General features: G+C 38.3%; 1 protein-coding gene across 3 annotated transcripts; it reads right to left on the reverse strand.

The window, feature by feature from the left end:
• Window positions 1-22244: 22244 nt before the first annotated feature.
• Window positions 22245-109564, reverse strand: RNASEH2B (ribonuclease H2 subunit B). Of its 3 annotated transcripts, none has more exons than XM_045821363.1 (11): window positions 109257-109563; window positions 70629-70700; window positions 68526-68633; window positions 65984-66060; window positions 61121-61235; window positions 48882-48946; window positions 46797-46902; window positions 42951-43032; window positions 41142-41184; window positions 37079-37159; window positions 34353-34778 (listed from the first exon to the last, which is right to left on the reverse strand). In XM_045821363.1, the coding sequence occupies exons 1-11, from the start codon at window positions 109318-109320 to the stop codon at window positions 34680-34682; spliced, it is 912 nt and encodes a 303-aa protein (XP_045677319.1). In that variant the 5' UTR covers window positions 109321-109563; the 3' UTR covers window positions 34353-34679. The 3 variants fall into 3 exon arrangements, with proteins under 3 accessions (XP_045677321.1, XP_045677319.1, XP_045677320.1); XM_045821364.1 differs by having other exon boundaries at window positions 68526-68647; window positions 109257-109333; XM_045821365.1 differs by lacking the exons at window positions 34353-34778; window positions 37079-37159 and adding an exon at window positions 22245-23066 and having other exon boundaries at window positions 109257-109564.
• Between the last annotated feature and the right edge of the window lie 34615 nt (window positions 109565-144179).

Genomic DNA, 144179 nt, shown 5'->3' on the forward strand with positions numbered 1-144179 from the left:
TGAATGTCTAGGCTCTGGATTGCCTTCCAACATAATGTTCTCCCTCTCACCATATCCTTCCCACAGCATGGAGGATTGCTAAAGAGGGATAAACAAATATTTCCTCTTTTTTCATTGTTATTAGAAAAAGACAAAGTAAAATGGGTGGAGGTGTTTGTCTACCTGCTCATGGAAAAGAGAAAGACAGAGCCATAGGCTTTAGCATCAGGATGGGACAAAGTCTTGCTTGGATGGTGTGCCTACCTCACACCTGATACTACTGTAGGGCTTCCTAAACTTTCCACTTTGAAAAACAGGATTCTATAATATAGTCTGTGTTAGTAGAATCTAATATGCTTTCAGTTCAGAGTTGGAAAAACAAAACAAAACAAAAACAACCAAATAGAAAATTTGTAACGGTTCCTCAACTGAAGAACTAGTAAGGACCGTAAAAACAGGAGGGAGAAATGATACACAGAGAGGGATGGTTAGTCCCACTAGACTCTAAACAGTGTCTCTGTGTAAACTGGGAAAAGGTACCTCTTTGAGAGTAGGTAGCTCCCAGGCATGGATTAAAATACAGAAAAGCCACTTCTTCCTCTGTGCTAATGCCATACTCCACCAAGCTTGATACCCTTGGCCAGGTATCTTCAAAGAGAAATGGCACAATCCTGTGTGCAGAACCCCGAGGGGGCATGTCAGCCTTTTTTCTCTTTGTATTTGTGCACATTTTTATTGCCTCTTTCCTCATTAGCTTAAGATTTCTTGTGTTGAGCATCAGCTGTCAGACTCTGAGGAAGGGGATGCCTGTCTCTCCATGCCTACCCTTCCAGCCTCACTGGAGCACAGCACTGGAGGTTCCAGAATGCACAGGAAGGCCAGGACTGACATTGCTTCTTAATCTGTTATTCCAGAATATGACCCTATTAACCATCAGGAGCTGAGTCTTTCAAAGCTGGCAATGGAGGATGGGATATAGAAACACTAATATGCATGCTAATGCTCTTCCTAAATTGACCTCTTTTCTCAGATTAGCTAACACAGGACATATAGGCTGGATTTCCAACAGATTTGGGAGAAGCATGGAAGGAAATACCCAGGGGCTGCTGATATCAGAGGCACTAAAGAAAGTTTCCCCACTTCTACCACTCATGAAGTCTGCTTACATGTCTCTTCTTACTTTTCTTTCTCTTCATGACTTTCTGCAGAAGCAAGTGCTCAGGGAAGTCAAAACAGCAAAACTGTTGCTGCTGTGAAGTATGCAGACAGCTGGCAGATATTCCCCAAGAGTGATCCAGCAGATGGTGAGTATATGAGACCACTGACAAAGATCCTCATTATTGGTTTTCATGTGAAGAGAACTGTGGGTTCAAGTGATACAGATAATGGGAAATGAGAAAGAGCCAAAAAGGCACAGCTCAGGTGGAATTTGGTGCCTTAGAACAGTATGCTTTGCTGTATTTTGAATGTTTTTTAATTCTCTACTAACCCACTCGCTTCCCCACCCCAACTGTCTTGGGGGACCCTCTGAGTACCTCTAATACTCAAAGAAACTTATTTGTCTCCACATACCCACTAAATGAATTACTCTGGACACTGTGCCCTTAGCACATGCCTCATAGCTTGTTTTAGTAGAGGGAGATAGGCAACATGTAACAAAATAAATGAGATTATTTTAGGTCATGATTAATGTTAAGAACAACATAAAACTGAGTAGTGGAGAAGACCAATGAAGGCTTCTCTGAGGGAATAGCATTTAAGCTGAAAGTTCCGTGAGGAGAATGAATGAGGCACATGGTTGTCTGGGTAGGGGCTTCCAGGTCAAGATATGCTCCAAGGCAGACACAATGTTATGTAGAGAAGAGAAGTAGAAAGAAGTAGCAGGGTATGGGGTCAGAGAGGTGGGCAGGAGTCTTGCACAGTGTGGACTTGAGCTTTCCTATCCACACACAGAAAGTGTGAGCATGACGTCTAGGACAAGGTGAGAAACTGCTGGACCTCCATGGGGACATTCAAAGGAACACATCTCTGTTATTTGTATTTCAAAACAGCTGTTCAATAAATGGCTCAGAAGGGGGGTGGTGTTGAAAAACTCCTTATATTCCATGATGGTGAACAAATTGATTTATTAAACTTCTGCTGCATGGAGGCCCCTCCACAGGAAAAACCAACAGGGTTTGGCAAGGCTTGGCATCTTACGTAGAAGTAGGGGACAGAAATTTATCAACTGGGACTCTGATTCAGAAACTCTTCTAACTCTTGCTTTCTGGGACAAGAATCAATATCAACAACTAGAGAAGGAGAAACTGAGGTTACTCTAGTTTGATGTGGGGGAACTGGAAATGTTGAAAGCTGGCATTTGTTGGGTAACTACTTTGTGCTGGCTGTTTTACCCACATTATCTCATTTGATACAACAGTCCCATGACTATTCCCATAATAGAGGTAAGAAACTGGACATTCAGAAAGTTTATATAATTTATTTAATGTCCAACAACTAGTAAGTGGAAGAAATAAGACTTGATCTTCAGGCTTATTTGTCTGTGCAAGGCCATGTCCATGGAAGCCCTCTGAGTAATAGACCAAAATAATTTCATTGTTTCCCCAAGTGAGAGGCCCCTGCACTTGGACTTCCTGGCTTCACAATGACCTAGCCATGTTTATCTCAGATCCTCTGGGCTCCATCTGAACAGATTTCTGATATTTGAGTGTGGTAAGCAGGTGTATTTATAAAGAATAGCTGACACACTACAGGGGGCTGATATAATGTACAATGTGAGCCAGAAGCTTAGAGAAATGAGATCCAAGCCAGATGGGCTATTGGACCTCATTCTAGCATCCAAACTCAGATCTAATGAATCAGAATTGCTTTTCAAAACTTCAGCTTCTTCTTTATTCCAACAGTTGGCAGCATAGAATTTAGCCTTGAAGGATTTGTGCCACCTGCTCTCAGCGCCTGCTTTTCATCATAGTTTAAGTCCCAGTTCTCATGGGTTTTGGCTATGTGGCTACATGTTATGCTTATCTCTGAGGTAGGTAAAGCCTGCCAGAATCACTTCAGAGGCCCCCACCCTCACCTCCAGCCTCAGGGCCATTCTACCTGGCCCCTATAAGGGAGTTATTTTAGAAAGTGTTCCCATCCATAGCCAAAATCTGTCAGGACTCCAAAGATTAAATGGCTGTTGGATTTTGCTACTTTAGAGATCTGCCTGTTTTCCTCTCTCTGGGAAGTTGGGAGAACATTCTCTAGAAAGGCTCAACTCATTGATCACTCTGCCATAAACCTCACCAGATTATATTATCTGGTTGACAAATTTATGACCATTCTCCAGGGGCATTTTCATCTGACCTGGCTCCCTGGTGTGAGAAGCAGGCTCTGCCCTGCCTCCGCTCCCTTGTGATGACTCTGGCTCCTGAAAAATATCTCAGAGCCGTGCCATCAAAATCAGCTGCAGTGGTGGTTTTACAGAACCCAGCCAATACTGTTCTGGAACAGCTGTAGGGTTCAATTACCCACGGCCAAGAAGCGTGACTCCCAGTGCAAGAGTTTGGTGAAAAAGAAAAGGGGTTGTTTATTTAAAGGTTATACAGATTTAGAACAATGGCAGATTTCTGCCATTAAGTCCCACTCCATTTGAAACACCCCAAAACACATAATCCTGCCTCACTTTTCCAAACCAGGCCAGTTTCAGAATATGCCAGTCAGAGGTACTGTCTTTCAGAAAAGCAGAAGTCTGCAGCTCAGCATTCCCAGTTACAGTTCAGCTTCAAGCGCCCCTCATGAATCCATGCTTGGTTTGGTGGATTCCTGGATAACTTCATTGGCACCATCTTCTCCGGGAAGGCTTCCCAGGAGGCCTCCTCTTTCTTACTCCAGACCTCGTGTCATGCTCTTCCTTTACTCCAAATTGTGTGGCTTCCCCCTTACACATCAGACCTCATGGTGGACCCCCTTCTCTTTCAATCTGCCCTCATTTTAAATGCTCAGTCTAGAACTTCCTATGTGACCTCATATCTGGCCCCTCCTATGATATGTTAGCATCCACCATTTTTGCCAGTTCCCGCATATCTGTTACTTTCTTTCAGCTTCCCTCTTTAGTCAGGGCAAGAGTTCTCAGGGACATGGGGGTATCTTGGGTGAGCATTCACCTCCCCTGGCTATGTCATAAGTCACTATATGCTCTCAAAATTACTGTACACCTTTCACCCTGGGCAGCAGTCCTCTTCCCTTCAGGAAAAGCATGACTATTAACTTGCCATTGCTATGCAAAGTATCTTAAATGTTGTATCATCAACAGGGTTATGGAGGATATGCTGTTATTTTCAGGGTCCCTGCCATTTACCCCATCATAGTGGCAAGAAGCACATCAAATGGACCCCTTTCTGAGGGCCAGCTGAGATGTGATACTCACCCCTTCTTTCATCTTTCTTTAAAGAGGAGGCTTCATTGAATGGCTTCAAGATTCATCCAACCTCTGCAGGTCAGCTGGGGCAACAGGAAACATTTCAGTGTGACCCAGGCCTTCAGGATTCACCCAGAACCTCATTTGCACTTTGATAACATGCTTTTATTTCACTCTGCTTTGTTTTGGGTTGTTAGGTGTCTCCGTGGAGAGACTCCCCAGTGTAATTAAATGGAAGTATTGACTCATAGTGAAATTGGTGTGTGTTGACTTAGATATTTAAGAAACTGCCTTTCACTATTGACTAAAAAATTGGCCTTCCAGCTGTCTTTGCTCACAGGCTCTACTGGCATCTCGTCAGACCCTTGTTAATGTATGTATGTATGTATGTGTGTGTGTGTGTGTGTGTGTGTGTTTAATTTCAACGTGTTTCAACTTGACTCCTACTTGATTTTCCCAGTGATTATAATAATGGGTTCCAGGCTGACCATCATACAACACTTAGGCAAGTAGCCCTGGCCCCTCTTTGTTGGTGACTCCTCCTTATAAATGATAGGCCAAAGGTGTCCACTTGCTTGATTCACAACAGATTAAGTCAGTTTGGAAGACTTCTGACACTGACTTCTAATTGCTCCTCTCAAGGACATTAGTGATGAGGGTCTCTCTTCTGTGAGAAGGTCTGTCTTCTGAGGGGAGAGGGGGTACTGATTCCTCTAAATTTGACTCTACCTTCCCCACAGAAAGAACTTTCCACTATTTACAATCCCCCTGATGATTCTTGAATGGGTTTTTGGTCACGTATTGCCAGGTCCTTGCTCCTTACTTTGCAGTCTTGATAATACAAGTGCTTTTCTCGGACATGTCGAATGACCTGAGGTCCAGGAGGTTTGGAGCCAAGTTAGAGAACTAAGCCCCTATTCTTGGCTTTTAAACTCCTCCTGACCGTTTCTACTTGGGGCTGATGGATGGCATAGCTGTTTTTAACCTTTCTAGGAGTTGAACTGTTAACATAGCAATGTTCTATGGATGGAATATTGCTTCATTTTTCTCATCCTAAAAGCTGAGGTCATAGAGTGATTGCTTTCTGAGATAGCTTGAGGACTAGAGGAGATATTATGTATCACCTGAAGACTGTAAAGTGGTAAAGCCATGTCAGTTATGCCAGCCACTTAATCACTTAGAGACCTTATTGTTGGTAATTAATTCACTTAACAAATATGTATCTTGGCACAAAACTGTAAGAGGCACTATAGGTGTTTAAAAAAACAAGAGTGACTGCTGTGCACAGAGGCAGACGGCGATCCACATGAAGTCAGGACATCAGCCAAGTGCAAGGTGCTCCAGGGCTGACGGCGAGCACAGGTGATGCTGGAAAGACCCCGAGGACTTAGTAAACCTCAAGGAGAGGGTGCAGATGATGGCAGGAATGGGCACCGTAAGGATGTGGCCTCTTCTCTGATCTCTGGAGAATTCAGGGGCTTCCAGAAGATGGAGATCTAGTCTGGAGGCTTGGTGCTGTTATGTGAGTTATGCACAAGGAAATATTTGGTATGTGACAAACAAGATGTCACAGTGTAGGACAAAAATATAATGTAGCAAAAAGGCTAAGGTCTTGTACCTTTTCAGACTGGGCTGTGCAGGTATACTCCTGCCCAGGAGATGGGGAAGAAAGCCCTCAGTGCCCACAATGTGTTTTATGGGGTCTGGCTCAGTCAGAAACCCACTGACTGCAGAGACCAGTCTGAAGCTTGACTGATATGCTCACCCTTCTGTCTTGTTTCAGATTCTGACAAATTGACACCTGGGGAGAGTCCAGTGACTGGACAGGACACCATGGAGTCAGCTGACAGAGAACAGTCTTGAGATCAGACAAAGACACATCCCTTTCTTAACGACACTCTGCCCCCTCGGCTCTGTTGCAACAGAGGGAGAATGAACACCTTGACTTCATTTTTCCCCTACTCAGCTTTTTTGCGACAAAGATAAATAACTTCTTTTCATTTCTCAGCTCAAAACTTCGTAAGCTCCATCTTTTTTTTAACTGAGAATAAAAGTCTGCAAATGAAACAATCCTGACAAGTTTAGAAAATGTGCTTTTGTATTCTCAGTTCAAAGGCAACCCCTACAATTTGAGACTTTGGGTCCTGATTGTTCTCATAGATCAAAAGTTTGTCTGTGGGGCCTGTTTCTGTTTTCTTCTAACAGGAGTGAAAGCTTTTCTTGCTCGCATCACTATGGTTCCACTGAAGCTTTGTCTCTGAGCAAAAGCCCCAGTGGCCACCATCAAAGGGCACCCTGACCTCACAGCTTGGAGCTCATCATATGCAGTATATTGTTTTAAATGATAATGAGAATGGAAGGGAAAGAGGAAAGAGACCCAGAGCTGAAGTTTATAAATCACCCCATAACACAGCCAGGATGTGAAAGACCCTCATCCAGGGCTTGTGAAAGGAGATAATTTTCATTTTCAGCCTTAGAAATTGCATGAAGCAATGGAATAAAAACTGCATTCCCTAGAGATTTGCTGAAGAAAAATGGATGGGGAAATGTGAAAATCACAGGAAGGGTAGAGTTAGGAGAGATAGGGAATCAAGGCAGAGTGCAGTAAGATTCCAAGGGTCCTTGAAAACTCCTGCTCTGCTTCCTGCTGCAGATGTGGAACCACTTTCTGCAATGGGGAGGGTTGAATATATTCTCTGAGTTGTGCAGTGTGGGCAGAAGGCGGGAAGAGAAGTGGTCTATGGACAATGCATCTGCACTTAGTGTTGGTGAGAAAATAAATATTGTTATTATTATTTTTTACCTAGATAATAAAGAAAATCTTAAGGGCACACAAAATTTTGTGATTCATGCTTGCTAGGACCTTACTTGTCCCCAGAGGCATTAAGTTTCAACACTTCCCAGGAGGGTACAGGCAGGACCTAACTTTGTCTCCAGCCAATCCCAAGAGGGGAAAGAGGTAAAGGGAAGGCAACTGAGTTGAATTCCTTATCTTATCTTTGTAGAGTGAACTGTGTCTTATCTGTAGAAATATTCAGGTGTGGACCATAGTTCTGCAGGGCTATAGCAACCAGTATTAGACTGAGGGCATAAAGTGCAGAGTCGAGATGTGGTTCTTCGTGAGAATGCACCACATGATGGCTTGGTATCTCAATTTCACCAGCTATAAAATGGGGCTAGGGACAGCTGCCCACCTACCTAACAGGTGTTTTTTGACTGTTTATTGGTGAGGATTTATTGAAATACAAGAGCCCAAACATGAATGTGATACAATAATAGTAACTACTAACATTTATTGACCATCAACCACATGCTAGGCACTGGCCTTGCACATAGGTTACATGTTATTTCTGTTCCTGGCAAAAACCCTATAACAAGATAGGTCTTCCAGGTACTTGATAGATGAGGAAACAGAAACTCAAGAGACATTCAGTAGCCTGAGATCACACCACTAGAGCTGGTGAATAGCTTAAGCAGGATATGTGTTAGTATAACATCAAAATAGGTAGAATAGTGTGGAGGTATGGGCTCTTAAGCTAAGTAGAACCAGGTTTGAGGCCTGGTTCTACCACTTACCAGATTGTGAGTTTGGAAAAGTTGCTTAACATCGCTGTGCCTCACTGTCCCCTTTGTAAAATGGGAATGGTCAGAGGGCCTGTCTCATAGGGTGTCATGAAGATTACATGAAACATACATAAAGCACTTAGAAGAGTTACTGACACTTAGTAAGCCCTCTGAACATGCTAGCAATTTTTACCTTTAAAAATGTTCCTCCTGTGGTCTCCCTGCTCAAGTAAGGGCAAGAAAAGATGATCCAGCTCATGATTCTTGTTACTTTCCCTATATACTTGTCTTCAAAATCCTGTAACTTAATTATGAACAAGAACCCAACCAAGGACTATGAACTGTTAGCCTGAGAGATGAAGAATAAAACAGTTGTTTGGTGGAGTGGCAGCCTTTTTTTTTGTTTTTGGAAGAAGAACAGGAACCTGGGGCATAGCTCCCAGTTAGCAGCTTGATTTCCTTCCTTGGCTAAGTGTACCTAAGACTGCCAGAAATTGTGGAGCAGGTACCCTAGCCCTGGCTCAAAACAGAGAGGATTTTGTTCAGTGTTTATTATGATTGAAATAATCATTTTCCACTGTAAATGAATGACAACATCCTGCATTTGGTATCCTCCTGATTCCTAATATTTGCTTTGGATTAAACATTGGTAGAGACAAACTTTGAGAGCCCAGGAAATCTAGTCAGGCTGCTGACATGCTCCATAAGCCACTGGAACTCCCAGGGGAGTGTTCTTTCTTGGATAAACCTCTCTGGCCTAGAGCCCTCAGGAGCCACTCTGCCAGGCTGGAGTATGTGAACATCCACTAAGAGGGCAGAGTAGCTCATAGGATGTGTGCCCCTATGCATACATCTGAAAGTGATATGCTCTAACACCAGCCTCTGGTGCTTGCTTGTTGTTCATCTGGCTGTCTCTCCAGATAACAGACTTTTGTTTATAGACAGTGAATGCTCTGCTCAGCAGAGAAGAATAACTCCAGCTGAGCTCCCTTCCAGACTTAGGATCTTCCAGGAGAGGAACCTTCCCACACTAAAAACCTGTTAGGTTCGTTTTACCCATAACCCATAACCCTGTCTTGCTCTAGCCCCCTCACTCCCTTCATCACAGGGCACAGCCCCAGGGCATGGCAGACTGATCCAAGCAGATGGCTGGTCCAATTTCTGATCTGGTCCAGCAGGCCAAAGACTATTACAAACTCAAAGGCCTCTAGCTCATGAAAAAAGATGGAGATTTTTATTAGTAAGAACTTGAAAATACCTTCCACTAACCTTCTCCAAGGGAGTTCAGAGCTTAATCTCATGGCAGCTATAGCCAGTGCTGCCACACTTCTCAACCTCTTCCACACCAAGACTCTGGAGGCAGAGTTCACGGATATAGGCATAGGGGATAAGGATAGTCAGTCTTTTGCCTCCTTTTTTCCTTCTTTTATGGACATCTGAGCCTGGTTTTCCAATGCTTGGGCCTAGACAGGGGCTGGTATTTCACTCCTCATCGGGGCTACAACTGGATCATTCTTAGTAACAACCCAACCTCCCCAGCCCCTTGTTTCACCCTTTCTTTTCCAACTTTCCTTCAGCTCTAGCTGTGTGTGAGAGAAAGACAAATCATGTGCCTGGCCGAGGAATGAGATCATTTCTCTCCCTTCCTAGCAGGCTTGCTATCTGCTGGTCAGGGTTACTGGAAGAAAGCAGGAGAGCTCCAGTTCCATAGGGAGCCATCTGACTCTACCAGACTCTTGCTGATGCTAATCTGTTGGTTTTTTATTCTTTATTCTCTTTCGTTTGTGTTGTTTTTCCCAGAGACCACTTCACTGCAGCTACAAATTCAGACCTGGTCCACCTGAAGGCAAGGGTTCATTTGGCATTATGGCCTCTGCACCCCACGTCCTGTTGTAGGTGTCAGGACATCATAATTATCATTGGCGGGTCTATGCAGTTGTAATGTCAGGGCTGTACTTTCAAATGGAAATCAGGCAATTATACTCCACATGGAGAAATCTGACAGATGCAAAGGTTTTACACCACTGGCCATATCATGGGGACAAAGGCAGCCAGGGGATGGTTAAATAAATAAAATGTTTCAAGAACACAGAAAAATACAGGAATAATTAACTGCATAATGAGAGTAAATAGATCCTGTGGCTGTTAATTTCAGATAATGATAATGACATGTCAATGAACAGCTTATCTCATCTTTGTAAAGGTGACATTAGAAAACTGATTACAATGTGCTTTCAAACAGGAGGATGGTGCTCTGTGCATTTGTTTTCCAGTTTCTAAATGCAAAGCTTCAGAGTATTTTAACTTGCTTCCCCCACATTGGGGCAGAGTGGGTAGGGAGGAGTGTGGTTCCACTTGGCTTGAGAGGGGCTGATATGAGCCTGATGTCTACCTAACCAGCTTCATGTCAACATTTAGTGTAGACACATAGGCACTAATACAGAAATATGGCAACAGGATCATAGCTAATGGCTCAGTTCTATGTGTCAAGCCCCAGACAAGTGGTCTACTTTTGTGAGTGTGAGTTATGTAACAGACAGGGATACTTAGTACTACAGGTAAGTAGAAGAACTGGAATTCAGATCTAGCCTTGCCTGAGTCTAGTTTTAGCTTTCAGCCACTGGGTTGCAACCTCTCTAATGTTTCAACAGATAATAGGAAAAAATATACACACTAACTCATGTACCCTTTATCAAGAACCCTCACTCATGTACCCTGTGTCAAACACATATAGTTGGAGTGAACTAAATAGGAGAGACCTAAATAAAATTTAAAATTGAAGTTTTCCCCTAAAATATCCTGCTGTTGAAGTGAATGGTTAATATGGATCCTAAAACATGCAGAAGATTCAACACTCAATGTGTCCAAAACTAGATTTATATTAGCTTACATTACATTTACAAATCCTGGCCATTTTTCTCTTATGTCACAGAAGAAACAACTCAGAGCAGGCTTTGGTCCATGGCTTTAGACTTCAGCAGCTCTGAAATTCCTCACTATGCTACTGTCTTGGATGACACTAAAGCTGATGATAACGAGAACTGAGGGGGAAAAAAGACATTTTATCTCTCAGAAAAAGTATTTTTATACTAAGCATATGACAAAATAAATAAAACAGGTTTCCATAGGAATTTCTAATGCTTTCTCAAATCAACAAGTTCCATTTGAATGTCCATGAGGCTTCATTATAGATAGAATACATTAATCAAATAACACTGGAAGTTTCAGGAGACGAAATGTCTACTAATAAACACTGGTCACATGCATAGCATCCTCTGATCAGGACCTTTCTTTACTTTATCCAAGGGTGGAAAAACATTTAAGGAGATTCAAACATTTTAGACCATTTGCTTCGTCTTATGTTAGGGGAAAAAAAATTCTGTTTATGGAAAAATTAGTTTGACTGTCTTCATCTCCACTGATCACATTTATTTGAAAATATTAAAACAATAAGCTTACACTGCAGAAATCAATAACATTATTAAAGTTTATACTTCATTAAGATCTTAATTAAAAATGATTGAAAAAAAATTAGTGAGCACAAAAGAGACTGAAGTCTCAAATCACACAAAAATGGATCACTGGGGTCCTGACTGGTGTGGCTCAGTTCGTTGAGCATCCTCCCAGGAAAGTAAAAGGTTCCTGGTTCGATTCCCAGTCAGGTCACATGCCTGGGTTGTGGGTTCAGTCCTAGTGTGTATGAGAGGTAGCTCATTGATGTTTCTCTTCCTCTCTTTCTCCCTCCCTTCCCTTCTTTCTAAAAATAAATAAATAAAATCTTGAAAAAAAGTAGATCACTAAGGAACTCAACAAAGCAATAGGAGCATCATCCCATGGGCAGAGTCAACACAGCCAGGCCTTATTCCACAGAGACCAAGGGCTGATGCCTTAAGAAGAAAAAATCAGAGAAAACAAAATGGGAAAACCAATTAAAAATCAGAAATTTGGCTTTGGTCAGTTATAGCTTAGTTGGTTGGAGCACTGTCTGCAACCAAAAGATTATGATTTCAATTTCTGGTCAGGGTACATGCCTAGGTTGCAGTTTGATCCTGACCTGGTCAGCATGACCCCTGGTCTGGGAGGCAACCAATCAAAGTTTCTCTCTCACATTGATATTTCTCTCTCTTCCTTCCTCTCTCTCCAAAGTGCAATGAAAAAAAATGCCCTTTGGTGAAGATTAAAAAAAACTCAGAAATTTAAATTTTTAAAAAGCAAAACTAAAATGGAGGTTAACAACCTCAAAATAGATGTCATAGCTAATGTCATTCAATTGGTTAACATCCATGATCAGTTATTAGCATATATATTTTCCCCAAAGAATTTTGTTTAACAACTTCATTGTAAGTCTTTACCCATCAAAAAATATTTTAAATTAAACGTTTGACAAAAATAATCAATGTACAGAGAATTTTCTAACACTTTCCCAGATTCAATAAGTGGTACTTTGAAAGTTCAAGATGCCCAAATTCACAGATAATTTGTTAACTAAACCTGAGGTGTCTACTAATTTGCCTGTGATTAATGAGCATCAGAAATATGTGTACACATGTACATGTACACACACTCATTTGTCATTTCAATTTGCAAAATACAGAAAAGCATTTAGAAAACCATTTAAAATCTTTGGGCCATAAATTTATCTCATGATTGCAAAAAAAATTTTACTGCTCTAATTAAAGAGAAATTAGTTTTGCTTTTTTTTTGTCTTTTTCAACACACTTATTTGAAAATATTATTATAATAATCTTGTTACTGTGATTGGCAAAATCAGAACTGATTTTGACCTAGCTCTTTCAAAAAATAGTGTGTGTCGGTATTTGAAATAATAACCAGGCTCTCAGGTAACATATAAGGTCTGAACAAAAGGTATCTGGCTATGTAATATGAAAAATAGAGACATTTATTGAAGAAAATAGAAGACCCAAGAGTCATTGTATATAGGACAATGATGCCTCAGTACCCTTCAAAGTAGGTATCTCAGTACCCTTCAAAGTAGGTACCTTATCCTTGGGACCTCACACCGTTCTCCCAATCACAATAAACTGCCCAGGAGTATTTTCCTGAGGGTCACTGACAACCTGAAATCTTTTCCCTTTCAAAGGGGATTTTAGTTATGGGGAAAAAAAACAGAAGTTGCAGGCCATGAAATCTGGGCTGTAGTGGGGCTGAGTCACCTAGGTATTTTGATATTTTACCAAAACTCTTGGCATGAGACATGATGTATGAGTAAGTGTGTTGTCGTGATGAAGCTGCCAATCACCAGTTGCCCATAGCTGTGGCTTTCTGAATCATCCAGTTTCCACAGAGAAATGTTCAAGCTTAATGCAAAATTTGATGCAGATTTGTTGCTCTATATACTAAGTAATTTTGAATGTGAGGGCCACACAATACACATGCTCACTCAACTGCATCTACCACCCCACTGACTAGTACAATGGAGTTGTCATTGTTCACATATGCACATTCCAGTCCCATCTCCTTGGCTGCCAGATTACACTAATGTCACACAAACCATTCCCATTATATTAATAATAGCTGGACTTTTTCTGAACAGACCTTTGTATGTATAGTGATATTGTATGTGACTGTGTACACAGCACCATAACACTCCCCTTAAGAAAAGAAAAGCAACCCTGGTTGGTATGGCTCAGTAGATTGAGTGCCATCAGAAATATCAGAAAGAGAAATCAGGAAAAAAATCCCATTTGATATAGCAACAAGAAAAATTAAGTCCCTAGGATAAACCTTACCAAGGAGGTGAAAGACCTATACTAAGAAAACTATATAACACTGAAGAAAGAAAGAAGGAAGACACAAAAATATGGAAGCATACACAGTGTTCATGGACTGGAATAATTAACAACATCACATTGTCCATACTACCCAAAGCAATTTATAGATTCAATGCAATACCTATAAAAGTACCAATGACATACTTCACAAATATAGAATTAAACATTTCAAAAATGATATGGAACCATAAATGGCCCAGAATAGCCACATCAACTTTGAGAAAGAAGAACAAAGTAGGAGGGATCACAATACCTGATATCATACTGTATTACAAAGCCACGGTAATCAAAACAGTCTTTTACTGGCGTAACAGCAGAGATACAGACCAATGGAAAAGAACAGAGAGCCCAGAAATAAACCCAACGCTCTATGGTCATTTAGTATTTCACAAAGGGAGCAGAAGCATAAAATGGAGTAAAAATAGCCTCTTCGACAAATGGTGGTGGGAGATCTGGACAGCTACATGCAAAAAGGAAACTCAACCACGAATTTACAACATACACAAAAAAAGTTAACTCAAGATGGATAAAAGACTTAAATGCAAGTCGTGACACCATAGAAGTCCTACAGGAAAACATAGGCAGGACAATTTAAGATATTCCACACATTGATATTTTCACCAATATGTCCCCTAGACCAAGGGACATAAAGGAAAAAATAAACAAATGGGCCTTCATCAAAAAAAAAAAAAAGCTTCTGCTTGGATAAGGAAAATATAAGCAAAATGAAAAAGTAATCAACCATATTGGAAAACATATTTGCAAATGATACCTTGGACAAGTGTTTGATCTCCAAAATATATAAAGACCTCATACGACTTCACTCCAGGAAGACAAACAACCCAATTAAAAAATGGGCAAGGACCTGAACAGACACTTCTCCAAGGAGAACATACAGAGGACCCAGAGACATATGAAAGAACACTTAGCATCAGTAGTCATCAGAAAGATTAAATCAAAACCACAATGATATCTCTTCAAACCAGTCAGAATGGCATCATAACCAAATCAACAAACAAGTGTTGGTGAGGGTGTAGAGAAAAGGGAACCCCAGTGCAATGCTGGTGGGAATGCAGACTGGTTTAGTCACTATGAAAAACAGAATGAAATTTCCTCAGAAAACTAAAAATGGAACTGGCTTTTCACCCAGCCCTTCCACTTCTGAAATTATTGACTAAGAATCCTGAAACAGTTATTCAAAAGAACTTATGTACCCCAATGTTCACAGCAACACAATTTACAATAGCCAAGGGTTGGAACCAACCTAAGTTCCCTAAGGTTGGAATCAAGCAAAGATCCACCCATTTACTGATCAACTCAGCAGTAAATGGGTGGATCAAAAAACTGTGGTACTCTTACACAATGGAATATTATGCAGCAGAGAGCTAGGAACTTGTGTTCTTCATGATAGCATGGATGGATCTGGAGAACATTATGGTAAGCGAAATAAGCTAGGTGGTGAAAGACAAATACCACATGATTGAACCTATAAGTGCAACCTAATCAACAAAAGAAGCAAGCAGGCAAATTGTAACCAGAGACACTGAAATAAAGAACAAACTGACAGTAATCAGAGCTGAGGGGGGAGTGGGATAATGGGGTAAAAATGGGGTCATCAAGGAACATGTATAAAGGACACATGGACACAGCAAAATGAAGTTAGGATTGAGGGTGGGAGGTGGGGGGTCCATGGATTAGGGTGGAGTCATGGGGGAAAATGGAGACAACTGTACTTGAACAACAATAAAAAAACAAACTGGAAAAAATTATAAATATGATCTGTGAAATGAAAATTACACTAAAAGGAATAAAAAATGGCTATATTAAGTAAAGGACTGAATCAGAGAAGTGTAAGACAAGGTAGAAAGCATTATCCAGTCAGAGTCAAAACAAAACAAAACAAAACAAAACAAATCAAAACCCTCAAAAAGGAGGGTAGTTTAAGAGAGCTTCAGGACAACATGAAACATAACAACATTCTCATCATAGGAATACCAGAAGAAGAAAAGGAGCAAGGGATAGAAAATGTGTTTGAAAAAATAATGAGAAAACTTCCCTAACTTAGTGAGAAAAGACATCACTCAGGTTCGGGAAGTACAGAGGGTGCCAATCAAGATGAACTCAAAAGGGCCTACTCCAAGACACATCATAATGAAAATAGCAAATATTAAAGACAAAGAGAAAATCTAAAAGGCAGCAAAGGAGAAACAGCTAGTACATATAAAGGAGCTCCAATAAGGCTATCAGCTGAAATCTCAACAGAAAAACCAATTCCAGAAAGCACTGACAAGAAATATTCCAAATAAAGAAAAGCAAGGTCCTATAACCAAGACTACTCTATCCAGCAGGGTTTCCTTTAAAATGGAAGATGAAATATAGAGCTTACCACAAAAAGAAGGCAAAAAGAATATATCTCCACCAAGCAGCACTGTAAGACTTTCTAAAGGGACTGCTATAAAAAGGAGAAAAGAGGAAGGAGATGGAGGAGAAGAATAAAGAAGGAAGAAGAAATAAGAAGGAAGAGGAGAAGAGAAGAAGGAGAAACGGGAGAGAGAGAAACACAGGTGCAGAAAAAATGTCAATGAATAGGTACCTGTCAATAATAACTTTAAATGTTAATGGATTAAATGCTCCAATCAAAAGACACAGCGTAGCTGATGGATAAGAAAACATGACCCCCATATATGCTGTCTACAAGAGACTCACCTCAGAAAAAAGATCTATACAGGTTGAAAAGGAAGGGATGGGAAAAAATATTCCAAGCAAATGGACCTAAGAAGAAAGCTGAGATAACAACACTTGTATCAGACAAAACAGACTTCAAAACAATGACCACAAAAAAGGAAAAGAGGGTTATTACATAATACACAAGGCAGTAGTCCAATAGGAGAACATACTCTTTGTAAACATATATGCACCCAACATAGGAGCACCTAAATATATAAAGAAAATCTTGGAGGACTTCAATAAAGATATTGACAATAACACATTCATCATAGGGGATTTTAACACCTGACTGTGAACAATGGATAGACCTTCCAAAGAAAGAATCAACAAATGCATTGTAACAAATGCATTTGGTCAACACTGTAGACCAAATGGACTAAATTGATATATACATATCTTTTCACCATGAAAAAGCAAAATATACTTTCTTTTCAATGCACCTGAAACATTTTCAAAGATAGACCACAAAGACAGGACACAAAACAATCCTCAACAAATTCAAATCAAATCAAAAATGTGCTCAGATCACAAAGGACTGAAACTTGAAACCAACCTCAAGGGGAAAAAAAAACCCTCAAAAACATTCAAATACATGGAGACAGAACAACATGTTACTAAATAATGAATGGGTCAATAATAAGACCAAGGAATAAATCAAAAGCTATTGGGAAACAAATGAAAATGATGAGACAACAAACCAAAACCTAATAAAAACAGCAATAGTAGTACTGACAGAGAAGTTCATACCAATACAGGTCAAGCTAAGGAAGATAGAAAATCTCAAATAAATAACCTAACCATACATCTAGAAGAACAAGAAGAACAACAACAATGGAAACCCAGAGTTTGTAGAAGAAAGGAAATAATCAGGATCAGGCAGAACTAAATGACATAGAGACTAAAAGAACAATTCAAAGGACCAATAAATCCAGGAGGTGGTTTTTTGAAAAGATAGACAAAATTGACAAAGCTTTAACCAGATTCATCAAAAAGAAAAAAAAGAAGAAGGGGAGAAAAATAAATAAAATAAGAAGTGAAAAAGGAGAAGTTACAACCAATACCACAGAAATGCAAAGGATGCTAAGAAGTTACTATGAACAACTATATGCCAAGAAATAGGACAACCTGGGCAAAATGGACGGATTTCTAGAAATATATAATCTTCTAAAAGTGAATCAAGAAGTGACTAGACAGATAACAACTAGTGAAACTGAAGCAGTAATCAAAAAACTCTGGCCCATAAAAGTCCTGAAGTGGATGGCTTCCCAAGTGAACTTATGAAACATTTGAGGAAGAACTAACCCCTATTTTTCTAAAAATACTACAAAAATTCAAGAATAGAGAAATTCACCAAACACTTTTGATGAGGCCTCTATCATCATTATTCCAAAACCAGATAAAGACACAAAAAGGAAAGAAAACTATAGGCCAATATTGCTGATGAACATATACAGTAAAATCCTCAACAAAATACTGTCACACTGTAACCAGCAAAACATTAAAAACATCATACCCCATGATCAAGTGAGATTCATCCCAGGGATGCAAGGATGGTACGATATTTGCAAATGAATAAATGTAATACATCACATCAACAAAATAAAAGACAAAAACAGCATGATTATATCAATAGATGCTAAAAAAAATTTGATAAAATCCAGCATCCTATTAAGTTAAAAAACTCAGCAAAGTGGGAATAGAGGGAGCATATCTCAACATACATGAGACACCTATAGCCAACATTATACTTAATGGGCAAAAACTAAAATCTTTCCCCTTAAGATCAGGAACAAGACAAGCATGTCTTGTCCACTTTCATCACATTTATTCAATATAGTACTGGAAGTTCTAGCCATGGTGATCAGACGAGAAAAAGAAATAAAAGGCATCCAAATAGGAAAAGAGGAAATAAAACTGTTATTATTTGCAGATGACATTAGATAGTATACACAAAAAACCTTATAGTCTCCACCAAAAAACTAATCAATATAGTAAGTGAATTAGTTAAAATAGCAGGATACAATGCCAATATTCAGAAATAAATGGCACTTTTGTACACCAACAATGAAATATCAGAAAGAGAAACTAGGAAAAAAAATCCTATTTACTATAACAACAAGAAGTACCTAGGAATTAATTGAAACAAAGAGGTAAAAGTCTTGTACTTGGAAAACTATAGAGCACTGAAGAAAGAAAGGGAACATATAAATAAATGGAAGCACATACCACATTCATGGGTTGGAAGAATTAATATCATTAAAATGTACATACTACCCAAAATAATCACACAATCCAACACAATTCATATTAAAATACCAATGACATATTTCACATACCTAGAACAAATATTTCAAAAATTTATATGGAACCAGAAAAGTCCCCAAATAACCTTAGCAATCTTGAGAAAGAAGAACAAAGTAGGAAGGATCATAATACTTTGTATCAAATTATACTACAAAGTTAGTGTAATCAAAGCAGCCTGGTACTGGCATAAGAACAGACACATACATCAGTGGAACAGAATGGAAAACCCAGAAATAAACCTAAGTCTCCATGGCCAATTAATATTTGACAAAGCAGGCATGAGCATACAATGGGGTGAAAATAGCCTATTCAATAAATGGTATGGGGAAAGCTGGACAGGTACATGCAAAAATATGAAAATAGATCATCAACTTACACAAGAATAAACTCAAAATGAACAAAAGACTTAACCATAAGTCATAACACCATAAAAGTCCTAGAGGAAAACATAGGTAGAAAAATTTCAGATATCCCATGTAGCAATATTTTTGCTGATATGTATCTCCTAGAGCAAGAGAAATAACAGAAAAAAATAAACAAATGGGACTATATCAAATTAAAAAAGTTTCTTCAAGACTAAGTAAACCATCATCAAAATGAAAAGGGAACTGACTGTGTGGGAGAACATATCTGCCAATGATACATTGGATAAGGGTTTGATCTCCACAATATATAAAGAACTCGACCTTCGATCAAATAGGCAGAGGTAGACATTCCTTGCATCCTCACACAACCACAAAAAGGAATTACAACTATATTTCAAAACAAGTAACACATAACTGTCAGAGAATCAAACTGTATGGAATTCTGACAACCAAGGTTTTAAAGAAGTCACATTGATCTAGTTGGGTAGGAGGGGTAGATATGTGGAGCGACGGCAGAGAAGCCAGGATGAGTTGTGGCATGGAGAACAACAGTGATGGTGGAATGGGCAAGGGCAGACCCACATTCCTATGCGGTAGATAAAAATCAGAAGGAATGAATACCTTGGGAGCAAGCCACCATTGCTCCAGACCAGACTGTACAGCCCGGAGTTCCAGTGCCACGAAGATAAACATCCATAACTTCTGGTTCAGAAAACCAGTATGTGTACGTGTGGCAGGTGAAACTGCCAGATTTTCAGAAAACTTCGCTTCAGGTTATGCACATCATCAATCATATGCAAACCCAACAGCTCTGGGACTCAGCACCAGGGCAATAGCTGGAAGGGTACCAGTCATATATGGGGAGTGGCTGAAAGACTGGAAACAGGGAAAGTGCTGGGCAAACCCTCAGATGACAGGCAGCAACATAAAGAAGAAATAAACATTCAACCAGAAAGAAGAACAGAAAGAAGAAACAAGAATTCAAAAAATGAGGATAGTGTAAGACTCAGGGTCATCTCCAAACACAGCAACATCTGAATCATTGTGATGCATAAGAAGAGGAAGAGCAAGATACTGAAAATTTATTTGAAAGAATAAGAAAGAAAACTTCCCCAATTTGGCAAAGGAAATACTCATTCAAGCCCAGGAAGCACAGAGTCCCAAACAAGATGGACAAAAAGAGGACCACACCAAGATATATCATAATTAAAATGCCAAAGGTTAAAGAGAAAGAGAAAGAGAATGAGAAAGAGAAAGAGAAAGAGAAAGAGAAAGAGAGAATCTTAAAAGCAGCAACAGAAACACACCTACAAAGGAGTTCCCCTAAGACTGTCAACTGATTTCTCAAAAGAAACTTGCAGGCTAGAAGGGACTGGCTAGAAGTATTCAAAATGATGAAAAGCAAGGACCTACAACCTACATGACTCTAACCAGTAAAGCTAGTATTTAGAATGGAAGGACAGATAAAGTGCTCCCCAGACAAGATAAATCTAAAGGAGTTCATCATCACCAAGCCATTATTACATGAAATGATAAAGGGACTTATTTAACAAAAATAAGAAGATCAAAACTATGAATAGTAATCAGGCAACAAATTCACAACTATCAGCAACAGAATCTAAAAATAAAAAAAACCAACCAGAACAGAAGCAGAACTATAGATATGGAGAACATTTGAAGGGTTATCAGCTGGGAAGGGGATGGGGGAGAATGGTGGGAAAGGTACAGGGAATAAGAAGAATAACTGATAGGTGTAAAATAAACAGGGCGATTTTAAGAACAGTATAAGAAACAGAAATGCCAAAGAACTTATATGCATGATCCGTGGCTATGAACTAAGTGGGGGATTACTGGAGGAAATGGGGGTCCTGGGTGAAGAAGGTCAAAGGGGGAAAAACTAGGACAACTGTAACAACATAATCAGTAAAATATATTATAAGAACAATTACTTGATTACTTGCAGTATTTGGTAAGCATCCACTTGAATATTAAGCACAGAATAGTAAAACACAGATTCTCCCTCCAAGAAGCTTACCAAATGAGATATAAGATTTTTAAAAGTTATACTTTTAGAAAACATTTTTAAAAATGAATGGTATAAATTAACTGAGTATATTTATGGTTGTTTTTGTATTAATATAATAGAAATATGTGTTTACCATGGAAGAATTTCTAATGTAAGAGAGGCAGACAGAGGGTCAAGACATACTCGATAAATGGAGCCTGTAGAAGATACAGGACTGTTCCAACCAGGCTTTCTCAAATTAACGAAGCCTCATATACATGGGAGCATGGTGCTCACACAGAGGTTTCCCAGAGGTAAGTCCTTCTGGAGGAGGGAGAGATGAGGAACAACTATCATAGTACCCAGTTCTCTTGCTCTGAGAGGCTAACCAATTAGCTTAGGATACACAACATACTCAGAAGGAAAACTCCAGTGTGGGCAGTTACTTTGGTCCACAATATACAGTGACCTGTAAGGGCAGTGTTTGGAATTGTACAAGAAAACAGAATATGCCAAATTTTAATTCCACAACTGTATACTGAATTATATATCAGGCGCCTGATCCTTACCCAAATGGCCTAGATTTCAAACAGATTTGACTCCATGGGAATCAAACTTTTAATTCCCATGGAGTGTAATGCTGAATTCCACAGATTACTTCCAAGAACTGGGTCTGGGAGAGAAGAATTCACCTATTAGCTACAGAAGCACGGAATATTAAAATTCCCTCCTAATTAATAAAAATTTCCATGTGGAGAGAGATGTGTAAAAAACTTAAAAGTACTTTCCAGAACAAGGTTCTGTTTATCTGATGGTGTTAGAGAATCAGAAACAAAATTATTTCCTGGAGGTTGGGGATCCTGTTTGAATGTAGTAAGATCACCTAAGATTCTTCTAATCCATTTCTCTTGCTTGTGAAGTGGATGAGCCAGCTCAAAGCTCCGGACATTTTTGCACAAAACCCACCACTACTCCCTAAAACATGTTCACTATGTATCACTATATATTAGAATGCCCCACATTAAATTACCTTTTTGACATCTATTTCCAACTCTCCCCCACATCTTATGCCCTCACTCTAAAAAATAATACACATACTGGGCAAATCTTTTAAAAATGAAGCAATGTTTATAACTCCAACACATCATAAAATGCACATGCTCAAGTATTACTATGAATTAGAGGCAGCCACTTTTTAAAAAGATTTTACTTATTTTTAGACAGAGGGAAGGGTGGGAGAAAGAGGGAAAGAAGCACCAATGTGTGCTTGCCCCCTACTGGGGACCTGGCCCACAACCCAGCATGTGCCCTCACTGGGAATCGAACCCATGACCCTGTGGTGTCAATCTACTGAGCCACACCAACTAGGGCAGCAGCCACTTTTTGAAAAACTAAGTAAGTAAGGGTATAAATTAGTTCACCAAAGCTTTTAGTGTAGAATCTAGTGCTTATCACCACCTGGTCATCACATACCTAACACATGCTCGCTTAAACCCAAGAATGCAGAACAGGACAATTTGGTCATGCTTATGAAATAACCTGAATTTCACAATGAGTCTTCTGCTCCCGATGTTTTGAAATCTGAAGCACTCCAGTGTAAAAATCCACTTCTATGGGGATAGGCCTGGCACAGAGGGCTGATATGGCTTGAATTCCTCAGATTCATACTCTGGGGATGCATTCAAGTTCCATGATAGAATCTCCTCCAGTGAGATAGGCCACTGCCCACCATGCCAGTGAACATGATCAAAGAAACAGAACATTTGTGGTTAGTTCTTTAACAAACATCTTTTGGGATTGGGTGATTTTCCAGAAAGCGTGTAAGTAAAAGCCATAGCCCTTTGGGAGAGTCGTAAATTACATGAGAAGCAGCCAAGCCTTCAGTGGACCTGCTGTCATTTGTTCCTTTTCTGTCTTTGTGCTGCCACCTAAGGAGAAAAGGAAAACATGTTGTAACCTACAGAAGGGGAGTCACCTGAAATCCCAAGCATCATCTGCACCTTCTGGAACAGAAAAATGTGGAACAGAAAAGTGTTGCTGGCTGGTTAAATCCTCTGAGTATCAGCAGCTGTGCTTTTGTGCTTCTGAGATAAGACCTCTGGTGAAGCAAGCGGTTTTGGTGGTAGCTATCATTGGTGATCTCATTCTAGGGTCCTGGAGAGTGAATGGGGAAGAAAAATATTTTCTTTCCAGGGTTTAAAGGGAGTGAAATACAGAATGTTAAAGTTGCCCAAACTTATGGAATAGACACCATCATTTGAGAAAAAAAAATGAAAATACATAAAAAACAAGGTTCTAACATAATTCTTAAACCATTTTCCTTTTTCCCTTTTCTTTTAAAGGTGAATCTTTTGTTTGTTTCTTTGTTTGTTTTTTTGTTTTTTTAAAGTAGGAAGCCTTATGTAGACCTCCAATGTATGAAAAAAATATAGAGACTTGCTGGTGGAAGTAGTCCCTAGTATCCCTTTCAAGAATGTCACTGAACATGGTTATCACTATAAGCTGGTTTCTTATTGAGTTCAAAGCCAATCATGCTTTATTCTGGAGCTACAAGTTACCAGAAAAAATGTTGATGGAAATCAGATTTCTATGCCATAATGTGGATAAAATGTGACAGAGGTTGGACCTTCCCCGAAGGGCTTTACTAGCCCAGTTTTTCCCACAGCTCCCAGTACTACCTGGATCTCTATTTACTCTCCAGAACAAAAACTTCTTGAAGGCAAATATTTTGTGACATGTTGAAAGCTACATTTCTAGTGCCTAGAACATTTGACACATAGCAGGTGTTCTAAGGAATAAATGAATCTAAGCTTCTTCTTTGGCTTCTTTTGAAAGAACTAATAACATGACTTTTATTTTTCACATATTCTGATTAAAACACATGTATGGTAGCAATTCTTTTAATGTCTGCGAAGGAGCTAATTCCTCTATAAATCACATTTGATGCTTTCCCCCTTCTCAGATAGGCTTGATTAGTGTGATGCCATCAAAATAACATTAATTTACAAAAGTACAGTAAGTACTAAAAAGCTGACAGCTGAATTAAAGATTTGACATGCAAATATGCCAGCTAAGTGGAAGCATTACTTAAATTCTCACCTCTGTTCAGGATAACTTGAACTGCAAAATTCATTAAGAATAAAGCAAGATGTGTATTCTGTGTATTCTGTGCATCTGTGTATCAATTTCACCTCTCTGTGTGTGATTAGGCTGTCGATGTCCTCAGGCGGAATGCAGAGAAATTCTCAGAGACAGAAAATTCTGAAGTCTCACTATGCCACACCTGAGGGGGTCAGTCTGCCATGGGCAATTATTAACTCACCCAGGGACACCAAAAACTGTTATAGAACAGACGCAAGGAGGGTATACGATATACTGTTACCAAAAGGAACCCCATTAGGTTCACTATGCCCACCGCCAGAAGAGAGATGTTTCTCAATGCCAGAGATTTGTGAAAAGTAAAGGAAATATTTATTTAAAGGCTATACAGACTTATAGTAGTGACTAAATGTCTTCATTAAAATACTAAAGTCCTTTAGAATACACACAGTTGTGCAGTCTTTCCTTCTCCCTCTGCCCTAGTCTGGGGTACTGTGTCTCAGAAAAGAAGTAGAAGTCCATGATTTGGGCTCGCAGCACCATCAGCTGTGTTGCCACCACAATCTCCAGTTAATCCAAAGCCATGTGGCACCTTCTCATGGCCCACCAGCAAGAGTCCTTTCACCCCTCTTCTTCCAGGCGAAGTCTCTCCTGCTTCCTAAGCCACGTGGCAAAAGGGAGCACCCCAAAGCCACAGGGTCTCCACTCTGCAAAAGCCATGTGATTCTCCCCCACATGGCTGCTGTGCCTGGGTTTAAATTCTTGGGCCAATCTTCCTCTGCAGCCCCATTTCCAAATCCTCCTACAATTAGTTACACCTGCCAGCATTCCTGTACTCTTCCAGCTTTACTGGGCTGCCATCATAAGTCTGGGGAGGGGTGGCCCCATGGCATGGAGCCAGTCTTCTCCAAGCTCTGATGCAGGCACTGTAACCAGGGGGAGCTGCCTCTCAGTTACATCTTGGGTGGAAGCCACTTCATTCCCCCTGGCTCAAAGCATGGCCACAGCTATTATATTACCTATGAAACCAGTTAAAGTTATAGATATGTTAAATGACTATGCCAGAGATTAGCTGAAAAGCTGTTGCTATACAACACAGCTCCCAATGGCCCTGCTCCATGTGTCCCATCCCCCAGTTTAGCCTTGTGGGGGTGGAGGTGGTAAGGACATCCTGTATATTTTTCCAATATTTCCTGGACACCTTGAGTTCTGGACCCCATTACAAATTTCTATTTGTGGCCCTCCTCTTGGCTGCACCGTTACAAAATTGGGACACATAGCCAATCTTTCAAAACCCAAAGTAAACAGCTACCAACAGCTGAGGCAAATTTCACCTTGCTTTTCATCAGAACTTGCACTTTCTTATTTCTCTTTCTTTTTGTTTACTTAGGTTTTTATAGTGTTTTGTTTTTTCTCTTTTCCCTTTCACAATGCATTTTAATTTTTCTTTTCACTTCATTTGTATTCCAAATAACACACTACTCTTGGTCTTTTACCTTTTATTCTTTTTATTCAGATTATATATTTCTTATCATATCATTGTTATTTTCTCACACAGCACCCTTCTTTGGTCTTTTTTTTTTTAAATCTCCTATTTATTTTATTTTTTTTCCTTTATTACATTTTTTCCTTTATTACGCAGTTTTTGTGTCTTTTCTCCCCACCACTCCCCTATTCCACCTTTATTAAACTTCATTCAGCTGTCATTGTTATCGACCCTGCTGCCGTTTTCCTTGTATGATCCAACACCTTTTCAATTTTACTTCAAACCTCACAGTATACTCTTCCCTTTTCTTACCTTATTGTTCTTATAGCCCTTTTATGTTTTACTTACATTTTAAATCTTGTTCTCTCCCTTTCTTCGCCTAGGTTCTATCCTAACTCTTATCAATCCTCTTCTCTCTTACTACTCAATAATATTCCCTCCCCCTTTTAGTCATCTCATATTCCCTTTGTCAAACATTATAATATGTATAATTTCTCTTCACTTCTATTAATCTTAGCTCAACTGTGTTTCAGATTGCTGATGTGGTAGGAGGGTTCTTTTTGCTGACCTAGGTTTGGTTGTCTGATAATACTGCTTTGGTAACCAATACTTGTATAATAGCATACAAGACAAGGTGGTAGTAGTAACTACCAGTAAACTGAATGGAGGGGAGAACCAACCAACAATGAAGTCGCCAACAGGTAAAGCCCAAGTACAAAAACAGAGCCTACACAAATGGAAGAATGGGCAACCCTAGAGCACCCAGACATGGGACTCAGAGACCAACTCACTGAGTCCCAAAGAACTCCTACCACAGAAGTCACCCCATGAAGACGGCTGGCAAAGCAGAGCATCCTGAAATGCAAAAACAAACAGAAAGTGTCACCTAATAGGGGGAGAAAAAGAGGAACCCCCAATTGAAAGGACGAGCTAATTGAAATGGAGGCAAATTGTCAGACATAGAATTCAAAAAATGGTTATAAGGATGCTCAAGGAACTCATTGCACCAGGAAGAAATAAAGATACAATATCTAAAATAAAAAATACACGAGAAGGAATTACAAGCAGGATGGACAAAGCAGAAGACCAAATTAGTGAGCTGGAAGAAAAGGGAGAAAGAAACACATAGGTACAGCAGCAGCACAAAATATGACTAAAGTGAAATAAGGATAGCTTTAGGGAGCTTCTTGACAATGTGAAATGCAGCAACACTAAAATCATAGGAATACCAGAAGGGGAAGAAACAGAGCAAGGAATAGAAAACCTATTTGAAGAATAAGAACACAAAACTTCCCTAACCTGGAGAGGCGAAAAGCCATGCAAGTTCAGGAAGCACAGAGGTTCCCAATCATGATAAACCCAAAGAGGTCTACTCCAAAACACATCAAAAATAAAATGCCAAGTTTCAAAGACAAAGATAGAATCTTAAAAGGAACAAGAGAGAAACCAGAAGTAGCATACAAGGGAGCTCCGATAAAGATATTATAATATGCAGCTGATTTTTCCATAGAAACACAAGCCAGAAGGAATGGCAAGATGTATTTCAAGTAATGAAAAGCAATGGCCTATCTAGTATGGCTCTCATTTAAAATGAAAGGCAAAATAAGTAATTTCCCATAAAAAAGATAGCTAAAAGAATACACCTCCACCATACCAGCACTGCAAGATATGCTAAAGGGACTGCTTTAAAGATGAAGAAAAAGAGTGAGAGAGAGAGAAGTAGGAAGGGGGAAAATGGCAATGAATAAGTACCTATCAATAAAAATCTTAAATGTAAATGGATTTAATACCCCAATCAAAAGACATAGGGTGGGTGGGTAAGAAAAGAGGACCCACACATATGCTGCTGTCAAGACATTCACCTCAGAACTAATAATCTACAGACTGAAAGTGAAGGTTTGGGGAAAAAAAAAAAAAGCAAATAGGAGACTTCTGGCCAAGATGGAGGCATCGGTAGACACACTGTGCCTCCTCGCACAACCAAAACAAGGACAACAAATTTAAAAACAAAAACAACTAGAACTGCCAGAAAATTGAACTGTTTGGAAGTCCAACAACCAAGGAGTTAAAGAAACATTCATCCAGACCAGTGGGGGGGCAGGGGGCGGAGATGGGCAGCCAGGTAGAGAGGACTCACAGTAAGGTGGCAGGTTGCAGACTGGGCATGCGGATAAACTGAGAGGAACAACTGGGGAGTCCTCTCTGTGCAACCCAGGGTTCCAGCGCGGGGAAATAAAGCCTCAAAGCCTCTGACTGAAAACATTGGTGGGGGTTGAGGTGACAGCAGGAGAAGCTCCCAGCCTCACAGGAGAGTTCATTGAAAAGACCCCCAGGGTCCTAGAATGTACAAAAACCCACCCACCTGGGAATCAATGCCAGAAGGGCCCAATTTCATTGTGGGTAGTGGGGGAAGTGATTGAAAACTGGCAGAGAGCAGAGCAAGTGGCACTGTTCCCTCTCGGACTCCTTTCCCCCATGTACAGTGTAACAATGCAGCAACGTGGATTGCCCCACCCTGGTGAACACCTAAGGCTCCGCCTCTTAACTAAGTAACAGGTGCACTGAAACAAACAAAAAAAGGCCCAAATGAAAGAACAGTTCAAAGCTCCAGAAAAAATACAACTAAGCAACAAAGAGATAGCCAACCTGTCAGATACACAGTTCAAAACACTGGTTATCAAGATGCTCCAGGAACTCACTGGGTACTTCAATAGCATAAAAAAGACCCAGGCAGCAATGAAGGTCGCATTATGTGAAATAAAGAAAAATCTACAGGGAGCCAAACAGTTAAGGAAACCAGGACTCAAATCAATGGTTTGGAGAAGGAAGAAATAAACATTCAACCAGAACAGAATGAAGAAACAAGAATTCAAAACAATGAGAAGAAGCTTAGGAACTTCTGGGACAACTTTAAATATTCCAACATCCTAATCACAGGGTGCCAGAAGGAGAAGAAGAAGAGCAAGAAATTTAAAACTTAATTGAACAAATAATGGAGAACTTCCCCAATCTGGCAAAGGAAATAGATTTCCAGGAAGTCCAGGAAGCTCAGAGAGTACCAAAGAAGTTGGACCCAAGGAGGAACAAAGCAAGACACATCATAATTTTATTAGCCAAGATTAAAGATCAGGAGAGAATCTTAAAAGCAGCAAGAGAAAAAGAGGCAGTTGCCTACAAAGGAGTTCCCATTACACTATCAGTTGATTTCTCAAAAGAAACCTTGCAGGCAAGAAGGGGCTGGAAGGAAGTATTTGAACTCATGAAAGGAAAGGACCTACATCCAAGATTACTCTATCCAGCAAAGCTATCATTTATAATAGAAGGGCAGATAAAGTGCTTCCCAGATAACAAGAACAGAAACAGAATCACACAAGTGGAGATCAGATGGAGGGTTAACAATGGGGAAGTGGGAGGGGGAAAGACGGGGGAAAAGGTACAGAGAATAAGTAGCATAAATGGTAGGTACAAAATATACAGGGGGAGGTTAAGAATAGTATAGGAAATGGAGAAGCCAAAGAACTTATATGTATGGCCCATGGACATGAACTGAAGGTGGGGAATATGGGGGAAAGGGGGTATGCAGGGCAGAGAGGAATACAGGGGGGAAAATGGGACAACTGTAATAGAATAATCAATAAAATATATTTAAATAAAAGAAAAATAGAAGAAATGATAGAAAAATCATTACTAGATTCTAAAAGTTATAGGTTAATGTTTGATGAAGAATAATTCTTCCAGATTAAGACTACAAGATCAACAAAAAAGAGAAGGCTCAGTGCTAGATAATTTTACCACTTAAATTCTTTAAAGCTTTTTAGAAATTGATTATTACTATGAACTGTTATTCCTTCCAGAACACTGAGAAAGACAGAAAGCTAAAATAGTTCTTATGCTAAAACCTAACAGCAATATTGCTGTTCAATATAGATGAAAAAATCCTAAATAAAAGTCTTGAAAAGTAGATTTGACAATGGCTAAACCAGATAGGGATCATCTATGATGTCCTTTATCTATTGTCAGTCAGGAATTCAAGTACATTTTAACAGTAATAAATATTCCATAGTCCTTTGTGCCAAAGAGAGAACTGATAGAACACACCCACACACACCAATTACCAATTTAAACTTTAAAAAACTCTAAGTATGAAAGGAAATATTTTTAAAAATGATATTTTTATCATCTTAATAATAGTATCAGAATTAATGATAAAGTACATTTAAAAAATCACAAATTAGACAAAGATGACCAACATTATTACTCTACAACAGTATTCTAGATATTCTTTTCCATGGTAATGAAAGAGTTCAATGAATATTGTAACCTACCTCACCATTCTTTTGATATTGTTTCTGTAAAGGCTGACTTTAATATGTAACTTGTAGATGAACATTTTTGTATAAGACTCCAAGGAACTAACTTCAGAAGATACAGATCCCAAGTTTCAAGCATCTCAGCTCCAGGTGATTTGCTGACCTTCAAGCGTGAAGCTAGGAATACATGAAGCTGGGATGATGTGAGGCCAGTATAACTAAATTAGGATGATGCACACTGAACCATCACTTGCCTTTCTGAAATAGACTGTGCTTGTCTGCACGTGGAGCATTTGCAACCCCTTCCCTGATCTTTTTGCTCTGTTCCCATCTTCCTCCTTATTAAAAACTTTTGTCTCCAATGAGAGGTGGAGATGGGCTTTGTTACACAAGTCCCCTATCTTCCACAAGATGGACTTTGAGATATGAGTCCCCCATCTTCCAGATGGTCCACATCTGCAAATTAACCACTTTCCTTTACATCAGCACCTGCCTCTCCAGTATTGGCTTTCATAGTGGCAGGCAGCAGGATGTGCATTAGGTTACAGTAATATGATATAATACACATAAAAGAGTTACAACTATTAGAAGGAATTACACACAAATTTTTCAGAGTAAAAATTTATATATATTAAATTTTATAAATATTAAATATTATGTTTTATTGTGTATTGCAAATCCAATATGAATATGAAAAAAATAGATTAATAGTTTAGTAAATTGGTTATTTAAAATAAAAATATATAAAAATGTTACACTTTACCATCAAATAGCCAGTTAGTAGGACAACAACAACAACAAAATCAATTACAGCAATAAAAATACCCAGAAAAAAGAAGTATGTAGAACCCATATGAAGAAGAACCCAATGACAGTGAAAGGTATGATTAGAGTTTTAGTAAATACAGAGAAATAGTATATTCCTAAATGAGAACACTGATTTTAGTAAAGATGTCTTTTTTCCCCCAAATTTTATGGATCTAACAAAAATATCAATGAAAATCCCACTGGAACTTACTTTTAGAACCTGACAAAATAATCCTATAGAACTAATGGAAAAATGAACAGGTGAGAAAATAAAATTAGAGCTCTCCTCACAGCATATTTAAATTTTCTAGATGACTTAATTAAATGTAAAACAAAAATGAACTCTTAAAACATTAGAAGAATGTGACTAGTAAACTTCCCTGTAAAGGAAAATTCCTAAGCAAGTGCAGTAGAGAAACTGAGACAGACAGCTGAACACAATGGCTGAGCAATTCACAGCCATATACAAAAGGTCACCTCCCTAGAGATAACATCTAGGCCTGAGCTCCAGGCCCAGAAAAGCAGCAAAACCAGATGGGCTAAGCCGAAACCAACTGCAAGGACTGAAGACCGTTGCCTTTTCACTGACCAATCAGTGGAGACCATGGCCTTGAAAGGGCACACAAGAACTAATGAATATTCTTCTGAGACCTTCCCTAAAATTCCTTCCTTCAAGAGATAAAATCCTCAAGACAAAGGACCCAGCACTGCCATTCTCTCTCTGGGGAACAGCCTTAGCCATTCCATTTCCCTTCTTCTCCCCCAAACCACTTCCTTCCCCACAGACCTACATCTTCTAAACTCTACATTCCCATCTCAGGGGAGCAATGGGCGGCAGCAGCTGGTCTCAGAATAATCTCTACAACCTGTCTCCAAAGCCCCCTTTTCTCTGACTTCCAAGTGAGCTGAGGCAGCCCAGCCTAGGCTCTTTTATTGCTTCTATGCTAAACCCTTCCTGTTTTAGTGTCCCCAGCTTTAATAAACATACGCTTGTAATTGCCTGGACTTGTGTTGTGAAATCTTTCCTACACGAAGTCAAGAACCCATACCCTACTAACTGGCCCTGGGTACAGCCACTCAGAACCAGGCCCTGGTCCAGTAACCTAAGTATAACATTATAAGATTGTGGAAGAAAAGGGGCCACCTATTCCTATTAACCTGACAAGCTCAGGGTAGGCCTATGAGGCAGTCTTACAAAAACTCAGAGACCTAAAGTAACCACAAAGGATGGTCTAAAATTAAAACTTACTATATTTTGCTGTGTACAATGGGCTCCCATGTATACTGCACACCCATGTTTTTGGCCCAAACTTTCAGGACAAAAATCTTTCATTTTAATTTTTTATTTCATTCATTCATTCATTCATTCATTTATATTTAGAAACAAAGCCAATTATTGTATTCCAGGGTATTATTTTATATACGGATAACATTATTGCTTTCTAGAGTTACCCTTTTACTGCATAAGCATAAATAAAAGAATTAAAAACATTGATATAGATATGGAATTACTACTACCCATGTATAATGCTCACCCTTATTTTCCCCTCAAGAACTTGGGCAAAAAAGTACATATTATATGGCAAAATACAGTATTAATAAAAAGCAGTTCATGGTGGGTAGTCCTGTCCTAGGCCAGTATTTTTCCCTAACAAAGGTCATTTGAGTCTGTCTATTGTCTTTTTGCATCTATGATAACACACCTTTGAAATGTCAAAGTAACTTCCCTTTTCCCCAAACCCCTTTGGGCTCAAGCTGAGACCACCAATCCCCTCACTATTATTGTCATCATGTTAATTGTTGACTGATAACTATCCCTTACCCACCTAAATAAAAGAAGTGTCTATCATTTTACCTTTCATCCAGTCCCACAGATTTACCCCTTTGCTTTCTCCTGCTTCCCTAATTTATCACCAGTGGGCTTCATGTAACCCTCTTATGGCTCCTCCTTTGATTCTAATGTATAAAATCAGGTGCTAAACCGCCATTCTCCACAGCATTTCTCATTCTGGTGAGATACTGCTTCCTGGCAATTGTCCTCAGTTTGGCTCAAATAAATTCACCAAAAATTCTTTATAGGTTTGAATGTTTCTTAAGTTGACAAGATACTTTTAGAGTCGACTAGAAAAATTCTGACACTCCAACAATTTAACACAGAGCATAAATAGGTAATTCTCTCTCTGAGATAAATGGTCAGTAAACACGAAAAAATATACCGGTACTATCATTACTAATCAGGTAAATGTAAATTGAAACTACCATAAAATGCCTTTCCCCACTTATTTGCAAAGACAACACTTAAAGCTAACAAGGTGGCATTTAATAAGATAAGAATTCACACTACCATTTATTAGAGTGCAAGATACTATAAACTTTCTGTGAAATATACTCCCACAAATATATATTTGGAGAACTTAGTTATGAACCAGTAAGCCTACATCTAAAGATCCAGTCTAAGAAAAGAATAAAAGTGTAAGGAGTAGGGAAAAACTTAGACCATGAGAAAATAGGAACCTAGCTAGCTAGAGCCAGGAGATTACTAGGTTAATGAATAAACATCCTGCCTTCCCGCCTTATACAAGAATGATTGGTTTGAAATTTCTGCGCGCGCGGTCTTTGTAAGCGAATTGCTAACTGCCACGTCTGCTTCTGTATACCGCTTGCTTGCCGGCCCCTATATAAGGACTTAGTTGTAAGCGCTCGGGGCAGCTCTCCTTTGCAGCTCCTTGTGGGCACTGTGTCGCTGGACACTTTGAGAGTTCGCCCCTGCGCAGGTTAAACTTGGCCAATAAAGTAACAGCTTTGATACCCTGAAAGTCTCCGATATTTGTTCTCGCATTTGTTGGATGATACAAAAAGATGTGGAAAAATATTTATATATAATCTATTCTTCAAATAATGAACACTTGAAAATAATCTACATACCCAAAACAGGGTCATGGTTATTAAATAATCAAATATCCAAATAATTAAAAATTATTGTCATTAAAAAGCATATTAATAACCTGGACAAATGCTCACAAAATGATGTTGTCAAGAAAAAAAAAGATAAAATTATAATTCCTTTTATTTATATTTTTATGGCTGAAAAATATTTTATGTATTATATATTTATTACATATTTTATATATGTGTATATATATATAATTGTTGTTCAAGTACAGTTGTCTCCATTTCTCCCCCCTCCCACCCCATCCATCCCCATTTCCCACCCTTGCACCTACTACCTGTCTTTGGCTTTCTATTTGTCCCTATGTCCTTTATACATACTCCTTAACTACCCCTTCCCCCTTTTCCCCCTGTTATGCCCTTTAAAAATTGTTATAAAATGCATCATATTATCTCTGGGTAATGAAAAGTTGTGAGACTATAATTTTTGTTTTATACTATTCTCTTCATAAAACAAAAAATCAACGTTAAACAAAAGTCAAAACTCTCTCAGTATATTGAAAACCATATTGCTATGACTACCATTTGGCAAAGCTGTACAAAATAACAAGCACACACTCACATATTGTCACATGTCAGTTTATTGAGGAAATTGAGATGCTAGAGGTTAATTCTAGTCACTTGATTACTTTTCAGTATGTCAAAGAAGACTTGAAAGTCCACAAGTCATTTAACTATACAATTATTTCCCATATTTTATTCAAGAACATAAAATTCAAAAAAAAAACACACAAAATGTACAAGTGAATCTAAAAACTGCTTTTTTGCCACCAAAGGGTGGTGACTGAGGGTCAGGAAATACAGTGATGTGGAGGAAGGACAAAAATTGAACTGTAAAAGACAAATATTTTTGCTGGATTTAATTAAAAGTTTCAAATCTTTCCAACTTTTTAAAAATTTTTTGTACCAAAAAAGGAATCAATACTTTTCATTCCAGTCTTGTCAACTTTAGCCAAAGCCTTTTGAGCTGTAGTCATTTTGCTATTTTTCTGTTAATGAAAATAAGAGAAAATTTGTTTCAAATACAACATTTATAAATCACACAAGCAAATCAAACCAGACCATGAAAGTCTCAAGGTTCTTTAAGGGAGGTAAACATTCCCTAACACACTTCGTAAGACAGTGATTTTTGAAAAAAGTTCTGATTTCTATTCAGAATTCAGATCTACAAGACAAAATATGTTAAAAGAGGAGACAAACTGCTGCCTTCTAAGAAGTGGAATTTTACAACCAACAGTTTACTTTAGGGGGAATAATTCTGGAGGGTACATTAAGTGCAATAACACAAACAATGGAACTGACACAGGCAGCAACTGTCAGAGAGAGGATTTACAGCATTCTACATGATAAATAATTCACAGCAATTTACCATCTGATTTTATTCAGAGGCTCTATGAAAAATCAATCACAATGCAATTATAGTCAAAACATAACCTGAATTACAAAGCATCTTGGATCAGCTAGCTACCCTTTTTCCCCTCCAACTACAAAATGCTTTCCAAAAAGCTGATTCCAAATATCTCTGCCTTGTAAATTATCACTTTTTTTTTTTTTTTTTTTGCTACATCCAAGCAGTAGGTAAAGAGCAGCTGGGGTGTTTTTTTTTTGTTTGTTTGTTTTGTTTGTTTTTAGATGCATCACAACTTGTTTAGCAGAGGCATAAATAATGGGAATCAGCCAAGAAAAAAAGTCAGCTGCCTCCCTGGGAACTGAGTCATTGCCAAAGTATCTTTGAAGGGTACAGTATTAGGATACCTGAAATTTTGCTTCTCACATCGGTCATTTATAGTTTTTACTGGATAGTGAAAAGTGACAGTCTCTGAGACAAGTCATCCCTTGCATTAAACTGACATTCTCATCCAACCCCTTACCTCACTGGCCACCCACAAGGAGATATAATGAGCAGTTAGAAGGGTATGGCAGAATTACTTCTCACAGAGAAACTAAAAAATGCCCCTGCTTACAGAAACCATAGAGATAACCAGCTATTTAGTCACATCTCAAGTTGGATTATCTCCTGATATCACATGCCCAGATAAATTACATGTAGATTAATGAATAAAATGTATTTAAAAACTTTTAAGTGGTAATTAAACCAGCTTGGAACAGGCCTTGTAAGCATAAAACTAGAGAAAATCAGAACCAAGAACATTTTGTATATTTAATCCTCAGAAAAACTTAAAAGAATATGTAGAATGAAAAGGTATCTCATGAAAAGTGTTAATAGCCTTAATTTAAAATGAGCTGTTACAAATCAACAAGAAAAACATTACTATCCCAATGTAAAAACAGACAGGAGACATGAACTGATAATTTGCAAAAATTTGAAATGGCTGATAAGCATTTGAAAAACAACTAACTTTATAGTTAAAGAAATGCAGCCTAATTACACAGGCAAACATTTTTAAGAATGAATAATACTAACTGTTGTCAAGAATGTAAGATTAATACTCAGCAGGAATAACGGTTGTGAGTACAAATTTCTACTACATTTTTGGGAAGCATTTCATATGTATATCTCAATAATTATGGGAGGAGCTCAGGTTTTCTAGGTGCTTACTCTTAGTTTAAATTGTGTCTAATGAAATCAGAGATGCAGACTATCAATGTGTATCACTTCATAAAAACAAAAAAAAATTAAGCTGTGTCCAAAAATAAGGGGATGATTAAATGTTATATTTCATATGGCGAAATAAAATAACATGAGTGAATATGATGAAAAATAAATTTTCAAAGAATGCTTAATCACATGTGAACATTTTCACAATGATAAATGAAAAGGGCAGAACTACACACACACGCGCACACACACGTATACCAATGCCAATTTAAAAGCATAGATATAAATTTATAATGCATGTACAAGATAAAACTTAGTAAGAAATGTTACAAAAATATTTGTTAGAGTGATTACTAAATTTGGGGGTTATTAACAATTATAATTTCTGGGAAGCTTCTGGACCATAGAGTTGAAAAAACATTACCTGTAGCAGCTCCCTCCCTCTGTCCCATTATCACTTAGAATACAGGAAAAGTTTAGGCACACTCTTGCTAAGTACATTGCTTTTCTTTGATTCTTAAAGGCTTCCTTGCTTGACATTTTCATTGTCATTCATAATTCTGAATTGATGATTCAGTCACAGAAATAAACTTAAGTCACAAGTTAATAATTCTTCATGGTTAAAACTATAAAATTACAGTCAAGTATGCAATCATTCCTGGATGTCCCCAGGCAACACACTCACTGAGTCTTAAGAAAGAGTATGTCACTATACCTGGACACACATACCTTTTCTGTCTTCAAATCTTTAGTATTAAACTTAGTGTAATCTTCTTTTGCTTCTATGGGTTCATGCGATAACTTTACTTTCTGCAATGTTAGAGCAGTGAAATGGTATAAAATATTACCTTGATACATCAATCTATTTAGAAAGAACCAATGTGCAATTTGGACCTACAATGAAGCCAAATGAAGCAGTTGACCCTGCAAAGTGCTAATTTTTTACAAGTTCTTCTACATTTTGCTTATTATCTAGGGAACTAAGCCACACAAGCCCTTCTGAGGAGCAGTTTTGGTAACAAGGGGATATAATTAGGCATGTCCCACCCCCAGTCTCTAGGCAGTCTAGCAGTATTGATCACATACTTTGCATGTACCAGGGACAGGGACTGCTGACTTCCAGGGCAGTTTAAGGGGGTGAATGTAGGAATGATAGCAAAGATGAGAATTTCCTTTGAGGAGGCCAGCTGTCTAGAGCCAGAACCTCTTCTTCATTTACCTCTTGGGCTGGTATAATATTCATTTAGGAATAGCTCTTACTACCATCTTTTTATAGCTTCATGTTGTCACATCCTTTCAATTCAATAATCTCATTTCATCCAAATAAGAACAACTTTGCAAAGCAAGCAGCCAGCAGGAAAAGGAAGGAGAGAAATGTTAAGCAAATAACTTAAGGCCATCTAGTAAAATATTTAGGGAGAGATCTCATTTTTTTTGTATAAGCACTCTTTCCATTAGGCCCAATGCAACTAAGTCAACCTTTTTTTTTAAAGTTTTTTTTTTTAAGATTTTATTTATTTATTTTTAGAGAGGGAAGGGAGGGAGAAAGAGAGAGAGAAACATCAATGTGCAGTTGCTGGGGGTCATGGCCTGCAACCCAGGCATGTACCCTGACTAAGTCAACCTTTACTTCACATTTTCACCTTTCACATGAGTATTTTGCATTCATGTACATGAGAATCTTGTCAAGAGGTAGACTTAGTCTTAATGTTCCCAGTAGAGAAGGAATCATGCCACACTTATTATGTAAAGGACACAGAATAGAGCAGATATGTCTTTAAAAGGAACACTGACAATACAGTGATCCCAACTCAGAATTTTGCAGATTTTCAAGCTCTTTGTGGATACCAGAGTGATAAGACCCAACATGGATGGACCCTAGGAAATACAATTTTGATCCCAGCTTCAAAAAACTGGTAAAGTTGGTACTAAAAGATGTCATAGCACATGTATAACAAGAGATAAAACATGTCTTGAAATTTTTCTCTAGAACAAAACAGAGAGGCATCTGGTACTCTATCACATAAAGGAAAAAAACTACTTGGCCACACAGCAACCTCCAGAAAATGAATCTTCAAAAGAAAAAGATTAGTTTATCATGTGTGAACTATGTACCAGCAGAGTAAATTTAGCTGAACAACCAACTTTAACATGTGTTTAGTAGAAACACATGTTTCTACTAAAATTAGGACAGTGTTTAGATGATGTATATTTTCACTAGGAAAGTATCTTCAACAGGAAGAGTAGAAATCAGAGGTAATCATAAAAACTGTAATAGTTTCACAGCACAAAAAGCTTAAAGTTATGAGGACGTTTGCTTTCCTCCTGTGGCAAAATATACTAATACAGATGTCATCATAAACACATAGGCATGTTCACTACTTTTCACTAGTAAGTCAAATTAAAAAATGTTAATGACAAGAGCTTAAGATGAAAGATAATTTCCTTATAAATGTCAAACATTTAATAAGATGACTGACCTGTTGAGGTGCTTTAATAGTTCACTATCAAACAAGACACCAGTTATAAGAACTTGCAAATAAGAAAATGATTGCAGTAGCCTCTGTACTTAACTAGGTTTTATGTTATTCCTAGCCTGCTGCTGCCTATGTTGGAAGAAAACCATAATTGTTATATTTACTTATATTTTTTGTTACAATAAAAGACTGAATCACTATGGGTTTGGGGAAATGTTTCAAAAGAAATAGAAATGTGGCTCAGAAAGACATTAACAAAAAGTATGACTAAATGGCTATAGTTCTGGAAAGAGAAGAGAAAATGAGAGTATCAAAGGAATTAACACTAGGATGGATTTGCCTTACAATTCTTGCAAATGATTTGCAAGAAGAAATTCAGGAACATCTCCAAATCCACTGATTGCATTTAGCTCTGCTAGCTGACAGTGATAAATTCAAAAGATGGATGGAGTAAGGATTAGAAAGCTGAGTTTAAACATAGGCAAACATATGATAGTAAGAAAATGATATAAAACATATTAAGGATGACAGGCTCCATGCTATCAATCATAACACAAATATAAAGATGAGCCACTGGAACATACTTCCTGAAAACAATCAACTAAATTACTGTAAAATCAATCAAGTCATGGACACAGAGAGGAAAGCCGGCAAAAGACATTGCACTATGCTCGTTTAAACTATGGTACATCATCTAGTGCAGTACATAATGTGTTCACTGGGACCCCAGGAAGACACAATAGAGCAGGAGACACTTGAAAAGCAACTAAAATAATCCAGGAGAAAAGGCTGAGATTTAGGAGACAAAATGCTGAGATTTAAATTGGGGCTTGGCAAACTACTATCCATGGGCCAAATCCAGATGGCTGCCTACTTTCATAAATGAAGTTTTTCTGGAACACAGCCACACTGGTGCATTTATGAGTTGTTTATGGCTGTCTTTGCATCACAACAGTGGGTTTGAGAAGTTGCAACAGAGACCATCTGTTTCAGGAAGCCTAAAATATTTACTATCTGGCCTTTACAAAGTAAGTTTGCTCACCCCTCAGCTAAATCATAAATGAAGAAATCACAAACAACTGAAAGTTTGGAAATTAAAATAAGAAAACAGAAAACTAAGTCTGAGAAAAAAGGCTAAAACATTCAAAATAGGGTTAGATCCATTCATGAATGACCTCAAAGTTATGTAGGAAGACAAATACTTGGGAGAAAGGAACATGGTTTTTGGAGGGAGAGAAGTTAGAAAGATACAAATGTGCCCATCCCCTTAGACAATTATGTCTCTGTCCCCAAGTGCCACTGTCAGAGACAGTGAACTATTTGGACTAGAAGTGTGGGTCTGACTTCCTGGCCCAGTGCTATTCCTCTAGAGAATGAAAGATGAATCAGTTTTGACAAATGGCTAAAAGTGGCCCACAACTCACAATGATGCACTGTAAATTTTCCATGTTTTTCCAAAGGTCAAAGTAATAAATGTTTTTTGGAGCTACCACCACCTCCAAATAAGACAACAATAAAAAAAAATCCTGAGAATATTTGCCATCTGGAAGTCAGGAAAAAAGAAAAGTTTAACATCCACAACATGTCCACCTCGCATTACAAGGTTTCTAATATTTTGCGGGCAGGAGAATGACCTCACTGACAAACTGGTGCATGTTTATTTCTCTGTCTCGGAGGTCAGACCTGGACTGAAGAATACTATAGTATGTCATCAGGTATGGTTTATGATTGGCTTCTCTACTCTCCCAATCTCTGAGACAAACACAAGCTGCTGGCCCATAGCGCAGAGGAACTATGTATGGGTGGCAGTTTGAGAATATCTGAAAGAAGAAAAGGCTTTCTACTAACAGATAAATATTATACACAAATTGTGTCTATCACTTCAAGTACAGAAAAAAAGTATGGTCATCCTTGCTCAAAGGATTCTTTGTGTTACAAAAACCATGCTCTATGCATCTCTGTGACAGTGACAGCTAGATTTAGCAGAATTTTAGTATTCCTGGTGATTAATAAAGTTGATTACAGGGTCTAGCTAATAAAAATATTTAATTATAATTGTGTATCTATTATTTTTTTTACAGTTTTCTGGCTAACCAACTCTTATTGGGTTTTCACAGTACTTTATTATTCAGGTAAAATCTACAAAAATATAAAATATTGATGGAGAGCCTAGTACAATCTTTATTCCACTTAACATCACTCCATGCAATGTGGATTTAGTATGCTTTAAAATACACTACAACAAACTAAACCTATGTGGTAAAAGTATAACATTGTTCCAGGTCCCCCAAAATATCTTAGTCACAGCTTCTTACCTTTGATGGAGGCTTTGGCAATGAAGCTGAAGGTTTTGGAAGCCTAAGGAGTAAAAAATAAGAATTATAGTCATGGTTTTTCATAGACAAGCAAACAGAAAGGCTAGGTCAACTTAAGATTCAGTATGCCCTACTTTCTTCTGACAGCTTCACTTCCATATATTGTACAATTATCTCAGTGTAAAGAGAAAAATTTAACTAAATGAATAAATCTTCATTTCACTACTTAATATCTTGTATTGGAATTGTGTGAACTAAAAAATAAAATTAGAACTCTTGTTGAAGTTCAATTGCTTTTCTTTAGACTCTATAAATCTGTGTTTTGGCATTGTAGTATTTTTTCTCCATATATAATGAATCTAGCATATTTTTAAAAGTTAAAATTACCTAAGGTGGAACCCAAAAACCCCCAGAACTGTCTTTTGGACAGTGAGTACCTTATAGTACAGGCTTTCCCCACAGGTGAGTGTTCTAGGAACCCATCTGAATCAGTGTATCAGCTGGTGTTGTTGTGAGAGGCTGCATTCGGCTTTAGTAAATTTTTTTGAAGACTCAATCAGCGCATTTGCCCATTTCATGATGGATGATTTACAGGCACACCTACCCACACTGTGCTGAGCACTCAGCAGTTTTTGACCAAAAATGGCATAACCCACATGTCCACCCTCCCTATTCACACAGTCTTGCTTTGAGCAACTTTTCCCCCAGGATGGAAAAACATCTTCAAAGGGAAATGTTTTGCTGATGTGGAAGAAGTGAAACAAAAATATGGCAGAAGCACTAAAAGTTATCAAAATTGACAAGTTCAAAAACTGTTTTGAGCAGTGAGAAAAAAAACGATTTGATAGGCTTACTGCATCAAATGGAGCGTCCTTTCAAAGTGACTGAAGTTTACACAAGTAAGAATAGATATACAATTTCCATAAATAAATTCTAGTTTTGGGAGGTCCCTCCTCAGATTATCCCTCCTTGTATTAACCATTGACAAAAAACACACAAAATGTACCTTTCTTCCATTAGAGAGAACTTTAATTGACTTATCTTTCACCCCAAATCTTTGACCAAAACCAAAACCAGTTTCTGCTAATTATTTTTTAAAAGACCTAGGCAATTGGCTAAAAACAACATTATCTATTAAAAAGTAATTTTACCTTCATGTATCAGAGAAAAAAGTTCTAAGGATGAGGGAAAACTATTAAATCATCACTGATATAAATTCTGAACAATTACTAAAATTGGAAAAAACATTTTTTCAGCCTAAGGTAAAATCTTCATATCATATCAAAAATCTTTATGAAGGAAGGAACACAAATCAAGTCATTCTTAAACCCTTCTGCCCTGAAAGACACAGTATTTTTTCCTTTTTTGAATTCCAAGTTCTGGATGCAATAACAGTACTTAGTGAACATCTAATGACAGAGAATATGCTACAGAACTTCTAAAAATATTCTACACACCATCCATTCTTTCTTTCCCACCTTCATTCATTTACATTACAATGATCAGAAAGAACTGAATTTGTTAAGTCTAACTGGGGATAAAATTTTAACATAGTTTACTGTCTACAACCATACCAACCCATAATTCTAATCCTAACACAAGTTCCTGCAATCACTATCCACTAAATCAATTCATTTCAATCAATGAATGCCCATTAAAAATCACCTCCAAACTACAGAGTCTATGACATAACTAAAAAATCTCTTATCAGAAACAGTGATATGATAAGCCATAAAGAAACCTTATTGGTAGAACACCAAGAATTAAAAAGGTACTTCTTAATTATGTCTGAAGATGAACGGTACTTACTTTAAATATTTAGATAAGTCATCATTTAATTCTTTAGGGATATAATCAGATATCAGACCATGGGCATAACAAATATAGTCCTCTGGAAAAAAAAAACAGATTAAAGAGTGGAAGTAAAAACAATAATAATTGTGATAGATTTAAAGTCAACCAAAGTTCGAATTATGGCTCTATCTTGCCTTGAAAATTCAAGCTTCTCATCCATTTGCTCATTTATAAAATGGGGATGCTAATATTACCAAAGTAGCAAAGTGATATGATGCATGACAATATAAGACTATCAAAGATATGATCATATAAGTATAACACAGTAGATGCCCACTAAATGATAGTTAAAACCAAAATTCAGGATTGTTTTCTTAGTTGAGGCCCTTGAATACAAATAAAGTTAAAAAATCAGCTATAACCATCTGAGATAGTCACATCTGTTGAAAAAGACTAATTGTTTCTAGGTCTGTTTCAAAACAGAATAAATCTAATCATCAAATAGTAATGAGTATGTTCATTTAGGAGAAATAATGCCTATTAAGTTCCTGCTGTATAAAAGTCCTGAACATTATAGATACTTTCAAAGTAATAAAATACTTTAAAATGTAAAAAAAACTAAACTCAGCAGAGTGTATAATCATTAATTGAAAAGCATCTGGCCCTGGCTGGTGTATCTCAGTGAACTGAACACAGGCCTGTGAACCAAATGGTTGCCGGTTTGATTCTCAGTCAGGGCATGTGCCTAGGTTGTGGGCCAGGTTCCCAGTAGGATGCACATGAGAGGCAACCACCACATTGATGTTTCTCTCCCTCTCTTTCTCCTTCCCTTTCCCTCTGGCTAAAAATAAATAAATAAATAAATAAATAAAATAAGAAGATCCGGATCTTTAGTACTGAGTATTGATTAAATAGTTATATAAGACAATAAAATCTATTTTAAAGCCCTGTTCCTTTTTTTTTTTTTTTTTAATATTTTATTTATTTATTTATTTTTAGAGAGGGAAGGCGGGGGGGGGGGGAGAGAGAGAGAGAGAGAGAGAAACATCAATGTGCGGTTGCTGGGGGTTATGGCCTGCAACCCAGCAATGTACCCTGGCTGGAGCCCTGTTCCTTAATTCAGCATTTTATATAGATACTAGGAGATAATCAAATTTAATCATAAGATGGAATAATCACATGAGAATATAAACGATCAATACATAGAGAATATTCTCATATTGATATATGGACTCTGTATATATTGATATATGAGAATATATATCAATAGTAATGATCCCAGGTTTGTTGCTGGGATATTTATTTGCTTCTTTTTTTTTTTTTTCATTCCCTTCTACCTTCAAGTTAAAATAACAATTTAACTCAGTGTGTTCTTTAAAGACTTATTTTTGCCCTGGCTGAGTGGCTCATTGGTTAGAGAGCCCTACCATGCACTAGGAGGTTTCGGGTTCCATTTCCGGTCAGGACACATGTGTAAGTTGCAGGTTCGAGCCCCAACTGGGGCCATATGGGAGGGCCAACCCAATCCATGTCTCTCTCTCTTTGTCTATATCTAAAATCAATAAACATATCTCAGGTGAGGATGTAAAAGAAGGAAAGAAGGAAGGGAGGGAGGGAGGTAGAGACAGAGAGAGGGAGGGAGGGAGAGAGGGAGGAAGGGGAAAGAAAGGAAGGGAAGAAAGGAAAAAGATTGGTTGCCTCCTATAGGAGCCCCAACTGGAGATTGAACCTGCAACCTAGGTATGTGCCCTGACCAGGATGGAAACCACAACCCTTTGGTGTAGGGAAGACACTCCAATCAACTGAGCCATCTGGCTAGGGCTGCGTCAGTATTTGTTAGAAAGTGTTTGCTTCCTGGACCACCTGATCTTTTTAAGAAGTCTTCAGTAAGAGATTTTCACTGCCAACGTTGAAATGGAAGGGATCACTGAATTCTTTTCAAAATGTGCTCATGGTTCTCTGGGCTAGAAATTATTCAATGAGTCATAAATAGACAAAACAAATTTAAGAATGCCAATGTATTATTTGTTTCTTGTGGTACCATATGAAGCTAGTATCTAAAAAAGGAACTAAAATAAAGAGTATAAAGCTACTTTGTTGCTAGAACACTAAATGAAAATATATCCAAACCCAGACCCTTATATTTTGAAACTGAAAACACTGGACTAGGAGCAGAAGACCCGGTCTACTAGCCAGGATGAGTCACCTTGGATAAGTCATCAACTTCTCTGAGACAAAGAGGTTTTTTATTTTTTAAAATGACATCAGTTTAAATAACCTCTAATATCCCTTCTCCTATTAAAAACAAACAAACAAACAAACAAACTACAGTTTTATATATCTATCCATTCATCCATCAATTTATCTGATTCAATTCCCTCTCTTCTTTTGTTAAAACCAACCAAAGACCCTGACAGCTGGTAAACTCAGTATGGCAAGGGCATTGTCCACCACTCCCAGAACGGCTGGAGTCATCTGTCATCTGTCAGTGCTGTGTTCAGACAAAGGTATGTTTCTGCAAATCAAAAACTGCCTCAATTACCATCAATCACAAACAGGGCACTGTTCCTAATTTTTGTTTATTTTTATGACTAAAGCCAGATGTTTCAGAATTGTACACCTAGAACAGGGAAACACTGAACTGAAGCTTAAAATCAGAACAATTTCTGTCCTTCCATTTCAGAATGTTAATGGCATTATATAGCTGTTTTTACTCAACATATGCATAAAAATAAGAGCATGCTGAGGCAAGAGTGTACCTTAGTAATATAAAATAAAAAATTGCCAATTAAATCAATTTTTATCTAAAGTTGAAGTATTGAGACTTATAGTTGGACATATACTTCTTGAGAGAAAGATGAAAACAGATGCAGCTCACTGGACACTGTGCTACACAAACAGTATAACAAGAAGCTTGACTGTGGGCTTAAGAGTCAAATTGGCTCCCTGGTAGCTTAGTTTTACCCTTTACTAGTAGTGAGACTTTGAACACAGCCTCAAGAATCTCACTGTAAAATGAGACTTACTGGGGTCAGGTGAGATAATGTGTGTAAACTGATAATTTAGTAAAAGGCTTGGCATACAATATACCCTCAATGAATGAAAACCAGAGTTGTTAGGGTTGTTATTATTAGTGTAAATAAGTATTTGTTCAGTGAATGATTTAAGCATCCATTAGTGATAGAAGTGACCAATGGTAGAAATATTATTTGGTTCAGAAAAAAATGCCCCTGGCTGGTGTAGCTCAGTGGATTGAGTGAGGGCTGTGAACCAAAGGGTCGCCAGTTCGATCCCCAGTCAGGGCACATGCTTGGGTTGCAGGCCAGGTTCCCAGTGCAGGCCATGTGAGGGGCAACCACGCATGATGTTTCTCTCCCTTTCTCCCACCCTTCCCCTTTTTCTACAAATAAATAAATAAAGTTAAAAAAAGAAAATATTTTAAAAAATGCCACAAAACAAGAAGACAATGGCAAGAACGAGAAGCTTCTGAGACATTAAGATTTTGAAATCACAAGATAGGCATTTATTCATAGGCAACATATTCCAGATGAATATTATTTCTTATGAAATTATTTACTTACGCCCTGGCTGGCGTAGCTCAGTGGATTGAGCTCGGGCTGTGAACCAAAGTGTCGCAGGTTCGATTCCCAGTCAGGGTACATGCCTGGGTTGCAGGCCATGACCCGCAGCAACCGCACATTGATGTTTCTCTCTCTCTCTCTCTCTCTCTCTCTCTCTCTCTCTCTCTCTCTCTCTCTCTCTCTCTCTCTCTCTCTCTCTCCCCCCTTCCCTTCCCTCTCTAAAAATAAATAAATAAAATCTAAAAAAAAAAAAAACCCAGAAAAGAAATTATTTACTTACCTTCCTTGTCACTGGAAATCTGGTGATTGGAGAAAAATGCATTTGACTGTACCCGAGCACCAACATTGATGTTATTGGTTTTTAATGCTGCCATAGTCTGATTAACCTATGAAATAACCAAAGGGAAATACTAGGGTTTTTAAATTAGCTCCAGATAGCCCTCAATTCATTTAAGATCCAGGAAGAATTATTTCTTCAGCAGATATCAGAAGATGAGAAATGACTGCATATTTGGACCAAGCCTAAGCAGCAGCTATAGCATTTTGGGATGATTTCAACACATAGACTTCTTAAGAGTTACACAATATGAGAGTAGTGACTCTGGAATTGGGCTGCTTGGATTTACTCTGTGACAATGGGCTAATTACTTAGCTTCTCGTTGAAATGGGGATAAAAATGCTACCTACCTTAGAGGATTGTTATGAAGATTAAATGAGTTAATACACAAGGTGGGAGAAAAGAAGGTTTACAGTTGTTCATATGGAAAATGTTACAATAATTAATAAATGATAATATAAGAATAAACTCTGTATTTTGCATATTCACAACTGTAAACCTACTTTTTCTCCACCCTATATTTAAGGCCCTTAGAACAGAACCTGGCATAAAGTTTATATGAAATTATTTTCTAAACAAAACACTGCAAATTCCCCCAATCCTAGAAATTTAAGAAAAGAAACTCAATAAATGTAAAGGTCAATTTGCCATTCATGTCATTACCATTTACTAAGGGCAAACACTAAAAGTCAAGATTCTGTTCAGTACTTACACTCATTCTTCACCTACAAAGACTAATACTAAGGTGAATGAAAAGAGAAACATAGGGGCACTTTTAAGATCTTTTCACTACTTTTAGAGTAGAAGTCTGATACTACAAGGTTCATTCGCATGTTCCAAGGCTCTTAATGTGCCCGGTAACATGTGACATACAAACAGGTTTTTCATATAATTAAGATAGAAGAGAATCCTAGGGGTCAATACTGTAACTACTGGTATCACTGGTTTGCAAAAACTTAGTCAGCTATTATAGATCTCCTCTGGTGAGATTCTTTTTTTAAAAAAAAATTTTATTTATTTATTTAGAGAGAGGGAAAGGGAGGGAGAAAGAGAGGAAGAGAAACATCAGTGTGTGGTTGCCTCTCACACGGCTCCCACTGGGGACCTGGCCTGCAAACCAGGCATATGCCCTGACGGGGAATTGAACCAGCGACCCTTTGGTTCACAGCCCGAGCTCAATCCACTGAGCTACATCAGCCAGGGCTGAGATTCTTAATCAATGTGAAAATATACTATATCCTTAGACCAATGGCTTTCTAAGTACTTTTTGTGTTGTTCTTTTTTTAGCCACAGTCCAGAGTAAGAAATATACAGCAAGTCAATACAGAAACATATATAAAAATGTTTCATAGAGCCATACTTAATACTTGCTCTTACTCTGTTAAATTTTAATACACCCTATCCTACCCTAGCCATCATATGCTATTCTATCCCATTAAAAGAAAAATACTGGTTGCAACTTACTAAATCAATCTGAAAACACTGCCAGACCTTATATACAGTCTACTTCTTAGGATCACTAAGGCACAGGGTGTGCCTGGAAGATGACCCTTCTTCAGCATCCAGACACAGAGTGGGACACACTTCCTCTAAGCCTGAATCCAGTCTACCTCAGCCCTTGCCTGGCTGTGTGGGAACAACATCCACCTCTGAGACACCTGCAGGACCAGACACAGTAAATGCACATCAAGCCTGGTATTTTTCTAGCTTAGAGAATGCAGATCTTCACCAACAAAGAGCAAGAACTTCCTTCATTCAGTGGTGAAAATCATGTGGAAATGAAAGGTCATTGCAGGTCAAAAAGAAACAAAGAAAAAACAAAAAAGAAATTGTCTAGTAAATTCCAGAGACAAATGAGTTAGGGATGATGAAAAGTAAAAGATTTCTTTTCATACTGAATATCTTTATATAGTTTTCCTCTCTTAGTTGGAAATATAAGAATCTTTGGATTAAGACTTACCACATTCTTTACAATTTTAAAAAGGATCATTGCAATTTTTTGCCATAGGTACTAGAGAGGTACCATACCTTCTTTCCCAGCCACTTTAATGTCTTCTCTCTGCTATACTTGTAATATTTCTTTTTGTCTATTTCTGGATTAAATTGAGAAAATGAAAAAATTTGAACACAGTAAGTTAAACAAAAAATAAAACTCATAAGATTATATCATATGGAAGATTTTTAAATATTTTATATTTCACATATTTTACATTCAAAATATTTTATATTGAAAAACTCAATGTGCAAACCTGAGAGTACACTTGAGACATTAAAAAATTCCACAACAGATTTTGGGTACCTCATGTTTTATCTAACCATTAAACGAGTGGAATTAAAGCAAATCATCAGATTATACAAACAAATCTATAGAAAAGGCAATCTTTTAAGTAGAAAACTAACAAGTGAAGAAAACTTCACTTTTCTACATAATTTAAGAACACTTCAATGTTTTCAATGGAAAACTACTTTTCTAAAGTAAAAATGAAAATTCCAGAAAAGAAAACAAATTAAATGTAAATGCCTAGGAACTTCACTCCATACCATAATATATATATTTAACTACTCAGCACTGACATAATGGGATTAATGGAGAAAAATGATAGGCATTTATACATAAGCAGCATACTCCAGACAAAAACCATTTCTGATGGAATTATTTACTTACCTTCCTTGTCACTGGAAATCTTTCACCGTATTACAGTATAACCATTGCTATTTCAAGGAAATTTAAATTTATGATATGCTCAACCTACCTTACAAATTATACTTCCTGTCTTCACAATCCACCTACTATGTCAACGAACCACTCTTTCCTTGGTAACACTTCATTCACAGCGTTTCTTGGTCTCTATATTATAGGAGACCATTCTGAGTGGCATGGGTCCAGCTCTCAAAAGGCTCTTGGCATAAAACCATTTTTGTCTACAACATGCTTTTTCAGAGTAACTCCCGGCCCCATCTTTCCCACTTTCCTTGAAAACTCTGAACCTAAGAGCTACCAGGTCCTGAGCACAACAGGGCAATTAACTTGCTGCTTAAACTCACTGCAGCTTGGAGAAACAGCAGGGGGCCTGTCTTTCAAGCTAAGCTAATTATTAAAGAATGTCCTGACTGTCAAGCCCTTATCAAGGCACCCCCATCTACAGGAGTTAATCCTCAAGGACTAGGTTCTCAAATAATTTGGCAAACAGATGTCACTCATGCTCCCTTTGGAAAATTCAAATATGTTCATATTTCTATTGATACCTACTCTGATGTTCTACATGCATCTGCTTTAACATAAGAATCTGCTAAAAATATACAAGCCCATTGGCTTGAGGCCTTTAGACATTAAGGATGGCCTCAGCAAATTAAAACTGATGATGGCCCTGGATACCTTGCCCATTCTACTCATGTCTTCCTTCAGTGTTGGAATATCCAACATAAAACAGAAATACCTTACAATACAACAGATCTGGCAATTGTAGAACAGGCTCATCATACTTTTAAAAATCTTAAAACAAAAAAGGGAAGTCATGAGTCCTTCCCCGCCAAATTTGATTATGTTAACCATGTTTACATATAATTTTCTAAATTGTGGTGAATCACTCTACTCCAATTAAGGAACATTTTCAGAAGAGCAAGCCAAAGTCATCTTATCCTCAGGTTTTATATAGAGATTTGCTGGGAGGTGGCTCTTGGCAAGGCCCTGTAGATCTCTAAACATGGGGAAGAGGGTATGCATGTGTTTCCATCCCTACAGGTCCTATCTGGCTGCCAGCCAAAAGAATAAAGCCTTATCATGAGCAGGACAGATGCAAAGCTCTGCTACCTGGAGCCGAGAATCGATCAACTGACAGACCAGATGCCCCAGCTGACCCTGAACAACCTAAAGGAAAACAGACACCCACACCGTCACTTATGGGCCTGGGTCCACCAATGGAGAAAGATGGAGCCTGCCCCAATGACAGGGGCTGAGGCTCAAGTGCCTCCTGCAGAGGGCAACAACCCCCCAGGGCTCCATAATGTTCCCTTTAGGTGTGTCCCCACTACATGGGAGACACCAAGGCTCTTAATGCTTGAGCAAAGGCCTTACCAAACAAAAAGTGTTCCAGACCCTCCATAATAATCTTACAATGTATGAACCCTAAAAACTGGTTCAATGGACTGAAGTTATGAGTTTGGGTCCTAAAAGGCTTTGGGTGCCCTTGTCTTAATCCTTATTTGTGCTTTATGATGTTATATGGAGGTTGTTTTCTTGAGACTGCATTTGGGAAGAGCAAATAGTAGGTTTCATAAGTTTAACAGCTACAATTGCATTCGAAAACAAAAAAGGAGGAGATTAAATGCTGGGAACTGCCCTGCCTGATTTCAGAAGCTATAACCCCCCATGGCTAAGGCTGAGTGAGAGACCTTGGGACTATAAGCCACTGAGGAGACAAAGCTTATCTCCCTGGCAGGAGTGCCACCTCTGCTCCTTTTACTTGACCCTGCCTGGCCCCCAATGCTTGATTGGTTAGCCAATGAGGGGTAAGATTACTTAAGGGAGAGACCACCTAAGACAGGCATGATCACGGGAAGGCCCTCCGGGGAGGATTTGCGGGGGCTACAGAAAAAGGGGGTGATAGACCCTCACCCCTCAGTTTTGACATAGCCTGAGCCCTCATTCTGTCTGAGAAGTCTCCTAATCTCTTGACTGACTTACTTCTCCTGCTTGACCTAAGCCTGAAACAATGCCGGAGTGGGTGTGGCCCTGTGTGGAAAGGGTAGGTTCCCCAGGGCTGATCGGCCTAAGACAGAAAGCATAAAATCCTATGAAACCTACTTTGCTAATACCCTCAATTTAAATGATAAGGGTCCAAGCCTGAAATGAGTTTCTTTCCCCAAAGTTTTATGGCCCTTTAGCTATCTGACCCTGACTCAAAATAGGCCCTCAGAGTTCTTTGAATGTTGTCTATTTGATCATTACTGCCTGACAATGACTGATAGGCTTACTCTGAGAATGTGGGTTTTTGGAACCACTGGTTGCTTACTGATTATAATAATGCTGTGTGTACTTTGATGTATTTGCAAATTACTTTCCCAGACTGTGTGAGAGACCAACAAGTAGCAAGCTTTGTGGGATCTATAGCAGTCCTAACTAAAAACAAGGGGGAAAATATAGGAAACCGTTTGGCGTGGGGTAGGCCCAGCTCCCACTCAGAGATGCACAGGACCCACACCCACAGATAGGTTCTCTCATGGGGAATCAGGCCTGCATTGTACCTAGACTGCTATGAGACTTGCTTTTGCTAAAATTCCCTCTGCCTGAATTGAGGTAGTAAACATTTACTGCATATCTTTAAATTAACTTCCTAAAACCCATGCTAAACCTTCCAAGGATGAGTGTAACCAGTTCAACCACTTTTCCCTTTGCATTTGCAAATATTCTTCTTCTGTGATGTGATTAGCAGCATCCTCTCCTTTGTTTTCTGTAAAAGGTAACCACCTAAAGTGAACCTGTGCATAGTAAATGAGGACCTTCATGTAATGTGCCCAGAAAAGAAATAAAGGCCGGTCATGGCAAAGGCCGAGGCTTTTTCTCCTCTTGAGAGGAAAGCCATGCTGTATTTTTTCCTCCACAGGACTCAGTAGTCCATGTGAATTTTTCTTGCCTCATCCACAATGTGGCGGACCCCATGAGGCGGGGTCCACATCACTATATGATCACTGGAGGTGGCACTTTCACTCCCAGCTTCCTGTCTCCACACAGGAATTATCCTGTCACCAGTGGAAATCCTAAGGGCAGGGGCAAATGCTCACATGTGACTGTGGGAGTCATCTGAGATTATATAGAATGGCATTTTCTCTTTCTCTCTTCTGTAATCGTAGCGGGAAATGGAAACCCCTTATTCAGGGATTGCTTTTCTGTAGTCTGTTAAATTGTTGAGTTCACTAAATGGTTTGCATGGGAGAGAGGCTGGCAGGTCTCTGGCCTTGGTCCCTGTACATTTCCTTCTCATTTCAGCCAATGGCCGTCAACACTGTGGGCAATAGAAGGCAGGATGGAGTGATGGCTGGACCTATGCACCTCTCTCCTCAGGATCTGCCACTAAGTAAAAAAAAGAGGCACTGTTGCAAATGACATCCTATGAGAAGTTTGAGAATTGGACTTTTGCACCTTGGAAAGTGCAAAATCTGCTCTCTCTAGGACTGCCTTGGCAAACAGCCTGGGCAGAACCAGGTAGAGGAAACTAGACATGAATTCCCTATCAACAATGTCCCACTCCATGTATAGTTGGGGAATTCTAAGAGCATACAGCAATCACTAAAAAAATATGCACTGTTCAATGGATTTTTAGAAGTGCTGTTCACTGAATGGGCAAAGGACCTGAATAGACAATTCTCCAAGGAGGACATACAGATGGTCCAAAGACATACAAAAAGATACTCAACATCACTAGCCATCAGAGAGATGCAAATTAAAACCACAATGAGACACCACCTCACACTTGTCAGAATTGCTATCATTAATAAATCAACAAAAAACAGGTGCTGGTGAGGATGTAGAGAAAAGAGAACCCTAGTGTACTGTTGGTGGAATGTAGACTGGTACAGCTATTGTGGAACAGTATGGAATTTCTTCAAAAAAAAAATAAAAATCAAACTGCCTTTTGACCCAGCGAATACACCGCTGGGAATATACCCTAAGAATTCCGAATCACCATTTCAAAAGAACTTATGCATCTCTGTGTTCATAGCAGCATTATTTATGATAGTCAAGTGCTGGAAACAGCCTAAGTGCCTACCAGTAGGTGAGTGGATCAAAAAACTGTGGTACATTAGATAGCAAAATACTATATACCAGAAAGAAAGGAAGGTACTCCTACCTTTTGAGACAGTATGGGTGGAACTAGAGAATACATTAGGTGAAACAAGCCAGTCAGTGAAAGAAATATTATATGATCTCAGTTATAAGAAGAATCTAACAGACAAAATAAACTAACAAGCAAAATAGGACCAGTGGCATAGAAACATGGAGCAGACTGACAGTGGTCAGAGGACAAGGGGGAGGGAGATAACAGTGGAAAGAAGGGAAAGGAATTAGTCAAAGAACATGTATGAATGCCCCATGGACATGGACAAAGTTGTGGGGATTGAATGTGGGAGCAGGGGGTGGGCTGAGCGGAAGAGGGCAAAGGTGGAAAAATTAGGACAACTACAACAGAATTACCATAAAAAATAAAACAAAGTTAAGTGTTGTTCACTGCCTAAGACAATCCCCAAAGAAGCTCACTGCTCAGGTCTCTCCTAAAAATACTACCTTGACTACTTACTTCCTTGTGTCTCTACCTGTAAATTCCCTTAAAGAACATTCTACAGTCTGCCAGTTTCCTTCTTCTCTCCCACTCCCTGAGTGCCTTGCAATCTACTCCTTTCCCTCTCAAAAATACTCTTTAAGAAGAGACATGGCTCTGAACCATACTTCCTTGGTTCCTATATGCACAGCGCACAGTATCACCTTGGGAAGTCACTATTAAATGGCACAATTCATACAAACCAGATAGCACACAACACTTGGCTCATAACAAATACTTAATATTAGTTAAGAAAAAATGAGAACTGACATGTTCATGAAAATAGCAATGGAAACTAATACAACTCCAGGCTTGTGCTACATTCTTTTTAATGAATCAAGTTTTTTTTGGAAAATATATTTTATTGATTATATTATTACACCCGTCCCATTTTCTTCTCCTATATATTCTCCTCCGCCCTGCACTTCCCCTCCCACCGACATTCCTCCCCCTTAGTTCATATCCATGGGTTGTGCTTGTAAGTTCACTGGCTTCTCCATTTCCTGTACTATGCTTAACCTCCCACTGTCTATTTTGTAACTAACATTTATGTTTTTTATTACCTGTTCCTTTCCCTCGTTACATGAACATATTGTTTATGAGTCAATGTTTCATTATTTACTTTCCAATCTTTACATCTTTTATATTTTTCTCGCCTTATTGAAACTGTTAGGACTTCCACTTCAAAACTGAAGAGAAGTGGTGAGAGCAGACATTCTTACCTTGTACCCAGTCTTAGAGGAAAAGTGTGTTGTCTTTTACAATGAAATATGATGTTAGCTTCATAGATGACCCTTCCAGACTGAGGAAGCTACCTTCTATTTCTAAGTTGCTAAGAATTGATATTATGACTGAATTTTGTCAAATGTTTTTTTCCCCTGCATCTACTGAGACAATCATACAGTTTTTCTTTTACAGTGAGTAAATATGGTGAGTTATATTGATTTTTCTAATGTTTAACCAATTTTTCCTTACTGTGATAAACCCTATTTTTTTGTATTCAAACAAAATTATAGACATTTAGATGTAGATATAAATACATAAAACAGACACAATACAAGCAAACATTGCTGATGCTTACTCCCAGGTACCTGGTACCAGGTAGAACTCTGACCCCGTCCCATGTTTCCCACATAGACCATGACTCTGCATACTCTGGGGTAGGGAATCTCATTTGGCAGGTAAAGAGCTCCTGGTCTCAGAGGTCAATGCCTGCTACCATTTGTCTCCATCATCTCTCACCAGAGCAGAATGTAGATGTTTAGGCTTTAATGACAGTAAGTTTCCCAGCAGTGGAGGGAGGGAGGGATGCAGCATTGCCTGAGCATGGTTATAATGCTATTATTCTTTTTATATATTTTATTTGTTAATATTTTATTTTTTTTCTGTCTATTATCATAAGGAATATTGGCCTAATTTTCTCTGTAATAATTTTAATTTTGGTATGGGGTAATTCTGGCTTCATAAAATTAAATAGTTGGAAAATATTCCTGCTTCATCTAATTTCTGAAAGAGTTTAAGTATCTTATTTTTTTGTGAGCACTATTTCTTCCTCAAAGTATGGTAAAATTCACAATGAAACCAGCTGGGCATGGAGTATTTTTTCTAGTAAGTTTTTAAAGTAAAATGTATTGTAAATGAAACATTTCCTGGACAAGATGATCATTAAGAAATATCAAGCTTGAATATCCCATAATGCTACATAGGAACCAAGTGCATAAACTACTGCTTTACTTTAAAATCTACAAATTTTTATAAGCAAAGAGATTTAAAATACTCATGAAGGCTACAGACTACCCGTAATTATGAAAAATACTAAAACATGTTCATCCATGTCCTAAATTTAATATTTGTGAGTTAGTGAGTTAGATAATATGCACACATGTTGGAAAGTTTTCTTTCTCCAATGTGTATGGTGCCAATAAAACTTGTTTCAAATATCTGGAAAGACTGGGTTTACAAAACAGAGATGGAATAAAAGTGAGTCCACAATTAAATACTACGTTCAATAAGTGAATAATCTGTTCACAAACTTGCATTTCCCTGATGGACTGTTGAACAAACAGCCTAGAGCACATTTTCAGATCTAATTTCTCAATATTTTCCACAACTGAGAAACTCCTATGATCTCTTTTTTTCCCTTGTCTCCTGGGAATAGAAACTTGGCAAATATATTAAGGGCATTTCAATCAGGTAAGTTTTCCTGGCTCTTCCTGTTAATCACACTGGACAGCATAATGCAGTTTTTGCTTGCAATATGAAACAGAGTGTTACACTCAAGGTGAAGTTCATAACCCTTTATTAGTCCCTTCTTCTGTCATCTCTCTACTGAATGACCTTCTTGGGCAAGAAATGTGCTGAGTCCCACAGCTATCAAAGACACATACATTATTTCCTTCACTACTAAAGCCAGCAGTGCTAACTAAGGTCACCACCATCATCATTCAGGATACAAACAACCATGGCTGTGTTTATTTGGCAGGGAGAAGGCAAGGGGGGAAGGTTTTCATAAACCTAGCAGGCTTAACCATATTTTTAATGTCACAGACTTTTCAGACGACATCTGGAGTATAATATCTAAATATCTGACTGGGGAATTAGAGAGTATATGTGAGGTTTTGCTCTATCTGCATAGTTCCTGTGGAGCGCATGGAAGTTAAAAACATAGCAGCTTTCTGCTATTTTTAAAGCTGTTCCTGTGGCGCAGTTTTACCTTTGTTCCCTGTCATTGATATTACCTGACCACTCTTTAGCCATCTTCTTGGTTTCTTATTTAAAAATCCTAGCAATAAAATACAAAGAGTGGAACCAAACACTAAATTATAAATGGACAATAATACCAAATTAAATAAGCAGCCAGCACCCAACGCAATCACTAAAACAGGTTAATACAGTGCCTTGAAAACAGAAAAACTCACTCCAGGATGAGAAAAATTGCCTTTTCCTTAAGCTGTCGAAGTTCTCTCTGTCTCCTTTCCTACCCTTCTCTTTCTGCCTCACAAAGGGAAATTAATAAGAGGTAATACAAGATTCATTTTTTTTAATGCTCACCCAAGGACATGCTTATTAGTTTTAGAGAGAGGGGAAGGAAGGGGGACAGAGAGAAACATCGATGTAAGAAACACTGATCAGTTGCCTCTCGCACATGCTTTGACCAGAGACAGAACCCACAACCTAGGTATATGCCCTGAATGGAAATTGAACCCGTGAAATTTTCTGATTATAGAGACACAAAGCCAGGGAAAGATTTTTAAAAAGTTTCTATTTTTACATGTCACAACATGTGTTACACAGTTTTAAGAAGGAAGGGAAAGAACTGCTGCCAGACAGACAGACAGAGTTCATATATGATTCAACCACTTTAAGTTCTTTGATGTTAACTTACTTATACTCTTTGAGTCTGTTTCCTCATTTGTAAAAATGCAGGTTATAATAACAATAAAAAGGAATTCAACTGCCAGGATTCAACAATATATGTAAAACAATAGGTATACAGCTGGTATAGAATAATTTCTTAAAATATGGAAGATATTTTTATTATCTGATTATCCTCACTCTATTTAAAGCACTTAAATATATATTAATAAATGGACCATCAAAGAAATGTGTATTGGTCACCACTGTGTACCTAGTACTTAAACATCAGCAAAGAATTAAAAATGTCTAATTTGGCAGTCTTAACAATACTTAGATTTATTGAGCATTTACTATATGCCCAGCATTCTCTAGGCATCCATTTACTTGTATTATTTCATTTAATGCCTGAAGCATCTCTTTGTAGTAGATACTAGATACTATTAACTGCAACACTTAAATAATGTTCAAATGTTGGCCATTCAAAAATCTCAACACCATGAAGCTAAGAGAATGAAAGTTTTATTTTATGAGTTTGAAGAACTTTGTAGAATACTAATTATAATGTGTAACAGAATATAGGGCATACTCTCAACCCTTCAAACTCTTTATCCGACAAGGATGCTAAAAAGCTTGATTTGTTCAAAACCATATAGCACATACACTTTTCATTTTCCTGGCAGACCATTAGATCCTGAGATCAGATTACCAGATTGTCCTTAAAGAAATTCTTTTCCCAAAAGATATGAAGCAAATATGACAAATTATTAATTTTTTATTATTGAAGTTGGTGGTACAAATAATATTTGTAGGGTTTTCTTCAGTTTTTCTGTACCTTTATATTTTTAGTTTAAACATTGTTTTATCTGCTTATGTACTTTCATTTTAAAGCAGATACATTATCAATTTTTCTATATACCAAGTTTCTAAAAACTCTAGGCTTCAAATTTTTTCTTTTATTGTCATTCAAATACAGTTGTCTCCATTTCACCCCCATTATTTTCCCCCACCCCAGCCATCCCCACCTCCCACCCTTGACCTTAACCCCCTTTGGCTTTGTCCATGTGTCTTTTATAAATGCTCCTGACAACCCTTTCCCCTTGTCCTTCCATTATCCCATCCCACCTCCCATCTGGTTGCTGTCAGTTTATTCTTAATTTTAATGTCTCTGGCTATATTTTGCTTGCTCGTTTGTTTTTTTGATTAGGTTGGGACTTCAACAAAATAAAAAGCTTCTGCACTGCTAAAGAAAACATCTTTCTTTTTCAATGATTGAATGGCAAAGCCAAAGTAATTTATATTAAATTTCACATAGTAAAATATGTATGCAATTCTCTAGAAGTTTTGGCAGTTTTCTTCATAATTAAATTCTTCCCCTAATGAACTATTGTCTGTAAATCTTAAAATAATGGAAAATTTAAACACAGTATCAAAGCAAGAAAGACATATCTTGTACACCTCATTCTCAAATCGGCCTCTTTATCAAAATACACACAAGCAATTCCACATTATTCACTTCACCCCTTGAACCAAAACTCAAATATGTACAATATTTTCCTTTATGTCATTTCTATATACAAGGACAGCATGAAGCTCCAAGGGAAATGCACAGGATTTTGAAATGTACAACTAGTTACATAGAGCCAAACAAGGTAAGTATAGTGTATGTATTCTAGTATAGAACTTCAGAAGCTAAGCAATGTTGAGAAGTCCAAAAGATTAGGACAGGAATTCAGACGATTCAATAAGAGGTCAGGGATTTGGTGTGGAGAAGAAATGAGAGAGGGGAAAGCTCTTACTTTGAAACAGTTGCTGTAAGCTAAAAAATGCCAATGCATCAATACCCTTTCTGAATCTGGGTCCCTGGGTTTGTGTTTAATTGTTCTTGTATAGTTAATGTAAGAATTTTGAAAATAAGAGTTAATTGCATTTTTAAATGTGTTAACGATATAATTAAAATGAATTATAATTATTCTTCATTACTTTAGCTTTCAGAAATGGTTATGAAGTACTCACTCATTTGTCACCAGAAAAACGATTACTTACTCCTGCCAAACTCAGCATCAGGGAATGTCTTTAATGGACTGCTTTGATAAAACCTTGGTACCACATACCCCTCAGATACAAAATGGAGTAGTAAGTCTGGCCAAGTGTAAATGCAATAGACCCCTCAAAGGTAAAATGCAATCAATGAGGTTCTCCCCTTTCCCACTGTAAGCTTACATTTCTTAGAATCGCCACTTGCTTGGTCCCAGAATTGTCCTGGTTGGCCAAACTGTGTGTGTAACCCTGAATAAACACAACCTATCAGCCTATTGTTTTGGTTCCAGCACTGTTTCCATTTTAACCTTGAAACTACTTGGATGATTTTAGACACTGATGCTAAGTTTGTTTAGAGCTTCTAACTGATCAAAATACAATCACACACACTGTCTCACTTCCTTCTCTCAAAATTCAAATGAATACCTAAACTCCATCTCTTTGTTATTACTCCAGCCTGCTCCTCCCACCCATGTTTCCTGTCTCCAGGTTGCTACCACTACAAATCCTATTGCTCAAGGCACAAACCCAGAAGTCATCCTTGACTCCTCCTTCTCCTTCATTACCATCCAATCACTAAATGAGATTAGTTCTACCTCTAAATTGCTATTACTTTCTAGTTCCATCTCCTAAGGCCAGGCTACCATCATCTCCTGCTCAGACCACTGCAACAGCCTCTGGGAATCTGGCCTCAGTTTCTCCAACATACTCTACACCATCGCTTATCTTTGCTCAAATCTAAGTGAGGTCCAGACAAATATAAAGCCCTTCACCATTTGAACCCTTGCCCAAGATTCTTGCCCTGTTTCCTCCTTACGTACCTAAATCCATCCCAGGTATCCTATATTCGGGCCACACTGAACCCTTGGAATTTCTTAAATGTAACAAACTCTTCCATACACCCATGCCTCTGTGATGCTGCTACTCTGATATCTGCTTTAGAACTGGACTCAGAGCAAAACAATACTGACTGACTCACACTTCCACTCAACCTAGGCCAGGTTATAAACCTGTCCTGTGCATCCCCAGAAAACCCTAAGTTCATTTCTATTAGTCCCTATTGTTTGTTTGCCCTACTTGTCATTTGCTCCTATCAGACTCAAAGTTAAGTGACAGAAAGGATAATGGCTTATTTATATAAGCATTGCTAAAGCCTAGTACCAGTGCTCAAAATATGCTTCTTAGTAAACATTCAGTAAGTGCTTCTTGAAACAATGAAGGTATAGGTTTTATGTAATCTTACAAATGAGAAATCTAAGGCAGAAAGCAGTTAAAGTAATGGATTAATTCAAAGAAGAAGTGAAACTAAAGCCTTGTGAACTATCGCCCTGTAGGAGATAGACCGCCACATTTCACTGCTTGTAATGTCAAAAACTGAGCATCTCAAAGCAACAGAGGGCTAGAATTGACAAGTGGAAACAAAATCTGAATGACAGTTTCCCCTATGACCCATGTAGAATAAGCATGACATTTAGTGGCCTTTAAGCAGCTGCATTCCAAGACAGATGCTCCGCCTTTCCAGTAGCCATCAGCCTCATTTCAAATACTGTATACTACCTTTTTCCTCTGTCACATGTTGAAGTAACTTCTCAAGTTCAGGAAGTTTCAGCAACAAGATGCAATTCGGAAACATGTCATCCACCACAACTTGATCTAGAGGCTGAAACTTTCCCTGAAAAAACACTTCAGTCAGTCAGAAAGCAAGCATACCAGTCAACAAACTGACATATTTAAAAATAAAAAAAAAGATACATTACCTCATAGCTGCACTTTTTAATTAAGTTCTAAGCCACCTGTTCCACCCTAAACTGGGATAAGCTCCAGAACTGACTCTCAGCTCCCTTGAAAGGATTCCAACCTCAGGACTACAGATATGGGATGAAAAAAGGCAGTAAAATTCTGGGAAAGCACTGGAAGTTACAGAAACTTTCAAAGATGGCTGAGAATGCCTGGGGCTGATCCATCCCATTTAATTTGAAAAAGAACCAGCTGAGGTCAGGAGTCCTGACCATCACCCAGGGATAAGCCTAATCAAGCCCACTGTGTACATCTCCTCTCCTCTCCTCAATCTCCCAGGGTTCAAACACCACAAGAAAAAAATTCCAAAAATTAATCAACTCCTGTTGGAGATAACAATGCTTCCAAATTTAAACTATAATAAAATAAAAGATAGTTACAGGGATAAGGACAATGAAGCTGCAGATACATTAAATCATGCTGAGCTAGATAAATGTACATGCCTCGTGGCCAAGGAGCCAGAAGTACAGAACACAGAAATTCAGAACATTCTTTTTTCTCAGTTAGGTTTATTTTTTCTTAACTTTACTAGTGGTGCGGAAATAACTGAATTTGCAAAGGTGTATGGTTTTGCCCATGTCCCACTTCTAGCTTACTATACTTTCCTGTTAGTGACAATTCCATTTGAAGACAGAAAACTTGTATCTGATCAGTTTTCTTTCTGCAAATACAGCTTTCTTTGTTCTAAGGGTGAAATATTATCATTCATTCAGTAGCATGTGTGACAGCTTGCCACACTGTCTGTTAGGTTAACAAGTGGCAAGAAATGCCTCAATGAAAATGTTCTCCTTTTCCTTCACACAGTAAAACTAATTCACAGATTTCTCAAGTCTTATTATTTTAGATTTCTACCTTAATGTATATTCTACCATGATCCACCAAATTTTAAATATTTAACTACTTTAAAACAATATTCCACATATATAAATATTTATAAAATGAACTACAACACAATCATAGTAATATAATTTCATAATTCATATTTCATTCTTGTTTTCTTCACCATATACACATAAAAAGGAAATGTAATAAGCAACTTGTTTTGAATCTAGTTAATAACAGTTGGGATAGCTATAAAAGAAAATTATTTCTTCTTATGTTACAATGTATAATTAAATAAACTTCTACTTAAAAAGACTACATCAACATTTAAAAGCTATGCATGAATATACTTTCTAACTAAATAGAAAAAGATAATGTCTAAAATGTAGGAAAGGAAATATATAAACATCTCATTGGTTACTTCGAAGGGCATTTTTAATATCTGAGAAGAGAAAGATGGTTTACAATGAAAGAAAACTACCATCTTGATTTCTGCTTCATTCTGCATCTGTCAACATGAATGAGCTATAGTATCCCCAGAGATTCCCAGAAAGTCAGACTGAGGGTTAATTCACCAGTTATTGTCTTAATGCAAAACAGGGAAACACTTCCAAAATAGGGCAGTGGAGGCTTTAAATGTTCATCAGTGCTGGTTGGTGGCTTTCTCTCTGTTAATGTACGCTGGAAAACAAATGGGAGCCAACTGAAGTTTCCAACCTTGTGGCTGAATACTGCCAGCCCTTCCTGGTGGTGACTAGAACCAATTGGTATGCTCTAATTATATTGTCTACCAAGGTAGCTTATAGATAATGGGAAACATGATTAAACTAAGGAATAAAACTTCACTTATCCATACAAAAGGACAGAGACTATAGAAAAGGAAGAAAAAAAAAAGAAGCTAAGCTGCATCAGGAGAAAGCATGACTTAAAAGTTTTAAGTCACTTTTATTACTTTCAGGATTTATAGCAAACTCAATTAATATTCCCACAAAATAGAAGTTTTGGCAATTTGGTGTAAGGAGTAAATAAAATGAGACAAGCTAGCATTTAATTATGTAAGTATTAGAGTGCAAAATAACAGATTCTTCCAAGCAGTTTAAATAACACTTATTCCTTAAATTTGTCCAAAGGTTTTTAAACTGTGGTTTGTAAATCCCTGGGGGTCCTCAATACCCTTGGTAGGGCCCACAGGCTCAAATCTATTTTCATAATAATGTTAAGATGTTATTTGTGTTTCTACCTTGTTGACATTTGTACTAACAATTCCAAAGCAAAGGTCGGTGGAACAACTGGCTCATCAGCATCCATTGGTAAGGATGGTGCAACAAACTGTCCTGGTAGTCACTGAATTCTTCACCACCATGCACAGTTAAAAAAACTGGCCCATTTTATAGGAGATAATTCTGTGTGGTGTGGGCCCAGCTCCCACTTGGAGATGCACAGGACCCACGCCCACAGATACGTTCCCCTGTGGGGATTCAGGCCTGCATTGTAGAGACTTGCTTCTTGCTAAAACTCCCTCACCCTGAATTAAGGCAGCAAATGTTTACTGCATATCTTTAAAGTAACTTCCTAAAATCCATGCTAAACCTTCCAAGGATGAGTGTAACCAGTTCAACCACTCTTCCCTTTGCATTTGCAAATATCCTTCTTCTGTGATGTGATTAGTGGCATCCTCTCCTTTGTTTTCTGTAAAAGGTAATCACCTAAAGCAAACCCCTGCATAGTAAATGAGGACCATCGTGTAATGTGCCCAGAAAAGCAATAAAAGCTTGTCAAGGCAAGGGTCAAGGTGCTCTCTTCTTGAGAGAGTGGCCGTGCCATCCCTTTTCCTCCACAGGACTCGGTAGTCCGTGTGATTTTTGTCTCATACCTCACCCACAATGTCATGGACCCCACGAGCTGGGGTCTTTGTCACCATTTCATTTATGAATATGCTTGACCAAAATTAGCAGCAATTATTTTTATTTACATCTTGACTCTTGAATGAGTCTTTTAAATACTCTATGTGATAATAGTGTTGCTAAAGTGCTTCTGCCCCCTGTGAAGGTGCAGGATTCTCTCAAGGAAAACATTTATGTTGAGTTATAAGCTGAACTAGCTACTGTTTTAATAGATGCCATTTTTACCTAAAAAACAAGCAAACAAAAAAAAAACAAAAAACAAAAAACAAAAACACCACTGTGAACTTCAGTGATTCAGATGTGGATATGTGGCAGAACATAAATGAAGTGAACCTACGAGGGAAAGACTGACAGTACTTGTAGCCAATAATAAAATTTTAACTTTCAAGCAAAAATTAAAATTGTAGAAAATTTATATATGCCATTATGACAGCTTCTGAATACTTAAAGAGTTTTCTGATTACAGATATCAGCAAAGGTCAGTGTGGTATGTATGTAATGAGATGTGTCAACATTTAGAAAATCAGCATAATTTAGTGAAACAACACTTTCCAAAGGTGTACATGGGTAAAAGATCCGCTCTCAGTATGAGACAGAACAATAGAGTTTAATGTAGCAGAGCATGGAGAGTTCATTAACAGGGCTTCATAGTCCACACTGCAACTGAATTTTAAGAAACTATGCCTTGCTGATTTTTGGAATACTGTCAAAGAATCATATCCACAATTGTCTGATACTATTCCTCCCTTTTCTGACTATGTATCTGTGTAAGGCTGCATATTCTTCATGTATTTCCACCAAAACAATATATGGAAACAGACTGAATGCAGAAGCAGATATGAGAAGCCAGTTGTCACTATTAAGCCACACATCAAAGACACCTGAAAAAATGTAAAACAATGCCACATTCATCACTGAATTTTATTGTTTCACTGAAAATGTGTTATTTATGTTAGTATGTACTGTGCTTGTCATTTTTATTTTAAAATAAATTAGTAAAATTATTTTCTAAATTTCTCAGTTTTAATTTCTAATGTAGTAAATATTGATAGATAAAGCCCACAGGAACAAAAAGGTCTTTGGGGTCCTTAATAATTTTTGGAGTGTAAAGGTATCCTGAGACCAAAATTTTCAGAACCTCTGGCTGAAATTATTACTATTAATAAAATCTGTCTTTATCTTACAAAGGAAAATTTTATCAAGCTGGAGTTTCATTAAGTCTCAACTTGAGGCTCCTCATTAATGAGCTTTTTACTAGATGTGCCCCAGTTTACTTATTTTACAGTCTCTCTCAAATAAGAAAAACATTATCTTCTTTCTTCTCTTAAAACGTGAGATCAATTTCTTAAAATTTGTATTATATTTCAAAACAAATGAGTACTTACTGATAAAATTTTTCATTGCAAGGCTGTGTCAAACAAGTAAGGCACATAGACAGCATAGAGGGTTAAGTAATTTTCAGACATCACAAGTCAAAACAGTGCAAGATTCAGGTGTTGTTCTCAGTTCTCACTAATCTATATCAGGACATCTGACACACATGTTATATACCAACCAATTTAAATTTGAATTGTGGGAATCTATATCTGGATCATTGAAAGACAAGAGAGGAGATCTAGCAAAAAAACAACATATCCTGGTTCCTCATTGTTATAATCCCAAACTAGGAAACTGACCCTTTTTAAAAACATTTTTTAAAATATGTTTATTGATTTGAGATAGAGGAAAGCATCAATGTGAGAGAGAAACATTTATTAGTTGCCTCCCATATCCACCCCAGCTGAAAATAAAACCTGCAACCTAAGTATATTCCCTGGCTGGAAACTGAACCTGTTAACTTTTTGGTGTATGGGGACGATGCTCCAACCGAGCCACACCAGCCAGGGTGGAAACTCACCTCTTTGTCAGCCTTTATAAGGTAGTGGAGGAGCAGAAATAGAGGATCTATGGGTGTGGCAAAGTGGAGAAGACCTCCTATAGATTAAAAAGAGAACAAAGGGAATTAATGTCTGAAAAGACAACTTAGTCATTTCATCTTAATCCCAATGTAGAAACAATTCATTGGGAACTGTATGTGAATTTTCAAATACAGAAGTTCTCCTTACACAGGCCCATGATTCTATGATTCTCTCAAAAGGTAGAATGTGGTCCATAAGATTTTATTCCAAAGAGCTTCAAATCCCTGTGTGTAGATAAGACTCAAGACACTGAAATTGATCTTTAACTTTTCCTTTCTCTTTCGAAATAATTTTTAACAGAGGTCTTCCCCATTGCTCCATAAAGGCAAGGACTAGGGGAAATATGGATAGAATATCAGCCATGCAAATACAGGAAACCTATATAAGCCTATCTATAAAGCTACAGTAAAATGCAATTTCCTGTGCTTTTGAGGACAAAGTTATTGGAAAGCAATAGCATTTTCTCTGTACATAGTTCCTTCTATGGTCTGTGGGTTCATTGATCTGACTTACTAATGACTCAAAGTTCAGAAAGTTGTTACTCACCCCAGACCCTACCCCATCCTCCTACCCCAAAGAAAAAGGCAAGAGGGTAAGATTCTAGTAACTGAACATAAGAAACTGGAAATTCTGCAGTAAGATTAATTGTGCTCTCCAGGCTAAAAGGAAAAAGGCAAATCAAACAAATTAGCCCAACTTCTCCCTGCTTTTCTTTCCTCTATCATACTTCCCTCCCAGTATCCTCTTTCAGACTTCCTCTTCTACAAAAATGAATCATAAGAGGAAATTCATCAAATGAAATAATACACAATTAATTTATCTCCATATTTATTATTTTTGTTTAAGGAAATATATTTACTTACTTTTATTCTCTAACAGACCAACCTACTTATACATCCAAGAAATTCTAACCCTAAATTATATACATGAATACATTTCACAGTAAGAAAAAAACTAAGGAATTTCATATTATGACATTACATTTTTTTCATCCTCATTGAAGGACATTTTTTTCATTGCTTTTAGAAAGAGAGGAAAGGAGAGAGGAAGGAAGAGAGAAACATCGATGTGAGAGAGAGAGAGGCCTTGATCAGCTGCCTTTAGTACATGCCTGGTCCGGGGATAGAACCCACACTCTATGTATTGCCCTGACCAGTAATCAAACCTGCAACCTTTCAGTTATGGGACAATGCTCCAACCAACTGAGCTACACACACCAGGATGACTTGTTTTTTTTAAAGCAGAAGAGAAGTTTATAAAAACAACTGTCAGGTTCTCTAAGTTTGTTTTATATAAGGCATCTATTACATTCAGAAATTAGGGATAGGTTTCTAGGTTTGAAAACAGTATCCTGGTGGTCATTCTTAAAAACAGTTCTTTAATTTTAAATTTTACAAAAGACAATAATGAAAACAGCAGGTACCTTTGCTATGAACCTAAAACTGCTCTACTTAAATTAAAAAAAAAAAAAAAAAAGCACGTAAGCACAGTCCATTCCAAGAGAAATTGTCAATATTTTCCAGCTCCATCTGGATATTATCATGCTTTTCAGCTACAAGTATATATGTTACATTAAAAGTTGGAACTCTTATGTACTGCCAAATGAATAAGCATGGTAGCAAGGGAATACCAGAGTATACCTAGACTACCACTGAACTTTAGCAACTAAACACTACTTTAATTCTTCTCATACACATATGTATATAAAATTTATCACGAGCATAAAACCCTTCTTCTGGAATGTCTTAGAAGAAAGGCAAAGTGATCTTCATACCTTAGGACGAAGTAGCCATATACACAGTCAAAAGAAAAACAGCACTCTCTGGAAAGAGAATAGTCAGAGGGAATGCAGAGTGCCTCAACTATGCCGTGACACCCTGCCCTCACCCCCAATACCCTCATTCTGAGATCCATCAGAAAAAACATGTGATATCCTTTTTCCTTCTGAGCCAACACTACTCCAAATTAAAGGAATGTTAAAAGAAATAGAACTTCGGTGTTGGGATGTATGTGTGAGTCTGGGAAAGGGTGGCAGCATTAATTTATAAAACAAAGCATTAAAAAATCTTTGTCATATTCTATTCTATTTTAGAAACTACATCAGTATCTATTCTCAAGGAAATAAGATGTTAAAAACTTGAAAATCCTCAAACATGGCTAACAGAAGAGCAAAGAGTTTCTAGTCAAGACAATGTGCACTCAATGTGGTACAAAGATCATCTGCCTTCTGAAAAGAATGTTAAGTGTTTAAAGTCATTAGTTAAAAATTTCTTACCATCTAAGATACATAGGTATTAATATAAACTTGCTCAAATTATCTTTCCTTTCTCCTTGATTGAACTCTGCAGTGATTCCAAAGAAGAAAAAAACAGTGACCAGACTCTAAACCAGGAAAAGAGACTGGTACGCCTGTGAGGGATCGAAAAGCTAGTGCTAGAGTATGTTGTTCAGTTAATGGAAATGTGTACACTAGTTACTTACCTGACTGAACTGATTGATTTATAAACCATGAATGGTATTTTTCTTTGAAAAGTTTTATTTCAAACAGCTGCTGTAGACACATACTGAACAAGTAAAGGGCTCCTTCCCCTGTTAAGACAAATCTGTTTTTTATTTGTAAGTTTTCACATGCAAAAACCCAAAAGACTATCCAATAGTTCTGAGGAATGTTCCTAAAACAAACAAACATACACAGATGTATATTCTATACAAACTGACTCCAAGGAAAGATTATAGCTATTATATGCAGATGCTTGTTTTCCAGTTCTATAAATAATAAAAGGCAAATTATTTATCTTAACTGTTTCTAAGCCTCTTACTGAATCCTCCATTAGACCAGGAGGGAAAACCCATTCTTAAAGTATCCAAACCTAATGGTTCAGCCAGATGAACTGAGCTGGCATGGTGATCCCAGACTCCACATTAGTGTGTGGCTACCCATACACAAGGACCAAGATAGAAACACAGCGTGCAGACCCTGAAGGCCAGTTCTGAGTGAAAAACGAAAGGACACTCTAACGCATAAAATGTTTTTTCTAAACATAGAGAAATCAAGGACTTTGAATCTATCTTTATCACATGCTGGGCTCGTGCCATTGGGCAAGTTATGTAAACCTTTCTGTACCTGTTTTCATATCTGTAAAATGGGAGCAATAGTGAACCTACTTCACAGGGTGTTTATAAGGATTAAAAAGAGAATACATGCAAAGTTCTTAAAATAGTATTTGGCACAGAGTAAATGCTCAGCAAATGTTAGTCTTTATTTTTTCCATAGTTAATGTAGCAAATACAAAAACATTTGTTCAAACCTCTGTTGCCTATGGGCATTTAGATAAAAAAGAAATTTTCAAGAAGCCTGAAATTTCTGTACTTTTTTTTTTTACTTTTGTTAAATGCTTTATAACCTTTGCTGCTACCTGAAACTTGTCTCGAAGATATAACTCTCACCTCAACTTAGTCTTATGTATTAGTAAGAGCTCCAAATAATATAGCAGACAAATTATATTCAATTTTATTTTGAGAAAAAGAAAACTAGAGAAAATTAAAACTTTTTTCTTCTGTTGCTTCTATTTTATGTTTTTCCAACAATAACAACAAGAAGGCACTACCTACTGGCTTCCCCTTGCTTTTACTATCTAGCATTATAGTTACCAGAAGAATGCTCTAATTTTCTAAGTATCTATTCAAAACCTTAAAAAATTAACAATAAGCTTTTAACATCTTATAAAGTAAGTCCTTAAAGAACAATGTCATAATGAAATAAATGTCATTAATATTACTACATAATTATAGTATATTTTAATTATTTTGCCTAAAAATTAGAAGACAAAACAGAAAATACACTGAATATATAAAGTTAAAATAAAATTACTTCTGATAAAATATATCTTTAATATACAATGCTTTTAATACAAAAAAATTCATCTCTTGACAAGGAAAAATATACCTTCTGGTCAACTAAAAATGAAACTGCTCATAATCTTGGTGTGCCATGTAAAAGCCTTCTTTCCCTGCCCCACACCCATGATCGTTTATATTACTTTATAAGAGACTAACTACTCTAAGAAAAATTGGCTTAAGTAAGCCAAAGAAAATTAATGTTTTCAGAGAGAAATCAAACATGCTACTTTGCTTAGCCATCATTTCTGATGAATGAACCAGTCTATGGATTAAAATTACAGGAATAAATACCAAAATGTTTAGGTCTAGTGAATCACTTGAGATGACTAGTAATGTTATTAGCTTACTTTTCTCAACTTTTAATACCATTTTATATTTATTTATTTTTATTTAATCCTTATTGTATTTTTATATTACTTTTTAGTCCCTTTATACCCCCTTCTCCAGCAATCACCATACTGTTATCCATGTCCATGAATCATTTCTCCTTTTTGCTCAATCCCTTCACTCCCTAACCTTCCTCCCACCACCAGCTGTCATCCTGCTCTCCATCTATGAATCTGTCCCCATTTTAGAAGCTACTCAGTTAGAATAAACATACAAAGGCAAATTAGCCACAGTGTTACAAAAATGTTCAAGTTACTACTATCAAAAGTGAAGAAGAGGAGTGGAAAAAGAGCTTACCTGAACATGGGTTAACTAATTTTACAAACATAAGCCCAGTTTTCATCTTCTTTGAAGTATCTTTCAAATATTCTGAAAAGAAATGATGAATTTGTAAAAGTAAGACATTTGTTGTTCTAATTTATCCTGATTTTCTTTTATTTATGATTTGTATTCCTAAAATTTTAACTCAATTCTATTGCTTAGGAGCTGTGTAATTTAGAGCAAATTACCAGTTTCTCTGTAAAGTACAGTGGGGTACTAGGTTATTTTAATTTATTTCTTTGAGAAGTAATGAGGAACAGAACTCTTATAGGAGACCATTCTGTGTGGCATGGGTCCAGCTCCCACTCTGAAAGGCCAGTGAAAAGCAAGGTCCAGTACACAGGACCCATGCTCAGATAGACCTGAGGAATAGAAATGAAGGAAAACGCACAGGGAACCAATAGTGATGGGAAGGAAACTGGAACTCAAAACAGTAGAGTGGACCAGAAGGAAGAAAGAAACAACCAAACAGGAAAGAATGAAGAAATAAGAATTCAAAAAAATGAGGAGAAGCTTAGGAACCTCCAGGACATCTTTAAATGTTCCAACATCCAAATTATAGGGGTACCAGAAGGGGAAGAGGTAGAGCAACAGATTGAAAACGTATTTGAACAAATAATAAAGGAGAACTTCCCCATTCTGGCAAAGGAAATAGACTTCCAGGAAATCCAGGAAGCTCAGAGAGTCCCAAAGAAGTTGGACCCAAGAAGAAACACACCAAGGCACATAATTACATTAGCCAAGGTAAAAATGAAGGAGAGAATCCTAGAAGCAGCAAGAGATAAGGGGACAGTCACCTACAAAGGAGTTCCCATCAGACTGTCAGCTGATTTCTCAAAAGAGATCTTACAGGCAAGAAGGGGCTAGAAAGAAGTATTCCAAGTCATGAAAGACAAGGACCTATATCCCAGATTACTCTATCCAGCAAAGCTTCCCTTTAGAATGGAAGGGAAGATAAAGTGCTTCTCAGATAAGGTCAAGTTCAAGGAGTTCATCATCACCAAGCCTTTATTTTATGAAATGTTAAAGGGACTTATCTAAGAAAAGAAGATTAAAAAAAAATACATATAGTAAAAGGACAGCAAACTCACAATTATTAACAACCGCACCTAAAGCAAAACCAAAAGAAACTAAGCAAACAACTAGAACAGGAACAGATCCACAGAAATGGAGATCACATGGAGGGTTAGCAACAGGGAAGTGGGAGGAGAAGAGAGGGGGAAAAGGTGCAGAGAATAAGTAGCATAGATTGTAGGTAGGAAATAGACAGGGGGAGGGTAAGAATAGTATGAGAAATGTAGAAGCTGAGAACTTATGACACATGGACATGAACTAAAGGCGGGGGAAGTGGGTGGGAGAGGGTGTACAGGGTGGAGGGGAGTGAAGGGGGGAAATGGGACAACTGTAATAGCATAATCAATAAAATATATTTAAAAAAAGAAAAGAAAGGTAAAACTGAAAAAAAAAACATTAGTACTTCAAAATTTTAATTATAGCTTTAAAATTTATTTTAATACATCATGAGGTATGAGGTAAATTCCTTCATAATGTTTCCTGTATAATATTTCACTGCCATAATTTTAATCATATAGTTTAAAACATAAAGACCATAATAATTTTATTTATAATATCCTCCATACTATTTGAGTGGCATATTCATATAACTCATTTAAAGAATCTATCTGCAAAGAAACCAGGAGACTTTGACTAATAGGGAATAGAACAACAAACTACCAAAGAGCAAATCAAAACTTCTGGGAAAGAAGAGAACTTTTAGTCACTTCCATTTTCTATGGCCTCCACTACCCTTGCCCCTCTTCAGATCTTCATAAACATATTTATATAGAGCAAGCATGTTTAGAAATGGGCTTACTCATAAATGGTTAAAATATAACTATATTCCCTAAAATAATAGTGGCATTAAATATATAAAGAAAAAAAAACATAGTTTTAAGATTCCTATTTAAAATCAAGTGGAATAACAGGAACCTAACTCACCTTCCCACCTGATGCAACCAAAAATAAAAAGACAAAAATATACAAAATAACTATTTTCAAGACAATGGACATTGATGGTTATCTCTAAGAGATGGGAAAAAAGGTGAGCCCTGTGACTGCCCCAGGTTACTGCCTTGATAGTTTCCAGGCCATGGAGCAGAACAGGAGAACCCAGGTGAAGCCTGGCAGACTCCTTGAGTTGAACAGGGGAAGCTGAGAGTTCTGGAGACTCCAAGGCTACAGTTCATAGGTCAGAATACAAGAAAGGAGAGAGATCCAAAGAAAGAAAACCCCAGAGATCTGCAAAGGGTACTGATCAGTGCATGCATATGATATAACTACCAGAGGCAGGGAGAAAAACCATCTGAACATATTAGATGGAATAGTACCTCACATTCACTCAGGACCCTGAATTGGGCCTATTCCCAGACACACTGAAAAAAACTCATAATTCAGAGGGTTGGATCAAGTCCTTAAAAAGGTCTTGCCTTAGTAATATGGAACAAGTAACTGTACTAAAAGCTGCTCTGATTCCAATGAACTAATTTTAAAAATAAGACCTAAAGAATCAAGCTGTAATTGGAGATTGTAATTGGAGATTCTGAAAGACAAGGATGGGGAAAGAAAAAATATTTGAAGGAAAGCATGGTTGAATATCTTCAAATTTGATGAAAGCCAGAAACCCTCACACCCAAGTTCAATAAACCCAAAGAAACAGGAATAAAAGTATACATCAGAATTAATAATTCAAAACAAGCAATAAAGAGAAAATCTTAAAAGCTAAGGAAAAAAAAGATTATGTACTGAGGCACAAAGCTAAAAGTGACAGTAAATTTCTTATTGGAAACAATGCAAGTCGGAAGGCAACAGAAAAACATCCTTAAAGTACTAAAAGAAAACATGACTCCTGGCTGGCATAGCTCAGTGGATTGAGCACGGGCTGTGAACAAAAGTGTCGCAGGTTCGATTCCCAGTCAGGGTACATGCTTGGGTTGCAGGCCATGACCCCCAGCAACCGCACATTGATGTTTCTCTCTCTCTCTCTCTCTTTCTCCCTCCCTTCCCTCTCTAAAAATAAATTAAAAAAAAAAAAAAGAAAAGAAAAAAGAGAACATGACACAGAGAATATACCCTTGAAAAATGAAGGTGATAAATTGAGTTTTTCGGACATATAAGAGCTGAAAGAATCACCAACAGACCCACATTACAAGGAATATTAAGGGAAGGCCTTTCAGCAGAAGGAATGTGACACCAGATGAAAATATAAATCTAAACAAAGGAATGAGGAACACTGGTAATGGTGACTGCAGGAGTGAATAAATAAGAACTTTATTATTTAAATCTCTTCAAAGATCAATGACTAAACAAAAATAGTAATAATTTAGTGCAGGTTTATAACATATATATAAATAAAATGTATAAAAACAGCATAAAGTCGAGTAGGAATAAAATGAAATTATGTTATTGTAAGTTTCTAATGCAATATGAGAAATAATGTAATATCACTGGAAGGTAGATATGATTGAAATGTGTATGAAATAAAACCACTAAAAATTACAGCAGCCACTAAAATTACAAAAAAAATAAATGCTGTCACTAACAACAAAGGAGATGAAATAGAATCATAAAAAATATGTAATCCAAAGGAAGGTAGGAAGGGGGTAACATAAGTTACAAAGAACTGATGAGACAAACAGAAAACAAGCAGCAAGTTAACAGAATCAAACCTATGCATGTCAATAAACACATTCAATGTAAATGTCCTATACAACCAACTATAAGTCAGTGATTGGCCCTGGCCAGGTAGCTCAGTTTGGTAGCAGATTGTCCTGTATGCCAAAGTTGCAGGTCTGATCCCCAGTCACAACACATACAAGAAGCAACTAATAAATCCATAAACAAGTAGAACAAATCAATGTTTCTTTCTCTCTTAAATCAGTAATTTTTTTAAAGGCAGTAACTCTCAGATTGGATAAAAAAAGTAACAAATTTTTTTTCAAAATGTAAGATAAAACTACATGGTGGGGCAAAAGTAGGTTTAGAGTTGTTTATATGGAAAATAATACAATAATTATAATAATAATACAAGACTAAACTGTGTTTTGTGTACTCAACAACTGTTCACCTACTTTTGCCCAATCCTGTAATTTCTGCCTAGAAGGAAGACATTTTAAATATAAAGATTGAAAGTAAAATGAAGGAAGAAGGTATGGTGTGCTTCTCATGCTAACGGTAATTAAAAGAAAGATGAAATGACTCTATAAACAACGAAGATTATTTGCAGGGATAAGGAATGTCATTTCATAATGATTGAAGGCTCAAGAAGAAATAATCCTAAATGTTTATGCTCACAAATAGAGAGCTACAAGAAGTACAAAGTGAAAACTGATAGAACCCTTTGCTCCATTTCTAATCCCTGGCAACCACTAATCTGTTCTCCATCTCTGTAATTGTCAACTTGAGAATGTAATGAACCATACAGATTCAATTTTAAGACGGTTTTGGTTTTAAGACTTTCATTCCTGAAACTTATAAGACAATGTAAAGGATACATTTTAACACTGTTAAGAACTTTCCCTCAAAAGGAAAACAGGTTATGGTTTTCTCTCCTTTTCTCCTTTGCTGTTTCTCAGCATCACATAGCTTCACCACTCAAGGCATAGAAAAGGGGACATCTCTCTTCTTTCACAATACACCTTTATTTTAATTTTTTTAGGGTGTGAAAATCATGGCATTTATTTGTATTCAAGAGGCAGCAAAGCTTAGCTAAAAGAGCACAATAGTGAGAATAAAGAATGCTAGTTCTGTCCCTCTCTGACTCAGCAGTATTGCCATATTCCCCATCTGACTAAGCCCCATTTCCCACTTCGATAAGTCAAAGGTGTAGAGCAAAGTTCTGTAGTATTTCTTTTTTACTTCACATTTTTATTGTTGTTCAAATACAGTTGTCTCCATTTTCTCCCCACCACTCCCCACAACTCCAGCCATTCTCAACTCCCACCCTTGATTCTACCCACTTTGATTTGTCCATGTGTTCTTTATGTTCCTGAAAACCCTTCCCCCTTTTCCCCTCATTATCCCCTCCTGGCTCCCATGTGGTTACTGTCAGTTTGTTCTTTACTTCCATATCTCTGGTTACGTTTTGCTTACTTGTCTTGTTGATTAGGTTCATCCATAGGTGAGCTCATATGGTGTTTTGTCTTTAAGGGCCTGGCTTATTTCATCAACACAATGCTCTCCAGATCCATCCATGCTGTCACAAAGGGTAGGAGGTCCTTCTTTTGTTCTGCTGTGTAGTATTTCATTCTGTAAATATACCATTGTTTTTTGATCCATTCATTTACTGATGGGTACTTAGGTTGCTTCTAGCACTTGGCTATTGTAAATTGTGCTGCTATAAACACTGGGGTGCATAGGAACTTTTGAATTGGTATTTCAGGATCTTTAGGGTATAATCCCAGCACGGGAATTGCGGGGTCAAAATAAATTCCATTTTTAGTTTTCTGAGGAAATTCCATACTGTTTTCCACACTGGCTGCACCAGTTTGCATTCTCACCAATAACACAGTAGGATTGCCTTTGTTCCGCAACTTGTTGCTTGTTGATTTATTTATAATGGCCAATCTCACTGGTGAGAAGTGGTACCTCACTATGGTTTTAATTTGCATCTCTCTGATGGCTAGTGATGCTGACCTTCTTTTCATTTGTTTATGGGCCCTTTGTATGTCCTCCTTAAATAAATGTCTGTTCAAATCCTTTACCCATTTTTTAATTATCTTGTCTGTCTTCCCGAAGTAGAGTTGTGTGAGTTCTTTATATATTTTGGAGATCAGATCCTTCTCCGAGGTATCACTGGCAAATATGTTTTCCCATAGTTGGTTCTCTCTTCATTTTAGTGCTGTTTTCTTTAGCCATGCAGAAGCTTTTTATTTGGATGAGATCCCATTTGTTTATTCTTTCCTTTATGTCCTTTGCCTTAGGGTACATATCTATGAAAATATTGCTGCATGGAATATCTGAGATTTTCCTACCTATGTTCTCTAGAACTTTTACGGTGTCACAACTTATATTTAAGTCTTTTATCCACCTTGAATTTATTTTTGTGCATGATGTAATTTGGTAACCGAGTGTCATTTTTTGCTTATAGCTGTCCAGCTCTCCTAACATCATTTGTTGAAGAGGCTATTTTTACTCCATTTTATGCTTCTTCCTCCTTTGTCAAATATTAATTGACCATAGAGACTTGAGTTTATTTCTGGGCTCTCTATTCAGTTCCATTGGTTTATGTGTCTGTTCTTATGCCAGTAGCAAGCTGTTTTGATTATAGTCTTTTACCTTCCTGGTTAGGTTTATTCCTTGGTACTTTATTTTTCTTGTTGCTATAGCAAATGGGATTTTCTTCCTGATTTCTAATTCTGGTATTTCATTGTTGGTGTACAAAAACGTCTTTGATTTCTGAGTGCTGACTTTGTATACTGCTGTTTTGCCAAATTCATTTATTAGGTCAATCAGCTTTTTGCCCGAGTCTATAGGATTTTCTATGTACATTATCATGTCATCTGCAAACAGTGACAGTTTTGCTTCCTCCTTTCCGATTTGGATGCCTTTTTTTCTGTTTCTTGTCTGATCACTGTGGCTAAAACTTCCAGTACTTTACTGAATAGAAGTGGTGAAAGTGGACTGCCTTGTCTTGTTCCTGATCTTAGTGGAAAAGATTTTAGTTTTTGCCCATTGAGTATGATGTTGGCTGTATGTCTCTCATATGTGGCCTTTATTATGTTGAGGAATGCTCCCTCTGTTCCCACTTTGATGAGTGCTTTTATCATAATTGGGTGCTGCACCTTATCAAACACTTCTCCATCTTTAACGTGTTATGATTTTTGTCTTTCGTTTATGTGATATTACGTTTATGGATTTGCAAATATTGTACCATCCTTGCATCCCTGGGATGAATCCCACTTGATCATGGTATATGATCTTTTTAATGTATCGCCAGATGCAGTTTGCCATATTTTGTTGAGGATTTTAGCATCTACGTTCATCAGCGATATTGGCCTGTAGTTTTCTTTCTACAGATAAAGTTGTGTCTTTATCTGGTTTTGGAGATTAGGATGATGCTGACTTCATTAAAAGAGTTTGGGAGTCTTCCAACTTCTTGGACTTTTTGGAATAGTCTATTAAGGATGGGGGTAGCTCTTCCTTAAATGATTTGTAAAATTCTGCTGTGAATCCGTCCACCTAAGGGCTTTCATGTGCCGAGAGTATTTTGATTATTGCATCAATTACATCAGCTGTTATTGGTCTGTTCAGGCTTTCTGCTTTTTCTTCATTCAGTTTTGGAAGATATTTTTCTAGAAATTTGTCCATTTCATCTATGTTTTGAAATTGTTGCATACAGTTGTTTGTAGTAATTTCTTAAAATACTTTGTATTTCTGTGGTATCAAGTTCAGTAACTTCTTTCATTTCTTCTTTTTTGGGGGGGGTCCTCTCACTTTTCTTCTTAATAACTCTTATTAAAAGCCTGTCCATTTTGTTTATCTTTTCAAAGAAGCAGCTCCTGAATATCAATCCTTTGAATTGTTCTTTTAGTCTCTATGTCATTTAATTCATCTCTGATCTTGACTATTTCCTTAAAGGAGAGAATCTTTAAAGCAGCAAGAATAAAGGAGAGTTACCTACAAAGGAGTTCCCACAAGACTATCAGCTGATATGCACATTTATTAAAATGTGAATTAGGTGCCTATATTTGATAATCAGGTGATTTTACATAAAGTGCAGACTTCAAGTCCTTTTTCCTGAATATGAATAACAAGTAGGCAAAGTTTTTGCTTGAATAATAAAAAAAACATGGCAACAAACTAACAAACTCACTTTGTCAGACAACTACCTCTCTAGTTGCCCACAGACCTCTGCAGTGTTTTGTACACTCATCTTGTGGTTGGACGATTATCAAATGGTGTATCTTTCTGTGCTAAACTGCCTTCTCACTTTCTAGGTTCTATGTACCCACATCAGGATTAGGAAGTATGTGGTGCTAAATAAATAATCATGTAGTAATAAACACCACCCTCTTACTGAATCTCTTTTATATCAGCAATTTTCTCTTATTATTCTTCACACTGAAGATATAGCTATCAATTGAACAAAGCCCCTGTCCTCACAGAAAAACTGCCTTCAAATCCCTTCATTTCTCCTGTCTACTTCTTCTCCATGCTGGTCCATCAATTCCCATGCTCTGCCCTCACCTCTCCATCATCCAGTCTTACGTGGCAGGGAATGAGACCCACATGTGCAAGAACATGGAGGTCCTTAGTCCAGAACATTGCTTTTCAAAAGAAATAAAATGCATTCCACAAATGTCAACCACAATGTTATTTAAAATTTCCCAGAAGCCCATTACAAATAGGTTAAATAAATTTCAATGGTATACTTGTTAAACAAATATATAGAAAATATTTCCATTTCAACATGTAAAATTTTCATATGAAATGTGGCAGCATGTTAGCTAGGCTTTCATAGATTCCTTTGATCAGATTGAGAAAGTTCTCTATTTCTGCTTTTTGGAATTTTTTTTATCATGAAACTATTAGATTTTCTCAAATGTTTTTTTCTGTGGCTATTGGGGTGATTATATGGCTTTGGACTTTATTTTATTTGAATGGTATATTTACATTGATTATAGTATGTTGAATCACCTTACACCCCTAGAACAAATTCTACTTAATCAGGGTGTATAATCCTGGATTTGGTTTACTAGTTGTTGAGGATATTTGTACCTAAGTTCATAAAGGACATTGGTCTGTAGTTTTCTGTATGATGTCTTTGGTTTTAGAATGAGGGTAATACTGGCCTCATAGAATGAGTTGAGACATTCTCTTTTCTTCTACTTTTTGAGAAAGTTTGTCAAGGAATGGTATTAATTTGTTCAATATTTAGTAGAATTCACCAGTGAAACTATCTGGGTTTAGGCTTTTTTTTTTTTTAAATGGGCAGATTTAAATTTACTAATGTAACCTCTTAAATTGTTATAGATTTATCCAGAGCGTCTATTTCTTCTAGAGTCAGTTTTAGAAGTTTATGCCTTTCTAAGAATTTGTCCAATTCATCAGTTATTTACTTTGTTGGTATACAGTTGTTCATAGAATGTCCTATGATACTATTTCTGTATAATCAGTAGCAATGCCTCCACTGTCATTCCTGATTTCAGTAATTGGAGTCCTCTCTCTTTTTTTATTGTTATTCTACTGCAGTTGTCCCAATATTTCCCTCTTTGCCCATTTCTGCCCAGCCCAACCCCACTCCCACCATCAATCCCAGAAACCAGTGTCCATGCCCATAGGTCATTTATACATGTTCTTTGATTACTCCCTTCCCGTCTTTCAACCATTATATAGAACTCCCTCTCACCCCACCTCTCGGGTCACTGTCAGTCTGTTCCATGTTTTCATGTCTCTGGTTCTATTTTGTTCGTTCGTCTATTTTGTTCATTAGGTTCCTCTTGTAGGTGATATTGTATGGTATCTGTCTTTCACCACTTGGCTTATTTCACTTAGCGTAATATTCTCCAGTTCCACCATGGCTGTTCCATAAGGTAGAAGCTCCTTCTTTCTTTCTGCTGCGTGGTATTCCATTTTATAAATGTATCAAATTTTTTGATCCACTCATCTACTAATGGGCGCTTTGGCTGTTTCCAGCACTTGACCATTGTAAATAGTGCTGCTATGAACATAGGGGTGCATCAGTTCTTTTGAATTGGTGTGTCAGGATTCTTAGGGTATAATCTCAGCAGTGGAATTGCAGCAGTCAAAAGACAATTCCATTTCTAATTTTTTGCAGAAATTCCATACTGTTTTCCACAGTGGCAGCACCAGACTGCATTCCCACCAACAGTGGCGTAGGGTTACCTTTTCTCCACATCCTCACCAGCGCATCCTGTTTGTTGATGTATTAATGATAACCATTGTATTAATGATAGCCATTGAAACAGGTGTGAGGTAGTATCTCATTGTGTTTTTAAGTGAATTTCTGCTGGCTAGTGATGTTAAGCATTTTTTTCATATGTCTATGGCCAAAAGAAAATTAAAATACCTAGAATTAAATTTAACCAAGAAAGTAAAATACCTGGTCTCAGAAACTATAGGACACTGAAGAAAGAAACTGAGGAAGATACAATTAAATGGAAGCATATACTATATTTATGGATTAGAAGATGTAACATCATTAAAATGTCCATACTACCCAAAGCAATTAATAGATTCAATGTAATCCCTATTAAAATACCTTTGGCATTATATATCACTAATCTAAACTACTCTAAAAATTTGTATGGAACCCCAAAAGCCCATGAATAGCCTCAGCATTGCTGAGAAAGAAGAAATTTGGAAGGATCACAATACTTGATATAAAACTTTACTACAAGGCCAGTGTAATCAAAACAGCCTGGTAGGTACTGGCATAAAAACAGACACATAGATCAATGGAACAGAATAGAGAGCCCAGAAATAAACCTAAGTCTCTATGATCAATTAATATTTGACAAAGGGGGCACAATCATACAATGGAGTAAAAATAGTCTCTTCAGTAAACAGTGTTGGGAGATCTGGACAGCTACATGCAAAAAAATAAAAAGAGGGCCCTGGCTGGTGTAGCTCAGTGGATTGAGCACGGGCTGGGAACCAAAGTGTCCCAGGTTCGATTCCCAGCCAGGGTACATTCCTGGGTTGCAGGCCATAACCCCCAGCAACCGCACATTGATGTTTGTTTCTCTCTCTCTCTCTCTCTCTCTCTCTCTCTCTCTCTCTCTCTCTCTCTCCTCCTCCCTCCCTCCCTCTCTCTCTCTCTCCCTTCCCTCCCTAAAAATAAAATAAATAAATAAAATCTTTAAAAAATAAAATAAATAAATAAATAAATAAATAAAAAGAAAGAAAGGAAGAAACTAGACCACTGACTTATACCATTCACCAGAATAAACTCAAAATGGATAAAAGACTTAAGTTGTGATACCATAAAAATCCTAGCAGAAACCATAGGTAGTAAAATTTCAATATTTTTGCTGAAATTAACTCCTAGGGCAATGGAAATAAAAGAGGAAAAATAAACAATAAGACTAAAAGGGTACTGACCATATGGGAGAATATATTTACCAAAGAATTCATACGACGCAACACCAGGATGTTACAGGGTGCAGCCAAGAGGGGGGACCCCAAATGGGCATTTAAAATGGGGTCCAGAACTCAAGGTGTCTAGGAGATTTTAGGATGTCTTCACCCCCCCAACCCCAGGGTGTGGGTTGGGGGAAGGGACAAATGAGGCAGGGCCTTTGAGAGCTGTTTCGCATAGCAATAGCCTTGTAGCTAACCTCTGGTGTGGTCATTTAACATATCTATAGCCTTTGGCTGGTCACTTAGATATGTTAAATAGCTGTGGCCTTGCTCTGAGCCAGGGGAATGAAAGTAACTTCCCCACCAAGACCTAACTGGGGGGCAGGTCCTGCGTGGGAGCTTGGAAATGATTGGCTCCATGACATGAGGCCACACCTGCCCAGACTCATGATGGCAGTCCAGTAAAGCTGGAAGGATATGAGTTCTGGCATGTGAAGCTGAGTGTGGGAGGAGTCGGAAATGGGGCTGCAGAGGAAGGCGGGTACAGGGATTTAAAACCCAGAGGCGACAGCACTGAGAAGGAGAACCATGCGCAGCCCCGAAGGAGGTGAACCATGCACAGCCCTGAGAGAGAGAACCATGCGGCTGTGGAAGTGCAGAGAAGACCTCAGCCCTGAGGGAGAGAACCATGCGGCCTTGACAGAGTGGAGACTCCCGCAGCCCTGAGAGGGAGAACCATGCGGCTCTGGCAGAGCAGGGACTCCCGTGGCCCTGGGAGAGAGGATCACGTGCCTTTGCCAGAGTGGGGACCCCCGCAGCTTTAGAAGGGGGAACCACCACCTGGTTTTAGCAGAGATCCCGGCGACTCAGCTGAGGGTGCCGGGAACCCAGGGAGGTCTCTCAGTTGAGATGGAGTACTAACTGGGAAGAACCAGAGGACTGCCTGAGCCATGGACTTCTATTTCCTTTCCTGAGATACGGTACTCTGGACTGGGCAAAGGGGGGAAGGAAGGAAGGACTGTGTCTGTTTGTGGGTCTTTTAAGGGACTTTAGGATTTTTGATAAAGACATTAGGTCACTACTTTAAGTTTGTATAGCATTAAATAAACATTTCCTTTCCTTTTCACGAATCTCTGGCATTGAGAGACGTCTTTCCTCGGGCGGTGGACATAACAGACCCGAGGCCTTCTTTCAATAATAGTATATTGTCCCAGGCCCCCCTTGTTTGTTCTGTAACAAGGAGGACAAGCAATCTAATTAAAAAATGGATAAAGGACCTGAATAGCTACCTCTCTAAGGAGGATATACAGATGGCTCATAGACATATGAGTCTACTCTTTTTTATTCAACAAACATAAAATGCATTCCACAAATGTGAGCCATGTCATTCAAAATTTTCTAGAAGTCACATTACAAATAAGTCAAGTAAATTTCAGTGATATGTTTCTTCACCCAATGATATATTTCTTGAAGATGTGTAAATTTTGTTCATTTTTTCAGAAGAGTCAACATTTGTTTCATTAATGTTTCTCTCTTGTTTTACTACTCTCAACTTTGTTTATTTCTACTGTAATCTTTATTTCCTTCATTCTACTTGCTTTAGATTTGGTTTGTTCTTTTTCTAGTTTCTTAAGGTAAGGATTAGGTTATTGATTTGAGATCTTTTTTAACACAGACCTATGTATGTTGCTCTAAAAATGGCATTACCTGTATCCCTTAGATTTTTGATATACTGTGTTTCATTTTCATTCATTTCAAAGTATTTTCTAGTTTGCTTTGTAATTTCTTCTTTGATCCACTGGTTATGTATGAGTGTACTGTTTGATTTCCACATATCTGTGAATTTCCCAAATATCCTTCAGTTATTGCCTTCTGTTTTTATTTCACTCTTTTTGGAAAGCAGTTTGTATATTTCATTCCTTCAAAATTTATTGAGGTTTGTGTTATGGCCTAGAATACAATGTGTTCCTGAGAATGCTTCATGTTCACTTGAGAAGAATGTGTAGTCTACTGTTGTTGAGGCCTTGTTGGTTTTTATAGTGTTGATCAAGTTTTCTATTGCCTTAATAATCCTTTTCCTAGTTGTTTTATCCATATTAAAAATGAGTTATTGAAATCTCCCACTTCTATTGTGCAATTATACCTCCTTTGAATTCTGTCAGTTTTTCATTCATATATTTCTGGACTCTCTCATGAGGTATATATACATTTATAATTGTTATATCTTCATAATAAACTAACTTTGTTTTCATTATAAAATATCTCTTTATGATCAATAACAATTTTTGTCTTAAAGTCTATTTCATCTGATATTAGCCGCTCCAACTCTCCTTTGATTACTGTTTGCATAGTATAATTTTTTTCCATCTGTTTATTTTCAACCTATTTCCATTTTTCAATCCAAAGTGTTTACCTTATAGTTAGCATACAGTTGGATCATGCCCCACCCCATCAATCTGCCAATTTCTGCATTTAATAAGAATGGTTAGGGCATTTACAGTCCATTTAATTAATGAAAAAACAGGATTTACATCTGCCATTTAACACTTTGTTCTCTATATATCATATAGTTTAGTTCTTCTATTCCTCAATTAATGTCTTCTTTTACATTAAAAATATTTTTTCTCTGGTGGAAGATGGTGGCGAAGTACGAGGGAGTGGATTCTACTTTTCCTTACACACAGGAGAAAAACCTAGCCCATCTACAGAAGAACAGAGCCAAAAGCCAACAGTACCCCAGCATATATGAAAATAGGAGACCAAAAATTGTAGCGAACATCGAAAAACCAGATGGTAAGGAGAGTGCTTCAGGATAATAAGGTACCAGGGACCAGCACTGGGACCAGGGCAGCTGCAGTCCAAGGCCCAAAGACTGCCAGGTCTGCCACAGGATTCTTGGGAGAAAGCTGGGCCAACTGCTCCCTCCCAGCCAAACAAGGTTTGAGCAGCACCAGGAGAGACCTGTTTGCTAGAAATCACACAGAGAGGAATAAGGACAAAGTGGCAAACACACAGGGGCGGTGAACACCCATGGAGTCTGTGGATGCCAGCTGTAATTGAGAGTTGGGCTGTGACGGGCCCTGACCTTGATAGCCCCGGGTCTGGACGGAGAATTGAGCTGTGCTAGAGGCCAGGCCACTGTACAGAGCAGCAGGCTTGAGTAGGAGGAATTTCGCTATAAGAAGTGAAAAAAGAGAAACTGGTGAATTCTCCTGCAGCAGTCACTTCAGCCTTCTCCCCACCCAGCTGGGCAGCGTTCCCAAGGTGGCCCAGGAAGCCCTTGGCACCCCCATAACATTGGAAAGGATGCACACCAGAACCTGTGGGGCCAGAGGTGGCCTGCCCAAGCTCAGGCACCCGCAAACCGGGAAGAGTGCACTCTGGGGAAGGCCCCAGCCCACAGAGGTAACCCTGGGAAGAGTGCTCTCTGAGCAAGGCCCCAGGAAGAGGCACCAGGCTAGCTCTGGGGAGAGTGTGCACAAGGGTGAGTGAGTGCTCTGGAAGGGAAAAAAGCGAAACCTATCGCCCCTTAGCCTGCTGCAGCTAGCAAGACCAGAGAAACTGATGTGCCCAGTTTGAAACCAACAAGAGGCCTTTTTTTAAACTAATTTTTTATTTTTTAATTTTTATTATTTTTTATCTCTCAATTCTTTTTTGCTCTCTTTCCTTCTTACTTGTTTCAGTCCTTCTTCCTTTCTTTCCAATTTTATCTCCTCTTGCTTCCTTCTTCTGCTTCTTTTTTTTTTTAAACCCACAAGTGAGACAAAAAAATCTGGAACTGTGAAAAGACCAGAACTGGACCCAAAGAAGGGGCATCCCAACATCTGAGAGTGTGAGACAAATTTGACTTTGCTATTACAGAGAACCTGCAAGTTATTGCATATTTGTATTATAATTGTTTTTCATTATTCTTATGTCTCTCATTTCAATAGCATTCTTGTATTCTTCTTTCTGTTTAGCCTTTCTCGATTGGCTTGTTATATTGCATCGTTTCACAGGTTTCCCCTGATCTCTATTTCATAGTGTATTGCTAATTTACTGTCCTTTACTTCACTTGTGTTCCATTAGCACACTAATCAAGGTCCTATACTCCCTATTTTTGTTATCCAGATCACATAGATCCTATGACTGTTGCTCTAATATTATTGTAAATAATAACTGTTCCATACAATTGTAAATACTACATAACACCCCTCCCATATCTGAGCCCACTTCACCATTTCCTGAATTCTATTACTGTAGTGCTTAACTCTATTCTCTCACACACTACACCTATTTACTATTCTTTACTGTCTCACATTACCTCAGAATCTGACTTCCAACAACTTCACTGCTTTCTAGATCCAATTCACAATCCTTCCAACCCCAACAAGAGTCTTATCTTCTTTCCATCTTTTCCAAAAAAGTGGCTAGTAGGGTGGAATATAACGGTTAACACTACATAGCCAAAGGATCTCCTATCTCTTCTCTACCTGCTGGTACTGTAAATATCATGGACTATCATCTTGCTGTCTTAAACCATTTTGCCTTCCCCATCCAATTGATCATAAAAAACAGTAGGTGTAAGCAGTGAACACCAGGATACACGCTGGAAGAGGAAACCCAACAACAAAGGAACCTCCAACACATAAGAACAGAAGAAGGTGAAGGAGGGGCTGGAAGCTACACTAACCTCAATCCAGGACCTATCTGGAAATACAACAAAATAGAGGAGAAAGTACCCAGAACAAACAAATGAACTAAAACAAGAGAGAATCCTCAAAACCCTCTAAACACAGAAGAACCAGGTTCAGCACTACCTGCACTCACCTGCACAACAAAATAAAAGAGGTGCTATACAGAGTGACCCTCAGTTACCCAGCTGGTGGGAAGGACCTACCAAAGAAAGACCCAACAACAATCAAAACCCAAAGACAAACACAGAGCCAACTTAAACGATAGCCCAAGATCAGTGAGCTTGGGAGATCAAGGAGATTGCACCACTGAATCTCACAGGTATTCTACCGCAGCAGGTCACACTGCAAACCAAGGGAGCCAGAGCAGATCAATTTAAGAAGCTGAAGCTAACAGAAGAGTCTCACAAACAAGGGAAGACAAAGAAACAATCCCCAAAGGAAAGGAAAGAAGGAAGCCTCAGAAAGAATGCTAAATGAAATAGAGGCAACTCAAATATCAGAATTTAAGTTCAAAGCAATGGTTATAAGGAAGCTCAATGAGCTCACAGTGAATTACAATAAGCTACAGGAAAACTACAATGAACTCAATGCAAACTATATCAACATGAAAAAAGAAATTATCAACACGGGCCAAGAGGAAATGAAGAGTAAAATTACTGAACTAAAGAACAAAGTAGAAGGAATCAAAAGCAGGATCCATGAAGATGAAGATGGGATCAGTGATCTGGAAGGCAAACACCGAGAAAGAGCAAGAAAAGGAAAAGAGGCTCAGAAAGAATAAAGAATGAAGACAAATGCAAGAAAATGTGAAACATAATACTATCTATATAACAGGGATAGCAGAAGGAGAAGAACAGTAAGGAATAGAAAATCTACTTGAAAAAGTAATGATGGAAAACTTCCCTAATTCGATGACAGAAAAGATCAAACAATTTCAGGAAACACAGAGTGTCCCAATCAAGAGGAACACAACGAGGCCCACTTCAAGACACATCATAATTAGAATGGCAAAACTGCAAGACAAAGAGAGAATATTAAAGGCAGCAAGGGAGAAACAGGAAGTAACATACAAGAGAGCCCCAATAAGGTTAGCGGCTGACCTCTCAATGGAAAGGCTCCAAACCAGAAGAGAATGGCAAGAAATATTCCAAGTAATGAGAACCAGAAGACTGCAACCAAGGGTACTTTACCCAGCAAGGCTCTCATTCAAGATAGAGGGCCAAGTAAGAAGCTTCCCAGACAAAAGAAGTCTAAAAGAATACACCCCCATCAAACCAGCTCTGCAAGAGATGCTAAAAGGACAGCTCTAAGTAAAGGAAGGAAAAGAGAGACATTGGAACACAGGTACAAAAATGGCAGTGAATAAGTACCTATCAATAATAACCTTAAACATAAATGGATTAAATGCTCCAATCAAGAGACATAGAATAGCTGAACGGATCAAATAGCATGAACCAAACCTATCCTGTCTACAAGAGACCCACCTTAGGAAAAAACATCTACACAAACTGAAAGTAAAGGGCTGAAAACAAATTTTCCAAGCAAACAGACAGGGAAAAAAAGCCGGGGTAGCAATACTCATATCAGACAAAACAGACTTCCAAAAAAGGACCATAAAGAGAGACCCAGAAGGTCACTACATAATACCAAGGGAAGAATCCATCAAGAAGATATAAACATTGTAAATATATATGCAGCCAACATAGGAGCACCCAAATACATAAAGAAAATCTTGGTCCTGGCTGGCGTACCTCAGTAGATTGAGGGCGGGCTGCGAACCAAAGTATCGCAGGTTCGATTCCCAGTCAGGGAACATGCTTGGGTTTCAGGCCACAGCCCCTAGCAACCACACATTGATGTTTCTCTCTCTCTCTTTCTCCCTCCCTTTCCTCTCTAAAAATAAATAAACAAAATCTTTAACAAACATAATAACCTTCTCTTCTGAAGTTTAAAAAAAAAAAAGAAAATCTTAGAGGAATTCAAGAAAGATATTGACAGCAACACAATTATAGCAGGGGATTTCAACACCCCACTGTCAAAAATGGATAGACCTTCCAAACAAAATATCAACAAAGATAAGTGGCACTGAACAATGCCCTCGATGAAATGGACTTAATTGATATATATAGAGCAGTTCATCCCAAAGAAGTTAAATACATTGTTTTCAAATGCACATGAAACATTTTCAAAGATAGACCACATGATAAGACACAAGACAAGCCTCAACACTTTCAAGAAAACTGAAATCATACCAAGTATTTACTCTGACCACAACGGACTGAAACTAGAAACCATCCCCAAGGAAAAAAAACCCAAATACTCAAAACTCATGGAGATTGAATAGCATGCTATTAAACAATGAATGGGTCAAAAATGAAATTAGGGAAGAAATCAAAAGGTTTCTGGAAACAAATGAAGATGAACTCACAAAAACCAAAAATTTATGGGACACAGCAAAGGCAGTCCTGTGTCGAAGTTCAGAGTAATGTAGGCCTGCCTAAAAAAGATAGAAACATGTCAAACAAACAACCTATCCCTATGCCTACAAGAACTCAAGGAACAAAAACAAAGACAGCCCAAAAAGCAAGTAGTAGAAAGGAAATAACCAAGATCAGAGCAGAATTAAATGACATAGAAAGTAAAAGCACAGTTCTAAGGATCAATGAATCCAGGAGCTGGTTCTTTGAAAAGATAAACAAAATTGACAAGCCTTTAAGAGACTCATCAAGAAAAAAAGAGAAAGGGCCCAAATAAACACAATCAGAAATGAAAGAGGAGAGATTACAACTGATACCACAGAAATACAAAAGATTGTAAGAAATTACAATGAAGAAGTATATGCAATGTGATTTGAAAACCTAGGTGAAATGGACAAATTTCTAGAAAATAGAATCTTCCAAAACTCAATGAAGAAGCAGAAAGCCTGAAAAGACTAATAACAGCAGATAAAATTGAAGCCATAATCAAAAAACTCCCAACACACAAAAGCCCTGGACCAGACTGGCTCACATGAGAATTCCACAAAGCATTTAAGGAAAAGCCAACCCCTATCCTTCACAGACTATTCCAAAAAGTCCAAGAAGATGGAAGACTCCCAAACTCTTTTAATGAAACCAGCATCATCCTAATCACAAAAGCAGATAAAGACACAACAAAGAAAGAAAACTTCAGGCCAATATCACTGATGAACATACACACTAAAATCCTCAACAAAATACTGGCAAACCACATCCAACAATACATTAAAAAGATTAAGAATCCCACACTATGGCCAAGTGGGATTCATCTCAGGGATGCAAGGATGGTACAATATTTGCAAATCCATAAATGTAATATCACATAAATGAAAGACAAAAATCATAACATATTAAAAGATGCAGAAGTGTTTGATAAGGTGCAGCACCCAATTATGATAAAAACACTCGGCAAAGTGGGAATAGAGGGAGCATTCCTCAACATAATAAAGGCCATATATGAGAGACATACAGCCAACATCATACTCAATGGGCAAAAACTAAAATCTTTTCCACAAAGATCAGGAAGAAAACACGGTTGTCCACTTTCACCACACCTATTCAATATAGTGCTGGAAGTTTTAGCCACAGTGATCAGACAAGAAACAGAAATAAAAGGCATCCAAATCAGAAAGGAGGAAACAAAACTGTCACTGTTTGCAGATGACATGATAATGTACATAGAAAATCCTATAGACTCGGGCAAAAAGCTGATTGACCTAATAAATGAATTTGGCAAAACAGTGGATACAAAGTCAATATCCAGAAATCAAAGGCATTTCTGTATACCAACAATGAAACAGCAGACGCAGAAATCAAGAAAAAATCCCATTTGAAATAGCAAAAAGAAACATAAAATACCTAGAAATAAACCTAACCAAAGAGGTAAAAGACCTGTATTCAGAGAACTACATAACCCTGAGGAAAGAAATCAAGGAAGACACAAACAAATGGAAACATATACCGTGTTCATAGATTGGAAGAATATCATCAAAATGTCCATACTACCCAAAGCAATTTACACATTCAATGGAATAACTATTAAAGTACCAATGGCTTATTTCACAGACATAGAACAAATAGTTTAAAAATTTATATGGAACCATAAACAACCCCAAATAGCTGCTGCAATTTTGAGAAAGAAGAGTAAAGTAGGAAGGATCACAATACCTGACACTAAACTATACTACAAGGCCACTGTAATCAAAACAGCCTGGTACTGGCATAAAAACAGGCACATGGACCAATGGAACAGGACAGAGAGCCCAGAAATAAGCCCAAGTCTCCACGGTCAACTAATATTTGACAAAGGGGACAGCAACATAAAATGCAGTAAAAATAGTCTCTTCAACAAATGGTGTTGGGAGAACTGGACAGCTACGTGCAAAAAAATGAAACTAGAGCACCAACCTACACCTTATACAACAATAAATTCAAGGTGGATAAAAGACTTAAATATAAACCATGACACCATTAAAGTGCTAGAGGAGAACCTAGGTAGAAAAATCTCAGATATTTCATGCAGAAACATTTTTACTGACATGTCCCCTAGAGCAAGGGACATAAAGGAAAGAATAAACAAATGGGGGCCTCGTCAAAATAAAAAGCTTCTGCACAGCTAAAGAAAACAGTATCAAAAGAAAAAGAACCAACTGTATGGGAAAACATATTTGCCAATGATACCTCAGGCAAGGGTTTAATTTAATCTCCAAAATATATAAAGAATTTACACGACTCCACTCCAAGAAGACAAGCAACCCAATTAAAAAGTGGGCAAAGGACTTGAACAGACACTTCTCCAGGGAGGACATACAGAGGATCCAAAGAGACATGAAACGATGTTCAATATTGCTAGCTATCAGAGAGATGCAAATTAAAACCACAATGAGATACCACCTCACAACAGTCAGAGTGACCATCATAAACAAAGCAACAAACAACAAGTGTTGGAGAAGTTGTGGAGAAAAGGGGACCCTAGTTCACTCTTGGTGGGACTGCAGACTGGTACAACTACTACGGAAAACGGTATGGAACTTCCTCAGAAAACTCAAAGTGGATCTGCCTTTTGACCCAGCAATTCCACTGCTGGGACTATATCCTAAGAACCCTAAAACACCAATACAAAGGAACCTTTGCACCCCAATGTTCATAGCAGCACAATTTACAATAGCTAAGTGTTGGAAGCAACCTGGAAGTGCTGGAAGATGCCCATCAGTAAATGAATGGATCAAAAAACTATGGTACATTTACACAATGGAATTCTATGCCGCAGAAAGAAAGAAGGAGCTCCTATCCTTTGCAACAGCATGGATGGAGCCGGAAAGCATTATGCTAAGCGAAACAAGCTAGGCAGTGAAAGACAAATACCATATGCTCTCACCTTTAACAGGAACCTAAACAAAACAAAGAAACAAGCAAAATATAGTCTAAGACACTGAAATAGAGAACAGGCTGACAGTGACCAGAAAGGAGAGAAGAGGGAGTTGCAGGGGAGAATGGGAAGGATTTATAGGAACAAATTTAAAGGACACATGGACAAAAACTAGGGGACGGTGGTGATGGGAGGGAAGTGTAGAGGGATGGGTGGGCAGGCTGGAATGGGAGTAAAAGGGAGAAAACTGTACTTGAACAATGATTAAAATTAAAAAAAGGAAATATAACCAATTAAAAAAAAGAGTAGTTTGTAAAATGAAAAAAATTATAGAGGATTGCTCAGAGTAAAAGAAAATTATAAGACTCTGATGTGATTTAATTTTTAAATAATATGTAACTATACTTAAAAAGATTAGATGATACAATTCATCACAACAGATGAATAATAGTTACATCTGGTTGGTGGGATTAAGGGTGATTTTAGTGTTTTGTTTTATTTTGAGACTATTTTTCTGAATGCCCAATAATATGTATCATGTTACAATAATAAAAATACAGTTTAATTAAAAAACTATAAATGTTATAAAATCTAAATACAAATAAAATATTTCCAATGAAAATTTAACATCCAAAAAAAATAAATAATAAAAAAATATAAAAAGAAATCCTATTGCTATAGCACTGCTGATAAATTTCTTAGTCTATAAATGGCCTAAGACACACAAAATTACCCATGACTATAAATTAAAGGCTCTAAAAAAGTTACAGTAGTTTTTAAAGAAGAGATAAGTTAGGACCAGTATATCTCTTTTAAAAATCTAAAACGGAATGCATTTGATGTGTAAAAATCAAAGTAACGTATAGCAAAGTACCCAGTAGAGTTTCTGGCACATGGAATACACTCAATAAATATTATATAAACATGTTGTTCTATTTTAGGAAGAGCAAGTTTCGATACTTACAGAACAGAACTTCATTTATCTAGAAAATTTACTCATGTCAACCACTTTTGCTAAAACTCTGCTAAGTAAAATAAGACTTCACATTATATTTTTTAAAAGAGTAAGCTTTATACTTTTTAAGAACTATTTTCTCTTACATAACAGATGACATAAGCCATGCTTGCTAAAAGAGTGTTTTTACAAAACAAGAAAAAATTCAGACAAATCAGAAGAACGTCCTCATTCTTTGGAGCCACTTCTAATTAATATCTTCAACTTCCCAATTACCTCAAGCCCTACCATTGTAGCTTTTTATGTCAAACCAGTTCTATATCAGTTTTTTGATAGTCTCTGTGTTCTCTATAAAGATTAAATTTTGTGTCCCACTTGTCAGCATTACCTTGAGCAGCAAATCTTCCATCTGGTTATTGTTCTGATCTAATTACTTCAACAAAACTGACTATTACTTTCCTGACATTTAAACAGAAAAGAAAATGTGTCGTGACAAAGATGTAACTGTCTAATAAATGTAAATAACAAACAACTGCTAGTATTTATCAGGCATATTCTACCATATTTTTGGGACTGTTAAGATGCACCACCCCCCCCACCAATTTGGGAGAAATAGTGGTTGTTAATGCTGCTGTTGAGTTCTGTTTACATTTACATTGGTAAAATATATTATTTATGTTATTAAATATTTTACCACATATTTTGCTTCAAAATTTTTTTCCTCTAAAACCTAGGTGTGTCTTATGGTCCGAAAATATGGTATATCCAGTCAAACCTTGGTTCTCGAATGTCTCCCATCTCAAACAATTTGGTTTGCAAGCAAGTTGTTCACGGAAAAAATGTCTCAGTTGTCAAATAAAACTTCCGGTTCTTGACCCAACAACTCTTTCATGCTGCTCTTATGTGATCAGTTACATATCTCTCAGGCAACAAATGTAGGAGAGAATGCATTGAGTAAGAGCCAGTTGACCACTTCTATTGTTAACATCTCAGGAAATTGTGCTGTGAATTATTTTCATGTTTTTTGCTGTTGCTACTTATTATTATTAAAATATAGTAAGTCAACATGGGTCCTAAGATTAGTGATAGAAGCAAAGTGAAATGGAAAGTTTTGAAAACAATGATAGAGCTTTAAAAAGAAATAATTATAAAGTATGATAGGTGTGTTCATGTGTCTGATCTGGCTACTGAGTATGGCATGGAGAGATCAATGATTAGCACAATTTTAAAACATAAAGAGTGCAGATGTCACTAAGGGTGTGAAAGTGCTCACAAAACAAGTCTATGTATTGAAGAGGTAGAATAATTGTTGATTTGAATAAATGAAAAGCAGTTAGTTCGGGACAGCATTTTGGAGGCAATGATATGTAAAGAAGTGAAGATGCTGCAAGTTGACCCGCTCAAAGACACCCCTAGAATGGGTGCTGAAAGGGATTCATTTCAGGCTAGTAGGGGGTGGTTTGATAAATTTAAGAAAAGTGGCATTCATACTATAGTGAGGCATGGGGAGGCTGCCGATTCTAACAAAGTAGCTGCTGATAATTTCATGACTGGATTTCAAGAGTACGTAAAGGCTGATGGATCTGTTCCCCAGCAAGTATTAATTTTGATGAGAGAGGCTCTTCTGGAAGAAAATGCTGAAGAAGACATATAACACACAGGAAAGTGACTGCCAGGACACAAGCCAATGAAGGGCAGGCTAATGTTATTGTTGTATGGAAATGCGAGTGGGGACTTTAAATTGAAGCCTCTAATCATCTACCGTTCAAGAAAAGTAATGTCATTAAAAACAAGTTGAATGTGAGGTGGTGGGTAATAGCAAAGCTTCGGTAAGTAGGCAATTTTTCATTCAGTGTGTTCATGAAGTGTTTGTCCCAAGTATGAAGAAATATCTCCGGGAAAAACAATTGTCACTCAGGGTACTTATTGTAAAGGACAATGCCCCTGCCCACTTTGTAGGCTTGGAGGCCAAGTTGGTGGCACAGTACAGTTTTATCACTGTTAGGTTCTTGTCACCTAACACAACTCCTCTCATCCCACCCATGGACAAGCAGGTCATTTCTAATGTTAAGAAACTCACAAAGGCTCTGTTTCAGAGGTGTCTGAGGTGACTTCTGAAACTAATTTAACCCTCAGGGAATTCTGGAAGGAATATTTAATATCCTCACCTACTTGAAGCTCACAGACAAAGCAGGAGACTGGGAGTCAGAAGTATCTTCCAGGACCATGTAATCAGCCTGGAAGAAACTGTGGTCTCAGTCTGTTGCTGAAAGACACTTTGAGGGCTTTGAAGGTGATGTCTGTTGTGGAGGATATTGTGTCTCTAGACAAGTCCATGGGCTTAGAGATGGATGACGATGATATAAAGGAGTTGGTGAGGGCCCACAACACTGAGCTGACCACTGAGGAACTCCCAGACCTCCAGAAGGAGCAGTAACAGATGGCAGCTGAGGGGTTCTCGTCAGAGGAGGAAGAGGGAAGAGAAGGTATTCCTACTTCACTAATTAAGGAAATGCTTAGAAAATGGGGGGAAATGCAAAGTTTTATTGAGAAATATCATCCTGACAAAGAAGTAGCAAACCATGCAATAACTTGTGCAATGACAATGCAGTGTGTTTCAGGCAAGTGTTAAAACGCATGGAAAAACAAACATCACTGCATAGGTTTTTAGTGAGACAGACACCCAGGAAGCCTGAAGCAAATTCTAGTGGAACAAATATGCAAAAGACAGAAAGAACCCCAGAGGAACAGCTACCTGTTTTTATGGAAGGGGACTCCCCTTCCAAACAATAATATCCCTCCTCTCCATATTCAGTCATCAACAGTTCTCAACATTAAGGTAAATTCTAGTGTATGCAAATTTTCATTTTTTACTACACATTTGATTTCCTTTTTGTTAAGTTTTCATTTACATTTCATGTCTGTCCTTTTTGTTTCTAAAGTATTTATTTATAGATTAAATAGTACCTTAAACATGCACCGTATATAAGAAAGGTTAAAACAGGAAATCATTTGGGGATCTAGAACAGATTAATTCAATTTATATTATTTCAAATGGGAAAAAAATGATTCAGTTTTCAATCTAATTGCTTTTCAAACAGCCTCCCAGAACAAATTAAGTTCGAGAACCAAGGTTCTACTGTACCAGGACATGCCCTATATATGCTATATAGTAAAATCCTCATAGTATTTCTATAAGGTAGGTACTATTTTTTTAAGATTTTATTTATTTACTTATTTATTTTTTAGAGAGGGAAGAGAGGGAGAAAGAAAGAGAGAGAGAGAGAGAGAGAGAGAAACATCAATGTGTGGTTGCTGGGGGGTCATGGCCTGCAACCCAGGCATGTACCCTGGCTGGGAATCGAACCTGCGACACTTTGGATCGCAGCTTGCGCTCAATCCACTGAGCTACGCCAGCCAGGGCTGGTAGGTATTATTTTAATTTCCACTTTTTTTGTATGAAAAATTTGTCCAAGGAAACCTGTCTAAGGTCACAGAGCTATCCAAACACACACACACACACACACCTCTAAGATTTATATCAGGCAACAAACATTTTAAACTATGACACTTTAGAGACACACTTAATCACAAGTCCCATTCTTCTTAACTGAGAAAACACAAACTGCAGTTCTGAAGCACAAAAAGTATCTTGGTCTGACTGTTCTGTGACATAATGACATAAATATCTCAAATTCATCCTTCCTCCTTCTTCTGTCCTACTCAGACTTGAGGACCAGAGTATCATTTAATCAGCTGCCCCTACTTCAATCCAAGCAGTATCCCACACTGCCAACTCTGCCAGGGCTGCAGCAGAAGAAAAAGAATGTGGCGGGGGGGGGGGGCGGGCAATGGGGAATGTGAGAAAGAGACAAAGGCAGGATCAAAAATACATAAAGGATGAAAAACGTCTGTTGTACGATACAGAAAACATCTAGTGATAAAAACATATAAAGACTGACCAATGGCTAGAAAAGAAAACTCATCTTATAAAAGATTATAATATCCTATACATAGCTGCATACACCCCCAAGGTACCTGTGACATTTTACTGCTTTGAAATTAGGGTACATAGCATGTATCAGCACACAGACTTGGCCAGAGTAATTTTGAAAAGTTAGTCATGAAGTACAAGCCAAACAGGGACATTATTTATCACCTACAGACTATACAATATGGGTTGTTGTACACCTGATATCAAGTTGTCTATCAACCAGTTTTTAAACTTGGCAGGTCTTCCTTTTCCTTCTCTTAGTTAAAACAAGCTTCTCTAACACTTCTGGCCAATATGGAGGTGTAGGAAGATACACTTTGCCTCCTTGCACAACCAAAACAAGGACAAGAACAAATTAATAAATAAATAAATAGATAGATAGATAAAAACCAGAACTGCCAGAAAATCAAACTGTATGGAAGTCTGACAACCAAGTTAAAGAAGAAACATCCATCCAGGCTGGTAGGAGGGGCTGAGATGGGCAACCAGGGTGTAAAGGACTCACTGGCAAGGTGCAAGTTGGAGGACTGGTAGAGGCAGCTGCTGGCAGAGCTGGCAGTCCCACATTTGTGTGTGGATAAACTGGAAGGAACAACTTGGGAGCGGGACAGACCATGGAACTCAGGGTTCCAGTCTCGGGAAATAAAGCCTCAAAACCTCTGACTGGAAAGACCTGTGGAGGTTGAGGCAGCAGGAGAAACTCACAGCCTCACAGAAGAGTTCACTGGGGAGACCCACTGGTCCTAAAACACATGCAAACCCACCCACCTGGAAATTGGCACCAGAAGGGCCCAATTTGTTGTGGGTAGTGGAGGAAGTGACTGAAAGCCTGTGAAAGCTGAGAAAGTGGCATTTTTGTTCCCTCTCGAACCCCTCCCCCACAGACATTGCCACAACACAGCAATGTGGGTTGCCCGACCCTGGCAAATACCTACGGCTCTGCCCCTTACTGTGTAACAAGCAAGTGGAGAAAAAATATATGGTCCAAATGAAACAACAGATTATAGCTCCAGAAAAACTACAACTAAGCAATAAAGAGAGAGCCGACCTGTCAGATGCAAAGTTCCAAACACTGGTAATCAGGATGCTCACAGAAATGGTTCAGTATGGTCCCAAAATAGAGGAAAAAGTGAAAGCTATGAAAAGTGTAATAAAGGAAAATGTACAGGGAACCAATAGTGACAGGAAGGAAATAGGGACTCAAATCAATGGTTTGGAGCAGAAGGAAGAAATAAACATTCAACCAGAACAGAATGAAGAAACAACAATTCAAAAAAATGAAAAGAGGCTTAGGAACTTCTGGGACAACTTTAAACGTTCCAACATCCAAATCATAAAGGTACCAAAAGGAGAAAAGGAACAGCAAGAAATTAAAAACTTATTTTAAAACATAATGAAGGAGAACTTCCCTAATCTGGCAAAGGAAATATATCTGGCAAAGGAATATATTTCCAGGAAATCCAGGAAGCTCAGAGAGTGCCAAAGATGTTGTACCCAAGGAAGGACATGCCAAAGCACATCATAATTATATTACCCAAGATTAATAACAAGGAGAAAATCCTAAAAGCAGCAAGAGAAAAGGAGACAGTTACCTACAAAGGAGTTTCCATGAGACTATCAGCTGATTTCTCAAAAGAAACCTTGCAGGCAAGAAGGGCTGGAAAGAAGTGTTCAAGGTCATGAAATGCAAGGGCCTACATCCAAGATTACTCTATACAACCAAACTGTCATTTTGAGTGGAAGGGCAGATAAAGTGCTTCCTAGATAAGGTCAAGATAAAGGAGTTCATCATCATCAAGCCCTTATTATATGAAATGTTAAAAGGAATTATCTAAGAAAAAGAAGAAGATCAAAAATACCAACAGTAAAATGACAATAAACTCACAACTACCAACAACTGAACCTAAAAACACAAAAACAAAAACAAAAATGAACTAAGCACCCTGGCTGGTGTAGCTCAGTGGATTGAGCGCGGGCTGCGAACCCAAGTGTCGCAGGTTCCATTCCCAGCAAAGGCACATGCCTGGGTTGCAGGCCACAACCCCCAGCAACCGCACACTGATGTTTCTCTCTCTCTCTCTATCTCCCTCCCTTCCCTCTCTAAAACTAAAAAATAAATAACAATCTTTAAAAAAAAAATGAACTAAGCAAACAGCTAGAACAGGAACAGATTCATGGAAATAGAGATCATATGGAGGGTTATTAGCAGGGAGGGGGAGGGGATAAAATGGGGGAAAAGGAAGCATAAATGTTAGGTACAAAATAGACCGGGGAAGGTTAAGCATAGTACAGGAAATGCAGAAGCCAAAGAACTTATATGTATGACCCATGAACATGAACTAGGGTGGGGGAATGATGGGGGTCGGGAGGTTACAGGGCAAAGGGGAATAAAGGGAAAAAAAAATGCGACAAGTGTAATAGTATAATCAATAAAATATTAAAAAAAAAAAAACAAGTTTCTCCCTATCATTTACAACACAAAGACATGAGACAGGATAAAAAGTGCCTTTTTGCCAAGTGCTCTTCTGACTTGGAAGCAATGGATTTGTTCATGATCCTGTCTGATTTTTGGCACATAGCAGATAAGCTCTGAGAACATACACCAAGTGAAGAAGAAAGAACAAACACCAAAGCACCATTCACTTTATTTTTTAGATACCATATCAAGGCTACTTATGTTTGTTCAGAAGATCTAACAGGATCTTAAAAAAAAAAAAAGAGAGAAAGAGAGAATCACTCTCATGCTGTGTCCTAAACAGGTCCCAATTCATTTTCTTTAGACATCAACCATTAGCATACACTCAGAACCCCTGATTTCCTTCTACCTGACCACCAGATACTTCCTTGGAACCACTTTGCTAGGACACAAATATAACAAACATAATGCATGCAAGACAATCAGCATAATGTTCAAGTTCTTTGCCACTTCTGGATATGCCTATTTCAGTAATAACTACACGCCTTCTCTTCCTAAGATGTTAGGGTTGCCATATAGTCTGAGTCATTTTCCTGACTTTGAAGCTTTCAGCTTCCCCAAATAGGAGGCAAACCAAGAAAGCTAGAGAAAGGCATGCACTAGAATAATAATTCCCAAGTAATAAGTTCTTCTAAGAATATCTTTTTATTTTGAAGCTTTGAAGAAAAAATAAAAACTGGCCTTAACCAAGACCAGCATAGAAGATAAAATCTCCATTAGTCCAGGGCTGCCCCTATCAACAGTGTTGTTTCTAGGAACACCCTGTACACCGAAGAACAAACTTATGAAAAACTTTAGGCTTGTAGCAACTCAGCCACAAAGAGCAGCAAGCAATATAGAGAGATGGCACAAAGGCCTTGAAATATCTGGGAAGCAAGAAAATTCTGGACAGGTAGAAAGAACAGATCTAAATGGGATGTCAATAACAACTGAGGCTGGGTCCGGGAAAGGTGTGCGCAGTCCCTGGTCATCAAGCAGCAGGAACTCCAGTCCCTGTTGGTCTTCCCACCTCTGCAACAATGACAAATACCCTATTCTGTCAGCAGAATGGCCTTGGGTACATAGCAGGGGTCCTAGAGGACACAGGAGAGCTGGCAACTTATGCCACTTACTTCCTATTGAGTGTTAGACAGATTATTTGACTTTTCTGAGTCTTGTAGAATGGTGATAATAAAGTCTGCCTTGACTACTTCCCAAGGCCATTGTGAGGGTCAAATACAATAACATATATTGGAGTGTATTGTAAAAATACAAGAGTTAGAAGATGGGCTTCCTACAGCTTATATAAACCTTGGCTAAGTGAGAGTATAACTTATAGACAAAATAAAATTCTCCATACAAATAAACCTATGCCATAACTGTATGCCACCCAGTCAAAGAAACCACCTATAACTGAGAAACTCAGAATGTTAGACTGAAACAGTTACAAGTGCCTCAATCTTCTGACCAAGGCTCAGTTACACTGGTGAGTGATGGAAGTGGCTGGTTCTTGTGCTATCTTCACTCTTTCCTTCCTCCAAAAAAGCACTCTCTATTTTCATGTACAGCTCTGTCCACCCTCTCTCACACCTTGTGCTTGTAATGGAGCCTGATGTTCCACAGCTACAGCTTATACGGGGGTGCTGGCTGGGGTTCCTGTGATCACAGCAAGGACAGTCACAAGGCTATTTTGAAAAGTTTAAAACTAGAACTAAAAGAAGCAGCTTCTCCCAGCAGACACCAGGAGATTTGAAGCTTGGCTGTAGCATGCAGCCAGTTTCCCACTAAGTAGAGGAAGTTGGTTTGAGAAGATGTTAACTCTAAGAGAGGCAGAAACCTGCCTTCTACATGTCTTATGTTCTTCACCACCCCACCATCCCTGCCCCCAACACACAGCTGTCTCTCTAGCAATATATGAACTCTCTAGGAACTCGTAACAAAGTGTTAAGTTAGATTTTGTAACACAATCAGGATGCATTGGCCCCACATTAAAGAAATGCTATGCAGACTTATGGTCCATTCAAACTGGCATCTCCTTTATATCAATGGATGTTTGCAGGAGACTGTGGTTGTGCTAAGTAAACTCAACCTCAGATGGCTTTCAAAACATCTTAGCTTGCCATTGTGTCCATTATGGCTCTGTGAATTTATCTTTACCTCTCTTGTATCTATTTGTATTTTCAGTCTTTAGTCACTCTTAAAGATAATCCATTCTAAATATGCAGTCTACCCAGTGAAAGCACTGCTTATTTGGTATATTTCTTACAATATAAATAAATTCATAATAAGCCTTTTCAATGCTCAAGGTATGACCTACAAATTCTCTTGGTCAACTTTGCATGACTTATGAGTTTCTAGCTTTACTAAAATTAAGAGAAAAAATATCTTACTCCCTTAGCTCTCCATCAAAGCAATTTAACTGTCTTTAATTCTATGAATAGGTACAGTGAATAAAACCATATAACACTCTTGTATAACCCCAATATCCCGGATAGTTTTAATGAATACTACAGTAAATAAGTAGAAAGAGTAAACAGTGAAATAGAAGCAGAAATAGAAAAATTGGAAAAAATTAAAAATACTGAATTCATTCTGTGATATATACAACATAAAAAGAATGTGAAAAAATATTTCCAAATTGTAATTTCTGGGTAGTAAAATGATGGACAAATTCTTTTCTCCCTTTATATTTCCCTGCATCACTAAAATTTCTTTATTGGGTATGTATTACTATTCTAATAAAAAAAATAACTAAAAATATACTGGGAGAAAAATGTGTAAATGAATAGTTAATTGGTCCAATCTGGTCAATGGATCATGGTAGAACCTCACCAAATGTTGTTGGGACCTTAGGCCCTTGCAGGGAAATGAGCTCTCACTAGAGAGACCTCAGCCAACCTGCATCCTCCTTGTTTCAGAGGCAGATAAAATATGAAGTTCTGACGCTTTCACCAGGTAGCCCATTCCACTTTAGCAGGCAACATACCTAAAAAAAGAAAGCCACTTTATTGCCCTGGCTGCTGTGGCTCAGTGAATTGAGTACCAGCCTGAGAACCAGAAGGTTGCTGGTTTGACCCGTCAGGGCACATGCCTAGGTTGTGGCAAGATTCCTGGTTGGGGGCATGTAAGAGGCAACCACACATCGATGTTTCCCTCCCTCTCTTTCTGTCTCCCTTTCCCTCTCTCTAAAAATAAATAAATAATAATCTTTAAAAACAGATAAAGATTTTTTAAAAACAAATATAAAGGATCTCTGACAAAAAGGCTGACAGTCCTAAGTAGCACCCTCTGATTTCAGAGGCACTGAGCAAAGTTGGGCTCTGAAGCTTATGGCCAAGTTTCCCAACACTAAGAAGCTAAAAGCAGCTACTCAGGGAAAATGGACCTGGATCCGCCCCAAACACTAGAATGTGTTGGGTATTCAACATATATTTATATAAAAATGATAGTGAATCACAAGGAAATATGCAGGCGACTGAAGAGGTACCATTGCCTTACACACTAACGGGGAAGAGGTGGAGGGGGAGGCTTCCTAGAGAAAGTGACACTTGAACTTCTTTAAAGGATAAGTAGGCATTTGGCAGGCAGCGAACATGGAGAAGAGCAGACCCATGTCCAGGCAGACATAAAGTCAAGGGCATTTAAAAAAAAAAAGAAGTTGGACTGGGGCAAATGGTTTAGCTTCGCAGAAACTAAAGTGTAACTAAGCTTTAAAGAAAGGGTAGTTTGGCTAGAAGTAAAAGAAAAAGAGCTGCATATGTTGGGAGGAACCATCCTGCGGCTTCAGAAGCTGTAACCCCTCATGGCTAAGGCTGAGTAAAAAGACCTTGGGACCATAAGCCACTAAGGAGACAAAGCTTATCTTCCCAGCAGGGGTGCCACCTCTGCACCCTTTACCACACCCTGCTCAGCCCCAGGGTGGATGACTGGTTAGCCAATGACGGGTAAGATTCCTCAAAGGAGGGATGATCTAAGACAGGCACGGTCACAAACGGGCCACCAGGGAAGGACTTGGGGGACTACAGAAAAAGGGGGTGATGGACCCTTACCCCTCAGCTTTGACAAAGCCTGAGTCCTCATTCTGTCTGTATAAAGTCTCCTAATCTCTTGGTTGGTTGCCTTATTTCCCCCACCTGACTTAAGCCTGAAACAATGCCAGATGGTGGTACAGCCCTGGGCAGGAACAGGCAGCTACCCTGGGTGATCAGGCCTAAGAAAGAATGCATAAAATCCTGTGAAAACTGCTCTGCCAAGACTGCCCTCAATTTTCTGATAAGGGTCCAAGCATAAAATGAGTTTGTTTCCTACAGTTTATGCCCCTTTAGCTATCTGACCCTGACTCAGAATAAGCCCTCATATTTCTTTGAATGTTATCTATTGTTTAATCATTGCTGCCTGATAATGATTGATGAGCTTTACTTGTATTCCTGTGCAAACTGAACCCAATAAAAGCCCACTGAGGAACAGGCTCAAGGCCCTTCGCTGAGAGACTGGCTACCTTTCCTCCCCAAGCAGATCATCTCTTGGTAGACTTATTCTCATCTGAGATGGCCAGGGTGGGGTGGGGGCTCTACTGGGCAAAGCTCCCTCACATGCATAAGCAGAGAACCCTGAAAGAAGAAATAAAATAAAAAGACATTCTTTCTTTCAATAAGTGTTTATTAAATGCCTACTCTGTCCCAGACCCCAGGCTAAGAACTTGGGGTGCAAAAAGGAGCTTCCATGTAACTCAAACCAACAGATAGCAATGCCATGAGACTGGTACTGCTCTCTCCAATGTAGAGATGAGAAAACGGAGGCTTGACAATGAGCACACAATTTCTCCAAGAACACAAAGCTAAACAATTGCACAAATCTAATTTTAAGTATGTTCTATTATAGTCAGGCTTTAGCTGTTTGTTTCTTAACATTGTCGTTAAGCTCAGAAGATATGGAGAAAACTCATGCAGCTCCTACTCCGCTATTCAAATAAAAATTATGAACATTGCTTACTTTCTTTTTATGATGTTTTTCTGCCCTGGAGGATAAATATGTGGGACTAATGAGATCTTACAAAATGACCCAGGTCTTTGGAACAATTACTAGCAGGACAAGACCAGGCTCTGGAAACAGCCTGATTACACTAACTGGCATCTGATTAAGTTCATCCACTTCAGAACATGCTCAAATAGCAAGGGAGCAGATATAGTGGCCACCTGAGAAGGATCAGTCAGATTCCCACCAAAAAACACTTCATAACGACAAAGTCAGATTCAGGATTTGTACGGACATGTTACACATGTTTGTGCTAGAAAACTCAGACTCTTGCACCACTGAAGGCCTACAGATGACTACTCAGTAAATGACATACCTTTCCAGAAGCTGCGCTTAATTATTCAGAGGTTGTCTAAAATCAGCACCTGACCTTGCCAGGTCTCCCCGCCCCTCCACCCCATCCTCCTGCTCTATTGCTTGCCAAGCTAAGTGCAGGTTCCTTCCACAGAAATAAGGTCTTCAGTAAGGAAACTTTCAGCCCAGAAGGTATATTTCTAAACACAAACAGACATACATGCAAACATTTGACAAAGAACAAAAAACCTGCTTAAATATTCTTTCTGAGATTAACCATGGGCGCTTATGCAAAGGAGGAAAAATGTTTTTTGCTTTGTTTCGTTTTGTTTTAGGGTCACTGAAGTCATTTCAGTCTATTGTAATTCTTCTTTTTCCACATATTTTCACTGTTGTTCAAACAAGAGGTGTTCTTAGGGACTTATTAAAAAGCTAGAAGACTCTAACAGCACTGATATAAATGTTCTCCATCATTAAATAGGAAATTTAGGTTTTCCTTTTAAACTTTATTTATCTTTAATTCTTTAATTAGAACATAATTCTATAAAGCTTGCATTCATACAATGCTTTCAAATATATTTTTGGAGAGGCTCTGATATCATTATCTGCAATTGTTATGGTACCTCACATACGAGGCCCTTAACTGTATTTGGAGTGTCTAGGTAGGCAGGCAAGCCTGGGATTCTTATCTTCCAAAAAGTAACCCATCCTCTACCCACTCAGAACTGATATTACTTATGCTGGCTGTGGGGGAAATAAGTATCAAGTACAATCTTTCCTAAAATACTTTTAAACATGTATTTGCATGAAATAAAGGGCAATTACTTTACTACAAAACTCATCTATAGTCCAGTTTGATCAGGGAGCTGACTAAAGAACACTTTCAGCCTAAGTGGACCTCAGTGAGTTGTGTGTGTGTTTTTTTTAACTGTCCTGAGCTCATTTCTGTTCTTGCTTTCTTTTTTCCTAACACAACATTAGGGTTTTCCAATGTTTTAACAGTTCTTTGGAGATGGCTAAACTGGATTCAGCCACATTAACAATCAACATAGTCTCTGTTCTGAGCTGGTTTTTCACATTAGAATCCACTCCAACTTGGTAGAACTGGAAAGCATACAAAACTTAAATTAGAGAAAAATATTTAAGATATGATTTAAACATTTAATTTTAGGGCACCAAAGAAGGATGGAAACTTCTATCATATTTCAAAAAGTACAGATATTAAGTCTACTACAGTAACTAAAAGTGCAAACAAACAGATACTCCCAGACCATTTTTGAGAAATGTTTAAGACCGTCCTAAAACTACAAGAAATGCTTACCCTGCTGAAAATAAAAGTAGTTCTGTCTCCACCAGCCTATGAAAATCAAGGCTCCAAGTTTGACCACCTCATAAGTATCTCTTCCAAGTTCCAGCTTTTGTTGTCCTAGAATATTCAACTTCTTCAGGCAAATAAAAACAAGCAGCAAAGAGATCTAAATAGTACTTTTTAAAATGTATCCTTCAGCATATAACACAATGCTACAGCAGGCAACTCAATAAATAAAGTAAATTAAATATTGGGGAAAAAGTGTCTTTCAAGGTTCAGTGGCTTTACGTTTGTCTTGCAGATAAATCTGTAAATTTCTGTTGGCTGTGTGTTAATGTGCTCACTTTCCAGTATATAGAGTAACCTTTTCAGCTTCTTCTGCCAGAAGTTTTCTAAAACTGAGCAGGAATTGAGCCCATCAAAAACTTTTAATATAAAATACTCATATAATTTCTCTTTACTTTACTAAAGGCCCGACTTTACTGTAGCTATGGTGCTCACTCTCAAATGCATAACTTACTAGAGCTGATTTCTTAACAAATACACGTGTAGCCTCATACCCTGTGCTATTCCCTGACCATGCACCTTCTGGCCCACCACAAACAGATCTAAAATTCAGGATGACCATTCCTACTTTCCAATCCAGCTCTAAAGAGCTGGTTTTACTGCAGTGGTTCTTAAGTGTAGTACCCAGAAGAGCAACATCAACATCACCTGTGAACTTGTTAGAAATGCACATTGTCAGGCCCACCCCAGACTCATTGAACTAGAAACTCTGGCAATGGGGCCCACCTCCCCAAGTATCCCATACCCTCAAATTTAAGAAGCACTGTTGCACTGCAGTAATTATCAAAACACCGGTGTTTGTACCCTCAGAGCCTGCAGGTGGCACTAAAGACTAGCTAGAAAATTACATGAGCAGGAAGTAGAAGCTGTGTTACAGAACCTGCTGCCTGACAGTTCCTTCTATCAGTTCCTTAACAGCTGCCTCAGACTTCTCCAGTGAGTTCAAAGGTCATAGTGCATCTGAGTTTTGAACATGAACTGGATTTAAATTCTTCTCACAGCCCCAGAAAGTAGACATAAGCAAAGCAACAATTTTACAATTTAAAATCAGTATTTTATTATTTTGAAGGTTTTGGTGTTTAATATAAGGAGGGCATAACACACTTTGAAAATGAATGTCAATACTAATTACAAAGAAAATAAGAAACTTAAATTATCCTCAGCCATTGTGTATATCTGAATAATAATAATGCACTTGATCTGAAAGAATCAGGTTCCTACCCTTAAAATCTCACTGAATTGGCAAGGCTGCATAACGACAGTAAGGTTTTTTCCTAATGTACACAGATAGCCCTTTGCTAGATTCTGTCAAAACCCTGAATTTTGCATTAACTTTTAATATACAAACATCTCTAGTGAGGATGTGGAGCAACAGAAAGTCTCATACACTCCTGGTCAGAGTGTAAATCAGTACAACCATTTCGGGAAAGTGTTTAGCAGTGTCTAGTAACGCTGAACATAAAAATACCTAAGTCAAGCAATTCCACTCCTGGGTATGCACCCTAGAGAAATGAGTTCCTCTGCCTGTCCTAGAAGTGTAAGTCATAATAGTTACCAACTGGAAACAACAGAGAAGGCCGTCCACAGTACAGGAGATAAATATTATGGATATTAATACAATAAAATACCATATTTTTAGGACTATAAGACTCACCAGACCATAAGACACACCTACGTTTGTTTTAGAGGAAAGTAGGAAAAAAATTTTTGAAGGAAAAAATGTGGTAAAATATTTAATAACCTGTGACCCCACTCCACCACTGCCCCCCCCCCACCCACAGCAAGCCAGGTAAGCTAAATTCGGACTATAAGACGCACCCCCATTTCCCTCCCAAATTTGGGGGGGAAGTGCGTATTATAGTCCGAAAAATACGGTACACAGAGAAATGAAAACACAAACCAACCAACAAACTGCTATGCCCAATATAGATGACTCTTATAGGCATATCGCTGACTGAAAGAAGCCAGACACAAAGGAGCACACACTGATCCAAAAAGCAAAATGAATCTCTGGTGACAGAGGTCAGCACAGAGGTTATCAACCAAAATGCATGAGGAGCTCACTGAAAAAGTTCTACATCTTGACCTGGAGGATGGTTACAGGGGTGTATATATGTAAAGCTCATTGAATTACATGGTTAATTCAGCTGCACGCTTAAATGTCTACTCTTCACTGTGCATATGTCATACTTCTTTATAAAGGTGAAAAAAGTTAAACATACACACAAAACTACTGACAAACTGAATAACAATTTTCAACATCCACCACAAAATGTACACTACTTGGCAACTATATCATCAGCAGCAAATAACTTTAGCATTTGCTGAGCTAAATCTCAAATACAGAGAACAACGGATTCTCCTTATTTTCAATGGTTTGTCATCATATTAACATCATTCTATAAAAGGGCCAAACCTTTCTGCTTTCACTCCCTAAGTCCCAAACTCCATTTATCTGCCACTTAACGGGGCCCATCACGTGTGGCAACTGACTGATTATCATCCCAAACTCCTACAGGCTCTGGATGGCTGATACTCAGGATGGGGATGGGGGCTGACAACCTGAATTCAGCAGTCCTGTCATTACCTAATCACCTGAACCTGTTTAACCACCCCTGTCCTAATCCCTACCACCATCCAGCTTCCCTCCTGCTTTGCCATCCAAGGCTTGTAACCAGGGCGGGGGCCGTGTTTCCCAGGCCATTTCGGGCATACTGGATTCTCATTTCCAATCCAGTAGGAACACAGACGCGGGGCCCAAAGTCAAGGAGGGATAGGGAACACCAAGTTACACTTCCTTAGGGCAAGACACCTCCGGGCATCACAGCGCACCGGGAGGCCTTGAACCCACGCTGGTCCCCGCAGGCCCAGGGCCGATCCAAACAGCCCACCAGAGCCACAAAGAATGTAAGCAAAGCCAAGGGGGTTAGTGTATTTGTTCGGGGCAGGGAGGTGGTACTCGGTCCGTTTCTGCGATTTCAGCTTTAGGTTTTAAAACCACAGCCGGCTGTAACGTGTGACCCAGAGGAGGGACAATGTGTTCAAGGGAAAGAATCTGGTCCAACACCTGGGGCCCAGGGGCCCAGGGGCCCAGGGACGCGTAAACCTTAGCAGGCCGCGTCTGGTCTCTTGGGAGGGCGATGGGAACCGCAAGGGTGTGCGCGGGGTGGAAGGCCGCAGACTCGGAAGGCCCGAAGGGGGCAGGCGCGCCCGGAGGCAGCAAAGGGAAGCCCGCCAGGAAGCCCGTCTGGAAGCTACGACCGGAGGGCTCTGGAGCCAGCGTCGAGCGAGTCAGGAAGCTGGGACTAGAGTGCTGCCCTAGGAGGCCGTGTTTACCTGGAAGTAGGAACACGAACTGCTGGGCGTCAGTGCCTTCCCCATAGTCCAAGCGGCCCGCCATGCTGCCAGCCTTCTCTCGCAGCCGAGTGCGGTACCTGCGGGCACGAAAGTCCGAAAATCGCCAGCCTTAGCCCTTGAATCACTAGGCCTGGCTGCAACCCCGGGGAAAACTTCGAGAGAAAGGTCTATTCCGGGTGGCGCCGCAAGCTGGGAGCCTGGAGGGGCCCAGGAGGCGGCCCTCAGAACGAATTTGGTTTCGTTTCCGGAGTCATCCCTGTTAACTTTAACTTCCGGAGCCCGGCTCGCGTTAGGTTGAAAATATAGCGCCAGGCCGGAAGCGACTTGTGCGCTGTGCCCAACCGCCTGCGGCGGTTACAGCGGTTACGATCACTGCCTCTCCCCTCCGCCCGTGGTACCTGCTCACCCGGGGCGCGGAGTGACACTACACCTAGGCGGCAGCACTTGGCCTGTGTGCGGGCGGGCAGGCAGGGTCTCCTCAGACCGCGGTGCCGTCTTTGCATCCAGGGGCTCTCCTATCAAAGGTGGTGGCGAGGCCGAGAGATTGCCACTCGCGGGAGTGGAGGAGGCTGAATTGGGGGGAGGGGATTGGGGACGGGGATGGAAGGGAGCATTGGAACACACCTGGGAGAGGAGGAAAAGCATGGAGCAAGTCCGTATTAATGACAACTGCTATAACATCTGAATCCTAGGTACTCTTGGTTTTCCATATATCTCGACCATCAGTTGTATTCTGAGTAGGAATTAATGTCAGAATAGTGTGTGCTTTGTGATTGATAACACACGCAATCAGTCTTCAAAGTGGGCTGAGTCCTTATCACTAAAAAGAAGCATTACAATTTGAGGCTAAAAATATGAATTTATTATTTTGGAACGTTTGTAGTGAGTTTAAAACATTTTTTAAGGCCCTGGCTGGCGTAGCTCAGTGGATTGAGCGCGGGCTGCGAACCAAAATCTCGCAGGTTCAATTCCCAGTCAGGGTACATGCCTGGGTTGCAGGCCATGACCCCCAGCAACCGCACATTGATGTTTCTCTCTCTCTCTTTCTCCCTCCCTTCCCTCTCTAAAAATAAATAAAATCTTTAAAAAAAATTTTTAAAACAATGTTTAAAAAGTCAGGGTCGTGAAATTGAGGGACTTAAACTGTTAAAAGTAAAATTTTAATTGAAAGATGATGCTTGGTATACATGTTACAAAACATAGGGGGCCAAGGGCAACATACTATTATCGAAAGAACCCCCTACTGGGCTCAATTGTCTGCTGCCTTATAGGAAAGATATCTCTCAATGCCAGAGATTCATGAAAAGGAAAGGAAATGTTTAATGCTATACAGAATTAAAGTAGTGACCTAATGTCTTCATCAAAATCCCATAATCCCTTAAAACACCCACAAACACACATAGTCCTTCCTCCCTGCCTTTGCCTAATCTGGGGTACCGTATCTCAGGAAAAGAAATAGAAGTCCATGGCTCAGGCAGCTCCCCAGTTCTTCTCAGTAATCCATGCTGGGCTGGTAGGCCTCCCTCAGTTCCCGGCACCATCAGCTGTATCGCTGTCCGGGCAGGATCTCTAATTAATCCAAAGCCATGTGGAACCTTCTCATGGCCTACTGGCAAGATTTTTTTCACCCTTCTTCTGGGCAAAGTCACTCCTGCTTCTCCAGCCACACGGCCAAAGGAAGCACCCCAAAGCTGTGTGATCCTCTTCTACCAAAGCTGCAGAAGTCTGCACTCTAGCCAAAACCACAATGGTTCTTCCCTCCACCAAAGTTGCAGGGAGGCGGGGGTCGCCACTCTGCCAAAGCCGCCTGGTGGTACCCCTTACTAAAGCTGCGTGGCTCTCCTTTCTATTGCCACAGCCACATGGTCCTCTCTCTCACAAGGCTGAGGGAGTCCCCACTCTGGCAAAGCCACACGGTTCTCCCTCCTTACATGGCTGTGGGAGTCTGGGTTTAAATCTCCACACCAGTCTTCTTCTGCAGCCCCATTTCTGACTCCTCCCACAATCAGCTACACTTGCCAGCACTCCCATATCCTTCGAGCTTTACTAGGCTGTCATCAGGAGTCTGGGCAGGCGTGGCCCCATAGCATGGAGCCAATCATCTCCAAGCTCTCACGCAGGTGCTGTAGCTAGGGGGAGTTGCCTCCCAGTTAAGTCTTGGGTAGAAGTCAATCCCTTCTTCCTGGCAAAAGCGTGGCCACAGCTATTTAACATATCTATGCAACTAGTTAGAGGTTATAAATATATTAAATGACCATGCCAGAGTTTAGCTGCAAAGCTGTTGCTATACAAAACAGCTCTCAATGCCCTGTTCCATGTGTCCCTTCTTGTGATGGATACTGGTCAGCACTATTCATTACTGCAGATGCTCATCGAAACATGAGAAATACATACACACAGACAACTGAGTCCTGTGGAGAAATACGTACGAAATGGCCACTCTCTCTAGTGGAGAACACCTCGTCCTCCTGCCCAAACAGGCTTTTATTAAGAATACTGATGCAGTTTGTGAATAACAGTCTGACAGGGAAGATAAAACAAGTAGTTAGCTTTGAAAGAGACTGGAAGATCTCACGCTGGGATTGTGGGCTTAAATTTTGGGGTTTTATCATTTAAAAAGACTACAGGATCTAAAAGGTTAGTTTTGTTTCCTGCCCATGCCTTCATATTCTAATTAAAGAGCATCCTTCGGCAAGCAGATCTTACAGGATCTTGCATATTCTATGTCTCAGGTCTGATTACCCGGGGGTCTGCTGACTCTGGTCTGGACTGCACCGCCCCTGTTATTTCCGCAGGCCTGAGTTGGGCAGAAGAGACAAAGGCAGCTGGGAGATTTGGATTTCTCAAGGACTCAGGCTTTGGCAAAACCCAGGGGGCAGGGGTCGATGTCGATCACCCCTTCATTTCCACAGCCCCCCAAGTCCTTCTCTGAGGCTTCCACATGATCGTGCCTGTCTTAGGCAATTCCCCCCGTGAGAAATCTTACCCGTCATTGGCTAACTGATCAAACATTGGGAGCTGGCACAGAACAGGCAGCATTCATGCCAGGGAAATAAGTTTTGTCTCCTTAGTGTCTCCTGGTTTAGAGGCCTCTTACTCAGCCTTAGTCACAGGCAGTTACAGTTTCCTGAGACCAGGCAGGGCAGACCCCAACACCTTCTCCCAACTCACACCTGTGGGGAAAGGGGTGAGGACATCCTAATATTTCCCGGACATCTTGAGTTCTGGACCCCATTCCAAATTCCTATTTTGGGGGCCCCCTCTAGGCTGCACCCTGTATCATACATGGTTTGAAAAAACATAATAAATATTTCTCCTGTACTTTAAAGAAAAGTATGTCTCTCTCCTACCCCAGATCCCCCAACTACCTTCCCCAGGATACTTACTGTTTACTATTTCTTGTCTAGTCTTCCAGAAAATTTCCATGCACTTCCAAATTCTTATGTTTTGCTTTTTTAACAAGTGGAAGAATGATATATATAACTCTTTATCCACTTTGCTTTTTTTGTTTAATCTTGAAGATAGTTAAATTCTACAGCACTATCTCAGCCTCCTAAATAGATTTTTAGTTTCAATCCTGTTTCCCCCTGGGAGGGAAATAGCTGAAGTTGACTGCAGGTGGTGGAGAGGAAGACTTTCTGGCCAAGGAGAGGCACCCAGATGCCAGCTCTGGGGTAGGCATCAGATTGACCTTGTTCTAATCTTTTCCCTCCCCTAAGATTATACTCGGGTAAAGCTCTGGTGTGTAGGCCAAATACCCAGGCACACTATAATCATGACTTACACCTACAAGAGAAATGTTACAACAGTTCCTGTGCTCCAACATAGAGCTATTTTTATTTTTTGCATATCTTTTCCAGCCATTGCCTATATGACTATGTATTTATATTTGGTTGTTTTCACAGGATAAAGGCAATTTTGTCTGCTTTCCTCCCTTTACATCATAAATATGTTTCCACGGCATCTAGAAGTATCAGTGTTAATGAAGACATGTTATTTCACAGTGCTAATGTTCTAAAATTACTTAACAACTTCCAACTGTGCAAGATTTAAGTTATTTCAAAGTAGTATTATAAATAATGCTACAAAGTGTACTATATACTGAGTATGTAGCAGGTAGAAACAATGAACTAGATGTACACATGGGTCATTTATATCAAGAGAAAAAAAGACACAGGAATAGATTTATAGTAGAATACCATGCAGGTAAATTAAAAAAAACAAACAAACATTGAAAAATGATGCAGACTCTGGCCAGCAGTGTCCAGTGTTGTGAATACAACGAACAAATTCACACGGACTACCAAAGTCCTGTAGAGAAAAAGAGATGGCACAGTCATTCTCTGAGTGAGAGAGTGCCCTGACCCTTGCCTGGACAGACTTTTATTGTTTTCTAATAGCATACATCAAAGAGGGTTCCCATTCATTATGCTCAGGTTTGCTTTAGGTGATTACTTTTTACAGATAACAAAGGAAAGGATTTTGCTGATTACTTCTTACAGATTAACAAAGAAAAAATGTTGCAAATGCAAGGGAACGGTAAAACAGATTGGTCTGGTTACACTCCATCCTTGGGAGAATTAGCACAGACTTTAGGAAGTTACTTTAAAGATATGCAGTAAACATTTGCTGCTTCAATTCAGGTTGAAGGAGTTTTAGAAAAAGCAAGCCTCAAAGCAGCCTACATATAATGCAGGCCTGGTTTCCCACAGAAAAGCCGATCTGTGGGTTTGGCTCCTGTGTGCTGACTCTTCCCTGCCGGTTTTCTGACAGGGCTGGGCTACATTTGCCTTTGCCAAGTGGATTGGTTCCCTATAAGTCCTCCCTTGTTTTTAGTTAGGATTGCCACAAAGACTTGGTGGTCTTTTATATGACCCTGGGAAAATAATTTGCAAATGCATTGAAGTATACAAAGCATTATTAAAATCGTAAGCAACTGGCGTCTCTAAAGACCTACATTCTCAGGTTAAGTCCATCAGACCTCTTTTTGTTTGTTTGTTTATACAGCCAAGATTATCACGGAGGGTTTGAAAAACCTCCTGCTTGGTCAAGCATTGAATGTCCTGCAACTGCTGATGTAGCTCTAGCTGCAGTTTATCAATTTGTCCCTTTAAGTTGGTAGAAAAAGCCCCTGTTACGCAATGTTGAATATTGCTCCAGGAGTGCTGGCTGGAGTTCCACTGGAGCAGGATGATGCACAGCTTGAAGAATCCAGGGTCACAGGTCAGCTGTTGGCGGATTGCTAATGAGTCTTGGTGCTCATTGATCCAGTCAAGTGCTGATTCAAGTGCAGAAAGATAAGTCAGGATCTCTTGATCAATCTGGGTCTGTTGGAGCATTTTTAACGTAATATTGGTTAAGAGAACATCAACAGTATGAGCAGTTTGAACTGAGTGAACGAGGGCAGCTGTTGCTGAGGCAGCAGTAGCTGCAACGACTATAGCAGAGACAATGAATGCAGAGGACAGGGTGTTGTTAAGCGCTATTATGCCATTGAGATCCTCCCATTCTCTGGTTACATCAGCTAGCACTTATATTTGAGTTTGACTTCTAACTAAGTGAACCGTAGTGAGGTTTAGCTAAGTAATGTTGAGATGGGTAAGGCAGCTGGCATATATGGAGCCTTCAATAAATTTTTGCTGATTCATTATAAAAGAATGGGCTTTTATAATGGCTGGGCTGTCCCTGGGGTTGCTAAAAACAAATATGGGTGAGAGGTACAAACCATGATCCAATCTTGTTTTAGAGGGTCAAGCTCATAGCAACATCCCAGAACACCTTTAGGTCACAACCAATTTTTATATACAGATGTTTCCTAGTAATAAAAGGCAAACCCATTTTCCAAGAGTTATAATGCCACAGGCTAGTGTGGTTAGCAGAAACAATTCTGATAATAGGTGCCCTGGTGCTGGGCCCCTCCCACCACATATTAGTATATAGTTGTTGAGGCTGAGCTGGAACTATTGTTGTGTCAGGCTTAGCTAATATTTTCCAGTTAGCTCCCCAATTCTCTACTACAAAAGGACTTTTGTGAGAAAAGCAATGGTGGCATTCAGTCCTTGGCATAAAGACCAGAAGACTGAGTCTTTATGGCTAGTGTCTAAGGTGCAAAGAGGAACCAGAGGGGGATTAGAAGTATGGTAGACCCCCTCGTGGGTATGCAGGCCAACTGTGGCTACCATGGAAAGTTGATAGGAATTACTGCATTGCTCCTTGTTTGCAGCATAAAGTTGCTTTTTTAAAGGAAAGCACAAAGTGTTAAGAAGAACAGAGAAACAAATTGGTAAGTGTTCAGCAACATAAAAATTTTTTTTTAGCACCAGTAACCAGTGTTTGTTTTCTTCTAGTGGGCATCCACACTCCTCCAGTCCACTGAGTGTCATAAGTGAAAAAGGGAGGCTCAACATTCCACCAGGTATGCATCTTAAATACTGGTGGATCAATAATGTGGCCCCAAGAAATATAAGAGGAATTAACCTCAGTAGCTAGCCGCCCCCCCCCCCCCACCCCAGGCAAGGTCCAATGGCAATTAAAAGCAAAGTTTTAGTTGAATTGGCTGACAGCACTGTTAGGTAAGCAATAAACCTGTTTTCTGGAGTGTCTTCCTCCCTTGTTTCAGCAAGAATTTCCTCATCTCAAGCATTAAGAGACTTGATGTCTCCCCATGTAGTGGGGACACGCCTAAAGGGAACATTATGGGGCATCAGGGGGTTGTTGCCCTCTACAGGAGGCATCTGAGCCTCAGCCCCTGTCATTGAGGTAGGCCCCATCCTTCTCCGTTGGCAGACCCAGACCCGTGCGTGACACCATGAGTTTCCAGTTTCCTTTTGGTTGTTCTGTGTCAGCTGGGCTATCTGATGTGTCAGTTGATTGATTCTCACCTCCAGATAGTGGAGCTTGATGTGTATCCCGCTCATGATAAAGCTTTACTCTTTTTGCTGATAGCCAGACAGGACAAGTAGGAATGGAAACACATGCACACCCTCTTCCCCATGTTAAGAGATCTACAGGGCCCTGCCAAGTGCCATCTCCTAGTGGATGTCTATATAAAACCTAAGGGTAAGGTAGGTTTGACTCTGTTGTTTGAAAATGTTTTTCAATTGGAGTGCAGAGTGATTCATCACAATTTAGAAAATTATATGTGAACATGGTTAATACAGTCAAATTTTGGGGGGAGGGCTCATGACTTCCCTTTTTTTGTTTTTTTAAGAAGATTTTTAGCCCTGGCTGGCGTAGCTCAGTGTATTGAGCGTGGGCTGTGAACCAGGCATCGCAGGTTCAATTCCCAGTCAGGGCACATGCCTAGGTTGCAGGCCATGGCCCCCAGCAACCACACATTGATGTTTCTCTCTCTCTCTCTGTCTCTTTCTCTCTCCCTTCCCTCTCTAAAAATAAATAAATAAATAAAATCTAAAAATTCATTTAAAAAAAGAAGAAGATTTTTAAAAGTATGATGAGCCTGTTCTACAATTGCCTGATCTGTTGGATTGTAAGGTATTCCTGTTTTATGTTGGATATTCCAATGCTGAAGGAAAACCTGAGTAGAATGGGTGAGGTGTCTGGGGCCATTATCAGTTTTAATTTGCTGAGGCCATCCTAAATGACTAAAGACTTCAAGCCAATGGGCTTGTATATTTTTTGAAGATTCTCCTGTTAAAGCAGATGCATGTAAGGCGCTGGAATAGGTATCAATAGAAATATGAATGTATTTGAATTTTCCAAAGGGAGGATAATGAGTGACATCTGTTTGCCAAATTATTTGAGAACTTAGTCCTTGAGGATTAACTCCCATTGATGGAGATGCCTTGGCAGTCAGGACATTCTTTAATAATTTGCTTAGCTTGGGAGTGAAGAATGTTAAATTGCTTTTGGAGTGCCTGGCTGTTTTGATGAAAAAACTGATGAGAAGCTGCTGCCTGCTGGAAGGCAGTAAGGACACTAACTAAGGCATCTGCCTTATTGTTACCATTCACCAGGAGGGCAGTCAGGCCTGAATAGGATTGAATATGAGTAATGAAGAGGGGATGTTCTCTCTTGTCAAGGAGGGACTGTAAGGTCAAAAATAGGTTAAGAAGATTGGGGTCAATAGAAGTCTTAATTAATGCCCAATTTAGATGCAGAATCATATAAATAGTGTATCCTGAGTCACAGACTATATTCAAAGCTTCCTGGGGCCATTGCTGTAGGGCCATGATTGCAACAAAAAGCTGGGCCCTTTGAATAGAAGAATGTCCTGAGGATACAAAATTTCTCCAGTTTTTGCCTTCTTGCCAGGCAATAGCAGCCCATCTGGTTTTTCTGGACCCAAGAAACACAGTTCTTGCCCTTTTATTGGTGTTGGGCTGACTTTTTCTGTTAGCCTTATTTGAAGGAATGGAATATTTTAAAGCAATCTGTCTGAAGGCAGATTAATTTCTTGTCCTACTACAAAGTCAGTAATAGCACACTGAAATTCTAAAGACTGAGCTGTTAATTGTTGTAAATAAACCTGAGTTAAGGGGATGTGAATAAAGGCAGGGTCATTTCCAAATAACTGCTGTGTTCACTCATGCCACTTTATAATAAGATGGCACAATGCAGTTATATAGGTGGTAATAGTGCATTGTGGCTGATGAGACAGGAAAAGCCACTCTATTATAGCTAAGTGGGGTGACAGTTGTCCTATAAGACCTGTTGGGGTGTCTGAGGATGGAAAGTAAAAAAAGCCAAACAGGAGACCGTGGATCAATTCTAACTAATTGTCACTGCTGAATATGTTAATTTACTCTAGTTAATTCTTGTAGAGCCTCAGGAGATAATTCTCTGGGGGAATTAAGATCAGGGTCCCCTTTAAGGGTATTAAATAAATGAGTTAATTATTGGGTAGGTATTCCAAGACTGGGTCACACCCAGTTGATTGCTCCCAGGAGTTGTTGGAGGCGATTAAGAGTTAAACTCTTGGGTGGATTAATTTGAAGGACTTGAGGCTGAACTGTCCTATTAAAAAGGATATAACCTAAATATTTCCAAGGCTCTGAATGCTGGAATTTTTTTTGGAGCAATTACTAGTCCAGCAGAGGCCACAGAGTTTTTAAGAAAGGAAATAGTTTTTGCTAAAATATCTTGTGAAGGAGCTTCTATCAGGATGTCATCCATATAATGATAAATAACACTTTGGGGAAATAAATTTCTTACTGGCTGAATGGCCTGATGAACAAAATGCTGACAAATAGTGGGACTGTGAAGCATTCCTTGAGGTAAAACTTTCCAATGAAATCTCTCTAAAGGTTGTGAATTATTGAACACAAGGACTGCAAAAGGAAATCCGTCGGGATCCCTTTTAGCTAAGGGAATGATAAAGAAACAGTCCTTTAACTTTTTTCTAGTACTTTTCCTGTTTAGCCAGGGGTTGGGCAGGAGTCTGATCCTTGCCCTCCTGGGAAGTGTCCTCTTGGCTTTAAGCCCTTAGCCCTTGGCTTCCTGGTTCGTAATGGGCAGGGAGCATTGAGAATAAGGCTCCAAGTGGTAGCCGAAAAACAGCCTCAGTTTTAAAATTGACATTTTTTTTTCCTGCTTGGAAAGACAGGCCCCCTGCTGTTTCTGCAAGCTGCAATGAGTTTGAGCACCAAGTTAATTGCCCTGTTGTCCTCAGGACCTGGTAGCTCCTAGGTTTAGAATTTGCAAGGAAAGTGGGAAGGATGAAGGGGGCTCTACTTAAATATGTTTTGAACAGAAGTGGTTATGCGACAAGGGCCTTTTGTGACTCAATTAACTAACCGTTCCGGGACAATAGCCAGTTCTTCCCCAAGGAAACGATCAGTGTTTACAGGTACTGAGAGTTAAAAAGGGTGCTTAGTCTTTTGTGGAGAAGGGCTAGGTCTCCCCAGGAGACAGTACACCTGTATTTCATTATTATGGCTCTGGCATAAGTAAGGACAATTCTTGATATTTATTTAACACATTACACACCCATCCCATTTATAGCATGCTTTAGATTGACAAATTTATTAACACATTCATAACCTTCAGAAACAAGTTTTTTTTTTCTGCTGGCAAATACATTTATATTTTCTTTTTCTTGGTGATTACTGCATTCTTTGAGTGTGTTCAAAACTGAGCTGTCTCATTATCTAGTGTCCTTTACAACTTTAGGGAGGCTGGAGAAGAAGGAGGGAGGATACTAAACTTGACACAGCTTGTTCCTAGGACCGAAACAGTCCCTGGGCCTCCAGGAGGATTCAGATTGGATAAAAGACGCATTTTCTCATTGTTTTTCTTCCTGCTCCATTTACTGAGGGAAGTAAGATCTTTTTCCCTCTTCAAACAATCAATTTAAATCTTTCTGAGTAGAATCCTTATGATGTAACAACATTAGAGATCTCATTCTATTTATTAGAGGTTTAGCAAAATATTTTGAGACTGAGCCACTCCTTTTAAAACAGAAACAAAAACAAAATTTAAGGAAACCAGTATTTTCAAATTAAATTCTCTGCCTTACAATCTTATCTCACACCACCTGGTGCTATTTCAACTTCTGCCCAACTTTTTCTTAAAAACTAAGTCTAAAGTTCCCTTATCAGGGAGACATCCCACAGTCTTCAAAAGCTGCTGAATTAGCTTAAAACATTGCTCTTGTTCCTGAGGATTCATAGAAAACTTTAAAGAAAATTTTTAACAAATAAAAGAACCTTTTCTTAAATTCCTCCCACCACAAGCGTGGCAATTACAAAACCAGTTTCAATTTTGCTTTTACTCTGTCTGCACTTTTAAATCCTGTTTTTTGCTAGTAAGAAGAGTGTAGTGGGGTTGAAATGTGCTATTAGTGGCAGACAGTCAGGGAGGGATACCCAACATTCCAAGTACCCTAACCCTGCTTATGGGTCTCAGGTCCTCCCCCAAGTATTTAAGACTGCGAGGGGCTACTCAAAGCACTAGATGACCAACCTTTATATCGCACTTTCCTGGACAAGCCAGAAGTTATATTAAATTGTTTTGGAGGTCCCTATAAGGCCCCTGCATGTCTCAGGAATTTATCCCAAACACCCTTGCAAGGTTCCAACTCACTTGGGAACACCCAATTTCTCGAGCCAAGGGGAAGAGTACCTTTTGTCTTCAGAGCTTGGCAAATGCCAAAAGCTCTCATACAAAACCTGTGACTAACACTAATTCTTCTGGAAAGCCATCTTCAGGGTCTGGTCAAAACCGAAACATTCATTCACTGTTTTTCCTTATGAAGGCGGACAGAGGGAAAAGACAAAATTGAAAGGACCACAAGAGGTAGCTTGAAAGAAAGAATCTGCTGATATGCTTGTAGATAGTCCTGTAACTAGTTGCTGTTTGTAAAGCTGATTAAAGGGAAAGTCTTTGCTCTTTCTCCCAAGCCTAGACCTAGTTGAGGGTTGTGCTGTGGGGATGGGCTTGTGAGTTTTTACCGTGTGCCTCTCATTGCATGGACTTTTGCTTGTGGCTGGTGGGAAACCTAGTGTTCTGACCTGGTTCATATTATAGCTTATCCTCTCATGAGTGTTTTATAGTGGTGAGCACCCTTGTGGCTCTTAATTGCTTGACCCATCCCCATGAGATGCAGCAAATACTTGGGAGAGAGAGCAAGGCCCCTGCTTACAAAGAGGTACAGATGCAAAGCGGCCACAAGAAAGGGTGACCTTAAAAGAAATCCCTTTTTTTTTTCTGAAATCCAACACACACTACAACCTTACCGAAAAGCACCCGGTGTCATCTGCCCTTACCTGAGCTGATGCACGCACTCCAGCCAGGCTGGTGCGTTGTCTACAATGACAACTCGCAGCCCTAGATCCCTGTTCAGGCACCAGATGATGCAGACTCTGGCCAGCAGTTTCCATGGTGTTGTGCATGCAATGAACAAATTCACATGGACTACCAAAGTCCTGTGAGGATAAAGGGATGGCACAGCCACTCTCTGAGAGAGATCGTGCCCCACTCCTTGACTGGACAGGCTTTTATTGCTTTCTAATAGCATACATCAAAGAAGGCTCTCATTCATTATGCTCAGGTTTGCTTTAGGTAATTACTTTTTACAGATAACAAAAGAAAGGATGTTGCTGATTACTTCTTACAGATTAACAAAGAAAAATGTTGCAAATGCAAGGGAACAATAAGAGTGATTGGTCTGGTTATACTCCATCCTTGGGAGAATTTTCTAGTAGGGCTGTGCTCCATTTGCCATTGCCAAGTGGATGTTCCCTATATTATGAGAACCTAGTTTTAGTTCTTTTAAATATATACGCAGAAGAGGAATTCTTGCATCATATGTAAACTTCATTTTTACTCATTTTGAAGAACATCCACACTGCTCTATAGTTGGGTGCATTATGCTGCATTCCCACCAGCAGTACACATGAGTTCCAAATTTTTCACATCCTTGCCAACATTTATTTTCAGTTTTTGTGATAGTACCCAGCCTAATGAATGTGAGGTGAGCTCAACCACTCCTTTTGAGCCTTACTTAATCCTATTTTGTGTGACATCTCTACTGAAAAGTTTCATATCACCAACTGGATGTCAAATTTCTATGGAGGATGTTTTTCTTTCCTTTTCTCCCCTGCTTTCCCCTTCTCTCCTTTTTATTGACATCTCATCTAGCAGAGTACTTTACTCATAATCTTAAACTGATGTAGGTCTTTATAAATACAATGAGTTTGCATATACATGAGCTCATTTGATGATATTCACATGTCTCCATGTGGTAGCTATTATTGTTTACATTTTACAGAAGAGAATACTCAGTATTCCATAGATGAAATGTCTTGTGCACAGATGATAGCCTATCAAAGGAGCAGAATCAGGGCTCTGATGGCAGTCTCGTGCTCTTGAAGGAATGAGCTCTGCATACCAGGGATCTTTGTAGCTACCTTGGGGCTGATGCCCTACCTAACAACTATATAGTCCCTGTTGCCATGTAGGGTAACATGCTCCCAGGTTCTGGGGATTAGGATGTGGACATCTTTGGGAAGCTATTATTTTGCCTATCACAGGGCAGATTTCATCTAAACATTTGGAGGAAATTTTCTAAAAACCAAAGCCATGGATTGCCTCCTAAGCACACGAATTTCTCCAGTGTGGCCAATTTTGGACAACCATGCACTGGATTCACACATTAGAAGGAACTTTGTATGAACCTACTGAAGTGCTTAGATCATGAGTCTGAAAATATCTGTTCCCCTATAGGATTGGATTTTTGTGTTTTTGCCATAGCCCTCATCACATTTCACTGGACATTTGGATATATGCTCTATATGTCCCATCTCCCTTACTAGCTCTTTAGAGATGAGGTACCATATCTTACTGCCTTTAGTTTTTAAATATTAATTACAGTTGACATTCTATACTATTTTATATTAGTTTCAGGTATACAGCATAGTGGTTAGAAATTTATATAACTTATGAAGTAATCCCCCCCATAAGCCTAGTACCCACCTAGCACCATACAGGGTTATTACAATGTTGTTGACTATATATCCTATGCTGTACTTTACATCCCTGTGACTATTTTGTAATACCAATTTGTACTTCTTTTTTAAATTTTAATTGTATTTTTCCATTACCATCTAACCTCCTTATGCCTCTCTCCCTCCTGAAATTACCATACTGCTCTCCATGTCCATGAGCCCTTTTGCCTTTTTTCTTGAGTCTTCCACCCCCTTACCACCCCCACTAGTAGCTGCCATCCTGTTCTCTGTCTACTTCTTGGTTGCTTCACCTTTTTTACCCACCCCCTTAACCCCCTCTCATCTGGCAACCATCAATTTGTTCTCTGTATCTATGAGTTTGTTTGTGTTTTGTGTGTTCACTTATTTTATTCTTTAGATTCTACATATAAATAAAATCATATGGTATTTCTCTTCCTCTGTCTGACTTATTTCATTTTGCTTAATACCCTCTAGTTCCATCCATATTGTCACAAAAGGTAAGATTTCAATTCTTTTTTTATGGCTGGGTAATATGTATACCAAAATTTACTCATACAACTGTCTGTTGATGGACATTTAGGTTGCTTCCATATCTTGGCTATTGTAAATAATGCTGCAAGTGAATGCAGGGATCTGTATATCATTTCAAATCAGTGTTTTCACTTCACACTTGTCAAAATGGCTATCATCAACAAATCAACAAACAACAAATATTGGTGAGGATGTAGAGAAAAGGGAACCCTTGTACATTGTTGGTGTAATTGAAAATTGGTATAGCCACTTTGGAAAACAGTTTGGAGACACCTCAAAAAATTAAAAATATAACTACCTTATGACCCAGCAATTTTACTTTTGGGTACCTGAGGAAATTGTATTTTTGCTTTTTATCCAGTGTAGTCAATTAGATAGGGGAGACTTGATACACATTTGAAATAAAATTAACTGATTAATTAACTGAATCAAACAAGCTGAGGCAATTATCCCAGTATATTAGTAGGGTCACCATCTCACTTTAAAATGTAAATGACGGCCATCAATTTGGACTACTGTAGCAATCAGTGCATTTTATATCTAGAGTCTGAAATTATATAAGGCTTTAGAAATTCCAAAATCACTTTTAGATTGCTCAGCTATGCTGTTCTAATTCTGGTGAAGTACTCACATCCCTGTGTAGAATATTACATCATTTCTGGAAACATCTGGGACTGCTAAATAAAAGCTGCTGGGAGGATATGCTTTGTAACTGAATGGAAAGCACATAAATGAAATCATCACTAATGTTCATCACGTGAATTTCTGCTGAAAGCTCATGAGTCATTTAATATGCTATTGCCTCAACATGGTGACTTGTGGCTCCACCTTATGCAGCAGAATCAGTAGAGGTTTGGTTGGAGGTCACTATTACTGGACCCATAGTTGGCCTTCAGATCTTCCAGAAAGTAAGAGAAGCAAACAAGCACTTGCTTTATTTTTCCCTTCCCTGGCTTAAGAATCCCTTGGAAAGCTATTCCTATTAATTTATTTTCTTTGACTGTTAATATATTTCAGAAAGGATTAAAAATACTGTACTAAAATAGTAAAATAAAGACACTTTGCAAAGCTTGCCAGAGATTTGAAGTTTACCCAAAGCCTTGGAGACCAGAACAGGCTAGCAGTGGAATTTATTATATGTGTAATTTCCTCAGACGATGCCTTTGATTCTTCACAGTAAATGTGAAATTGACTTCAAATTTAGGCCCATAAATATATTTTTAAAAGCATTTTAATCTTCTCTGAGTGATGAATGCCTTTGTAGACTGGCTAGTAGGCACATCTCTCAGCTGTGTACTGAGGTACACAGCTTAGTGGCTCCTTCTATTTTGAATTTCCCTTCGCATGTTGTCTTTGATCCTTCCACTTTGTATTTAGAGTTGGATTTTGCCATGCATAATATGCACTTTTTTGCCCAAACTTTTGAGGGAAAAATAAAGATATGCATTATAAATGGGTGTAATTATTTCATGTCACGGGTGTAATAATCTGTACAATACACATGAAACATGGGCATGCATTATACATGGCAAAATATGATACTTCTATAAAGCAAGCAGACAATTTTCCTTGATGTGGATTTATAGGAAGTAGTCCAGAGTCATTTCCCCCTGCTTTCCCATTCCTAATCAACATGCTCCAGTTATACAGGTTTCCACATAAACTATGGGACAGATAGCCCCTTGATAACTTCTGAGCAAAAATGAATACACAAATCTAGGGAAGCAAGAATGCTTTAAAGAGAGAGAGAAAACAAACAAAAAAACAAGAGTGTGGTAGCCTATGAATCCTTGAGTAAGTGGTAATATGTAGCATATTTAGCTTTTCATCCCAGGACCTAGCTCATACTGGGTTCCTACTGCCATTGTTGGCCGAATTGAAGAAAAATATGTTAGTTTTGTTTCTGGAAAGATGTTCTCTAATAAACACTTTTCCATAATTCCAGGTTCTTCTCACCTAAGTGATAGAGTTTTTATTAGGGAAAAAATAGTGTGTTTTTTTTCTATACTGAATTAGGAAGAAAACTCTAGTTCCTTATTAAACATTGTTTCGATGTTTAGTTCTTCCTTTTTTTATTCTGAATTATTTATTTTTATTTTCCTAAGTTATTGAGTTTAGTTCTTAGCTCATGGCTTTACAATGATTATTCTTTAGTTATATAAGCATTTAAATCTATGAATTTCTCACTGTACCTATACTCCACAAGTTTGATATAGTATTTTCATAATTGTTTGTATAAACTATTTTAAAATTTCAATATTTTTCACTGACTGACCCACAAATTATTTACAAATAGATTTTTAAAATCTACTTGTAAATAATTTGTTTATTTATTTATTTGTTCATTTATTTTTAGAGCATGGGGAAAGGAAGGAGAAAGAAAGAGAGAGAGACATCAATGTGTGGTTGCCTCTCTCATGCTCCTTGCTGGGGACCTGTACTGCAACCCAGGCATGCACGCTAGACTGGGAATCAAACTGGTGACCCTTTGGTTCTCAGGCCAGCACTCAATCCACTGAGCCACACCAGCCAGGTGAAAGTAGATTTTTAAGTCTTAGATTTTTTTGGAAGTTTACCTATGTTATTGATTTCTCATTTATTTGCACTGTGATTTGTGTGATATAGCCTTTTTGATATTTATTGAGATTTGCTTTGTGACATTCTTATAATATAGAGTTCACAAATATTTTATATATCTTTGAGAAGAATGTATATTTGCTTATTTCTGTTGGACCAAAGTTGTGAGTTGTGTTTCCAGCTTTTCTCTCCAGGCTGATTGTTTTGCTGTTTGATCTGTCAGTTTCTGAGAAAGCTGAGCTAAAATGCCTTTGTTTGTGGATTGAATGTAAATCGAGGTAGAGGTAATCATAGTACACATACACAAGTACAAAATTTTATATCTTCTTGGGGGAATATTCCCTTTTATTAATTTTGGTTTATTTTATATATAAAATGATTTTTCTAGTTTTATTTTGGCTAATTTGGCTTGACATATATTGGGTTGGCCAAAAAGTTAGTTTAGTTTTTTTCCATAAAATAAGATACATTTTTCATTTTTCACCAATAACTTTATTGATTTGGATATTTTGAGTATATTGGCTATCTTCTGTGTAGTATAATGTTGATTGTTCTCAATTAATGTCTCAATTTGATTGCTATCAACTTCAACTGGTCTACATGACTGTGGAGCATCATCCAATGAGACATCTCCAACGTGAAAATTCGCAAACCATTTTTGACACATCTGATCAGTCACATATACTGCACAAATCCATTTTTGACACATCTTCTCCATATACTGCACAAATCTATTTTTGTGTTTCAGTTGTGTTTTTACCTTTCTTCTTGAAATAATAAAGCATACTATGACAAAAATGTATATTTTCTTCCATCTTCAATATTAAAATGGCTATACAAAAATTCACCAATTTTGTTAAATATTTTTTTAAATCCACACTAATATGACAGCTGTCACAATACAGTCTAACAAAACTGTTTCAATGAAGTTAAAGATAATTAAGTGCTACTGGAGCCATCTTGTGGAAAACAAACAAACAAACTTTTTGGCTGACTCAATATGTTAGTATTCATTTTCAATCTATAGGTATTTTTATTTTATATGTGTTGCTATATGAAAACAAATAGCAAATACAATTTGATAACCACTATATTTCAAGGTGTCTTGTTTGGTGCTTTCTGTTCACCTTTCTTTATGTTTGTATATTTTATTTTTTACCTTTTATTGATCCTTTTAGGATCCTTTTAGGATCAATAACCTTATAATATAGCTTTCCCCATGCTAATTCTGAAGTTTTATGTATTATTTTTCTACTTTAAAATTGGAACTGGACTGATGCATCAAAGTACACAAGACAAAAGCAAACAAAAACCTATTCCACAGAATATGTCCACACCCCATGCCACACTGTGGTATTTCCACAAAGCTCTGTCAAAAAAAAAACTCAGAATATGAGATATTTTTAATAACCATTACATTTCTCACATGCCTACTTAACAAGTCTAAAATGAATCAATGTTTCTGCCTTTTTCTTGGTTAAATGCAATGTCTGAGAATATCTCTCCATCCTACATGTTACTACCATTTAGCATTTTAGAACCATCTTGCTTTTATAAACCCCAATTAGTTATTAATTTTTGTTTTGAACAATCAATTCTTTAGATTTATACCATATTTTTAAGTTTCTTTGCTCACTGTTGCTTTTTGTATCTCATTCTTTCCTTCTACATTGAATTTCCTTTTTCTGAATTATATGTTTAGGAAGACCTGAAGTGAGGATGTATTTATGGTAACTACTTTTGTCTTTCTAAATGAAGATATATTTATTTTGCCTTGATGTTTTACTTATATATTTTTTAAAAATTTCTAAATTGCCAGTTATTTTAGGATATTATTCTATTTTTTTCTATTTTAAATTGCTATGGCTTAGAATTTAACTGTCTGCTTTGTCATCCTTTCATACCTGTTTGTTTTCTTTTCCTCTGGTTACTTGTAAGAGTAGTTTTGCCTTAATGAGTTTAGATTTGTATCTCATTGAACTTACTCTGTACAAGGCTTATTTTACTTCTCAAATCTAAGTATTCATGTTTTGGATCAATTTTGGATGATCTCATCCATTATTTTCTTGTACCTCCTGGAAATGTATTTGTTGTACTTCATTATTCTGTCATCCATGTTGCTTAGCCTCTCATTCATATTTACCATGTCTTTAACTTTTTATTTTGTGTTCTGGGCAATTTTCTTATATTTACCATTCTATTTACTAAACCTCACTTCAGATGTATTTATTCAAGTTTTTAAATTGTCCATTGGGTATTTAATTTTTCATGATACTTGTCATTTCTAGAAGTAGTATTTGGTTCTTTTTCAAGCCTGATTTTTCTTAAATATCTTCTTTTATATCTTCAATCATTTTAAGCAAATTTTATAGTTTATATGTGAATTTCTTGGAGTTTAATATTGTCCTGCACTGCATGTGCTATATCATAGTGAATTGTATTTAAAATACTCAGGAAAAGCAAGAAAAGGAAAAGAGGCTCAGAAAGAATGAAAAGGGATTAAAATGTCATATTCTGAGTATGTCTTCGACAGAGCTTTATGGAAATACCACAGTGGGGCATGGGGTGTGGACATATTCTGTGGAATAGGTTTTTGTTTGCTTTTGTCTTGTGTCCTTTGATGCTTCAGTCCAGTTCCAATTTTTAAGTTAATTTCTTAGCATAAGTGTTCCCAGAACATGTGAATGGTGCAGAGGACAATTCCAAACTTAAACTTTTGTGTAGTACATATCTACAGTCATGCAGTTACCTTCATCTCAAACCTAGTTCAAGAATGACTGACTTTCTTTCCTTGATGGATATTGGTAGGGAACTACAATAGTCTACTTTTATTTCTAGCCCTTGAGGATTGCTATTACTTTCCTGCAAGTGCTAAAAGGATGCTGTACTATTTATTTAGAATTCAGTGGCAGGGGTTTTAGAAAACTAAATATTCTATGTTGCCAGAGCCAGAAGTCTATGAGAAATCATTTATATTTATTTAAAAATAAATAATATGATATGGACTAATTTCAGAGTCTCATTTACATGCAAAGTATGTTAGAATGCGAAAACTTTGGGGATTAAAAATCTAATTACTTCCTTGTTTTAAACTACCCAGAAACTATTTTTTCTAAATTTGCATTAGAAATTTCTTTTTTGGGACTTCCGGCCAAGATGGAGGCATAAGTGCATGCACCATACCTCCATGCACAGCCAAGATTGGAACAACAACAATAATTTAGAGGCAGAATAACATCCAGAACTGATAGAAAATGTATCTGAATGGAAGTCAGACAGCCAAGAAGTTGAAATAGATGCGTTCATTTAGACCAGTAGGAGGGGCCGAGATGAGCAGCCAGGCACAGGTTGCAGCGCTGAGAGCAGACAGAGTTGGGCGCATAAGGATTCTGGGGGCAAGTAAGGCATCTGGGGCCTGCAAGATCACAGTGGGTGGACCCTGAGTACGCAAGTGGCAGCTGGCAGACCCAGTGAGCAGGCGATTGTGAAGCAGGGCAGAGCGCACAACCCAGGATCCCAGAGAAGGGACTGGGGTCCCACAGAGAACAGAGCAACTGTCATTGTTCCCTCTCAACCCCGCCCCCACATACAACATCACAATCTAGTAACTGGGGTGCCCAGCCCTGGTGAACACCTAAGGCTCCTCCCCTCAATGTAACAGGAGCAACCAGAAAAAAAAAAAAGACAGGTGGCTCAAACAGAAGAACAAATCAATGCCCCAGAACTCATCCTTTTAAGCAATCAAGAGATAGCTAACATATCAGATGCACAGTTCAAAACACTGGTGATCAGGAAGCTCACAGAATTGGTTGATTTTGGTCACAAATTAAATGAACAAATGCAGGTTATGATAAGAGAAATAAAGGGAAATGCACAGGGAACCAATAGTGATGAGAAGGAAACTGGGACTCAAAACAATAGAGGGGACCAGAAGGAAGAAAGAAACAACCAAACGGGAAAGAATGGAGAAATAAGAATTCAAAAAAATGAGGAGAAGCTTAGGAACCTCCAGGACATCTTTAAATGTTCCAACATCCAAATTATAGGGGTACCAGAAGGGGAAAAGGAAGAGCAACAGATTGAACATGTATTTGAACAAATAATAAAGGAGAACTTCCCCATTCTGGCAAAGGAAATAGACTTCCAGGAAATCCAGGAAGCTCAGAGAGCCCCAAAGAAGTTGGACCCAAGAAGAAACACACCAAGGCACATCATAATTACATTAGCCAAGGTAAAAATGAAGGAGAGAATCCTAGAAGCAGCAAGAGATAAGAGGACAGTAACCTACAAAGGAGTGCCCATCAGGCTGTCAGCTGATTTCTCCAAAGAGACCTTACAGGCAAGAAGGGGCTGGAAAGAAGTATTCCAAGTCATGAAAGAAAAGGACCTATATCCCAAATTACTCTATCCAGCAAAGTTTCCATTTAGAATGGAAGGGAAGATAAAGTGCTTCTCAGATAAGGTCAAGTTCAAGGAGTTCATCATCACCAAGATCTTATTTTATGAAATGTTAAAGGGACTTATCTGAGAAAAGAAGATAAAAAAAAACATGTATAGTAAAAGGACAGCAAACTCACAATTATTAGCAACCACACTTAAAGCAAAACCAAAAGAAATTAAGCAAACAACTAGAACAGGAACAGAACCACAGAAATGGAGATCACATGGAGGGTTAGCACAGGGGAGTGGGAGGAGGAGAGGGGGGAAAAGGTACAGAGAGTAAGTAGCATAGATTGTAGGTTGAAAATAGATAGGGGGAGGGTAAGAACAGTATGAGAAATGTAGAAGCTAAATAATTTATGACACATGGACATGAACTAAAGGGGGGGAATGTGGATGGGAGAGTGTGTAGATGTACAGGGTGGAGGGGAGTGAAGGGGGGAGATGGGACAACTGTAAAAAGAAAATTTTTTTGATTTTAGATTAATATTTGACTCTTTAATTTTTTATTCATTTATTTTCATTAGTTATTGTATTATTTTTCCATATGAACACATGTAAAACTGCTTTTACCTACTCTGAATATGTTAGCACCTAATATTCAGAGGAGTTCTTTTTTTAAAGGTTATTTATTTATTTATTTATTTATTTATTTTTAGAGAGAGAGGAAGAGACGGAGAAAGGGAGAGAAACATTAATGTGTGGTTTCCTCTCACATAGCGTCCACTGGGGACCTGGCCTGCAACTCAGGCATGTGCCTGACTGGGAATCAAACCAGCAACCCTTTGGTTCACAGCCCAAGCTCAATCCACTGAGCTACACTAGCCAGGGTTCACAGGAGTTCTATTTTTTAATCATTTTTTAATTTTTGTTTGAATACAGTTGTCTCTATTTTTCCACCACCACTTTCCCCACCCTACCTATCCACCTCTCACCCTCAATCCTACCCACCTTTGGCTTTGTCCATGGGCCCTTTACACATGTTCCTTGATGACCCTTTCCCTTCTTTCCACTATTATCTCCCCCGCCCCTTCCCTCTGGTTACTGTCAGTTTGTTCTTTATTTCAATATCTCTGGTTACATTTTGCTTGCTTGTTTGTTTTGTTTATTAGGTTCCACTTACAGGTGGTGAAATCATATGGTATTTGTCTTTCACCGCCTGGCTTACTTCATTTGTCACAATGCTTTCTGGTTCCATCCATGCTGTTGCAAAGGGTAGGAGCTCCTTCTTTCTGTTTGCTGCATAGTATTCCATTATGTAAATGTACAATAGTTTTTTGATCCGCTCATTACTGATGGGCACTTAGGCTGTTTCCAGCACTTGGCTATTGTAAATTGTGCTGCTATGAACATTGGGGTGCATAGGTTCTATTGAGTTAATGTTTCAGGATTCTAGAATATAATCCCAGCAGTGGTATTGCTGGGTCAAAAGGGAGTTCCCATTTTAGTTTTCTGAGGAAATTCCACATGGTTTCCACAGTGGCTGCACCAGTCTGCATTCCCATCAACAGTGTAATAGGGCTCCCTTTTCTCCACAACCTGGCCAGCACTTATTGTTTGTTTATGATGGCTATTCTGACAGGTGTGAAGAGGTATCTCATTGTGATTTTTAATTTGCATCTATTTGATGGCTAGTGATGCTGAGCACCCTCTCATATGTCTCTGGGCCCTTTATATATCCTCCTTGAAGAAGAATCTGTTCAGTCAGACACTTCTCTCTTTTGGAGGTCAAATGCTTTTCTGACATATCATTGGCAAATATATTTTCCCATATGGTAGGTTCCCCTTTCATTTTTCTGATGTTTTCTTTTGCCGTGCAGAATCTTTTTATTATGATGAAGTCCTGATTGTTTATTCTTTCCTTTACGTTCCATGCTCTAGGGGACATATTGTTGAGAATACTGCTGTGTGGAATATATGAGATTTTCATGCCTATGTTCTCCTCTAGGACTTTTATGGTATCATGACTTTTATTTATGTCTTTTATCCATCTTCAGTTTATTTTTATGTATGGTGTAAGTTGGTGGTCAAGTTTCATTTTTTTGCTTTTATCTGTCCAGATATCCCAACACTATTTGTTGAAGAGACTGTTTTACTCCATTTTATGCTTCTGTCCCCTTTGTCAAATATTTGACCATATGGTATCTCTGGGCTCTCCATTCTGTTCCATTGATCTAAAGGCCTGTTCTTATGCCACTATCAGATTGTTTTGATTGTGGGGGCCTTGTAATGTACTTTGATGTCTGGTATTGTAATCCCAGCTATGTTTTTATTCTCAATTCTTGCTATTTGGTGTTGATCATTCTTCCACATAAATTTTTGAAATGTTTGTTCTATATCTGTGAAATATATCACTGATATTTAATAGGGACTGTGTTGAGTCTATAAATTGCTTTGCATAGTATGGATATTTTATTATGTTAATTCTTACAGTCCATGAAGATGGTATATGCTTCCATTTATTTGTGTCTTCCTCAATTTCTTTCTTATTGTTGTGTAGTTTTCTGAGTACAGGTGTTTCAACTCCTTGACGAGGTTTACTCCTAGGTACTTTATATTTCTTGTTATAAAAAGTGTGATTTTAGCCCTGGCTGGCGTAGCTCAGTGGATTGAGCACGGGCTGCGAACCAAAGTGTCGCAGGTTCGATTCCCAGTCAGGGTACATGCCTGGGTTGCAGGCCATGACCCCCAGCAACCGCACATTGATGTTTCTCTCTCTTTCTCCCTCTCTTCCCTCTCTAAAACTAAATAAAAAAAAGTGTTATATTTTTCCTGATTTCTATTTCTGAAATTTGTTATTGATGTATAAAAATGCCTTTGATTTCTGAATATCAACTTTGAACCCTGCTGTTTTGCCAAATTCGTTTATCAAGTCGAATATTTTGTTGTTGTTGGAGTCTACATTACTTTCTATGTACAGTATCATGTCATCAGTAAACAATGACAGTTTTACTTCCTCCTTTCCAATTTGGGTGCCTTTTATATCTTTGTCATATCTGCTCTCTGTGGCTATAACTTTCAATACTATGTTGAATGGAAGTGAGAAGTGATGAAAAAGGACATCCTTATCTTGTTTCTGATCCTAGTGGTAAAGCTTTTAGTTTTTGCCCATTTAGTATGTTGTTGACTATAGGTTTCTTATATATGGGCTTTATCATGTTGAAGTATGCACTCTCTTCTCCTACTTTGATAAGTGTTTTTTATTATAAATGGGTGCTGTACTTTATCAAATGCTTTTTATGCATCCATTGATAGAATCATTTGAGTTTTATAATTTCTTTTGTTCATGTAATGTGTTATGTTCATTGATTTGTGAATATTGTACCTTCCTTGCATCTCTGGGATAAATCACTCTTGGTCATGGTGTATGATCTTTTTATTGTATTGCTGGATGCAGTTTACTACTTTTGTTTTTTTGTGTGTGTTTTTTTTTTCAGAATTTTAGAGTCTATGTTCATTAGCAAAATTGGCCTCTAGTTTTCATTCTTTGTTGTATGTTTATCTGGTTTCAGGTTTAATATGATGCTGGCCTCATTAAAAGTGTTTGGAAATCTTCCTTTTTCTTTGAATTTTTGGAATAGCTTGAGAAGGATATGGATTATGTATTCTTCCAATGTTTTGTGAAATTCATATCTATTCAGCTACCCTATGTCTTTTGACTGAATCAGTAACCCATTTACATTTAAGATTATTATTGATAGGTTTCTTATATATGGGCTTTATCATGTTGAGGTATGCACTCTCTTCTCCTACTTTGCTGAGTGTTTTTTATTCATTCATGAATAAGTACTGAGTGTACTTATTCATCCCCCCCCTTTGTTCCCGTGTTCCTCTCTCTCTCACACACTTTTTCTTCCTCTTCTTAAAGCAGTCTTTTTAGCATATCTTGCAGTACTGATTTTGGAGGTGTATTCTTTCAGTCTTTTTTTTTTTTTTTGGTCTGGTAAACTCTTTATTTCCCATTCCATTTCATTTTAGAGACTTGTTGGGTAGAGCAGTCTTGGTTGCAGGCCTTTGCTTATAAATACTTGGAATATTTCTTGCTATTCCCTTCTGACATGTAGTGTGTCTATTGAGAAATCAGCTGCTAGCCTTATGGAGTTCCCTTGTATATTACTTCTTGTTTCTCCCTTGCTGCTTTTAAGATTCTCTCTTTGTCCTTAAAACTTGGCATTTTAATTATGATGCATCTTGGACTAGGCCCCTTTGGGTTCATCTTGATGGGGACCCTCTTTGGCTCCTGAACTTGCATAGCCTTTCCCCACACCAGGTTCAGGAAGTTTTCTATTATTGTTTTTCATCAGAGTAACAAAAGTATTCTTTGCTACTTTTCTCCTCCTTCTGGTATTCCCATGATTCAAATTGTGTTTTGTTTCATGTTGTTTTGCAGTTTTCTTAAAGTGTCTTCATATTTTTTATTCTTTTTCAATGCAGCTGCTCTACCTGGGTGTTTCTCTCTACTTTGTCTTCCATCTCAGTAATTTAGTCTTCTGCTTCATCCAACCTGCTTGTAATTCCTTCTTGTGTATTTTTTATTTCAGAAATTGTATTCTTCATTTCTTCCTGGTTCTGTTTATAGTTTCTATTTCCTTTTTCAAACTGTTGTATTTCCCACTCAGTTCCTTGTATTTGTCACTGAGTTACTTGAGCATCTTTATAACCATTCTTTTGATGTCTATATTTGATAATTTGTTTGCATCCATTATATCTAGCTCTTTTACTGGGAAATCTTCCATTACTTTTGATTGCAGGCTCTTTCTTTGTCCCCCCATTTTAGGTTACTCTTTTTGTTTGTTTCTGTGATTCCTGGTGCTGTGCTCCTCCAGGTGTCTTCATAGGGGTCAATGTATGTGGTAGGGTTCTGTGGGATTTAGTGGTGCAGTCTCTTTGATGTGCATATCTGAATGCTTTAGAGTTGCCCTTTCTTCTATTTGTGGGGACTCTGTTGTTGTACTTAGGCTTTACCCATTGGTGGCTCCTTTGATGGTAGGTTCTCCCCTCTAGTGGATTTTCTGGCATTCACAACTCCTGCCTTGTCTTGTATGCTGTTGTATGGTTGTTGATTAATGCAGTATTACCAGACAACTAAACCATGCCAGCAAAAAGAACCCCCTTACCACATCAGGAGTCTCAATTGCAATTGAACCATGATTAATAAAGGTGAAGAGTGATTGTGGATATTATAAGAAATGGCCATGGCAATATGAGATGACTAAAAGAGGGGAAAATGTAGTATTAAGAGGCAGGAAAATTTATAAGAGTTGGGATAGAACCAAGGTGAAGAAAGGGAGAGAACAATCTTTACAACATATGTAAAACATGAAAGGACAATGTGAACAACAGGGTAAGAGGAGAGAAGAGTATATTATGAGATTTGAAGTAAAATTGAAAAGGTACTGGACCAATGGGAGCAAAATTTCAGAAAATCTACTGCGGGTTCTATGGCAATGACAGCTAAATAAAATTTAATAAAGGTGTAATGGGAAAAAGAATATATAGAAAAGTTAAATATTAATATGAGATGTCTACAGTAAATAAAAATGATTTTGAGAGGATAGAGGAAGTAAACTAATAAGAGTAAGGAATAAAGCCCAGGTTAAGAGAGGGTGATAAAATAAAAAAAGGAAGAGAGAAAGCAATGAAATAATATTCCTCACTCAAGTGATCAAGTGCAGAGTAAAGGCAAAATGGAGTAAGATAGTGGGGGATTATTCTATAGGATTTAAAGTTCAAGCAAGTAGTGAACAAATAGGAGTTCCTTTGGAGAAGTACAGCAATAACCATGATATTTCACCCAATTAGCCACTCTTTATAAAAGGTGAAGAGGAAATAAGCCTCTTATTACAAGGGAAAAAGAATGTGACCTGACTTAAGGAAGAACAGTGCTTATGCAAGGATAGTGAGGAAATAGTGAGGAAAGGATAATGAAGAAATAGTGAGAGTAAAGGATAGAAATTTGTCATAGTGTGAGAGAAAATAAAGTTAATCACAGCAGTAATAAAGCTCAGGAAGTTGGTGAATTAGATTAAGACCAGGGAATGGTGTTGTGTGGGATTTGGAATAACAATAGTATTTTATGTGTGTGTGTGTGTGTGTGTGTGTGTGTGTGTGTATACACACACACACACACACACACAAATATATATATAATAAAAAGTAAAAGACCAAGAGTAGTGTGTTATTCAGAATACAAGTGAAGTGAAAGTAGAAAAATTAAAATGCAATATGAAAGGGAGAATAAAAAACCCAATAATACAATAAAAACAAACCAAAAAAAATAAGCAGAAGAGAAATAAAAACAAAACATGCAAGTTCTGAAGGATAGCAAAGTGAAATTTGTCTCAGCTTTTGGTGTTTGCCTTCTGACTTCCTTCTGGATTCATCTCAAGTTTTATCAAAGTTCCTGGTCTTATTTTCTGACTCTTGCTGATTTCAAACCTTTCAAGCTGATTTTGCAGGTCTTCCCAGATCCTGCAGGCAGAACAGTCTGGGCTCCATTTTTTCCCTTTATTGTGGTTCTACAAGGATGGGGGCTGAGTTTGGGCCACAGTAATCACAGGTGCCCAGTTCCCAGCCCACTCCCTTAGAGCACTGTTTGGCCCACACTGTCCACTCTTCACATTTGGCCAAGCTGCACCAAGAATCCACCTTATTTTGCAATGCTTTGATCAGTCCATGAGGTACACTAACTAGGGGCAAATCATGTCCGTCTTCCTCCCTCTTTGTTGGCCTGGCTGCTGTGCCTGTGTGAGGTCCCAGCATGCGTCTTAGGTCCCCTATTGAAAAAATATCTCTCTGGGTGCTGCTGCCTCTCTGTGCCCCTGCTGCCCCACTTTGATCAATCTTTGAGGTGCCCTGAGTGGGAGAAAATTGTACCCACACTTCTGAGGGGTATGAATATTTAGTAGACTCTGATGAATCAGCCACCCCTCAGGTAGCAAGGAAAAACTATTTGTAGACTAACTTAGTCATCTTACAGAACTCTTTCACCAGGGAGACATCATCTCTAAAAGAAGTGACATCTTATTCACAGTGCCAACAATGGCAGTGCAGGGCAAGCTCTGTGTGTGGCTACACCTTTTCCCCCATGTAAAACCCAGTACCCACTAGTGGGGGAAGTTGTAGGGTAAATCTTGTAACTAAAATCCTTCCTCTTTCCTTTAATGTTGAAACCACTAAGATAGGTAAATATGTTGCTAGATTCTGTGATTTTTATGGTATTTGTCAATCACTGTAGCCTAAACACCAAGGACCTGGCCATCCATACTCCTTGTCATTCTGAATTTTTCCAACTTGGTTTCTCTTCAATAGTATTTGATAGATCAGGAATTTCTCAGAGTTGTCTGAACAAACATGACATCAGATTTCAGGGCACATACCTTCATGGCAAAGATAATAAGGAAAAGCAGCCACAGTCTCCTTAAAATGGGAGTGTTATTTTGGTTCACATGAGATTCTTGTGGGCTTAAAAGGGAATCTCAAAGTCCACATTGTGTCATGAAAGAATATGTTTCTGGAAAAAGAAAACAAACTTCTCCCCTACACAACTACTCTCTCTCCTTCAGATCTTGTCATTTTTTTTTTTTCAAAAAAAGGAAGAGGTGTTCATGATAATGCACACACAGATAGTCAATGTAACTACTAGGTAGCTCTGAGAAACAAAGGCTTGTGAAAATACTTTCTGTTTTGTTCTGAGATGTTTCAGTTTACCTGATCATCACTTTAACTAACATTATGAAGAATTTTATGCAGGCACAATAATTTGAAATATTAGAAATAATTAGTGATTTATGTCATTAGGTTTTAGTTTTCCCAACTGCAATATGAAGAGTTAGAACAAAATGATCTCCAAGGTCCTTTTATAGAACTAACATTTTATGATTTCAAACTAATAATGTTAACATTATTTTGATATGTAGTTAACTTTTGTTCAGACTTTTAAGTCTTGCAATCAAGTCAACAGGCATTGATTAAATACTAACAGGGCATGTAACTCAGAAAAGTACTTTTTCATAGGACACAGTTGAGTTCTTAAAAATGTAAATGAAATATATATTTTTAAGTGAATCAACATTTATTTTATATATACCATAAGGTTTTCTGTTTTCAAGAATCCTATGATGCTTTTTGAACAGTTTACTTATCTAGTATTTCAAGTTCAATTTTCTTTCTTTTTTTTTAAAGATTTATTTATTTATTTTTAGAGAGGGAAGGGAGTGGGGAGGGAGAGAGAGAGAGAGAAAGAGAGAGAGAGAGAGAGAGAGAGAGAGAGAGAGATCAATGTGCGGTTGCTGGGGGCCATGGCCTACAACCCAGGCATGTGCCCTGGCTGGGAATTGAACCTGTGATGCTTTGGTTCACAGCCCGCTTTCAATCCACTGAGCTACGCCAGCCAGGGCCAAGTTCAATTTTCTTTAAAAACAAAAGGAGGTATGGTAATACTGGATGCTTGCACTACACTGAATCTCATTTTCCAGAGAATAGCATCGAGGCAATTTGAAGTTGCTGAACAGTAAGGGCAGTCCCAGGATCAAGACAAGAACTCTAGCACACCCCCTGACACCAATGTCTCACATGTCTTGCCTGGTTAGATTCCCTGAGAATTAATGTGTTAATGTGTCCACATGATGAACTTTCACAAAACACGCTGAGATCTGAGACACCAAGTACCCTCTAGGCAACATTTCATGAAAAAAAGATAACCTCCTGGATGCTGTTGTCAGATTGTGATGAGACTGTCTGTTTGGCAGTGCAATGACACTCCAGGTGTACAATTTCCCAAATTAAAACCATTTATTTATAGACATACAGTGGGAAAATAAACCTCACTCTGCTGCAGACTTCTTTGTAGCCTCTCTGTTTCTCAATATAACCCAGTCCCCACCTCCCATTTTTAGTTGACAAGAAAGCACAGTTGGTGGAGTGGCTGGCTCCAAGTTTCCAAGGAGTGCTAGGTGGAGGGTGTTAACAGGAGAAATGTATTTGCTTCTTTGTGTTCTTCCTTGGGCTTCAGTTCTAGGTGAGGACCACACAAACAGGGAATAGATCTCACTCCTCACATCACTTGCATTAGGGGTAATACTAAAGTATTATTAGAAGTATAAAGCCATAGTGGTTGTACCAGTCTGCAGTCCCACCAACAGTGCACTAGGGTTCCCTTTTTTCCACAACATCTCCAACACTTGTTGTTTGTTGCTTTGCTTATCATGGCCATTCTGACTGGTGTGAAGTGGTATCTCATTGTGGTTTTAATTTGCACCTCTCTGATACCTAGCTATACTGAGCATGTTTTCATGTGTCTCTGAATCCTCTGTATGTCCTCCTTAGAGAAGTGTCTGTTCAAGTCCTTTACCCATTTTTTAATTGGGTTGCTTGTCTTCTTAGAGTGAAGTTGTGTAAGTTCTTTATATATTCTGAAGATTAAACCCTTGCCTGAGGTATCATTGGTAAGTATGTTTTCCCATACAGTTAGTTCTCTTTTTATTTTAATACTGTTTTCTTTAGCCATGGAGAAGCTTTTTATTTTGATGAGATCTTATTTGTTTATTCTTTCCTTTATGCCCCTTGCTTTAGGTGACATATCAGTAAAAATACTGCTGCGTGAAATACCTGCAATTTTCCTGCCTATGTTCTCCTCTAAAACTTTAATGGTGTCATGGCTAATATTTAAATCTTTTATCCACCTTGAATTTATTTTTGTGTATGGTGTAAGTTGGTGCTCAAGTTTCATTTTTTTCCACATATGGAATTTTCTAAGAAAGCTAAAAATGGATCTGCCTTTTGATTCAGCAATTCCACTGCTAGGATTATATCCTAAGAACCCCAAAACACCAATACAAAGGAATCTATAAACCCCAATGTTCATAGCAGCAGAATTTACAATAGCCAAGTGTTGGAAGCAACCTAGGTGCCCATTGGTAAATGAATGGATCAAAAAATTATAGTACATTTACACAGTGGAATTCTATGCAGCAGAAAGAAAGAAGGAGCTCCTACCCTTTGCAATAGCATGGATGGAACTGGAAAGCATTGTGCTAAGCGAAATAAGGCAGGTGGTGAAAGACAAATACCATATGATCTCACCTTTAACAGGAACCGAAACAACAAAACAAACAAGCAAAATATAACCAAAGACACTGAAATAGAGAACAGGCTGACAGTGACCAGAAAGGGGAAGGGACGGAATTTCAGGGGAAAACGGGAAGGGTTTACAGGAACAAGTATAAAAGACACATGCACAAAAACTAGGGGGAGTGGAAGTGGGAGGGAGGTGGGGAGGTCTGGGGGGGTGGGCTGGGATCGGCGCAAAAGACAGAAAACTGTACTTGAACAACAATTAAAATTAGAAAAAAGAAGTATAAAGCCAACATTTCTTATCATACCTGTATGAGGTACTTTCCCATGCATCATTCCCCAGCATAGGGCTCTTGATCCTATTTTCTCTCAGAAAATATTTCTTCCCTTATAATATTTTCACTTCTTGGTCCCTTGTAGTAATGTAGTTCTGCTCTGCTTTTCACTCTAGGGAAGAGAGAACAGTGTAGCAGTTCTGTGTTCTAAGTGATGAAAAGGTGGAAAGCACATTGATGGCAAAGCCTAAATAATTTTAAGAAGTGTACTTGACAGTAAGATTCTATTAAGTGCTAGAAACTGCTTTTTTTTTTTGCCTTTGTCTCGTATCTTTCATTGCTTTCGTGTTGCATTCCAATGTTTTCTCACACACTGAGAGACACCAGGGTGGGCATATGTGGAAGGATGTTACAGACCTGCTTGGTTTTGGTGCACACATTTCCACCTATATTCCAAGGGTAGGCTGAAGAATGTGGTCTAATCATGTGCACTGAGAGATAAGAAAATAGGTTTTCCAAGCATTTAGCCAGCCTTCATCTCAGGAAAAGTGACAGAGCAAGGCTAGACTACTCAATAAGTGCATATTTACTGCTGGTAACTGTGTGTACCCTGGGCCAGCGGCAGAAAATATAAGGTAAAGTGAAACACACAGTTTAGAGGCAAAGTCCACTCTCAGTTCCTCTCAGGGCTACATGGTAGGGAACTCCTGCTAGTGATGTGAACAGAGCAGTAGAGTAGAGAGGAGGGGAACACCAATCCCCTGGCCTTAGGGAAAGTTTCAAAAGAGGTTGCTTTTGAATGAGTTTGTGAAGGGTGAGCATCCTTTGTAAGGAGAAGAAAGGGGAAGTAGGTATGAGCAGATGCAACTGTCTGCACTGGGCAAGGGTGGAAGGTGAACCTATGTGAATGGGGCTGAGGCCACAGAGTGAGTTGGAGGAGATGGTGTGGAAGTGGTCTTTTGAGCTTAAACGGTGGGGAATACCTAGGAGCAGGTCACTGCTGAAGGTTGATGGACAGGGAAATTACATGATTGAATCCCTGTTACAGGCAGTTGGTTCCAGTGGCATGTGGAGAATGAAGGGAAGGTTGGAGAATCATGGAGAGTCAGGGAGCACAGTGAGGAACCTGCTTCAATATCTCGGGGAAAAGGCAATCAGAGCAGATGGTTTGGAAAGGGTGATTCAAGACTTCTTAAGGGATTTGATGGCTGATTTGATGTGGCAGGTAAGGGTCTTGGCACTTTGATTTTCTCTGTTAGCCCCCATTCTGCCAGCTCTCCCACCTTAAGAAGCTAATTTTAATGTTGGCAATTACAACAGATAATGTTTTGCATTTTTCTTCTGATTTGCCACTAAGAAGCCTCTCCTGTGTGGAAAATTAAAGGCAATGCTGCAAATAAAGACATTTTTGAATTTTGCTCTAAATGCTTTCCAGGACAATTAATATAATCGAACCTGACTTAACTGGGCAAACTCATCAACAGACTAAATTTAATAGCATTTACTAAATAAACACCAGGCACTGTTTTCACTTCACATACATTAGCTCATTTAATCTTTACAATAACCTGATAAGGAAGGTGCTGCCAGAAAAAAATTACCCAAAGTTAGAATGAAGCAAAATTATGGACAACATATTCTTTCAGTGCAATAGGGCAAAGGCTGTACTAGAATTCACTTGAAGAATGTCCTTATTTTGCCTCATTGTTTAACATCTTGATCAAAGTTCCCAGGCTTGTGGAAGTCACTTGTGAATTTGAAGACTTTGAATCAAGAGATTTATAAATAATTTTTCATGAGTGAAACAATAAACCCTAATGATTTATGGTAATTTTGAATATTACTCAGGTTATATCTAACCAAAAAAATCTTCTCCTAATATTTCTTTATCAAATTATTTATAAATATCTTAGCTTCTCAGATGTTTTTAAACTAATCTTAACATTTTATCAGTTATTTTCATTATTAATGAGTTAAAATTATTATCCCCATTCTTACAGATGAATAACTAAGACAAAGAAACATTAGGGGACTTGCCCAAAGTCAAAGAGATACAAATGTTAAAACTGAGATTCCAACTCAGGTAGGATAGGTCCCGAAATGTTTCCTTATTTACTTACCATTTTTTACTTTTCTGAATTTCTCCTACTGAATCCAAGGGTTATTTTTTTTCATTTAATGAATATTTACTGTGCTGCTACTATGTGTCAAGTTCTAGATTAATCTGGTTCATGGTAAATAGCATTAATGTTGTACAGTAAACTTAAAAATAAGCTCTTGTCAATGAGTTCAGGCTTTAAAAATAACAAGTCATGGAGACTTCTAGGAATTTGTATAATTTTTCCTGTCCTTTTCATTAGTGTCTTATGGTTTTCTATGCATATGGCAAAGCAAGTGTGCTTGCCACCAGAAGAAAGAGGAGCCAGAAGAGGTCAAATCAGGCATCTTCATGATGGGGTTAGGTCTTATGTGAAATTCCAAGATTCAGGTTTCTTCTAGAACCTTAGGACCATGGAATTCATATTTGTAAAGCTGGACATACAAAATGATCCTGCCACATATTCATTATGCATGATCTGCTTCAAAATCATTTTGTGGCTGCCTTCAGTTTCCACACCCAATCCTCATCTTAATTTTCTTACTTTATGTAGAATATTTACAAGCAATTGTAGTCTGTGGGTTTCTTTTATCTTAGTAGTTACTATGCTCTATTTTTGTTCTAATGGTGTCTCAGCCATTAGGTGATACAAACATAAGATAAGGAGTCTGGGATAGCTGGGGCCACACCTATAATACCAATTCACTATTGTCTGAGAACATGTAGCAAATGTTAGTATATTCTCCATGTAGCCTAACCAACAGTAATGAGATGCCTAATTTGCCATTTAGCTTCAGTTTCCTAATCCCCCAATTTTTTTGGATTACTTTTTCTATAGCTGGAGAAGAAGCTGTAATGACTATTCAATACTCTAATTTACAGATTCCAGTTTCCAGTTTCTAGTGGTTTATGTTGACTCCCAAATCTATCACCATGTTTGGCTTCTAATATAGCAAAACTCTAGGAAAAAACTCCCCTTTAACCTTGAAATCAATAAACTTTATGGAAATAACACACTAGCTGCCATTATTATTAGCTATCACATCTTCTAAGTTAATAAAATATCTCAAGATGTTAAACAACTGAAATGTGAGTGTTTGATCCCATTCTGATTGCTGGTACATCTATATTTGTGTCTCACTTGTTCCAAACCAAAATGCCTATTGAGTTTGAATTTTCCCCAAATGATGTCGTATTACATCTGAGTGAGTTACTCCTCTTCGACTTGGGTTAGTGGGAAGGAACCTGGTAGATTACCCCTTGGCAAACTCTGGCTGTAGTGGACAATGTGGTGTGCTAGTGACATAAGAATCTTGGCATTTTCAGAATACATGATATAAACTGAGGGGTGGTTCTTTCTCTTCCTGTTACTTGCACACATAGAAGCACAATTATGTTAAATCTGGAATAGAACAAGGAATCCCCAACTGTCCTCCACTAGGAAAGTGCTAATGTGCACATCTGAAGACTGCCATTTTAT

Source organism: Phyllostomus hastatus, unplaced genomic scaffold, assembly GCF_019186645.2.
Source record: "Phyllostomus hastatus isolate PE091 unplaced genomic scaffold, TTU_PhHast_1.1 phas_scaffold_46, whole genome shotgun sequence".
NCBI lineage: Eukaryota > Metazoa > Chordata > Mammalia > Chiroptera > Phyllostomidae > Phyllostomus > Phyllostomus hastatus.

Excerpts from the sequence above, each read along its gene's own strand:
- RNASEH2B (XM_045821363.1), bottom strand. The coding sequence starts at position 109,320 with ATGGCGGGCCGCTTGGACTATGGGGAAGGCACTGACGCCCAGCAGTTC. Across the intron at positions 66,061-68,525 it reads AAATCAATCAGTTCAGTCAG|GAGGTCTTCTCCACTTTGCC; the intron begins GTAAGTAACTAG and ends TTTAATCTATAG. Across the intron at positions 34,779-37,078 it reads AAGATTTGAAGACAGAAAAG|AAAAATAGCAAAATGACTAC; the intron begins GTATGTGTGTCC and ends TTTCATTAACAG.